The following is a 139,024-nucleotide window of genomic DNA, read 5'->3' on the forward strand; positions in this document are numbered from 1 at the left end:
ACTGATGGATTTTTTTTGTTGTGTTTTGTTTTTCTCTTTGTTTTTCTTTTGATGATGAATTTTCCTTTTTTTAAAATGTTGTATTGTTTTTCCTATTGGAACACTTTCTTTTCTCTTTTAAACAGTAAAAAAGATAAAAAAATATATATATATTGATACTTATACATGCATGTCTGTCATCCCTAGTAGACAGAGGACAATCTGAGAATGTGCATTGATTGTTTAATGTGTTCACTATTACAGGAAACTATAATAGTAAATACAGACATGGTTAATGTGTTTGTGATTAAAACAATTTAATTCCAACATTTGCTGTTAGGTTCATCAAGAATAAAGACAACAGGGTGAAATTTTAGCATTGGACTGCAGGAAGACTGTTGGTCAAATAACCATGCTCAAGCCAGCATGGCTTGGATCATTACAACCAGAGGCATGGTGCTAAGTTTTTTAACTGGATCTTTTGACTGTAAATTACTTAGATCAGGGGTGTCAAACTCATTTTCACTTTGGGCCACATCAGCATAGTGGCTGTCCTCAAAGGGCCAGATATATCTTATACATGTAACTAAATGTTTTGAAATAAAAATAAATGTAACTACTCCTTAATGTTAAATAACTAGTTATTTATTTATTATAACTTTTTAAAATGACAGTTACAGTTGCATAGAAAACATGTTTGCTTGTTACTCTAGCATAAATCCTTTTACATTTTGTCCGCTTAATAAAATCAATATAACTCCATTAATGAAAGATCAAGCTGTCCAAGTGAATAAAGAAAAATAACAAAACTGAGCTAGAAAGAACATGTATTACACGTGTAACATTTTACAAAAAAAGGCTGCACACAGCCTTGCATCCAACTCACTGTTTGATGACAACAATTTGTCTGCATACACACATAAGACCTGCAAACACTGAATAATTATAGCAGCAGCTACACATAAATAATATGTAATCAACTAAAAAAAAAAGCATTTTAAGAAATTAAAAAACTTTCATGCTCTCACGGGCCACATAAAATACCATGGCGGGCCACATTTGGCCCGTGGGCCTTGAGTTTGACAGATTCAAAACAGTTTATCTTTAATCATACATATATACTGTATATTTATATATATATATATACAGTATATATATAAAAAACGCCCCTCTCACCCTCCGCGGGTGGTTTGAGGTTGAGGGTCCTGCCCAGTATCTTAGCTGTTCCTAGCACTGCGCTTTTCTGGACTGAGAGGTCTGAGGTCTTTCCAGGTATCTGTTGTAGCCACTCCTCCAGCTTGGGCGTTACTGCCCCGACTGCTCCAATTACCACAGGCATCACTGTCACCTTCACTTTCCATGCTTTCTGCAGTTCTTCTCTGAGTCCCTGGTATTTCTCCAGTTTCTCATATACTTTCTTCCTGATGTTCCCATCGCTTGGCACTGCCACATCCACCACAACGGCTTTCCTCTGTTCTTTATCCACCACTACAATGTCTGGTTAGTTCGCCATTACCATCCTATCAGTCTGTGTCTGGAAGTCCCACAGGATCTTTGCCCTCTCATTCTCTACCACCTTCGGAGGTGTTTCCCATTTTGACCTTGGGGTTTCCAGTTCATATTCTGCACACATGTTCCTGTATATTATTCCAGCCACTTGATTGTGGCACTCCATGTATGCTTTACCTGCCAGCATCTTACATCCTGCAGTTATGTGCTGGATTGTTTCAGGCGCCTCTTTGCACAGCCTACACCTTGGGGTCTTGTCTTGTGTGGTAGATCTGAGCCTCTATCGCTCTGGTGCTCAGGGCTTGTTCCTGAGCTGCCAGGATGAGCGCTTCAGTGCTGTCCTGTAGGCCAGCTCTTTCTAGCCATTGGTAGGAATTCTTGATATCAGCCACTTCAGTTATGGTCCGGTGGGACATCTCATGCAGGGGTTTGTCCTCCCATGAGGATCTGTCCTCCAGCACTGTATCTTCTGCTCTCCATTGCCTGAGACATTCACTGAGCACACTGTCAGTTGGGGCCTTGAGCTTGATGTATTCATGCATCTTGGATGTTTCATCCTAGATAGTGGCTTCTACGCTCACTAGTCCTCGGCCTCCTTCATTGCGGCTAGCATATAGTCTCAGGGTGCTGAATTTGGGATGGAATCCTCCATGCATGGTGAGGAGCTTCCGTGTTTTAACATCCATCGTCTGTATCTCTTCCTTTGGCCATCTTATTATTCCTGCAGGGTATCTGATAACTGGCAGTGCGTAGCTGTTTGTTTATTGCCCGGGTCTTATTTTTGCCATTGAGCTGGCTTCTCAGGACTTGCCTTACTCGTTGGAGGTATTTAGCTGTTGCAGCTTTCCTTGTTGCCTGCTCCAGGTTGCCATGTGCCTGCGGATTTCCAAGGCACTTGTAACTGTCCTCAATGTCTGCTATTGTTTCTTCTGGGATATGTATATATATATATATATATATATATATATATATATATATATATATATATATATATATATATATATATATATGTATTTTAATATTTAAAAAATGTAGAATTGAGATATTTATGTGAGCAAATGGCTTTTCCAACAGTTCTGATTTAAAGGCTGCTCAAAGCCTCTAGGCTAATCTTTTTACAGCAGTATGAAATTAAAAGGGTGTCCATTAACTTACTCTATCTTTAATTTCTCCACTCTAAAAAAATAAAAACCTATTGCAGCATCCAGGTTGTAAATGAGCAATTACCTAACAGTTTTGTTCGGACAAGACCTGCATATGGCTAACACAAATTTATGAAGCCATCTCAGAATTAAACTGTCAACAGTTAAAAAGTCAAAGTATCTACAATAATAAAAAATAAAAATAAAAGCCCATACCCAGTAAAAGAATAATTATGTGTATGCCAAACATCAGTTGCAGAGACCAAACAGTGAGGCATCCGTCATTATTCATCAATCATGCAGCCAGCTCTTGTGGTCTAATAAAAAATGTAAGCATCACCTATGTTTGACTGTAATCTCTCTATAAAAAGTGGAGTTTGTCTGCAGTAACATGCACAAGGCATCTGGATGCTGCTGTGTCTTCACAAGCTTTGTTATTTGTGCCTGCCGACCTCAACGCAAAAGGTACAGTGACTCATGGCTATGCAAGTTTTTACAACTGTTTTTTTGCTCTATGTACACTTGATTTTGCCATCGAACCTGCATTGAAAGTTAAACCAGGTCAAATTTTGACCAAGGGACTCAGATTTGGGAGTGACCTATGGATGGCGTTCCTTTAAATTCACAGAAGTATCAATCTTTTGAACCGTTGATCATGGTGGAAAAATTAATAATTGCACTTTGTGCCAGGCCGGAGTTGTACGACGCCATGTCTTTTATATATTGGAGTAGAGATGTAAGATAAAACAGCCTGGAACAAGATTCACAATATTTGCACCAATTTTGACATTTTACATCAAGCCTCTTCTAACTGTTGGTGGTGGACACCTGCTAGTAACAGGAGAAAAAGAAAAGAAGAAGAATCGCATCGCTGCTTGTCTAGTAAGAACACCAGGGACTATAATCGCATTCAAAAACCTGCACTTAGTCATATGCCTATTGTATTACTTAACATTTATGGAAGCTAATGGAACCTTGACCAATTGTTTCAGCTTTGTTCTGTTCCAGACCATTTATTACTGATTAGAACAGTATTGTTTCATTCTTTTTCACCTCACACACCAGATTTACTCAATAGTCAGGTAAGTGACTAGAAGGAACGGTTTTGAATAAATATATAAAGATTGTATTTAAAGTTATGATGATATGACAAGAAATGCTGCCTGGTGTTGACACACTGGACATGTTGGTGTGGAACATGCCCCCGAGGCACATCTCATTCTCACCGCACGGAGCCCATTATCTCCTATGAGGTACAAAGCACCCTGCTATAGTGAACATTTCCTGCTTCCTCTCCTGCTGCACAGCCAGGTACACATAGAAGCAGTTATTTCACTTCCTACTATAACTCAGCTGGACAGCACATCACCGAGAAGAACGTCTCATTGGGTTATAGCCTCCAGAATTAGTTGGCAGGAAGCATTGTTAAAGAACAAAGCTGCTCAAAAACACATGCCGAAATGGTTTAAAACGCTTGAATTCCAGCTCTAAAAGTACTCTTTAGGCTACACTGTAGGACACTATTTAAGATCTTTTGGAGTAATTGTTTCTGCAATGAGACTGGCATATCTAGTACAACAAATACTACAAAGAGAATTTTGGTTGATCTTTCTGATTTTTCATGACAAAGAGCATTACATACTAATAGCGGTCCAAAATCCACTAAGGCCAGTTAAAGCTTAATCTTAAAGTGTTTTTATGTAGTGAGTTGATAATTTACAGAACTTATTTATAAAAAAGACATGATATTGGCCTCAAATGGGTTGTGTGTGATCCACCTTCACCTCAATTTTGCGACATTTTCAATTCATCCTAAAAGTAGTAGGCTACGTAAAAACGTTGTTCCCTGATTGGATGATGCCTCAGGAAACAGATTAAAATAAACCAGACATTTATGAAGATCTCTACATGATGCAGCTTGTACTATGTACTTACAGACCACATGATGCATGTTCAAGAACACTCTAGACAGGTTTCCTTGAATGCATTTTTAGTATACAGAGTGCACACTGCCGCTCTCCGATACTAGTGCATGTACTCATAGTTAGAAGAAGCTTGGTGCAAAATGTCAAATTTGTGCAAATCTTTCAAATCTTGCTCCAGACCTTTTTTTGCACAGCGCTATTCAGATATTCTGTATCAAAGATTTGGTGTCATGTAACTCGGATACAAACCGTAATTATTAATTTTTCCTTCATGATCAACTTTAATAGGATTGGCAATTCCGTGTTTTTAAATAAAAGTCATTCAAATGTCATTCCGAGTACCTGATTGGTCAAAGTTCAACTGGTTTAACTTTTGAAGTGTATTCAATGGCTGCACGTTTTGCACTTGGAACCCAAAAAAAATCTTGAAAACATGCCATCAATAATAAATGCATTAAACAAAAACCTGATTCATACTAGGCAAAACACACAAGTTGCAGCTTGAAATTACATTTAATTGAAATAAGCTCCACATACAAAAACATTGCTTTGCCATAACCACTAAGCAAATTCAAAAGTAGTAGAATTTCAGTGTGGGTGTGGCACCATTTTCAGTGCAGGTGGGGAGCTGTTGACTTCAACTAGAGTTATTGTCGGGCATTGGAAGGAATACTTCGAGGATCTCCTCAATCCCACTGACACGCCTTCTTTTGAGGAAGCAGAGAATGTGGACTTTGGGGTTAGGCTGTCTATCACCCAAGCTGAAGTCACTAAGGGTAGTCAATGAGCTCCTCTGTGGCAAGGCTCTGGGAGTAGACGAAGTCCGCCCTTAGTACCTCAAGTCTCTGGATGCTGTGGGAGTGTCTTGGCTGACACGTGTCTACAGCATGGCATGGCAGTCGTGAACTGTACCAATGGATTGGCAGACAGGGGTGGTTGGTTCCCCTTTTTAAGAAGGGGGGACCGGAGGGTGTGTTCCAACTAGCGGGGAATCACACTCCTCAGCCTCCCTGAGAAAGTCTATGCCAGGGCACTGGACAGGAGAGTCCGTCAGATAGTCGAACCTCAGATCCAGGAACAACAGTGTGGTTTCTTCCCTTGTCATGGAACAGTGGACCAGCTCTACACCCTCTTTAGGGTGCTGGAGGGTTTGTGGGAGTTTGCTCATCCAGTCCATATGTGTTTTGTGGATTTGGAGAAGGCATTTGACCGTGTTCCCCGTGGTATCCTGTGGAGGGAGCTCTGGGAGTATGGGGTCCGGGCACTCCAGCGAGTCTCTGTATGACCCGAGCAAGAGGATGGTTCGCATAGCCGGCAGTAAGTCAGACTTGTTCCCGGTGCATGGTGGACTCCGGCAGGGCTGGCCTTTATCACTGGTTCTGTTCATAGTTTTTATAGACATAATTTCTAGCCGCAACCAGGGGCCGGAGGGGTCTGGTTTGGGGACCACAGGATTTCCTCTCTGCTCTTTGCAGATGATGTTTTCCTGTTGGCTTCATCGTGCTGGGACCTCCAGCATGCATTGGGGTGGTTTGCAGCCGAGTGTGAAGCGGCTGGGATGAGGGTCAGCACCGCTAAATCTGAGACCATGGTTCTTGACCGGTGAAAGGTAGTTTACCATCTCTCTGTGGGTGGAGTGTCCCTATCGCAGTTGGAGGAGTTTAAATATATTGGGGTCTTGTTCACGAAAGATTGACAGGTGGATCGGAGCAGGATCTGTATATATGCGGTCGCTGTATTGGTCCATTGTGGAGAGAGCTGAGCCAAAAGGCGAGGCTCCCAATATACCGGTCGATCTTCGTTTCAATAACATGGTCATGAGCTTTGGGTCATGACCGAAAGGACAAGATCCCGAATGCAAGCGGCTGAAATGAGCTTCCTCCGTAGAGTGGCTGGGCGCTCCCTTAGAGATAGGGTGAGAAGCTCGGTCACCCGCGGAGAGCTTGGAGTAGAACCGCTTCTCCTCCACATCGAAAAGAGTCAGTTGAGGTGGCTCGGGCATCTAGTCTGGATGCCTCCAGGACGCCTACCTGGGGAGTAGTTCCGGGCATGTCCCACTGGACGGAGGCCCCTGGGAAGACCAAGGACACGGTTGAGAGACTATGTCTCTTGGCTGGCCTGGGAACACCTCGGGGTCCCCCCAGAGGAGCTGGAGGAAGTGGCTGGGGAGAGGGAAGTCTGGGCATCTATGCTTAGGTTGCAGATAAGCCGGTTGCAGATAAGCGGAGGAAGATGGATGGATGGGTGGGTGGGTGGATGGATGGATAGATGGATGGATGGATGGATGGATGGATGGATGGATGGATGGATGGATGGATGGATGGATGGATGGATGGATGGATGGATGGATGGATGGATGGATGGATGGATGGATGGATGGATGGATGGATGGATGGTGTTGTGTGTCAATCCACCACTTGTCGATTTAAATTGAACTCTTTGAAAGCAAAAGCAGTTAGTGTTTATTATGGGAGTTGAATTTAAGCAACTCTATTGAGTTTTCTCCTGAGTGCGTGTCTGTCTGTTGTACGACTTTTTGAGATAGAAAACCCGACCCCAGGTCCCTTCTTTGTTAATAGTCATCATTAGATGTTACTGAAATATCACATGGCCATTCTCAATTTGTGCTCAAACTTTTACATAAAAATTATCTTCCCACTGCAAAGGGAACTCCATTCCCCCTGAAAACATATGTCTCTGAATACTTGCAAATGAATACTGCTGCAGTGCAGGAGCATTGGGAATGCAGACGACCAGCACATAGTAGAAGAGAAAACACTAAGAAGGGTTGATTACCTTATAGAGTTGTCATCTAAAACTATTCATGTATTATTTTTTGCTAATTCATTTCATTTTAAGACTGCATTGTCTATTTGTCAAGACTGAATTATTACCATAGAATTAAACAAAAAAACTTTCTAAAAAGCATGTGCAGTATTTTTGTTTTTTTTACTATGGGTAATGTTGTAAAAATACTTTAAAAAAGTAGAACATGTTATCACTAACCAGATTTTCACCACAAACTGTAATTTTATTTCCTTGATGACCATTTTAGACATAATTCCTCTCTTAACCCACACCTCAAGTACTATATATAAAACAGTGGTCCCCAACTCCCGGGCCGCGGAGCAGTACTGGTCCGTGGGTCATTTGCATCACTTCCGTTTTATTTATATCGGAAACTGGAAGATGTTTTATTTTGAAAAATTGCCCGATTCTCTGTTACATCCGTCTGTGTTACTCTTGACGCAGGCCAATTTGCTCGTCTCGGTCACGTCATGGGATACCGCTAAAATAAAACCCAGGCCAGGAACTAGCAAAATGAATAAAAAACAAACGTCTTTGGAAAGTTTTTTTGCCAAGTGGAAAAGGCCAAGCCAGGAGACAGAAGAGGAGCCTTCAACTTCCTGTTGTGTTTACTTCTTTTTAGCACCATGAGTGTGGGGAAGGGGAGAGGATGATGACACTTGTGCGATGTACAATGTTTAGCGTGTCAAAATAAGAGTGCAGGGTACATCTTATCACGTGTCTCTGCCTTTATTGCAGCGTTGCTGCAGCGTGTGTCCGCCACATATAACATACCGGTTCGTGAGAATTTTGCCAGACATCAAACCGGTCCATGGCCAATGAAGGTTGGGGACCGCTGGGCTAAAGCACAGTACTGTCATGCTTTTTGTGTTTGGATATTAAAATGTATTTAAAAGACAGAAAACTAAAGCCTTTAATTTATAATGGTTTTGATTTACAGGGAATTTGCGACAACAAAAAAAGCAACACAGCAAACATTTTTAAATACTTTGACAAAAGCATGTCTCCTCCCAAATGCACAGCTTGAGCTTGAACAAAACATTTTTCTTTTTATGCATCTTATACTTGGCTCAGCCTGATGCATCTGTTTGTTAAAAAAAAAAAAGAAAAGCACCTGCATATTTCTCTCCCAGCTGAATTGCTTAGAGATGCTGCCAAGTAGAACCGGACAGATGCGGGGACTGGATCTGCAGCAGACAGCTTCATCACTCTCTTCCTTCATCCCTTACTATAAATCTCTTGTCTATCATTGCACCAGAAGTTGCATCCCATTAGTTTGTGTCTGCTTTAAAGGGCAATGAGGAAGGGTATTTAGAGAGGGAGGTAAAAATGTGCAGACAAAAGAGTTGCTGCTGTTTTACATGCTGTGCACTGCAGGTCAGGAACAACATGTGTGGTCCATCATGTCTTGACATTTTTTCATCCAATGCAATGACTTTTGCCACCCCCATTTTAGTGTAATGAGGTGTCTACTTCCTGAAGATGGGCTTTCATTCAGCAGGGGGACGTGTCACAGAATAAGTCTTTGAGGACGAACTATCATAGCTATTTTCGTCTATAATGCAAAAGCCCCAAACTAAACTCTGAACTTGACATAGAACAGAATGTCCCATTAATTTCTTTTTACAATCCTGAAGGATATTACGGTCAGGAACTAGTGGTGTAGGACCCAATGTGCAGGAGACTGGACTTGGTGGCGGAAACAAATAAACTCGACCATGAATCACATGGAGAAATAAGAAATTGACCAAATAGATGACTTGACAATTTAGAACTGAAAAATAATCTCCTTAAATTCACTTGCTAAACTAAATGAAGACAACTGTGGTGTCATGATACACTAGGGGAAGCAGACCCAGACGCTGGAACCCGGAAGGAACACAGAAGAGAGAAAGATGGGGAGTAAGGAATTTGTTTTCCTGGATGAGAGTTAGTGGGTGAGTATTCTGCGAAATTCTCCGACAGCGTGATGGTACTGACGTGGCAGCCAGGAGTAGTAGCTTGGAGTTGTGACTTGGCTTGAAGTCTTGACCTGGCTTGGAGCAGTGACTTGGCTGAAATTGTGGCGTGGCTGGAGACGAACCTGGCTGGAGGCTCAGGTTCCTTGATGAGGATTAGTCTGCTCGTGAGATGGTGAGACGCAAGTCCTATAGACAGAGAGAGCAAAATACAAAACTTGAGACCAGACTAAGCCCCATATGGGGCAACAAACTGGCGATGAATTCTGGAGCTGGATCTCCTTAAGAAGGCAGGTAGGTGATGAGGTGAGTGTCCACAGCTGGGTCCAATCAGGAAGGCAGAGCAGAGAGGGGAGGGGGAGGAGAGACTCCCAGAGGCACCGTGACACGTGGATGATCAACTTTAACCTGGTGAGACTGACAAGGAAAACAGAACATGAAAAAACCAAAGAAATATCACAAAAATCCAAGTGCAGAATCTTCACAGTTGCTTTTATTACACAACAATTTCAGCAGACAACTCTAAGTTTTGTTTTGTTGTTTTACTTTTGACATGGATTTGTATGTACAAACAAAATGTAGCCTTATTAGGATTCTCATAGTCTTTCAGCTTTGACCACAGCTCATGCTGGGACGTAATTTAAATATGTCTTAAGAAGACAGCCAAAAGACTTCCTTTTTTTATTTTTTCAGTTAGTATACATGCTTAGTTTCCTAAAACAAATAAAATATTGTACTAAGTTTGTCCAAAGAAATTACAAATGTATTTATTTTTGCATTGTAATAAAGCAAATTTCTGTTATCTGCAATTGTTTTCTTTTCCAGTTTGATGTTTTCACTGATTCAGCATGTTGGCCCGTTTAGCATGCTACATATTCACAAACTGATGCACTGCCTTACACTGGCGCCAACATGTTACCACCAGAAGCAACGTGGGGTTCAGAGTCTTGCTCAAGGACAATTTGATGGGCAAGCCAGGAATCTGACCTGCAGTACTCCAGTCAGAGGTCCACCACTCTACCTCTGCTCCACAGCCACAGACCCTAAAAACTAAGACTTTTTGTGCACCTATAGTGCAGAAAATACCATTTGTATATTATTTATTTATTTTTACCTGTTCATCAGCTAGACTCCACGTGGTGGAAGCTAATAAAGCACAGTGATTTCATGCGTTTATCTGTGTTTAACAAATATGTTTACATTCAGATCACAGATTGAACCTCTCAGACTGTAAGTTGTCTCAGATTAGAAAATATGGCAGGAGAAACAGTAGAATTGATGACCCGTTAAATCATGTGAAACAGATGTGCATGATGGGAATATGGCACCATTAAAACAGCTCATTCATGAGTAAGCACACGGGATTCTCCAAAGAGGTGATATAATCCTCAGAATCTGTGTTGAAATGTACTCATAAAAATAAAAAAACGTTGTAGTAGTTACAAGTAATTTAGCACTAATGTGGACCTGCTGGGATTATACGTGAAACTAAGTTGTTGACATAGACTTTTGATTACAGTGAAAATAGTGTTAATTTTTTATTTATTTATTTATTTTATATTGCAGCTATCTTCCTTGTTTGATCACTGCTGGGAAGTGTCCATTCCTTTAGCAATTCTCCATTTTTAAGCAAATAAGTTACTTTATTGGCATGCCATTTGGAACTTATTACATTTTGTGCATGAGGTGGATTGTGGAGGGAAAGGAGTGTCAATAAAGACATTATTTTATGTGACAAACAGAGAAAGGGTTGAAACACATGCCATTAGAACTGCCTCAATCCTTCATGACATAGATTCAACAAGTTACTGGAAACATTCACAAGAGAGTGTGGTTCATATTGACATGATAGCATCACACGGTTAGTGCAGACTTTCATGATGCCAATCTCCCGTTCCACCATATCCCAAAAGTGTTCTATTGGGTACAGATATGGTGACTGTGGAGGCCTAATGAGCAGTGAACTAAATGTCATGTTCAAGAAACCAGTCTGAGATTAGATTAGATGAATTCTGCTGGAAGTAGTCATAGAAGATGGTACACTGTGGTCATAAAGGGATGGACATGGTCACCAACAATACTCAAGTAAGCTGTGGCGTTGTAACCATTCCCACAGGCACAGGCAATAGGCATTGTTTATGAAAACACTGTTACTCACTTCCTTTTGTCCAATGAGAAGTAAAACTCTGAGCCAAGAGTACGCATTTATTCTGCAAATGTATGGACCCTGACAAAACAGTGTTAATTATGTAAAAGTGTTGATAAGCAGACTGATGGGTGGCTTTTTATAGCTTGAGGTGCTTGTTGTTTTTCTAGTGCTTGAGTGTAGATAAAAGGATTTTAACATAATTTATATTACAGTTGGCTTTTGGTAAGAATACCAATTAGACAAAATAGATAGTCACTGTTAAAGTGGTGGCATTGTTAAAAAATGAAAAAAGGATTTTGAATTACTGTAAAAAGTAAACAAATTCCTTGTATTGTCCAAATATGAATAAAATCAAGTTGCAAATGAATAATACTAAATGTAAGGAAGCACTTACTTAAAATAGTACTTTTCTCCAGAGAAACTATCAGTGCCAAGTCTGTTGGCAGTAAAGAGGAACAGTTAGGGAATCTTTACTGGGCCACAATCCATTATGGTAAGTCATAAATGTCCTCAGGAATGTACACATCATTGCAGAATGGGATATGATCGTACTCTTGCAAAGGCTCATCCACATTTATGTGCTCATAAGCAGAGCTTTTATGATGACTTTGTACATGCCAAGTGAAGGTAAAACCAAGGCTACTGTGAGTGTCTGGATGGAAAACCAAGGAGACGGAAAATTTGTCTTGAGGATAATTCACAAAAATCTGGAATAATGTGCAAATTAGATCCCAAAAAGCGTAGCCGTCAATGAACACAAAAAGAAAACATTTAAACAGAGTGACTGAACCATTTTCAGATAAAGAAAGCTAGAAAGCTTCTGAGATGCACTAAAAACTAACCAAATACCAAGACAATGACATAACTTATCAATATAGTCCAAACTGACATCTGAAGATAATTTTTGTTTCTTTCTGAAATTCTGATTGGTACATTGGAAGTAATTGATTTTTAATGCTTCAACTGTTTTCTTTCCAATCTGTTTTTTTTATTAAGGAAATATTTGAATTACCGTCACAAAAAAAAAAGCTATAGAATATTGACACTTGATAACTCTAGTTAAACATGGTTAAAAGCATTTCTGTACAAATGCACTTGCACTAAAGCTGTTTTGTGCACCATCTTATCCTGATGAGTGGTTTGACAGCTTGAATGATCCTATTTGCTTTGCTGTCAGGAGAAAAGATTTTTTGTTGGATATCCTATGACACATCCTAAGTAACAAGCCAGACAAAAATTGGGCCAAATTTTCCATGTAAGAAAAAAAAAAGCCCCTGTTTCACCCAGACAGGCCCTGGAGACCATGGAGAAAGGCTTAAGGTCTGGGTATGCAGGAGAACATGTCATGTTTGGGCTTCTTCCCATGAGACCTGGCCAGGCTAAGCCCAGAGACTGAGTTTATGCCTTCTCAAATGCTCCCCACCTGTCGGAAGAACAACAAAAGGCTAGCACTGTGTTTGGATGGTAGTCAAGAACAAATGCCCAGTCCATGTGGACTGATTCTAACCATTGGGACATTCAGCCTCCTGTCACTGAGTTATAAGGAGTTTGAGATTGTGTAGAATGTTGAGCCGACCAGGCTAAAAACACTTAAGAGATTGTCCTTGCAGTCAGGGCTCTGAATTCCACCTTTTTGAGAGGAGTTGGACTCTTTGACTCCCTGGAGTTGCCTGTGATGACAGCATTTAACTTTACTGCAGATGCAGCATTGCAGTCACTGCATCAATCCATTGTAATAAGGAAGGAACAAAGTCAAAAGGTAAAGTTCTCAATGTACTTGTCAATCTATGTTTATACCTTCACCTATGGCCATGAGCTTTGGGTAATGACAGGAAAAATGTATTGTAGTGGTTACAGTCTCACAAAACGGCTCTGGTCTGAGTCCTGGCTGGGACCTTTCTGTGTTTTCGCTGAGCACTCCGGCTTACTCCCACAGTCCAAAATACCTGTTTCATAGGTTAATTAGTATCTTTAAATTGTACTTAAGTGTGCATGTGAGTGTGTGGCCCTGCAACAGACTGGCGACCTGCCTTCGCCCAACAGTAGCTGAGGCAGGTTCCAGAAATCCTGTGATGGATGGATGGATGGATGGATGGATGGATGGATGGATGGATGGATGGATGGATGGATGGATGGATGGATGGATGGTCTGCAGCTTGAATAACAAGAAATACAATTAAAACAAAGTTCCTTGTTTGTTTTTAGCAGTAGTACCTGGCCAAAAGTAATGTTATGAGTGTCCAGGTGGTTTTGCCCATGCTCAAAAGTAAAATTCCACCAAATTAATTGTAGTTGCTGGTGTAGTAAACCCTGTGTTACATTTAGGAATCTTCATTATTGTTAATGTACGTTAACAAGTGACTCACAGAAAAGCCTTTTTTTCTACTGGTTTCTAACAATTTATCCAATGGTTGTCAAAAAGAAAAGACCCACCAATGTTTGTTATTTTTTTACACAATAACCCTTTTAGGGCCCCCATGAACATTTTGGCATGATGTCAATGTCAAATTTAAAATGATTTATTTACATACCCACCTTCCTATGTATAGCAGAGGTGTCTTTCATCTAATTGGCCAGTTTTGGTCTCATTTGTCTTTGACACAAAAAGATTGGTCAGCCAGCACTGCCATTCATCTCACATGTCACAGCCAGACCAGTGGAGTCACAAAATTAAGGTGGAAGTGCTTTTTGAAGCCAATGTCAGTTTATTTTTTTTCCAGCTACTGCGATATGCAAAACACTACTTTTTTCATTTTCCATTATTTTGGCCAACTAGATGACTGAGGCAAAACTCAGAATAAAACTTCTCCAGACAGGAACAAAAACTGTTTGATAAAACTTTGCAGTTTATGATCATCTCAATCTTTCTCAGGCTGAAGGAATCCTCAGAAGTTCCCCATTTAAGGCAGTAACAGATATATTTACAATGAAAGTAGTGCATGTTGACATTGCGCTCTATGAATGTTTTCAACACTTTAAAGCTTTTTGTACATGGAGTTTGGATTTTAGACTGTTTCTGCCATTATTGAAAACATGTGTAATTCATTGCAAATGCACCAGAGTGCCAAACAGTGCAGAAAAAGGTTGAAACAAACACATCTCTCATGAGTTACAAACCTAATGGGTTCTCCATTAATCTCCACAGTCTGCTACCCTATTCATCTGCTGGTTGTTGTCATCACTGTGTGTGTACTGTATTAGGCAAAGGGCTCTAGTGTTGCACCACAGTGGCCCTGCTGATGGCTGAGGAATGATAAGTAGGGGGATACACTATTGTGGGGAAGCACAAAGACATCGTCCCCTCAACCACTTCTAGGCATCCAGTTTCATGACTTGAGAGGTTCACACAGTCCAACGAAAAGTTCTCTCTCCTGTTAAGTCTCACATAAAATCACATCTGCAGTTCTTCACATGCACAGGTGGCTCTGGAAAGTTGTATGCGAGCAGGCAGATAGGTAGGGTAGGTGGGTAAGATGGACGGAATGACGAATTTTAATTGATTCCACAACTGGAAACTCAAGAAAAAAAACTGATTATAATAAAATCAACAGTTAATAACAGATAACAAATACAACTAAAATACAACAAATGACAGCAATAATACCAAAAAGGAAATACGATAAAATAACACAGAGAGGTGTCCAGTATCTATGAGGCAAAGTAAAGTCTAATAGCTGACGGGAGGGAAAGATCTGCAAAAGATCTATGACAACACCTGATCGTGTAAACAATACATCCGCAAACTGCTTCAGACTCAGACAGTGGTGGAAAAATTGTTGTCAGGCATGCCACCACACTCACTACATGTTAAAAAGTCCATATCAATAAAATCTTTTCTTATTTGAACAAATTTTTTAAAGGATTACTACAAACTGGAATTTAAGAATAAGTAATTGCAGAGATCTTTTGGTGACAGAGTTTTTACATTTAATGTTTGACAATTGCAACTTCAAGAAATATTTAGTTAAGTAATCGGTTAATTAATCGATCATTACCATTCTGTTAAAAAACATCAGAACTCACACAGCAGTTCTAAAATTAAGCTATCTGCTTAAGCTATTTTTAAATCCTATTTAATATTAGACAATTTTTCTAGATATGCACAGGATCTAAAATGGAATCTTCATCCAGAAGGCTTAGTAAAGAGTCTACATGTGGAAGTAGATTAATACTACTATAACATTTTCTTTCTGAGAAGGGATTCTTTGTTCAGGTAAATTCAAATTTCATCTTAACTTGGATAAAGCAAATGAATATGGCAAATAATAATCTCCGTATCTCTGTTTATATCTTAATTACTCTGAGATTTCCAGATGGATCAGATTTACAGCAGAAACTGGAGATTTAGGTAAAACCTCAAACATTTTCAATCCAGACCTCATTGTAAGTCTGACAAAAGCAGTTTAAGAAGCGGTCCACCTTTTGTTAACCGTCAGGAAAATAGGAGAGGCGTATAATTGGCCTTCACTCTCTCCCCTTTTCTATTTGTTTGTTTGTTCTGAACAAGAAGGCAGGTTGCCATGGCTCCTATCTGCATTTCTCTTTGGTGCTTTATCGCATGGCCATTCTGCACTTTGTGACTGAACATTATACTTGCAATTTTACGGTTGTCTTTGCTTGTAGCTTCACCCAAAGTTGTTGACTGTGAAAAGGATTGTGGCTGTGTTTAAAATGAATGCATAAGGGAAAACTCAACTGCAAGAAAGTATGTGTTTGCTTTTCTGTCTGTGACGAGGAAATTTGAAAGTTTCCTCAGTGTCTCTTCTCAATGTAGACATCATCTTCTCAATAATACTGCGGGGATGAGCTGGTGTTCAGCACTGTGGTAAGATATGTGTTGCAAATGTGTTTTTTTTCCATGGTCAGTTCAGTCATTAGAATTGCAGCTGAATTCTGAAATGGAAAACATAATTTATGGAAAAACAAAATGTGCTGCTTTAGGAGGTTTTCTGTAGGTCATCAGGTAATTCTTAGCAAAGTACAGTTAGAGAAATACATACAACAAGATATGGAATATGCTTGAAAACAGCTTAAACCTTAGGAACTACTGCCCTACATGTGGATACAGGTTGTCTCCAGGCAGAAAAAAAAATAGGCAAACCTGTGTGGGGCATGCAGGTGGCCCGCATGAAATATCAATATCAATGGATAAGCCCTTAAAATGTTTGTGCACATATTTTTCTAAAAGCATACTGCGAGCAATTGGTCATAGCGAACAATTAAACAACAGGGAATTAAGTGTAAGTGCGTATAGGTTCTGTGTTTTAGTTTGGTTTTTATGTTTGGTTTTTGTTCATGTTCTGAGTTGCCCTTTGTCAGTCATACCAATTTTAAGTCAATCATGATCCACAGCTGTCTTCATTTTAGTCAAATGCCTTCAGCCTATTTAAGCGTCTGGTTTTCAGTTTGAAAACCTTTTTCTTTTTTGTTGCTCCCATGGTTTTTGTCTTCTTCAGGTCAATTTATTTATTGTTACATTTCTGCCACCAGGTCTTATGCATATTGGGTCTTACACCACCTGTGATGATGAAGTAGTTTAGATTTTTTCTTTTTTTCAACCCCCCAAAACCTTGAAAACTTCGCAAGGACCCCAATGTTGCTATTCACGCGATGTGGTCTTTTCGTGGAGCCTGACTGAAATGAGCAAATTAAACATTTAAAGCGTTGTTTGTGTGGGCATCCAAGGGGCATATTTGTGCGTAGTCAATAAAGAGCTAGTGCATGCATCTTACTAATGACTAGAGTAAGGAACCATATGAAATCACCTTTACTTTATAACAGTGGTCTGTCAGAGAGGGGAAGCTCATTTTCGGCCTACATCATAAAATTGTCTATTAAAAAGTAAAAAAATCAAGGAATTTCGCCAAGCAAATATCAGAGAAATTGTCAAGCTCGACGCGTGGATGCAAAAGCAGGAACACAGAGGTAAGTTGAATCAAAGTTACGGATGAAACGCCGCAGAAAATTAGCAAACCCCAGAAATCGCTGGAGCTGTTTTCGGTTGTTGGGGGCGGGCCAATTAACCACTGCACTCACCTTGGCCGGATCGGGCCGCAACTCCCCTCCCGCGATAACAAACCCCAAAAAGGAAACACAAGGAGAATGAAACACACATTTCTCCGCCTTAACAAATAATCTGTTCTCTAACAACCGCTGGAGGACCAGACGAACATGCCGCCTATGTTCGCTGGGATCCCTGGAAAAAATAAGGATATCATCCAAGTACACGAAAACAAAATGCTGGAGGAAATCCCGGAGTACATCATTGATTAACCCCTGAAACACCGCAGGAGCATTAGCCAAGCCAAAAGGCTAGACCAAGTACTCGTAATGTCCGAGCGGCGTGTTGAACGCCGTCTTCCACTCGTCCCCAGCCTTGATGCGCACCAGATGATAAGCGTTCCGCAAGTCCAGCTTGGTGAAGATTCTGGCTTCCTGCAATGACTCAAACGCAGAGTTCATTAGGGGAAGAGGATACCGGTTCTTTACAGTGATGGCGTTCAAACCCCGATAGTCTATACACGGCCGTAAGGAACCATCCTTTTTCCCCACAAAAAAGAAGCCAGCCCCCAAAGGAGACGAGGAGGGTCTAATGAGGCCGGCCCTCAGTGAATCAGCTACGTACTGTTCCATAGCCTCTCTCTCCGACCTAGACAAATTATACAGGTGGCTCTTAGGTAATGGAGCTCCGGGCTGCAAGTTAATGGAACAGTCATAAGGTCTGTGGGGTGGCAGAGAGAGAGCCTGAGACTTCGAAAAGACCTCCCCTAAGTCATGGTACTCCGGTGGCACCGCGGAGAGGTCTGGCAAGGGCGGCTGCTCAACTGGGGCTGCGGGGCCAGGCTCTGGATGTCGAGCTGAGCGCAAACAGGTCTCATGGCAATGGTTACTCCAACTAATGATGCTACTAGCGGACCAGTCACTGAACGGATCATGTTTCAATAACCAGGGGAACCCCAACACCACCGGGTTCTGTGGAGATGAAAACAGAAAAAAACGGGTGTACTCATGATGATTACCGGATAAAATGAGATGGACGGCGTCAGTCACCTTGGAAATAGTTGCAACGACCTCGCCGTTAAGCGAAACGACCTGAAATGGACGGGGAAGCAACCTGGTTACGAACCCGGCCTGTCTGGCCAGCTCGACATCCATGAGATTCTGCTCAGAACCTGAGTCTAACAAAGCCCTGATGGGTACCCCCCTTTTCTGAAAAACTAGGTGCCCCTCCAAAAAGCAAGCATTGGAAATAGCTCTAGTGGGCGTTTCTCCGCCGCTCGTCAGTGTGCCCACTCTTAGTGACGAGCGGTGGCTTTTGGGCAGTCCCGGCAGAAATGACCCCGCTTCCCACAGTAAAGGCACTCACCAGCCGTCATCCGCCGTCTGTGTTCGGAGGCGGTGAGGGACCCTCGACCCAATAACATAGGTTCCTCAGTAGAAGGAGCTGGGGTGTCTGTGGAAACAGGATAATCATTAGAGGATTGTGGTGCTACTACCCCTGCTGGGGAGAATGAATTCACGCGTCGCTCTAGCCGGCGATCCTGCAGCCGGTTATCAATCCGGATTGCCAGCGCGATGAGGGCATCTACGGATGAGGGCAAATCCAGCGGCGCCAGCTGATCCTTCAGCTCATCTGAAAGACCCTCCAGGAAAGCGTCTGTGGGGTTCCATGCGCTCTCTGAGGCGAGAGTCCGGAAGTCGATTGCGTAATCCGCCACTCGGCGTCCTCCCTGACGCAGCCGCATCAGCGCTCGAGCACCCTCCCGGCCTGGTCTCGTATGCAGGAAGACCTGAGTAAAGGCTTCTAGGAAAGCCGGGCGGGAATCACAGGTGGCGGCCCCACGTTGCCATTCCGCCGTAGCCCACACTCCGGCCCTGTCCGTAAGGTGGGAGATGATGAACGCCACCTTGGTGCGATCTGTAGGGTACGTGTCTGCCTGGAGCTCAAAATGCAGTTCGCATTGCGTAATGAATGCCCGACAGTCCCCCGAAGCACTGGAGAACCTCTCAGGTCGGGCCAGCGGAACCGCAGGAGTGAGGAGCGCCGGAGCCACAGGTATGGACGCCGAGGAAGACGGCTGAGGCGGATGGGATGGCGAGTTTTTCTTTCTTTAATCTCGAAGCAGAGACTCGAAGCACAAAGAATGCAAAACGATCCTGTGACAGGCACTGGGTAGAAGGAACTTAAATACACATTAATGATGAACAACAGGTGCGTGAACAGGTGCAATTCATAAGCAGAAGTAAAGGTGGAGGCTACACAAACGGGAGAAACCGGAAGTAACCAAAATAAAGGCCCAAAGAAACCGGAAACCCCACAACCAATCTAGAATGCAACAAACTAACCCGCCCTGGCCCCTGAACCTCACAGAAATAGGTTGCAGCAGTTTTTATTTCGACTGGCTTCGAAGGCTTCGGAGTCCTTATAGTACAGAATTGCTGTCAGTCAAAAGGAGATGCATTTTTTTGACAGACCCTCCAAGCGTCACGCAGAAGCTCGAAATCCGGGCCAGCCCACTCCCCATTCACCCCCAGAGACGCTGAGCGTCCGTGGGCAGGACATAATTGCAGCGTTTATCCAATGACCGTCTAGTTTCAAAGCGCTGAAAAAAAACGTTCAAAGCAGCCCCATTGAAGTCAATGGATGCTGAGCTTCAATAGGGAAAAGCACAGTGACGCTGCGGGAATGTATGAGAAGGAAATCGAGTCAGCCGACCTGCTATTTGTAACTGATTCTGAACGAACTTGTCTTTGAGATGAACGTTTTCTAACGCATTTTTAGTCAATAAAATTTTAATACAATAGTAAATATTTGACCATTAATTTTGTGACACAAAGGGAAGCAGAGCTTCAATTGCAATCTTAAAGAAATTGCCACTGCTTTATAAGTATGTGTAACTTACAATATCCTTATGAATACTTTACAATACACATGCACAGCATCCATACAATCCGTTTTCGTGGCTTTCGCTAAAGCTGCACTTCAATCATCTTTTGATCTATTGTAAATAATTACCAGCGGTTAATTATGGTTTTGCTGTTTTTTGCCTAAATCAAAAAACCTATCACTTTCAGGACATAGTTTCTCTAGAGCTGCAGCAGTTCATCAGGAATCCACCTCTGATTTGTGGGCAGGACCGTTGTCACGTCGCGGAGTGACCTGTACCCAGTTTCAATCATCCCTTTGTTTACACACTATCCTGTAGCTTACAGCCCCTCACAACCCTAACTTTACATGAGTGGTGCAACAAAAATGGCGAGCAGCATTGGAGCTGGCCAGACGTACAGTTCTGAGCCAAGCCATCTTAAACAAGAAAAACAAAGACAAACATGGATCTATCTGTGTGCAAGAGGATGCCTCAGAATGGGGCAGAACAGGGAGCTTGTGGCTTGCTGTTGTAGGTTCTACATCACAACAAGCTTTTCCAATGGTATTTTCCATTTTCTCCTGATTACCAAGCTTTAAATAAAGAAACACTCAGAAATGTAATGTTAAATGGCATATACTTGGATAGCGCTTTTCTACTTTCCTCGAAGGCCCAAAACGTTTTACAGTTACAGCCGCATTCACCCATTCACACACATCAGTGTGTGAATGGGTGAATGCGAACACTGGGTGGGTGAATGCGAACACAAACCTGCAAAGTTCCAATCAGAGGTCAACCGCCTCACCTTTTGCACCAAGCTTAATTTTCTTTATACACCCGTGCTGCCCTTATGGTGAAGCCCCTCCTGTCTACAACTCTCTATGGGCCAGGACACCCCAGAATTTTGCAGCACCCTTCCAGTTAACCCGCCTATACATGCATGTGACCAAGGCTTTGAATGGTTATATGCAGGCTTATAGCTTTTTTTCCTAAAGTAGGAAAATAATGTATTTGATTTTTTATAAATGTAATCAAACTTTTATCTAAGGTATTCCTAAAACCAAATTATTTCATTTCATCCACATAAAACAAAAAAACAAAAAAACGACTGCATATTGTTCACCTACACTGTTTAGTACCCACGTATGTATCTCTGATTTAGTTGAATTTTTGACTAAAGATGTCTTGGATCAATCTTAGTTCAGAAAATTGGATCAAATTGGATCGTTCAAAATGAACCAAAACCATAAGTCAATCGAATCGGCAACCATGAATTTCAAATCGAATCAAATCAACGCATATTTTTATTGCAACAATTTGTTTGAACTATTTGTCTTCCTGCTACATTTCACGTTTGGTTCTCTTGTAAAAAAAAAAAAATAATCATTTGATAAAATAGAAAAGAGCCAACCTGATGTTGGGTTCACACCAGTGTTTACACTGCAGGTTTGAACTGAACCCAAACACACATCAGTAAATAACATCAAAGGTCATTTGATACCAACTACAAGGCTCAGATGTGAAGGCAGCCTAAACTATGTCAACATATATAAATGCACCAGCTTGGAGGAGTTCAAACATGATTGAGGGCCAAATGACCATTTTTACACAGACCAAAGTGATGGAATATATGAAAGGCGAATTCTAAAAGACAGTGTTTGTCGCAGATGGTCTTCAAAGTGTGTGTTGATAAAATGTTTGCTTTTCCATGACAGAGTGCTTGCACAAAGCGTGCATGAATGCTGGTTCTCAGAGTGCAGGCAGTCACTATCCACATACAGTTTACCATTTCAGCCTCAACTGGTTAGCTCAGGAGAGACTTTTGATTACCTTGAGAAAACAAACCTGTCTTTATTTTATACGTACTATATTTAAAAAATGTAGTCCAGACAGAACATAACAAAATAAATATATGCAAAATAAGTACATAAGCAAGGATGCACATAAGTTGAGTCATTTTTTGCTTTTTTTGTAAAAGCATTCCAGTGGTCTTTGAATTATAATTTTGCCACTTTTAGCCAAAACCCAAAAACCTGAGTGGTTTTCAGGAAAAAAGGTTCTGCAGAGCAACATCAGAAATCCGCCTCTGAGTTGTGGGTGGGACTGATGGTGCAGAGTTAGCCCTACTCCGTCTGTTTACACGCTCTACCGCAAGCATACAGTCCCTCACACCCCCAACCTAACATTAGCAGTGCAGCAAAAATCGAGAGCAATATTGGAGCTATCCAGGCATTTATAGTCCTTAGCCAGATGTGAGCTCGGGGGCGGAAAACCAAGGTGTACATGAATGTAGTTGTCTACAAGTGGAAGCATCAGATTGGAGTGGGGAAGGGAGCTTGTGACATGCCGTAGTACTTTCTGACAACAAGCTTTTTCCAACAGCATTTTTTCAACGCGATTTGAATAAAGAAATAGTCAGAAATGCAATTTTAGGCTCAATTTTCTTTATGTATGTGCACCATTAGAAAAATGAATTAGAAATTCACCCAAAACAAATTTTCCTTCAGATTTAAAAACGGACAATTTTATCAAAAAAAATCAATTTGTTTCGGCGAATTTGTATAACTGCCAATGCTTTTTTTCCCCCATGCTCTGTGTTCTGTTAGCACCTATTTTATCATCTGATGTGTGTTTATATGTGCTCTTAACATTTGCTGCACAAACTGACTCGCAGCAGACTGTTTACACATCAAAGTGGCAAGGATTCCTAAGCATTTACCTACTTACATTCCTTTATTGTTTCTCTGCATGTTTTATTGGTAAGCATATTTGAGCTGCATTGATGATATAATATAGGAAGTGGTTAAAAACAGTGGAAACGGTACAATTTTCTTTTTTGTAAATCTTATCATCTTTTACACAGGTCTGTTTTATTTATTTTTATTGTTTCCTTTTGGATTTTGTAAAGGTCACATTTTTTAGCCATGTGTAGAGAATGGCATGAGTGGAAAACCACAAGGATAAACAATTCTTTTCAAACAAATCTCATTTCACCACTAATCTTTCAGCAGCAAGAAAGAGCAGGAAACTGGCACTTTTTCTTGTCAAAATAAATTAAAAAAACTGAAAATCTGCATCATTGAAGTGAACAAAATGTCTTTTTCTGCATCCATAACTTTGTTTCCTCCAGTGGTGAAGCTCAAACTGAAGGAAAACTGCTGTGAAAAACAACAACTTCATCAGAGACAATAAAGAAAAAGGAAAATAAATATACAATTGTCCCAATGTCTTTACTGTTTAACATTGTAAAGTGTTGCGGGGAATTATTTTGAAACAGTTTCTTTAGAGTCTGATTTGCCTCACACTACCGCATTAAGTACATTCAGGCAGCAAAATTAGCGGCAAAATCTGGATGCCACTTGGATAGAAATTTCCAAAGTAAGCAATTTTGCTCAAAATGTCCTGTGATGTTTGTATTTAACTTCAATAAAATGTTTGCAACTGCAATGTTTGAATATCTTTAACCTGTTAATCTAGATCTCCCACCATGCACTTTACTCCAGCTTGGTTGGATGGTGCCACTGTTGAGTCCTCAAAACGTTTTTGTTTTTTTTTCAAAGTAATGGGCCTTTTTATGTGCACTGTGCCAACGGGACTCCTGACTGCAAACCAAAGGTTTATTTTAATTTACCATTGAAAACAGTTCCAAGACGTTTTAGAGCAACTCAACTCTTTTTCATAACATTAGTGGCCCCAAAGACCCACAGATGAGGGTTAGGTTTCATGACATATTAGAGGAACAAGGACAGGACATCCGTCACTCGTGCCATGCAGGCTGCAGTTGTCAGCAGTGTGGATGAGAAAAATAGATGCACATTTGTGTTTTTTTACTACTCTGTTAACAACAATAAAACATTTTTTCACAGCATCATTTGGGTTGTTTCTCATTTGATCTCTAGTTTCCATTTAAATCATGGATTTTATTCTAAAAAATCTCAATATAAAAACAAAGCATTTAAAAGTATAGACATGTGTGAAAATTGTCTTTTAAACTTAACAAAAGAATCACATCAGCTGTTTACAATGACTCAAAAATGAAACCAACCCACCATTAACATTGTTTTTATTAAAAATTTGATGTGAATGTTACCAGAACGTGTTTAGCTTTGACAAGTTTGCTTAAAACATTAGAACAAGAGTTATGACACAAATGTATGGCACTTCTTGGAACAAATCCTTGGAACATATAGTTTTGTGGAGCTTTGCCTGGTTTTCTTAACATGTTTCACATTGTTTTGAACTTGTCTTTGCTTTGCTAGAGGATTTGTACATTTTTATTTTGTCTGTACATGTTTGATATTTTGCTATAAAAAATTAAAAACTGTTTATTTTCAATTTTATTGCTTTTTGATAGAAATATTACACAATTTACCACTTGGAAGATAGTTTTTTGTACAGGTTTATTGCGAAACAACTGTGTAATAAACATAAATATAAAAACATTTGTAAAAAAAAAAAGAAAAAGAAGTCAAGGGTGTTCTAGAATTGCCACCAAAAAAAGATTTTATTTTTAAGATATATCAATAAGACAAGTAGAAAAGTAGAAAAAAAAGCTAAAAAAGGCCTGAGCTGATTATACCCGACAGGTACAACGGGGCTTTAAAAAGCATGAAAAATGTCAAACTGAAACTTTTTTCTAGGTTTGAAGTTTGATAGTGTGGTTTTAATGGCTGCACCAAAAAACTCCAGCATTGGTCTTTTACTGTTTCTGGAAAGTATCATTCTACTCTCTTATTATCCAAACTGCACAAACTCTCCTTTCATTTCTGTTCAGATCTTCCAGAAAGTCATCCTTCAATGGGTGGATTCAACATTTAGAATAAAACAAGCAAAACCAAAAACCGGTTGTATACTAAACGAACATACAGTATAGCAGCAAATAGCAGCCAAAGAGAGTTGATAAATTAGTCATCAGCAAATTCTGCCAGCTCTGCAAAAACAGTATTTTCCTGGTGTGGAAGCTGAATTCAGAGAATTTTTTTGGTTGTGTAAAGCAATTTTTAATTGGTTCATGTCATATTTACAGGCAGCACTCAGAGCATGTGTGGTTTTATGAGTCAGGGTCTCACTGGATTGCCAGACTTACAGTTCCTCGCTGGATGGATAACTAGAAAAGGGAAAATGTTCATCAGTTAAGCAAACCACCAATAACTCACGGTGGTTCTACAAATAACTGTTCAATGTCTTCTAATTATGCACTGGATCGGTTATAGGACAGGTTATTTTTTTAACTTACAAACTTTTTTTCTTCTAACTCCAGAGTTTTTCATGGATCTTGTCACACAAAACCGCTAAAGGATGAAAAAGTTGAGTTTTGTAGAAATTATTTTTCAAATTGTGAAAAAAAAACTTTTATGTGACTTACTTCTATTTTATGAAAGCTCAATTTCTGTTGCTCTATTCTCTTTTAGAAAGCAACCTCACTTCTTAAAAAATATACTTTTAAGGACAAAATACAGTAGATTAAACCATTATCTTCACAATTTTAAAAGGACTGAGCTGGGATGTGTGATGCTCCTGAGTTTTTTTTTTCACCCAAACTCAAACTTGCACTATAATGCCTCTTAAAGGGACTAATATTATGCTTAATTAACTCTTTGAGCTTTTAAGTGTATTGTAATGGTGATTCCCCACAAAAACAACAACCCCATAGTGCTATTTTGATCTATGCATGCATTTCTTTTTTTTCTTTTTTTTTTTTTTTTTTAACTTGTTCTGTCCAACAGCTGAGCAAACAGATTAGAGCTGAAGGCTTTTTGTGTTGGACAGGTTTTACTATCACAAAAAGAGGTTATATAGCTTCAAGAAACTAGAGTGTAGATTTGTATAAACCCCTTTTTGTCGTATTATTTTTTATTTATTTGTAACATTTAGTGTGTGTGGGGAGGGAGAGGGGAAGAATGTGAGGGGAGGGTTGAAGAGAGTAAAAGGAAGAAAGGTGAAAAGGTGGGGGATACAAGCACTGATTTGACTAAGTTATTAATTTAAGCTGTAACAATTATACCAGATCTGCTGGAAAGACGAATGTTACATCAAAGGTGAAAATCTGACACTAAGATGAGCGAAAAAAATCTGTCCATCAATACACTGTAGGTAAGGAGGAGGGATGAAGCAGACAGGGAGTGTGGCAGTGTGCACGTGCACGTGGGGGTGGAGATACATGCATGCTGCCGACGTGAACCGTGTGTTCATAAAGGGAGCCAGAACCTACCCAGCCAGACCAGCCAGACCAGGAAAGGGGAGCAGAGCCCCCCAGGCCAGAAGCCCCCCCAGCATCCGGACCCAGGCAGCCCGGGAGGGGAGGGGACCGCCCACCCCACCAGCCAGGCACAAAGAGGGCCCCCCTACAGGGGCCCCCCCAATGCCCAGAGGCACAAGCGAACCCAGTGTCCGGCCCCCAGGCCACAAGACAGGAGCGCTTAGCCGTACCAGGCGGCAGCCATGGGGGCCACCGGGCGCCGGACACCGAGACAAAGGCCAGGGACGAAGCCAGGGCCCCCGGAACCCATGAGCCAGCCACCACCCGACCGGCGCCCCGTCCCCGCAAGCCAGCCCAGGCACGCGACCTTAGCAACCCAGGGATCGCCACGCACCCACAGCCACAGCCACCCCCCTAAAACCCTACGCACTACAACCCCCCCCCCCCCCCCGCCATAATATCTGAACCCCCCCTCCCCAACCCTCTCAGTGCCCTCCCCTCTCTGTGATGGGGAGGGAAAGCCCCAGAGGGTCCCAGCGAGCCAGCCCCCAGGTCGGTCCTACCCATGCACTCACACACACATACTCACAATCATCTGGTTACCCTCCCTACCCCCGCCGCCACGCAGTAACCCCCCCCCCCCCCCCCCCCCAGCCGGCCGACCCCCAGCGCCGCATGCCCGACCCCTCCCACAGGATACCCATAAGCCCGGCCGCCCTGAGAGGACCAGGCGGGTGAAGACCGGCCGCCCCCCCCCCGACCCCACCCATGTATGGAGGTGTGGGAGTGCTGTGTGTGTGCTGCAGGTAAAATAGGAGGTCACCAGTGTGGGGGGCTCCACCGCTGCCAAGCCGCAAAGCCCCCCACTCCGGAGTCCCTCTGTGAGTGGTGTGTATTTGCTGTGTGTGTGCTGCTAGCATGCAGTGTGTGTGTCTACAGAGGAAGTTAAAATTGTGGGGGGGGCCAGCGAAAGGTGAGCACAGATGTTTCACCGTGCCCCCCTCCACCAGACCCTCTCCACAAGGCCCTAGATGAATCAGAGTGTCTAATATGCAAGTAAAAAGCGGGGAGGAGGGCGGGTGCCAACGAGAACCCAGAGAGGGGCATCCCCAGTGAGCCCCGCCAGCATACCCCTCCCATCCAGATCCCGGGGCCCTATGTGCCTGTGTGCAATATTTGTTTGGGTGAGAGCAGGGAGGAGCGGGCGGATGGGCACAACCGGGGGAGAAGGCTCCCCCGAGCGACCGGCCCCCCAGCCGGCCGCGGTAGGCGCCCCCCCTCCCAGAGCGGCCGGGCAGCCAGAAACGGCAAGCCAGCCGCAGTTGGAGGCCAGAGCCTCGCGGCGCCGAGAGATAGCCAGCAAGGAAGGGTCCCGGTGCCAGAACGGGGGGGCAGGGGGTCCAGCCCCACCATTCATACCCTGGCCCCCCTAAGGACTAGCACACTGCCCCCCCAGGCCCCCCCCCAAAATAAATAAATAATAAAATAATAAAATAATAATATTAATAATAATAAAATAATTAATATAATAATAATAATAATAATAATAATAATAATAAAATAATTAATATAATAATAATAATAATAATAATAATAATAATAATAATAATAATAATAATAATAATAATGAAATAAACCCACCCAAGTGAACCCATTAACCCCTGCTGTGACTGCGGCGTCGACCCCCGGGGGGCCAGGCCACGCACCAACCACCGGCCACGGGCGAAACACCAGCCACGGGCAGACGACCCCAGGCCCCAGAGCCCCAAGCCCCCCCCCCAGCCCCCGCCACGGCAACCAGCCACCCAGCACGGCACCCGCCCGCCGTTCCCGGTCAGCCGCACTGCCTACCCTGCGCCCAGAAGGCACCCGCCCAGGAACCCCTGCCAAGTTGCCGGCAGAGTGTGCGCCCCCACCACCACCCCACCCAGGCAACCAGAGCCCCGAGCCGGGAGAACGACAGGCCCACCCCCCCAAACCCACCCCGGCCCACCCAACCAGCCAGGACCCGGCTCAACCTATCACCATCCCACCCCCACTAGGTGATGTGACTAACCAGCTGGAGCCAGGGAGAGTCTGAAGCCGACAGGTTTTTTGTGGAGGACATTATCTCTGAACTAATATGCTCTGACATGAAGTTTCTGTAGTGGTTGATGCTAAGATTATTTTTAGATTTCCAGTTTAGGAGGATAGTTTTCTTTGCGATACATACAGCGGTGAGAACCATATAAGCCTTGTTAGATTCCATGTTGATGTTATTCAGGTCACCTAATAAGCAGAATTTGGGGCAAGCAGGAATCTTATGATTAAACCAGATTGATAAATCCTCACAAACCTTACGCCAGAATGATTGGACAGGTGGACAGACCCACAGGGCATGCAAATAGTCGTCTATGTTGTTACCTATGCACTGTGTGCATATAGCAGACTGATTGAGACCCATTTTAAATAACCTCTGTCCGGTGTAGTGAGTTCTGTGGAGAATCTTGTATTGAATAAGTTGCAGATTAGGGCTTTTGGTCATATTAAAGGCATTCAAACAGATCTGTAGCCAAAATTGATCACTAAAATTCAATGATAGCTCAGACTCCCATTTTGTCATGGGTAAGTAAATGGTTTCATCTATGTCTGATAACATCTTATAAATTTTGGAGGTGAGTTTGGGATTTTTAAGGTCCATGAAATGTGTTACTGTAAGGGGAGGGTCTAGGTCTATTTGGGTCAGGCAGTATTTAGTGCTTATAGCTGATTTAAGCTGCTGATATTCTAGAAATTTGTTTATATTAATTCCATAGGTTGAGGATAACGTTGAGAGGGCCATAAATTTTCTATTCTGAATTATATGCTGGAACTGCTGGATTCCTTTGTTCTTCCATGAAGCAAAATGAATCATGTTTTGTTAATCAAAATGTCAGGGTTATTCCAAATGGGGGTAAGTTTACATGGAAATAATGTGAGGTTGCTTTTTTTAAGAAAATCCCACCAGGCTGTTAAGGATGAGCTGATGTTTAAACTTCTGAAGCATTTGTGTTGTTTAATTTTAGAACTGAAGAAAGGTAAATTAGAAATATCTAGGTTATCACAGAGATTTTGTTCAATGTCTAGCCAGGATTCATCCAGCACACCAGGATTCAGCCATTTTTGTACATAACACAATCTGTTCGCGGAGTAGTAGTCCTGGAAGTCTGGAAGGCCTAGTCCTCCTCTATCTTTAGGTTTTTTAATAGTTTTTAAACTAATCCGTGGGGGTTTACCTTCCCAGAGGTATTGGGAAATGAATGAGTCTAATGATTTGAACCAAGAAGTTGGAGGTTTGGAAGGAATCATTGAAAATAGGTAGTTAATTTTTGGGAGAATCATCATTTTTATGGCTGCAACTCTCCCGATTAGAGAAATGGGTAGAGTTTTCCATCTAGTGAGATCAGCCTCGGTTGTTTTAAGTAGTTGGGTGTGGTTTAGCTTGAGTAGATAAGAAAGCCTAGAGGAGATATTTATACCTAAGTACTTTATGTTGCCTGTTTGTATTTTAATAGATGACGGATTTAGATAATTGCAATTAATTGGTAGAATTGTGCTTTTAGACCAGTTTATGGAGTATTCTGAGACTGAGGAAAATCTGTTAATTAGGGAGATGATTTGGCAGATGGAAGATTGTGAATTAGGAGTAAATAGTAAAACATCATCTGCATAAAGACTTATTTTGTGTTCTAAATTTTTGGTTTGAATGCCTTCAATGTCTCGACTTTGCCTAATAGCAGCAGCTAGAGGTTCAATAAATAGTGCAAATAAAGACGGAGATAGTGGACAGCCTTGTCTGGTTCCTCTTTGTAAATTAAAGCTTGGAGATGTTTGATCATTTGTTCTGATACGAGCATTAGGAGAGGCATATAGTATTTTAATCCAGTTAATAAATGATTTTCCAAAGCCAAATTTGTTCAGGGTGGCTATTAAAAATTTCCAGTTGACCCGATCAAATGCCTTTTCTGCGTCCAGTGACAAAATGGTTGCTTCTCGGTTGTTGATGGTTGTATAATCTATGAGGTTGATTAATCTGCGCATGTTGGTAGATGAATGTCTACCCTTTATAAAACCTGTTTGGTCAGGATGTATTAGAGAGGGAACTACCTTCTCCAGCCTTCCCGCCAAAGCTTTGCAGATTATTTTAAGATCTGCATTAATCAGCGATATGGGTCGATAGCTGGATGGTGATGTGGGATCTTTCCCAGGTTTCAGAAGTAAGATTATATTAGCAGAATTCATATTTGGAGGTAGATAATTGTTGTCCTTAATTTCTATTGTCATTCTGAGAAAAATGGGAGCTAAGATTTGCCAAAACTCTTTATAAAATTCTGCTGGGAAGCCGTCTGGTCCTGGGGCTTTTTTACTAGGCATGTTGGTTAATGCTTTATGTAGCTCTTCTTTAGTAAAAGGGGACTCCAGGGCTGTGATTTGTTCCTCTGTTGGTCTAGGCAAATCTATGCTATTGAGAAAACTGTTGATGTCATTGTCAGAAGGATTAATTTGGGATGAGTAGAGAGATTGGTAAAAGTTTTTAAAAACTGAATTTATTGCAGCTGGATCATGTGTTGCATTTTCTGTTAGGTCTATGACTGATGAAATAGTTGTCTTCTCTTTGTTTATTTTGAGTTGATTTGCCAAATATTTCCCAGATTTATTACTGTGATCAAACCTCTCCAAGCGTAGTCTCTGTAATAAAAACTGTGTTCTTTGATTAGTTATTTCATTTAATTCGATTCTTACTTTCCTTATTTGTTGTAGAGTTTGTTCATCCGGAGAGTTGCTGTAGGTTTCCTCTAACAGTCTGATTTTTTGCTCTGAATCCACTAGTTTAGAGTTTTCTTTTCTTTTTTTGTGGGATGAGAAGGCGATTATTTTTCCTCTCATGACTGCTTTCCCGGCCTCCCATAAAAGGCACGAGGAAATACCTGGGTGGTCATTATTTTGAAGATATGAGGACCATTCTTTAGCAAAGAAATCTATAAAGTTAGGGTCTCTGAGCAACGATGTATTGAACCTCCAGCTCCTTAATGAAGGTGGTGATGTTTTGTTTTTAAGAGTTAGGGAAACTGGTGCGTGGTCGCTGATAGTAATGGGGTGGATCTGTGCTTCCGTAGCTATGCTCAACAAGGAGCTGTTAACCAAGAAATAATCTAGCCTGGAGTATGATTGATGAACTGTGGAGAAAAAGGTATAAGTTCTTTTCGTGGGGTGGAATAAACGCCAAACATCACAAAGACCAAAATCCTCCATGTACTGTTTAACAGTGTTTGTGGATTGCCAGATTCTAAGATTTCCTGTGTTATTTAGCTTATCCATCTCTGGATCTAAACACATGTTGAGGTCACCTGCAATGATTAGCGATTTGTCTGTATGTTCAGATAGCGCAGAGAAGAAGCAATGAAAGAATTTAGGGTCATCTACATTGGGGGCGTACACATTAGCTAAACACAGCTGCATATTTTGAGTGGAAAGAGTGACTATTGTAAATCTTCCTTCTGGGTCTATGACTGTACTAGTTTCTGTGAATTTAATTTCCCTATTTATCATAATTGTTACTCCTCTCTGTCTAGAATTATAACAGGCTGAATATACGTTGGGAAAATCTGCTGTGGCGAGAATATTCACTAAGGAATTAGACATATGAGTTTCTTGAAGAAACGCAAAATCAGTTTTGAGATCTTTTAATTTGCTCATTATTTTCAGTCTCTTCTCTCTGGTTCCAGCTCCGTGCACATTCCAAGTAACTAACCTTAGGGTGGACATGCTGCTGTTGAGGTGAATGTTAGAAACTGTATGTTATTGATGGAGGCAAAAATGAGTGTGCTTGATGTTGCTATGAGGCTTAATGTGTAATGCACAGTGCATGTGATGTAATGCTGGAAATCCTGAGTGTCTGAGTGTGTTGTGCAGATCAGTACTATTGTAGAGTGGCTGGGTTATGTGGCAGCTAAGGTGAGGGGGAGGGAATAGGGTGTGAAAAAAGAAAAAAGGGAAAGGAGTGCAGAGAAATAAGGAAACAGGGAGGGTAGAAACAGAACAAACCTATCATGAACAGGCTTGAAGCTGCTGAGGAGACTGGTGGTGATTTTATCTAAAGTGGAAAACCTTTATGCCCCGTGAGTTATGCCCAGTGTGTCACATATAAGCATAAACTAACACCTGTGCAGAGAGTGTAAAGGGTGTGGATACATATCTGGTTTAGAAGAGCCAGGGAGTGACGTTTGGGTCGCGGTGGAGCTGTCCATTCACATAGAGTCGGTCCACAGAGATGACAGCGCGGGCCCCTTCACTCAGAAATTTGTTCCTGATGGGGAACAGGATCCTTCGGCGCTCCAAGATTTCTTTGGGGAACTGATCATCCATCCTGAAGTCGGTTCCCCGGAGCTCCCTGCCACGGCGCCTCACCTCTTCCTTCTCCTTGTGAAGGACAAACTTGGCCACGATGGGTCTGGGCCTGCGCTTCCCAGGTCTCACTGCTCCCATGCGATGCACACGGTGAAAGTTTATGGTTTTAACTTTTTCCTCTGGAAGCTTTAGCTGGGTTTGAATAAAGTTTTTAATTTTTCTTCTGGTGTTTCTGGTATTCCCATGACCACCAGGTTATCTCTCATGGATCTTGATTGAAGATCCAGAATGGACTCCTTGATCTTCTTATTTTCTTCAGAGAGTTGGCTCATTCCATCAGTGATGGACTTTACCGACTCCCTCAGCGCTGAATTCTCCGCGGTCAGGGTTTCCACTTGTTTTTGGGAAAATTCTAGAGCATCCTTGATCTCTTGAAATTCCCAGTGAAGAACTTCCAGGAGGGAAAGACGGCTGTCGAAGCTGGATAGTTTTGCATCAATGCTAAGAAGCATATCCCACGCGTTAGATTCAAACTCCGTCTTCGGTGGAGAAGCTCCCGGTGATTCTTCGGGTCGGCTCCGCTTGGTGGGGGCGGCTGGCTTGGCTGACTGAGGGGTTTTTCCCATGACGAGACGCTCGTATTGCTCGTCGATGTAGCTTGTCAGGCTGTCCAGATCCTCCTCGCTGCTGCAGCTCTCCAGGACGTTCGGAGTTTTCTTTGGAAAAAAATCGGGGGGGGGGAATGACACTGGGACGGTGTATTTATCCCAAAAAAGAAGAAAAAGAGAGAAAAAAGATATTCCGCTGGCTTGTTTGTTGTTTTAGTTTCCCAGGATTAAATCATCTTATTTTCCACCAGGTCTCGAGCCGGTCCGCGTCACAGCGTCATGCTAACCCGGAAGTCTGCTAACCCGGAAGTCTTCCTTTTTTGAGTATTCCTCTAAAACCCTGCTCTCTGAGCACCAGGTCCTCCCAATCCACAAAAACCAGTTGGTTCTCACATTTATACGTATGAAAGTGAAGAACAGCCCCTTCCAGGAAGAATCTGCACTGCCAGCAACGCCCTCGGGCTTACACACACACACTTTCTCAGTGGAGCTAGCAGGGATTGGCAAAACCCTTTCCTTTTATATGTACAATATACACGTCCATCTCTGCAAAAGTTCGTATGTTGTTTGTTTTTGTGAGTGAGACGCAGACACGCTGCCACGGCACCCACAAAGAACGAAAGGCGGTGGCTCAGAGATCAAGTTGTCTTTCTTCCAGGTAAGAAAATTAGCTGCAAAAATAATTAATATTCCATAAAATAATTGTTCTTTAGTGTGCCAAAGGTAAAAGATTATCACGTATATGGATATACAGTAGTTTACTCTGAAAGGCTTAAGAAAAGCAATCAAAACCCATTCCGATGAAAACTGTGTTTTCAGTGTTTTTAACATGTTCTTGTGGCATTTTACTTATGATGAAGGACATATATAATGAAAATTAAGGTTAAAATTGCATTTCTGATTATTTCTTTATTTAAATGGCTGGGAATCTGGAGCGGACAAAAAAATGCCATTGAAAAACATTTTTTAGATGTGACAAAGGACCTACTACGCCAAGCCACAAGATTCATTCTCCGCTCCATTCGGATGCATCCACTTGCAGAAAAATAGATCTATGTACGCCTTAGTTTAGCTTACACGGCTGGATAGCTCCAAAATTGCTTGCCATTTTTGTTGCAGTAATGCAGTAATGCTAATGTTGCGGTAATGCTAGGTTGGGGTCATGAGGGGATGTAAACTCAAGGTAGAGCACATAAACAGATGGATGGTGGGAAATCATGGCAGGCTTACTCCAGTCCAACAGAACCACCCACACCTCAAAGGAGAATTTCTAATGAACTACTGCTGCTCTGCAGAAACTATGTCCTAGAAAACAACACAGTGTTTTTGATGGTTAAAAAATGACACCATCATAATTAAAAGACCACTGGGAATGCTTTTAAAATAGATCAAAGATCATTGGAGTGGAACTTTAATGATACAGTTTGGTGCACAAATGAGACAATGTTGTAAGAAACGCTTGAAAATGTTTAATTTATGGATGCAGTGCATTGTTATTTAAACTATTTCAAGTGATTATCCACCTTTGTAATCATTTCATCACATATAACAGCTTTTTTTTTTAATTGTTGTATTGTGTTTTGTTTGGTAACTAAAACGCCACTTGCAAAAGGTTTGTCTTTCACTAAGTCAAAGATAAGTAATTAAGTGCTTCATCAAACACACTCTATAAAACTTGCAAAATAAAGTGATGGTTTGTACAGATTGTACATAAAAAGACATTTGCCATTTTTATAATAGAAGACACCCAGCACACTAACTGGCAGACAACCTTTAACACACTTCGAACAGTTGAATGCAGCAGCTGCAAGAAGATCCCTTACATTCCTCATCTCACCTGCTGTAGATTCTCCAGCTGAGCTGCATATTTTTGGACTTTTGCTGCACAATACTGCAATATCCTTCATGTTTCCCTCCAAACTGTTAGTATTTCATTCCTCTTTTGGTGTTAACAGATGTTGAAAAGAAATGCAAATATTGTAAAAGATATGTTACATTACACTAACAATAAAAAAGGTTTGAATTAGAAAACAATTACTTACACATTTCTAAAGGTTTAAAAAACGACTCTATATGAAATAACTTTTTAAGCATTTTTTTGCAGTTCTTTTAGTTAAAACTAATTTGGACTCTCTTAAATGTCCTTTATATTTCTTCGTTTGACTATTATTGCTAAGATGCATTAAAATATATGCAATATATGGTGTGGTTTGGGATTTAACAACTCACTACAAATCTAAACATAGTCATTTGACAATGATGAGTACGCAGTTCCTTTCCAACTTGAAGCATTCAAACACAGATCTTTTTTAAAAATGGTGCTTTGTACATTTAAGTTTGTTATAAATATGCTCCATTCCTATTTACTTTTTAGATGATGTGACATTTGGGATTAGGAAAAATGTAAACCAAAAGTTACGATTTCATACCATGATTGAGCCAAAAGAAACCATTTTCTAACATGCATACCTTAAAGTTCTTTCCAATTCATCTCTGTCTGTCAAATCTCCTCCTCTTGGCTCATAAATTACAGAGTAAAAAAAACAAAAGTAACTTTTGTTTATTCTGAGATTGTCTATTAAGCCACAATTAAATATGATGTGGGTCCATTTCAAGCAGTCTGTCCCTATAAAGGTCAGTGATTCATTTACCGGTACTTCTTGGTAAATTAGGTTTTGTTGTAAAATATTGAGTCACCTGCCAATAAGGCATTTGGAATTTACAAAAGAATGACAGTAAATGCTTGCCTTTAAACCACAACCATTCAGAACTTCACTCCTCCAACTTGGCACATTCAAATTACAGACCACACATTGAAACAATTATGAGAATAATGTGGAGTGTTTTAACAGCTGTGCACTGAAGGAGGGCGGGCGGGAGCCGGTTGGACTTAGTGGATCACTGAATCACTATTGCATTCAATATAAACAAGAGAAATAAGGGCATAAAAAATATTTTCAGTGGGTGATGTAATAGATTAGGAATAGAGGTTGTTACGTTCACAAACGAACAGGTCTAGGGCGGAGGTGTACGTAACATAAACACACACAATGAGGAACTTTTAAAGATTTTATTGGACGTGGAGTTGGGGAGGTAGGGACAAAGGTTGGGCCAAAGGAATGAAATTAATAGAACAAAACTCAGCCTGGCTATCAAAGCGCTAAAACTAAAACAAGAAAAGAAAAGACTCACTGCCTTATCTATAAAGTGATGATAAAACATACAAGGGGTGGCACCAACCAACTTACTTAGTGTGTCTAACAGAACGCAAGCTGCATGAGGTGTACAGGGTACCCTGTCTTACCTGTCCACAAACCTCCCACAATCTCCAACACAGCAAGCTCAAAACATTCATCTGGTAGTGATCCAGGAAGAGCTTCCTCCTCCAGTGGTTCACAGGAGCTTATATGCAGGCCTGGTGGCTGGCTTTGGGGCCTGATTGTGCAGCTGGTCAGGTCTCCACCAGGTGTCTTCACTCAGCTCGTTAAGCACATGCAGAGGAAAGAAACAAAAGAAAGACTTGAAAAACCCCTGCATGTAACACCCCCACCCATACAAGACCAAACATGTTTGGTACAATGCAAGAGGGAAAAAAAAAAAAAAAAAAAATTCTCATTCCAGGACTGCTCTGGACAAAGCATCAGCCATCACATTTTCAGAGCCCTTTTTATGTTGTATGTCCAAGTTGTAGTCTTGACAAATTAGGGACCACCTCATAAGACGCTGGTTGTTGTTGTACATTTGGGAGAGAAAAACTAAAGGGTTGTGGTCTGTAAACACCTTTATCGGTACACAACTAGAGCCTAAATACACTTCGAAGTGTTGCAGGGCTAACAACAGTGCAAGTGTCTCCTTTTCTATAGTTGAATAGTGTAGTTGGTGTTTGTTGAACTTGCGGGAGAAGTACGCAACAGGATGGTCAATGTTGTCCTCATCTTCTTGCAATAGGACCGCACCTGCTCCCACAGAACTAGCGTCAACTTCAAGCTTGAAAGGCCTGGAAGAGTCGGGAGCAGACAAGACAGGATTGCAGCACAGGATGCCTTTGAGGTTGTTGAAAGCCTGCTGGCATTCGTTAGACCACACAAAAGGCACAGAAGGACTAGTCATCGATGTTAAGGGTGCAGCAACAGAAGAAAAGTTCCTACAGAACCGACGATAATAACCAGCCATCCCCAGAAAGCGACGGAGTTCTCTCCTGGTGGTAGGTATTGGAAAGTCCTTGATGGCCAGCACCTTAGTATTAGCTGGACATATCTTCCCACTGCCAACCTGTTGTCCAAGGTAAAGGACTGTGCCTTTCCCAAACTCACATTTTGCGAGGTTCAACGTTAATGAGGCTGCTGACAAACGCGTGAAGACTTTCCTCAGAGATGACACATGGCTGTTCCAGTCATCCGAGTACACCACAATGTCATCAAGATATGACCTACAATTTCTAACATCCCCCAGTACTTTACTCACCAGCCTTTGGAAGGTTGCAGGTGCATTGCACATCCCGAAAGGCATGACCGTATACTGGAGAAAGTAGTCAGGTGTAACAAAAGCTGAAATATCAGAAGCACGCTTAGTCAGAGGAACCTGCCAATACCCTTTTAGCATATCCAGCTTGGTCACAAATTTTGCGGGACCGATCTCATCTATACAGTCATCAATAAGTGGTAACGGATGGGCATCTGGTACTGTAATCGCGTTCACTTTACGATAATCGGTACAGAACCGAGGGCTTCCATTTTTTTTAACCTCCAAAAGACAAGGGGAGCTCCAAGGACTACTACTTGGAATGGCTAAACCATGCTGCAAGAGGTACTCCACCTCTTTCCTCATCAGGCTTCTCTTTACCGGGTTAATCCGGTATGCATTCTGCTTGATTGGGGAAGCGGTAGTAAGAACAATGTCATGTTCAATATATGTTGTCTGAGAGGGTACATCACCAAAAAGACATTGAAAGTCCCTAATCAATGCCTCTAAATCTCTAAACTGACTTTCTGATAGGTGAGCTAGGTGGAAAGGCAAGTTAGACATTATGTCACTATTACACAATTTAATCCCCTGAGTTCCAATGTCGGACAACAAAAAGTCATTGTCTTCAGGTGGAGATGCAGTCAAGGCTAAAGCCACAGGCAAACTATCTGTGTTGGCATCTTGAGATTGCTCCTGATTTTGCATCTCACGAGTGTAGTACGGTTTGAGCATGTTAACATGACACACTCTTGTACTGCGACGCCTTTCAGGGGTTCGAATGAGGTAATCTGTTGCACTTAACTTCTTCTCCACAATGTAAGGTCCAGAAAACTTGGTAGACAAGGCTGATCCAGGTTTGGGCAAAAAAACCAATACCTTGTCACCGCACTCAAATGACCTTACTATGGCCTGCCGATCGTAATGTCGCTTCATCTTCTCCTGAGAGAAAACTAAGTTGTTCCTTGCCAGAGAACAAGCCTGCTGGAGTCTGGCCCTTAGTTTGGCAACATACTCTGGAACGCTCTTAAGTTCCTTTGTCTGAGAAACAAGAGTTTCTTTTAACATTTTAAGTGGACCCCTGACGTCATGTCCAAACACCAACTCTGAAGGACTGAATCCAAGAGAGTCTTGTACAGCCTCACGAGCAGCAAACAAAACAAAGGGAATGCTTTCATCCCATGTCTTCTCTGAGTCATAACAGTGCTTCCGTAACATAGCCTTAAGAGTCTGATGAAACCGCTCCAGAGCTCCCTGACTCTCAGGGTGATATGGGCTGGAAGTCACGTGTTTGATCCCAAGACACTCTAATGCTCGGGCAAAGGTTCTTGATTTAAAATTCGTTCCTTGATCCGATTGGATTTCTGTTGGGAGTCCGAACACTGTAAAAAATTTCACCAACGCTTTGGTGATTACTGGGGCTGTAATCTTTCTCAAAGGGATGGCCTCAGGAAACCTAGTAGCAGCACACATTATAGTTAATAGGAATTGGTTCCCCATCTTTGTTTTTGGCAATGGCCCCACACAATCTATTATTACTCTTCCGAATGGCTCTCCTATTGCAGGGATGGGATGGAGTGGAGCAGGTCGTATCACCTGATTTGGTTTACCTGCCACCTGACATTTATGACATGTTTTACAAAACCTTACAACATCTGCCCTGAGGCCAGGCCAGAAAAAATGCCTCAGGATCCTGTTATAGGTCTTGTTAACCCCCAAGTGTCCAGACCAGGGGTGGTCATGGGCCAAGGACAGAACCTTGTTACGGTAATCTGTGGGCACCACAACCTGATACACATCCCTGCCTCCGGTTTCCAATCCATCTGACCATCGTCGCATCAGCAGATTATTGTCAAGGAAGTAAGCAGTTGTTTTTCTCCTAGCCTCCTCCTTCAAGACAACAGAAGACAAACACCTGGAAAGGGTTACATCATATCTTTGAGCCATGATAAAGTCTTTACGACTAGCAGGATTTGGATCGGCAATGCTGGTGAGAGGAGGCACAACTTGTTTCACTTCCTTTGTGCGCTCTTCTCCGTCAGACGACTCATCTGTGGCAAGAAATGAGTCAGACAGGTCAATTTCACCCTTCTTGGATCGGGCCCTGGTCACAACGCATGATGGAAAAAGAACATCATCCATCAATTTATCTGGCACATCATCCATGCTAGGGCTGTCGAGTAACTCAGGGACTGGGGTGACTTTCCCCCCAGCCAAATCATTACCTAAAATGAGGTCAACGCCGTCGATAGGCAGAGCTGAAAGAACTGCTACTTTAACCATTCCGGTTACAAGTGATGACTTCAGGTAGATCGTGTGCAAAGGAGCAGAAACCAGGTTTGCTCCAATTCCCTGAATCATGACAAAGGAACCACACGATGACGCCTCTGTTAAGGGCAGAACACCGTCACGGACTATAGATTGTGACCCTCCAGTGTCTCTTAAGATTCTTACAGGACACTGGACAGCCGTGTCATCAGTAAGAGACACAACACCAGTTGAGACAAATGGCTTGAAACAGGGGTCCATGTTGATACCCTCCTGTTGACGTGGGAGATCAGAACATGTAGCCTGCATCAATCCCATTCCCTTTGGTTGACTAGAAGAGGTTGACTTCTTCTTCAGGGCATAGCAGTCAGCAATAAGATGTCCCCTTTTGTGGCAGTAAAAACATGAGCGAGGGGGTGACAATGGTGGCTTTGGTTTATCTGAATGGCTAAGGCGAGTTAATAGAGGATCAGAGTGGCTTTGAGAGTGAAGTGCCCCAAATACATTTTTGTGTGTCAACACAAACTCGTCAGCTAGGACAGCCGCCTTAGACAGAGAAGACACTTTTTGTTCATTTAAGAACACCACAAGCTTTTCTGGCAAAGCTCTCTTGAAGTCTTCTAGCAAGACCAGCTGACGTAGTGCTTCAAAGTCATCTTTGACATTGCTAGAAGCACACCACTTGTCAAAGAGATTCCCCTTTTCACGTGCAAACTCCACAAAAGTCTGCTCACTGGACTTTTTGTGGTTCCGATACCTCTGCCTGTATGCCTCAGGCACTAGTTCATATGCACGTAGTATAGCTTCTTTGAGGACACTGTAATCCAAGCTTTCCTGTAAAGACAAAGCAGACACAACTTCTTGGGCCTTTCCAACCAATTTGCAATGGAGCAAAATAGGCCACATGTCTTTTGGCCAGTCTAGTGCACTAGCAACCCTTTCAAATGCATTGAAATACGAATCAACTTCTGACTCCCTGAATGCTGGTACAAGTGCAATATTTCTACTGACATCAAAACTGTGCTTTGTTAAAACGTCCCCCGATTTTTCAGATAGTGAGGGTTGAAACTGTCCTGAGGAAATTTTCATGGCTTCGAGTTCTATCTGGCGGAGCCTGATCTCTTTTTCGGCTTCAATTTCTAATTTTTTCACCTGGAGACGTAGGTCGTACTCTGCTTTTCTCACCCTCTCCCTCTCTTCTGCTTCCAAATGGAGTCGAGTTAGCCGTACTTTTAGTTTGGCACCGGAACCAGAAACATGAGGAGAGGATGCATCAAAGCGGGGCAAGGTGACAGGCATTGCAGGAACACCCTCTGGTGGACGAATGGGTGTGATATGGTCCTTCACATCTGAAACAGAAACACCAGGAGAAACAGCCTCTCCCAGAACAGCATGGCCAGCATCCATAGGCTCTCCCAGAACACCAATCTGAATTAACTTCCCCACCACATGGTTTTTAATTTCTCTTTTCAGGCTTTGCTTAGAAACACTAATGCCAAAATGAGCAGCAATAAGCAAAAGATCATCCTTGCGACACAAGTCAACTTTAAGATGACTAGGGTGATCCAGAAAGTCCTGTAAATCAAACATTGTGTGAAAACAAACGTAAATGTCAAACACAGGTTAACAGTATCCCGGACGAGCCCCCAATTATGTTACGTTCACAAACGAACAGGTCTAGGGCGGAGGTGTACGTAACATAAACACACACAATGAGGAACTTTTAAAGATTTTATTGGACGTGGAGTTGGGGAGGTAGGGACAAAGGTTGGGCCAAAGGAATGAAATTAATAGAACAAAACTCAGCCTGGCTATCAAAGCGCTAAAACTAAAACAAGAAAAGAAAAGACTCACTGCCTTATCTATAAAGTGATGATAAAACATACAAGGGGTGGCACCAACCAACTTACTTAGTGTGTCTAACAGAACGCAAGCTGCATGAGGTGTACAGGGTACCCTGTCTTACCTGTCCACAAACCTCCCACAATCTCCAACACAGCAAGCTCAAAACATTCATCTGGTAGTGATCCAGGAAGAGCTTCCTCCTCCAGTGGTTCACAGGAGCTTATATGCAGGCCTGGTGGCTGGCTTTGGGGCCTGATTGTGCAGCTGGTCAGGTCTCCACCAGGTGTCTTCACTCAGCTCGTTAAGCACATGCAGAGGAAAGAAACAAAAGAAAGACTTGAAAAACCCCTGCATGTAACAGAGGTAATCTCCTCAAGTGCCTACTTTATGTTTCAGTCTAAAGTTTGTGATAGTTCAGATTCTTTTTAGAATGATTTGATGATAAAGTATAGAGAGGCATTATTTTCTTGACCTCTTTATATTATGACATTTTATGAAAATTCCAATGTTGCAGGGATTTCAGCACTTTTAACCTATTAATATATTGCAGCTTTATGGTCTTTGAGTGCATCAAAGTTTTAGTCTGCATTCTGAATTAACTTCAAATCTTCCATCTATTGCTCCTCATTTAACCCTTGTGCTATCCTAGGCACGTTAACATTGGGAGTTGGGTCATCTAGACCCACTAGACAGTGCGCTAAACCTTTTTTCTTTAATGATTTGTGAACCTCACTGGTTTCCATGGATTACAAGAAATCTTTTCACCTTTATCCACCTTTGTCATGGTAGGGAGAACACGTCAATGTAAGGTTAAGGTCATCTAAGGTAGCACAAGGGTTGAAAAGAATTTAAGTATCAAATATTGCAGTTTCTTAAAAGACCATTGGAGGTAGGCTTTAGAAAGAAGCAGTTTCCCATTGTCTCCCACAGAAAAAAATGACATTTTGTGCACCAAAAATAAAATCAATAAAGTCTGGTTTAAAATATTTTTTAATGACAAATGTATTAAATAAGATATTTTGATTTGATTAGCGCCCAAACTTGTAATTACCAGAGGTGTTTTTTTTTCTCTTGAAAAACCTTGGAATACCTTGGAATAAATACTTAAAGATGCCATTTTAACATTATTTTCATTATATATGTCCTCCATCATCAGGAAAATACCCCAGGAACATGTCAAAAACACATTTTTCATTGGAGTGGGTCTTTAAACTTTGACAGCAAGAACAAAAGGTTCCGATGGATGAATTACGAGGGCAATCCACTGAGCAAGTGTTGTCTGCTTGTTTTAACTGAAATTACTTCATATGTTTTTATCTTTAGCTCTTCTTTTTTAGCAGAATTTAATGTTTTCCACCTGCCTCTCTGTTCTATTATTTCTCTTTGCCTCTGAACAAGCTTTGCTAACCAGTCTCTCTGGAGTTACATTTTTGGACTTAAGCTGCATGAATCGGCAATATTTTTCAAGTTTGCAAACTGTTTACATTTCTGTTTATTTATAACTCTGGCAAATGTTAAGAGTTTTCTTCATTTTTAAAAGGCCTTTAATCTGTAAGATGATCTTAATTATATAAAGCATGAACTCTTTAAATTGATTTGTTTTGTCACAACAGTACCAGCAAAAATAGGAGGAGGGCTACATCTTGAAAAATATTGTACTCAATAAACTTTAGCACTGAGCTTCCTCCAGACAACAAAAAAGGGAAGAAATCCTAGTTTTCCTCCTCTTTAAAGTTCCACTCCAATAATTTTTTGATCCATTTTAAAAACATTTCCAGTGATTCTTTAATTATGATGATACCATTTATAGCCAAATCAAAAAACCTATGACGTTTTCGGGGGCATAGTTTTTGCACAGTAGTAGTTTATTAGAAATTCACCTCTGACTTGTGGGTGGGACTGTTAGCTTGGAATAAGCCCACCCCTGCCTCTCAACATCATTCTGTCTACATGTTCTGCTGCTAGCTTACAGCCCCTCACAACCCCAAACTAACATTAGTGGGGCAACGAAAATGGCGAGCAGTATTGGAGCTAGCCAGCTGCCCAGTTTTGAGCCAACTCAGACGAGGAAAACAAAGATGTATGTGGATCTAGTCTACAAGTGAGCGGAGCAGGGACCATGGCCTGCTGATTACCGTAATTTCCGGACTACAAGCCGCTACTTTTTTCCTGCGCTTACAGCCCTGCGGCTTATTCAGTGACGCGGTTAATTTATGGATTTAATTAGCGGCCGCCATGTACGTACTTTCGAACTCAGTGAATAGTTTGTATTCTTTGTCTAACACCAAGCACAAGACATTTATATTCAACACACCTCTAAGCAGCCAAACAGCATGGACTTGACTTCAGGTCTTAGACACTTCAGTCATGGTTCAACAAAATGAAACACGCATGCCCGGCCGCATCCCAGAATCCTTTGGGGCCATTAGACCCAACGTGCACGTGATTGCCGCTACAATATGATGAAGCTTTCAAGTTAAAAGCAATCGTTAAAAGCAGCGTAAAAAAGTCCACCGTCACCAACGGGTTTGGAAAAGCCGGTTTGCTGCGTGACGGAGAGAACAGCGCATGGAGTGAATTTACACTCCATTTACGGTTTCTAAGGAAACCGTAAAAGCGGAATTTTGCTTTGAAAAACTCACAGCCTCCGTGTGAGCTGGAGACATCTTCTCCTGCTGATTGAGCTGCGGGGCGGATGGCAGTCTGAAGGCTCCCACACGTAACAACGCATCCGCCCCTCATACACAAAACGTACAGTATTAAGTCCGATTGCTTTGCACAGAAACGATTTGCTCCTTCCACCGGCGCAACGGGGACGAAGTGCTCCTCCTTGAAGCAGCCCTGGCCAGAGGTGTCGGAGTAGATAGGAAGGGGAGACAAGGAGCGCGCGGGGCGGGAGCGGAGCGCAGAGGCGTCCGCGGAGTGCAGAGGCTTCTGAATTCTGACGCACGCGCCGCACTGAGGCGCGCGTATCACGCTGAGGCGCGCGCTTTTCAGTCGCCGCTGCTGTATTTTACCGGTGTGTTTTTTAACCAGTCCTGTTACTCCCATAACGCTGCTGCGACACAAGCGGAAGGAGAGCTTTACCCGTTCACCCCTCCATGCACTGCTGATACTTGCTCATTCTTAAACACGTACAACAGTATGGCGAGCCGGGCGTTGGCCCCGCCTTTAGCCCCTAAGACTCATGGGAAATGTGGAATCGCGGATGTAAATTTCCTCATCATAACTGAGGGATGTAATGTTGATTATATGGTTACTGTTTGTAATTTTATGTATGATACCTATATTGTCAATAAGTAAAAAAAAATGAAATAAAAACACCATAACTGAGGAACTTGTGAACAGAATAGAGGTCCATGCTGTTTGACAGATGTCGATACACTCAAATACATGAGCCAGAGGCAAAGCTGGAACCACCCACAATGTGCTAATGAATTGCACTCACTCTGGGATTCTGGCCGTGATCTGTCAGGATGACAATATCGCCTAACACATGCGCGGCTTGTACTCTGACGCGGCTTGTGTATGTATAAAACTAATTTTACACGTGAAAATGGGTAGGTGCGGCTTGTAATCGGGTGCGCTTTGTAGTCCGGAATTTACGGTATATTTTTTATTTCACTGCTACAAGTTATTTCAAGCAACATTTTTGTGTCTGCTCCTGATTCACAACAAATCTGAATAAAGAAATACTCAGAAGAGCATTTTTACACTTAATTTCTCTTTATATATGTCCTCCATCATAAGAAAAACAAGACTATTTTAAAAAGACCAAAAACATAATCTCAAATTAAAAAAAAGACACTGGCAAAGTCACATCAAGCACAATTTAATGACACTCTGGTTCCCAGACGAAAACAAGACAGCTTCGCAGACACAACATTTTAACTTATGTTTGTACAGTAAACACTCCTTTGGCTTCTAACCGTCTCCTCATTTGAGATTAGTTAAGGAAGAGCCTACTTTTGCAGCTGAGAAGAACCAACGGGTGTCCTGGTTTAGATGTTTGACAGCTTGGCAAGAGCCTCAGCTTGTTGATACAAGTGCTGGGCAATAACAGAGTCTGGCTGATTCCTACCACTTGTGTCGTACAGTTGTCATGCTTGTTTTTCTTTTTTCTTTTTTGGAGGGAGATATGCCACTGACTCACATTAGCACCAGATGTTTTGGGTCATGGAGAGGATTTGTGTGGAGGGCGAGTTGATCTGAGTGTTGAGGTAAACCGATTCTCCATTACGCCATTTCTAGAATATTTCTAAAAATATTAGACCCAATAAAAATAAGACCCACTCCAATGAAAATTGTGTTTTCTGTGTTAATAACACATTCTTGTGACATGTTTCTCACGGTGGAGGAGGTATACAAAGAAAATTAAGCTTAAAATTCTTTTTAAATTCTGTTAAAAGGCTGATTTAATGTTTTCTTCCCAGCAAATCATAAAAGACATGTTTGACTAGGACCTTTAGAAAAAGGGAGAGCTTTGCTTTTATCAGGACTCAGAGGAGATCAAACATCTCTACTTGACATGAGCAAGCTGCAAATAGTTTGTAAGCCCTTGATCTGTGCTGTCTGAGTCAGAATCAAAGGAAAGCATTGATAGAGATGTCCATTAGCTTTACCAAGCTCAATCCCTCTCACTCACACCTTTGACCATCACACTTCTGATTGTAATCAGTCATCATCAGTGACCTGTACTTCTCCTCAGCGGCCACTCGCAGCTCTCTAAAGTGTTTTATTCTTCTTCTGCGATGCATGGCGACCTTTGTCGATCCGAGCTACAATTAATTTTCTGTTCATTTAGTGGCAGGAAGCAAGTTTTTCCTCTGTGAATGGGCCTGTTGTTCCAAACCGCCTCTCCCCCTTCCTTATACGATTTAGGTCTGCTGACCTCTAACCGAGGAAGTTTTAGGCAGTTGACCTCTTGGCTTTTACATCTGTGTATTTATGTCTGCAAAAATACTGAAATTATTACGTTTAATTCTGTCACCTTCAAGCAACCGTGACTGATTTCTGTGGCAGTCACTGAATGTCTCAGTGGACTCAAAGTACCATTTTGTCATGAGTTCAGCTGAGCATGAAGAATATTTGAATGCTCGGCAAACGTCAGAACCTTTTTCTTACAGAAACAGCCAAAACCTAATAGGTTTGAACTAATTGCTTGTTTTTAAACATATTTTATTACTTGACCTATATTAAAAAAGTATGTTGTTTGGGTTTTTGGTTAAAAAACAAAACACAAGTAACAATTTTTTTGCAAAACTGCTGTGGACTTATAAAATTTTGCAGAAAGTTAAAAAAAACAACAATAAATGATAAGTACAGTTCTAAACTGTAAAGGTGTATAAAAGTCCAGGCGAAGTCTTCAAAGACAGTAAAAAGAATCATTTTGTGTAATGATTCCAAGATAAAGGTGTGATAAAGTCAGAGCTCTTTTATTTGAAAAAGAGTGAAGGCTTTTTCAGACAAGAGATGATACAAAAAGTTATGAAAGGATATAACAAATCTTTCGACCATGATAGGAAAATTCACAAATAAAATAAAAAGCCCAAACACTTACAACATACTAAAGTACACAAAAATAAAAAGGATAATTCCATCAAAGGGAAATAAATGTGTTTGAAACAGTTCTAGTATTGAAAATGTAAGGTTTAAGTTAAGGAATCAATCTTAGAGCTTTATGATAAAGTTTAACATATAATTTGTTGCCAGTGCCAAATTGACAAAAAAGGGAGCATAATACCACTGTCCTGTCTTTAAAGAAAAACCTTGATCTTGTTTTAAAATAAAAGCCTGTTGTACTTAAAAGAGTGTGTGCTCGGATTAAAAAACCAGTTAAATAAAAAACTGTCATCTGCATAAAAATCACATTTTGGATTTAATACAGTTTGTTGAATGTTCCTGCATGAGGTGCAAAAGTCGGGGTACACCCTAGATTTCTCTGTATGGATTACATCAGTCTGCACACAATCAGTTTGTAGATTGCCCCTGTTAAAACTTGATATTTATAGACAGGAACAAACAAAAAAATATAGGAGGTCTCTGTACAAGCCCCTATCCTTGGTTAGTTCATAAATTTCAATGGCTTCTCAGAAGACAACGGATCCAAATGAAGTCTGTGGAACAGCAAAATATTGGAATTGTAGACAACAAATGAAGTTATTATCATTATATGTAAGCATGCATGTGTTAGCAGTGAATAATTTCCAAGATTTCCCATAGAAACAACTATAGTATAGAAGAAACTACAAGACAAAAGTAACCTCCTTTTCTTGTATGCTTTTGTTTTCATCAAGGCCCTCAGATTTTGGTAAAGTTCATCTACTGAAAATGAGAAGCTGCCTTGCTGTAACAGTCCATGGATTTGAAGTCAGAGAGCAGTCCCACTTGGTGTATCCAATTCGCCGTGCTGTATTTGTTTGTCAGTGTGTTTGGACCCATCTTTAACTAGACACAATTACTGAATTGTGTTTCTGTTATCTGCCTCCTTTTGTTTTGTGACCACTTTTGCTCAAGATCTAAATGTTCACATGAGGACAGAAAGACATGTGGATCTTGTTAGCCGTGTGAGTCAAAGCTGTTCTACAACCCAGAGAGTTGATATTTCTTTCCTGGGTTGCTGTCATTACTCTGCCAGGCCATGATTTTGCTCAGTGGGATCTTTAATCAATCATGGATTCATTTCTCCAACCATTTTGGTGGAACTCCACCATATTCTGTTTTTTAGTTGATCCTCTTTAAAACACTGTTGTTGCCTTATTCCTTGAGGTTTTCCATCTGATGCTTGTTAGACCTGGTAACTGAGTGCCTACGCTGCTCGGGGGCAAGTCTGCCACCAGTCTGAGCTGCATGCAAATATAGAAGTGAAGATTGGGATTTGGTTAATCGCATCTTTCACCATGACTGGCCTGAACTGACCTAGCTTTGAGAAGATGGCACTCGTTGTTGGTAGATGCTACTTGCTTCAACCAGATTCTGACACAGTATGACAAAAAGGGAAAAATTCATTTGACGTGTGAACTAACATGCAAATATGCATCTTTAGAGATGAAAATCCAGGCAGGTTTAAGGTCAGCTGCAGCAAACAGGGTCATCTTTTGCTGTTTTTAAGCCCCTTGCTTCCAACCCTTTCGACCTCTCTTCACCATAAGGGGGTTAACTGTCAATTCTTTCAAGCTTCTTCTCATACATAAATAAATCTGTGCTCCCTCCCCCTTTCATAGTTAACTCTAAGGTCTACTCAAGGGAGCAGAAGGTCTAAGAGCATTCCTCCATGAAGACTTTCTCCTTTCGAACTCGGCTTTGATTTTGCACTCTTAATCCCCCCTGCAGCTCAGCTGCGTCTGGACAAGAGACTCCACACCTGATGAAACAATAGTGGGGGCTGTGCTGCCTAAAGAAGCTAAAGTGAACTTGGGAGGAGGTGCCAGGGTGGGGATTGTCTTACTGCTTCACACCACCACAGTAGAAAAGAAACAGCCATTCTCCTCAGTTTTCTGCGCATATTAGCAGCAGTGTTGCCTGTGAAAGAAGAGGATCTCCCTAAGTGGACTCGGTTTCCCCTCAAAAACCCTTTTGTTATTCACAAGTGCCGGTGCTGTCAAAGCCGGGACAGTCCTCTCCCTGATCTTCAGCCACGTCACTTTTAATGATGCCCCTGAGGCACCGGGGCCCGGAGGGCAAGTGGAAAGTCTCTGAATGGGACTAACTCTGCTCCCTGTGGTGATGTGCACAGAAGCACATCTGAAGCTCAAATCATTGCTTGATTGATTTAATGGTGTTTTTCCTAAATCCACCAGTTAATTTTGGAAACATTAGTGATTGATTGTGATCTTGATAAAAAAAAAGATTATAAAGGGACAAGTACACTGTGGCAGTTACATGTGAAGCATAACTCAAAAAATGTGTCTGTCTTTAGTTTATATAAGTGAAAAAAGTTATAGATAATAACTAGTTGAACAATGTAAATAAAAATGCAAAACATAAACATATATTTGGCTAAAATAAAACTTTATGACAGAATATTACGTGTTTTGAAAAAAGTTTAATCATTTAGTTTGGGGGTAAAAATGAAGTCTTGCTTCAGCTTCTAAACATGTGGTGCAATACTGACCCCAAGTGTACTGGTAAGGAAACATGTTAAAATGTGAAGTAAATCCAATAATCCAAAGCAAATTGGAGTGTTGTGACAGAGTTATAGTTATGTGATAAAGAAAATTATGACATATTTTACATAACGTATTCCCTTTATGACTATACTATAACAGTTCCACACAAAAAAAACACTTGTTATTTCTGAGAGACCGTTTTTGTAGGTGCAGAGTCTTTAACGACAGAAACTCTCCATTCATACCCTGCAATATGCTTCAAACAACTTATTCCAATGAAAAGTCTATGTAAATGCTTGTTTAGGACTTTCACATTAAAAACTCGTGTGTTCATGCGAGTTTCTATTACTGTTTTCAGGCACCACATACACAATACGTGGCCATACGCGGTCATAAAAGGCAAACCCGATTAAACTTTGGCAATTCAGGGACTCAGATTAGGTAATGACACATGGATGAATTCCCTTTTAATTCATGGAAGTACCAACCTTTTAAAAATTGATCAGGGAGGAGAAATTAATAATTGCGGTTTGTGTCTGGGAAGAATTATATTACACCAAGTCTTTCAAATATCGAAATAAAAGAAAAAATCATAAATACATCTTCTACATCTTTTGACTTAGTTCAGAATCGGGACACATGTTTTGGACCTCGTATGATGATTATTATCCACTAAGGCTTTTTGCTCTTTAATCTGGATGGTTATGATAGAAAAAGTTCATTAAAGCATCACATGAGCTCAGAAGTCACTGAATGTTTAAACCTGCAAACAATTGAGGGATTTGTACTGAAATGGTGTGAGAGACTGAAAGCTGCTGTGTATGAATGTTTGCCACAGATCCAGAATGAGTGATCAACGGAGCTCTGAACTGTTGACCGATATTAGAAGGATTATTGAGGGGATGGAGTGGGAGGAAGCACTCTCCATGAATGATCCTGGTGATGGTCAGAGGGATTGTACGCCTCTACCATCAATAATGGACACACTGTAAGTGCTTTGAGCGTCTGGAAAATCGCAGATAAATCCAATTCCTTATTATTATCTTCCATGCTTTCTCCCGCTATTCTCTGAATCCCTGGTATTTCTCCAGTTTCTCATGTTCCTTCTTTTTGAGGCAATACCACCACATTCACCTAAGCGGCTCTCCTCTGTTCTTTATCCAATGCAATGTTAAGGCCCGTACACACCGGGACGAATATTCGCCAGGCGTTATTCGCCAGCGTTTTTCGCCACGTTTTTTGTGTTCACACCCAGGCGATTTTCGCTGACGATGAGCCGAGCGAACATGCAATTTCATTCCCTGACATTAGATGGCGCTTAATGTAAAACAGAAATACTCCTGAACACAAGGTGGCGCTGCACAACTTTATGCTTCCTAAAGTCGCTTTTCACTAAGAAGAAGAGAGCCTGTATTTACGCGCTTGTCAGAATCAAACAAAGAAAACATGGATATTTCAAGCACCAGTAGCTCCAGTTCCAGTTCCAGCGATGAAGAAATTATTGTTCTGTTGAATGCTGAAAGACGCCGGAAAAGACGCCGATTTTGGGTACATCCCATAAATACGAGAAGAGAAGAACATGGGGAGTTTTATCGACTGATACAAGAGCTGAAAATGTATCATGAGCGTTTTCGGGGATATTTTAGAATGTCCGTCAGTGAGTTCGAAAATTTACTTCAACAACTGGCTCCCTCGCTGACGAAAGAACAGACACACTACCGTAAACCAATCGACCCAGAACAGCGTTTGGCCGTGTGTTTACGGTGAGTTCGTTTACATTGTTATTCACTTCAATGAATGTTGTAAAAACATATGTTAAGTGTTGTTAAAAACTAGTATTTGTCTATTTCTATTTCAGTTTTCTAAGCACTGGGGACTCGTACCGCACTATTGCGTCCAGCTTTCGACTTGGTGTGTCAACTGTGGCTTCGATAGTGAGAGAAACCTGTGATGCATTGTGGCACTGCCTCAGAGATGAACATTTGCCTGTGCCTACTGAAGAGATGTGGAGGAGTACAGCCAGGAGATTCCATGAAAGATGGAATTTCCCTAACTGCTTGGGAGCCATGGATGGGAAACGCATATCCATCCAGGCAACTGCAAACTCTGGTTCTCTCTACTTTAATTATAAAGGTACATTCTCCGTTGTCTTGCTGGCCTTAGTTGATGCAGATTACCGCTTCCTGATGGTTGATGTGGGGAGCTATGGCAGCAACAGTGATGGAGGAATCTTTGCCAATTCTGGACTAGGAAAGGCACTCAGAGATGGAACTCTGAATGTTCCCCCACCAAGTGAACTTCCAGGTGCTCCTGAGCTCGGAAAAGTTAACCATGTCATTGTAGCAGATGAAGCTTTTCCGCTGAAACCATATCTCCTCCGGCCATACCCTGGACGCCGCCTCCCCACAGACAAGAGAGTTTTCAATTATCGTTTGTCTCGGGCACGGCGCATCTCTGAAAATGTATTTGGCATCCTCAGTCAACGCTTCCGGGTTTTCCAAAGAACTTTACAGGTTCAACCAAGTGTTGTTGACAAAGTTGTCAAAGCTGCTTGTGTATTGTGCAATTATTTGCGCCCGAAAGGAGAAGACCAGAATCATGCCACAGAAGATGACCGTGATTGTGAGCAACCACTACAAGGCTTTGAACATTGTAGAGGGCAGCGGGCATCTGTGGAGGCCCAAAATGTCCGAGAACTGTACAAAGAGTACTTCAACTCACCAGCAGGAGAAGTTGCTTAGCAGTATGAACATGTGAACCATGCTCTGGGGAACAGATGATATCAACCTGAAAATTTGAGCCATTTTAATTATATTTTCCATTGTGAAAACCGCTAGTGTATGTGTATATATGCAATTTCTTTGAACTTGAATACACTATCAAATCTATTGCATCTGATTCTTCATTAATTAATATGGCAGCACTCACCACAACAAATTAAACATTTTTGATATATGTTCTAGCAAAGTTAAAGCGTGTTTTTTTTGTAAAATGTAAAGTAATTTGGTCACTTCAACATATACTTATTTACAACTAAATGTAAGGTGTACGTTTTAAAGTGTGTCATTTTAATAAACATTTTTACTAGCTTTTTCTTTAAGATGTTCTCATTCCCTGCACAATGCTGTGCCCATAATAGTTATGTTCCTGTAGATGTTGCCTATAAATGCAGTGACTCCATAATTGGGCACATAGCTATTTCAATAAGAGGTCACGAATACTTATGTCCAAAAATATGCAAAATCTCAAAATGCTACATTACTTTCAAGACACTGATGCACAATTTCTTTAGGAAAAATGAAACGTTTTATTTTAAATGAACTATGATGAGCTGCAAGAACAATCACAAAGAATGTAAACAAAGGAGCGTGCAAATAAGTCACAATGACTGCAGTGCAAATGAAGAGTAGTGCAAATAAACATTTATGAAATAGCTATTTATAAATAAATTTCCTGAATATAAAACAAAAAAAGACAGAATTAAAATGTATACAGTAAAAATCTAGGGTTGCCATGACGTAGAGCAGCCATAGTTTGGTGGGGTCTGCGGGGGGAGCTGGTGGTAGGACACCGGTGAATGCTGCGGAAAAACAGCAGAAGAGGCCTGGCCAAACTCAGCATCATGCAATAGCTGATGGATTCTGAGTTTGACCGAAGACTGTACAGCTGGGGACAGTCTTCTTCATGTTGGTATTAAACCAATAGCAAACAGATAATTTTCACCGTTTAGTTGTTCTCTTCTTTGCTCTCTGCGTTCCTCTTTTTCTCTTCTCCGTTCCTCTTTCTCATTTTCCCTCGCTTCCTTTGACAAAAGGTACCGGTCCAACAAGTCTGGTGTCTCAGGCCTTTTTCTTTTGTTACAAGTAGTAGGCTTCACAGTTGTGGCTGGAGGAGGTCGATCCTGAGGATGTGCTTGCCGATGCTTCTCTGTCGCTGACATCTTCATTAATTACCACTTCATCAACCCCTTCATCCGTATTTTCCTGGGAAATATTACTGTGGACACTGTAAAGACAAATTCAGTTTACATCAGAAACAAGAACTCACACTGTGGGCCATGCCACACTTCATACCCATTTTGACAAAATACCCCAGAGCTTAATGTTTAAATAATTTTGTTTAGATTCATACTAATTTAATTGTACCATATGTCAGGCAACAAAATTTCAGCAGAGGTTACCTATACACAGAACATAAACTAATATATTGAACTAGAGGTGTGATTGCATTGTAAACAGGGAACATGCAATGATATCATGTTAATCATGTTAATCAATGTTTAATGATAATATTACCTTCAAAATTCTGTTGATGCTGCGAGGAACTCCATCACCTTCATAAATTTCCAGGCCTTCTTTTGTTTAGCCGCCTGTCCACTTCGGCAGTCTTCTTCGCGCTTTTTCGCGTGTATGTGTCTCGCAGGCTCTTCCATTTTTGTTTTACCTCCTCCACTACAGCACACAAACAATGGCGATTGTCAAAGAAACGTTTGTTGGAACGTACATTAAAGGCAATTAAATTAAATGAAACTCACCATCAAGGCCCATTTGCTGTGCAATGCCACTCCATAACTGTTCTCTTTTGTCCAGATTTTTGTAATCTCTTTCGCGTTTGTTGTAAAGTTCTTTGTGCTCGGACACCAACGAGACCAGCAACTCTAGATTCATCGTGCCCTGCATCTTCGTTGTCTTCTTCGCGGCTGTGTAGATGCAACTCGGCGTCTATCTTCTTCGCTGGTATGTGTGCTCAGCAAGACAGTTTTGTGTTTGAGCGCCCCCAAGTTGTGTTTTACTGTTATTTCAGAAGCTCCAGACACGTGTGCAAAAGCGCCGTTCTCATTGGTCGTATAGTTTTTGACGCGAGGCGTCAAACCAAAAAAACGAACCCGAGGCGTTTTTTAAAAAGTGACGCTTTGACGCGTGGCGTTTTTTCGCGTCGGTGTGCACACTCACATTGGTGCCCTTTGTTTAGTCACGAGGCGTTAAACGTCGGCTAATTTCGCCGGCGAAATTCGTCCCGGTGTGTACGGGCCTTTAGGCTTTGTAGTCTCTTGTTAACCACTTTAGCTGGCTGTTCAAAGCCAGGATCCTTTGTTTGGCATTTTCCAGTGTTTCAGGTATTGGCATCTGGCTGTATCTCCTTGGCACTTACTTTATTAATGAAGCTCTCTGGGCCTCTGCAACTTGAGTCACTTCTCATTGAAATGCCTTGATTTTAGCCTCAAACCATGGTGGGTAGAGCAACCATGGTATCTCCCATGACAAGGAAAGAAACAATGGGGTAGTGTATTGTGAGATTTTGAATGAAATCCTCCTTCTATCAGCAAGAGCACTGAAGATAAAACATGGCTAAATCCTACGGCCTGACAATGATCCCCAATGAACACATCGTCCGGGCAACAAAACTACTGCTCCATGAGAACCGTTTCAAAGTCCTGGAGTGGTCTAGCCAGTCTCCAGATCTTAATGCCATTCAATCTTTGAAGAGAGTTGAAGTCCATATTCCCCAGCACCAGCCCAAAACATCACAGCTCTAGAGAAGATCTGCATGGAGGAATGGACCCAAAAAGCAGCAACAGTGTATGAAAACCTGAAGACTTAATGGAAAATGTTTAATCTCTGGCTTGACAAAAAAGCTTATATAACAAAGTATTGAAATTGACTTTTGACCACTGATTACACCAGTTGTGCTGTTTGCCAGTATACTACAACAAAGCAGTGGAAAATCAAAAAGTGCCTTACTAAGAAAAAGTTACTCACGAAAAGTAAAGAAAACTAGAAAAGTTGAATTTCTTGCGGCAATGCATTTGATTGCTAACGGTTGCTGCTTTTAAGTGCTTAATTACATAACTTTTAGCAGAAGAACCTGATGTTTATTGAAAGGAAAAAAGTTTACAAAACTACTAAAGCTGCTTGCATAAAGTTTGCAGAAGTGTTTAGAGATTAAAGTTTGAAGCTGCAGAAAAGCTTTTTCATTGTAATGCTGCAGTTTCTGTTACATTGCAGAAAAACCATAAGTGGCATAAAAACCACAAGTTGCAGAAAAAAATTGCAGAAGTAAACACAATTGTCCATAAATGGCAGAAAAAGAATACTGAAAGAGGAAATCCAAGGGTGTGCCTAAAATGTTGCCCAGGGATTTGAATGTTTGAATGTTTGAATGGTTGAGTTACAGCAGTTTGTTCAGAAATGTTTTGTCTGAAAAAACACTGTCTTCACTCTAGCGCTGATGTCACCCACTTAAGGTCTGCGAACATTCCGCAATACACACAAACGCCTGTCTGTTGCCTAATTTCTATCAGCTGTAGTTCAAAAACTATTTGAAATTTCCCAAATAAGAGTAATACCTGTATAGCGCAATCCCTCCACTTAATTTTAAAGTTTAAATGGTGTATCTAGGTCAAAACCTGTAGGAGATACATTTCAAAAACAGTAAAGTAAAACTGTACTCCTCATTGACTTCCATTATATTTGAAATTTAAACTACTTCAATTATTTTAAAAACTTTAAATATTTGCAAAATTATTTAAAGACAGTTGACAAATCCACAAAAAAAAGCAGACAAAAAATGTGCTTAATTTTTTTAAAAGCATAAAGAGCCTTCCCCATGTATTTCTATGGCAAATGTTGCAGTGACTTTGTTGAATTGCAGAAGAACCATAAGATGCAGAAGAGAGCAATAATGTCCTTCACTTGCAGAACATTTTGATAATTGGCAGAAATTGGATGTATGGAATGATGCAGATGATATGCTCAGACAAAAACGTACGGAAGACAACAGAAGAACAATAGTTTGATTTTGTTACGCAATCAAACTAATAAGTCAATTCACCTGTGTTTGTGGAAGTGTAGGGACAACATTTGGTTGGCCTGATTTAAGGTCTGCTGGGATTTCCCATAAACAATCTCCAGTAAAGAAAAATGTGAATCTTTCCATCCGAACAGACGTTAACAACATAGAGGAAGGCGAGCATCAGAGATTTTACTTCCCTGCTTTAATAAAACATACAGCTCTCTGATATCACTAATTTTGATTATTTAAAATAAACTGCAGGACAGCTTCATGTTTCCTTTGGAGCTGTTTGACTCACTTTGGATGGTTAAATGTTCCAAAGCCCTCTTTCGTTTTACAACAGGTGCTCCACGCCATGACCGTACAAATTCTCCAGAGAGAAGGTGTCATTTATCAAAAAACAAGCACTTCACTGAGCTTTGATGAAATGTAATAACCTTAAAAAGGGAGATTAAACAATATGAACAAATCAGAAGATTTGTTTGACTTTGTATCAAAAAGAACTTTTCAGTGCCCAAAAAATTCAACATTTTTGGTGTTTACTGAGCCTCCCACCCTGAGCAATGATGTGTTGTCCATGCTCCATATTTTCATCAGCCCTTGGCTGTTGCTTCATTGGTTTTCACACACAGGACAGAGCTCAGGTGCTTGAAATTGAAATCATGCTTCTATGTTCCTAGCCTTCACACTGGCAACCAAACAAATTATATTTTGCATTAACATGCCATACAATATTATTTATATAAAGAAATATGACAAATCTAATTTTACTCCATTTCTCAATACATACTCCTAAAACTTTAATTATCCAGCACAATTGTGTGTCTAAGTATTATTTTATTGGGGAAACACCTTTTGTTAAGTGTCTAACGACAAAAAATGTTCTAATATTTCTGTTATGCCACAAAAGTACCTAAACAATGTATTTAGAATATACTTATTTATTTATAAAACAAAAACACAAGGAAAACTTACTTAAACATGTAACTTCCTTCCTTTGTCTGTACTTTTCCTTTGAATGGTTTTTGTCTGTGCATTATATATAATTTAACTAAGTGAAGTAATGGTATACGTCATATTTCTTGTTTTTTACTGTTACTGTTTCACTGATTGTCATTGTCTTCAAAAGGAGTCAAACTTTTAGTACTTTTTCATGTTTATATTATTTTAAAACAAAACCTACGCATTAAAATCTACAGGAGAGGATTAGGCCATGGAGAAAGAAATAAAAAAGGTAATCCGTAAAGATTCACATTTTGTTGAGGAAAAAAAACTTGTTTAGCTAGTATTTTGACAAGAATGGATGTAATAAATGAGCTAATTTACGATTACAGCTAAATTAAACTGCTTCTTTCTGCAGTATTATATTTCTTGGACTATAAGTTGCTCCGGCTCACAGCATAAGTCACACTTTTGGGAGAAATGTATTGCTGTCAGTAGCAAATACTGATACACACACTGTTAGTGTCCTCTAGTGGTTGTTGTAATGTATTTTAAAAAATATAAGCCGCACCTTAGGAATAAGTCGCACCCCTGGTCAAAGTATGGAAAAAACGCGCCTTGTACTTATTTTCATATGTTATTGTAACCAATCTTATCCTTCATAAGTTTTGGCTTCATAAGTTTAATCAACAGAAAATGTGCAAATACAGAGCAGTAAAAATATCACTGTAATAAAAATTTTAGCTAAATACAATTCCAATGGAATATTGGAACAATACAAATATGAACATAATGTAAAAAGGAAAAAAATTGATATAAACATGCAAATTGGCAACATTTAACCTCTGCAGTGTGCACCATGAATAGAAGTTTTTTTTTTTTTTCATGGTGCTCTTTTTATTTTTTGTTGTCGCCATGAAGGTCCAGACATTTAATGGTTCCTTTGTGACCACACAGCACTGCCTCACACCTGTGAGTCTTCAAACTCCAACAAACGCAGGTATGCAATGCTTACCGATGATGATGGCAAAAATATATTATTTTTAGAATTTACTTTGAATTAAAATTGTTTGGGCATCTGATGGCCGCATTGCAACCTGTAGTTATCAGCAGATAACACATTTGCTCCTCTGTCTCCGCTTTTATTTTTGGCTCAACCTGACAAAGAAAAAATAAGCAAACAAACAAAGAAAACAAGTTTAGGGACATTTATGATGTTGGAGAATTGGAGAGAAAATTTTAATCATGATTATGCTTTTTTTAAACAAAATTACACAAATCTTGGCCCGTTTTCCAGGACATAGTTTCTGCATAGTACCAGTTGTTCATTAGTGGTCTCTTGTGGGCAGCACTGTTGAAGCGGAGTAAGCTTCATCAAACTAAAAATAAAACTTGAGCACTTTCATTGTGACCTTTCTATTGAGGTGCAGAAAGCCTTGTTTCTTTCTGATGATGAGCACATCTGTGATATTACGGAGCACGCGCAAAAGTCGGCACGTTAAAAAATAAGGCAAAGAACGTGTCTGCTCCCACTCCAAACTGCAGTCGAAGCATCGCAAGATTTGATTGACGTCGAGTCAGCTTTGAGCTGATGCTGATTCCGAGCTCCGAGAGGGTGGATGCAATGGAGAAGCAGGACGTATGGACCGCGCATAGGTCAACCATGATGCATGATGTCAGCAGGCAAGCTTTTGCAGCGCAAGAAGAGCAACGCTAGTAGTGTTCTTACGTGATTATCTGATGCTTTCCATAATGCTATTTGGAGTCCGAGGTTTTTAGAGGTAGACATGCATAATGCCTCAGTCCACACAGAAATAAGAGTTCGAAGAGTTTTTTGTTATGCGTTTTTTGCAAAAACACATCTACAGTGAAACTTTAGACATCAAATGCATTAAGAAAAACAAAAGAATCGTGCGCCGCCCGGGAATCGAACCCGGGTCGCAAGAATGGGAATCTTGCATGATACCACTACACCAGCGGCGCTGCATGCGTTTAAACGTCACGCCAGTTTTACTTGTCTCTACAAACTCTGTGTTGGTCATTTTACATGTATATAAAAATTGTTTTGAAATGCTAGAAATGTCCACGGATATGTCATTCCCTGTACCAATGAGTTATATCACTAGAGGAGACACGCCCGCTTGGGACATCCTGGCCGACGGTGGCGAAGCGCGACGCCATCTTGGTGTGAGGTGTGTATATATATATATATATATATATATATATATATATATATATATATATATATATATATATATATATATATATATATATATATATATATATATACATATACACACACATCATTTCTTGTTGTTAAATAAGAGAAACAGGCAGCCTTAAAAAACTCAAACTTTAATGAAAAATGCAGGACTTCTTACAAAAAACAATTATTACAAAGAATTTTTAAAAATAGTTTTTAAAAATGTAAAAGTTTTAGACCTCTTTGACTTGTAATTTAAATTATTTAGAAAATTCCAACAAAAAGTCAATAGGAAGTCAATAATGATAATAAATAATAACAATATATACATGATAAGACAATAATTATTATAATAATAATAAATCAATAATCAAATATTAATAAATTAATAGTAATTCAATAATAACAATAAATGATAAGAATAAATCTATAATAAGTCAACAATAAGTCCAAAAGTCAATAACACATTTAGCCTTAAAAAAAGAAGAAAAATAAAGAAAAACAATAGATTTACTAATTCATGTGATTGATCAATTTGGTGTTACACAGATGGTATGGTGTCGGGTTTCAAGCGAACAGTCTGGCCAGTCTTATCAAAATGTGCTTCCACAAAATGTTTTGAACATATCCAGACTGTATTAGTTGGTAACCACAGTGATCCATCTGGGTTAGCTCTTTTTATTGCCAAGGCCCACTTTTTCCTTAAGTCTGAATCCATTGGAAACCTGCAAGAAAAGTTCAGTCACTGAGTCAGAAATGTATAAATCCATATTACTATAATAGCCTAGTCGTAGTATGCTGTATATAGGTTTAACAAAATAAAATGTACATTTATGTCAACAGCAAATTATACATATATCATCCCTACACGTTTATAACAGCCCTGCAGCATCATGCATGTCAACATGTTATACTATTAATGATGCCCCTGCAGCATTAAAAGAAAAAAATTATAATACTTACCTTCCTCGTTCGTGGACTAACTTCTTCGCTATTGGCAGTTGAAACCAGCACAATGAATTGGCATTTTGCAAAAAATGTGTTCACATGCATGGACTGCAGGAGTGACTTCACCTCAACAAGATGGGGTGCTCCCCTCCCATGAGGAATCACGTGATGTCTCCTCTAGTGATGTATATCATTGGCCTGTACTGAAAGTGGAAACAGCAACCTTTACGCTGAAAATCCATCACAATTACTTCCGGAGTAATTTTGCAAGTACTTTGGTTCAAGCTGTCATTTTGGCTAAGTGCTAGCAATTACTTTTCTTTTATTAGAAAAGTCGGGGGAATATTTTGAGTTATAACAAATATTTTTGTTTTGCTTAGGTAAAAATCTTCAATTCAAAATTAGTTCATTCAATTTGAGAACTAATTTTGTTGCGTTCTGATACCGCTCGCCTCGTTTGGTCTTGGATTATAGCCACATTTTTCTAACAGTAGTTAGTGTAAATTTTTGCCTCAAGAGTACTTATACGTAAGAATAACTTTAATCCGTTTTTTAAAAAATATCTTAAGCATATTTAATTTTTTAAGCATATTTGTATAAAACGAACAAGATTTTGAGCTAATTTGGTTATGCTAACGTTTGGCACGTCGTGTGTTTTGACAGTTGTTTTTTTCATTGCGTGTGCAAATGTAGCTTGATCTGAGGCTTGAGCCTAAATTTAAAGTGCTATGGTCCTTTCGTCCTCAGATTATTTTTTACTCATGTCTGAAAGAGCCACCGACGTGGAGTGGGTTGAAACCACGGAGGAAGTAATTGAAGCAGATGAATGTGTTCAGCTGAAACACAACAGTCCTGCAGGTAGGAGCATAACAAACACATTTTCAGTGATGCGAAGTTCTGGTATAAAATGTAAGACTGTTCCTGCAGTGGTTTTGGAGGCGACACAAACATCTATCCAGGAGTTATTAAATTCTGTGGGACAAGAGGAAAGTTCCAGGGGTCATGATGGCTTTTGTAAGTAAAGGATTCTTGTTTTAATGCCTATTTATTGTTAATTTGTTATATATTATTGCTAACGTTGCTTCTTCCTGCAGCAACCCTAATTTCTGATAGTTATAGCTTGATCTAAAATGTCCTTCATTTTGTCCCAATGAATAAGCTAACCCACTTTAGTGTCTTCTTTTTCTCCAATCCAGGTTGTGAGGAGTGTCTAACTCTTTTCCAGAACCAGAGTGACCCTAACAATATAAATGGCCCTTCTTTCATTCTCGACTTCTCAACAAGCATGGGCACCCAGCAGAGGGCTCTACTCACTTTACCCTATGGCCTGATGATTGGCAGATCTAGTATACCCAGTGCAGGAATTGGTGTCATTAATCATGGACCAGAAGTGTCTCCTGGGATGCATTTTGGACCATATGAAGGGGAAGTAACTACAAAGGAAAATGCTATTACAAGTGCATTTTCCTGGGAGGTTGGTGTTCATTTTGACTATTATCAGCAAAGCTGAAAACTGAAATGTACTTTTATTTATTTATTTTTGGCCTTATTTGTAGATTCACAAAGATGAAGACCACTATGAGTACATTGATGCCACCAATGACCTCTACTCAAACTGGATGAGGTAGTGAAATACTTTATTTAATGTCCTAAAATTAATATTTAGTAGAAATGAAGGTCTTAAACGGCATCTTTAAGCAATAAATCCAATTGTTAGGAGCTGATTTTTTTATTTAAGTAAGTGTTTTCCCCCTTCTACATGTCTGTGCAGAACTATAAAACAGGTTGTGAAATATAAGATAGACTTGCTGGGTTGGTAGTGGAAAAACAGGTCAAACAGAGGAAAGAACAGCGATATGCTCATTTTACTGTTTAAAAAAAATGTAAGATGCAATTCATATAAACACAAAGAACACAAAGAAAAAAGTATTTTATGATCTATCATATCTTAACTACTCAGTGTTTTATCAGGGCCTTTTTGGATGAACACAGAGCTGATATCCTAACAATGGCAGATGAACTATTTCCCTCTGCACAGTAGTTTGCTGCAGCGCACCAGTTGAAAAACACTGTTTTAGAAAACGACACAGGTTTTTTGAATTTGCCTAAAAACAGAATAATCATGATGAAACTGGGAAAGCTTTTAAAATAAATCAAAGATTGGTTGGAGCAGGACTTTGGATGGAAACAAATGAAGAATTTTAAAATATTACTCATAAACAGACACAGTTTCATCTTGTTCTTTATTACCTGTATTAAGATTTTGCATAGAAACCTATTGAATACCGATAAATTATGAGATTTTTGGTATTTCCACTTTATTCTGCTCTTGATGAATAATCAAAACATCTGCTTGATAATAAAGTCTGAAGCCAGATGTATATTTTTAGATCACAAGCATGGGAGTGAACTTTATTCCAAGCTATTTCTAGATTCTCTTTGTGCCATATTTTTTGTGAGCGTCTCTTAAACCAGCGTTTGATTTCTCTTCACATTAACTTGCTTTTCTGCATCACAAACACTTCCTGCTTCCAGGTTTAAGCGTTGCTTTTTGTCTTCTTAAACAGGTACATCACCTTTGCTCGTTCTAAAGAAGAGACAAACCTGCTGGCAGTCCAGTATAACGGGAGCATCCTTTATCACTGCTGTCGGACCATCCACACGGGAGATGAGCTTACAGTGTGGCCCAGCAACCAGCTGCTCTCTCATTTCAGCAAAGCTTGGACTCAAATGTGGCTTTCCAAGTTGAATGCAGCAGGTACTTTTTTTTGTTTTTTTGCTATATTTCTGATAAGTCATATTAAAGTCCCACTATGATCATATTTTGATCTATTGTCTAAGTGTTCCCAGTCATCTTTTGATTATAAGCATGCTGTTTTTAGACATAAACCTGTCGTTTTCTGCAGAGCGGCAGTAGTTTATTAGAAATTTGCCTCTGAGTTGTAAGCGGAACTAGAGCAAGCCTGGCCCCTTCCCCATCATCCTTCTGTTTACACTCGCTAGCCTACATCCCCTCACACCCCCAACCTAACATTAGCGGTGTAAAAAAATAGGGAGCAATATTGGAGTTACCCAGCTGTACAGTTTTGAGCCAGATGCCAGCCCAGATGAGGAAAAGGAAGATGCGCATGGATCTTGTCATCTACAAGAAAATGCATCAGAATGGAGCGGAGCAAGGAGCTTGCCGATTGTAACTTCTATGTCACAACTGCAAGCTTTTTCATACCGATCTTTTGTCTGCTCCTGAGTAACAACGATTTGAAAAAGGAAAAATGCAGAAATTCAAATTTAAGCTTAAATTTCTTCATATATGTCCTCCATCATCAGAAAAATGCCACAAGAACATATAAGAAACACCCAAAACATGGTTTTCATTGGAGTCGGTCTTTAAAGTCTTATATTTGGTGCGACTTCTTATGCTTTATTTCAGTTGCAGAGAACAATGCATCAACAACTTCTTCCATCTTTCCGTGCTCCGGCTGTCATCTCTCTTTCACCACCGAGTCTTTCCTCCAGCGACACACCGAGAACTTTCACAATCAGCCTAAAGTCATAGAAGCAGCTGAGGAACATCTCGCTTCTGGTGTCGACTCGGCTCACTTCACTGAATCTGTGACCATTATAACTGTGGATTCTGTCAAATCCAACACCTGCGAGGATTGTGGGAAGGTTTTTAAGCAAATACCTCATCTAAAGAGGCACAAGCTGTGCGTCCACTCCAACAAGCGGCCGTACTGCTGCCCGCACTGCAGGAGGAGCTTCAGTCAGGCGTCCGGCTTGATAAGACATCAGCTTGTTCACAGAAAGCAGATACCGGTGAAAGCTCAGAATGGGGGCGAAGTCATGTGCGAGAGCTCCACGCCGAACGCGGATGATTCTGAGAAAACCAAGGATGTCGTTGCAGCTGAAGGTCTGGAAAAAGATGCACAGGTTCTGGACCCAGCGGCATCCGAAGCGGCAGATCCGGATCATTTTGCATGTTCCGACTGCAGCAGCAGCTTCACGAATGAAGCCGACTTCAAGAAACACAGAGTGAGCGCCCACGAGAAGCTTCGTCCGTACGTCTGCAGCGTGTGCCAGAAATGCTTCGTCCAGTACCACGACCTGAACCGGCACCTGCGGTGCCACCGCAAGAAAATGGAAAAGAAGGACAAAGCAAAGGCGCATCCAGAATGCCCGCCCCCGATGCCCTTCAGCTGCGCCAAGTGTTTGACCAGCTTCGACTCAGTGGATGCCTTGCAGCAGCACATAAATAAACTTCACTCAGGTGAAGAGGACGTCTCCCTTCACGCCGAACCAGTCCAGAAGGATTCGTGTCCTAGGCCTCAGCGTCTCGCAGCAAGGTCGAAGGTTTCTGCCGTAACCAAGCTTGTAGCCCCAAAACGCAAAGCAGCCAGCCCCACTAAGACAGAAAAAAGCTCAGAGGCCGACGGCGCCAGCAAAGCAAAGATACAGCGATGGTTCAGCTGCAATCACTGCAAACAAACGTACACCAAACCGGACGATCTCAAAGCTCACAAGTGCTCCCTGAAACCCCTCAAGTGCGGTCAGTGTGGAGCCACTTTTTTGAAGTCCGGCTTCCTGAGAAGACACGAGTTGGTTGTACACTTAAAAGCAAAGTCCTACAGCTGCGAGCGCTGTAGTAGAGACTTCTCTACGGCTGGGAAGCTCAAACAGCATCAGAAAAATAATTCTTGCTTGAAATATCACTGTGCAGCCGAGCATTACCCTTGCCCCTACTGTCAGTTTTCCTTCACCCTGAAAAGCTACTTAAACAAGCACATAAAGCGGCACCACCCAGTGGAGTTCCTGTCACTATGCGAGCAAGGCGCTCCGATAGTTCAGCTGGAGGAGAAAGAAGCGGAGCCCGTTTGTAAGCATTGTGGAATAGACTTTGGAACCACCAAAGAGTTGAAGTCGCACCAATGCTTGAAGCAGGTAAAAGTTCTGTATTTGTGCACCGACTGTGGAAAGAGCTTCACCAACCACTACAGCTTGAAGCAGCACCAGCGCATCCACACAGGCGAGAAGCCCTTCTCCTGCACCCAATGCAGCAAAAGCTTCTCGTACGTGGGCCAGCTCAACGTGCACCTCAGGACTCACACGGGCGAGAAGCCCTACCTGTGCACCCACTGCGGCGACAGCTTCCGGCAGTCGGGAGACCTGAAGAGGCACGAGAGGAAGCACACAGGTGTGAAGCCCTACAGCTGCACCGAGTGCAGCAAGAGCTTCAGCCGCCCGCAGAGCCTGAAAGCTCACCAGCTGCTCCACTTAGGGCAGAGAATGTTCAAATGCAGCCAGTGTGGGAAGAGCTTCTCCAGAAACTATCATCTCCGGAGGCACGTTCAGAAGATGCACATGTAACTTCATCTCATTTAGCATTAAAAATCTGCAGAAATTCTCTACTTATTGATAAAGGCTTTATTTCCTAACAAAAGACCATATTTTTTCATGTTTATTTTGCAATATTTGGCCTGGGGTGCAACTGATATGATTTTTAAGAAGCAAATATTGGCTAATATATTCTTTATTTTCCCCACTAACAACAAGTTTCCCTCAAGCAGAGGGGACTGTAGGTGTGTGTATCAATATTTACAACTGACAGCAACACTGAAGAAGCAGCATTCAAAACAAACAAGAATCTGATGATTTTCCTCCTAAATGTTAGATTTTTCCTATTTACATTGAGACATTATTGTTCTTTGATTTTTTTCCTTCCTCTGACTAACGCTGGTCAGGAAGCCATCAAACTTGGTCATAGAGATGGGAGTAACGCTGAAAGCGCATTCTGTCAGATGCAGCTGCTGCTGTAGAAAGTAAAGACCGCCCTAGAAAAAAAAGACTGAACGCAAACCCTGACATGGAGACGTGTTTACCGATGCTTTTTCAAAATAAATAAACCTCTTAACGACATCCGTGTCCTCTGTGCATTGTAAATGTGATATACAGTCAATGTTTCCATGAAGCAATGAGGCCAAAAAACTTGACTATAGCTCCCCACCACCACCACGTGAGCGTATACGTTTATGAACACATTTATGGATGAGCACATCGAATTTGGCTCCCGTTGCTTTATGATGCTTTGTGATTCAACCTCCCCCCTTCTATAATTCACCTTCTACCCCCACATCCCTCTTCTTTTCTGTCTGGTCCAACAAAAAAAACGGTAACAAATATAATTCATATAAAGTTTAGCCTAGGGGTTTGCTCAAATATCCCTTGTGCTATCTTAGATGACCCCCCCCTCACATTGACGTGTTCTCCCTACCATGACAAAAGTGGATAAAGGAGGAAAGATTTCATGTAATCCATGGACACCAGTGAAGATCACAAATCATTGAAGAAAAAAGGTTCAGCGCACTGTCTAGTGGGTATGGATGACCCAACTCCCAATGTTAAAGTGCCTAGGATAGCACAAGGGTAAAAATAGACATGATTGTTTAGTAAATAAAACACCTCTTTCACCCACCATCTCAAATTTGATCCACACATTTTTAACATTGTGTAACTGTATTATAAAGAATTTATAACAACAAATTTTGCATTCTGTAACCCTTGTGCTATCCTAGGCACTTAAGCATTGGGAGTTGGGTCATCTAGACCCACTAGACTAGACAGTGCTCTGACCCTTTTTCTTCAATGATTTGTGATCTTCACTGATGTCCATGGATTACATGAAATCTTTCCACCTTTGTCATGGTAGGGAGAACACGTCAATGCAAGGGTGGGGTCATCTAAGATAGCACAAGGTATATAGTGTTAATATTGTGCAATCTGCAGGAAAACAAACTGCTGTAGTCTCTCCTGGCTTTAAAATAATAATAAAAAAACACCAAATTGATCTTCACTGATGACCATTTATTCCACAAAACATACAATGCAAAGCATGTGCACTGTACAAGCCTCAATATTATGAAAATAGTCATAACCATGCCTGTTTTTCATGTTTTTTTATTTCTTTTCACCCAGATCTACCTTTTACATAACTGATGCTCCAGTCAGTTTGTATCCTAAAAGCTCACATTTCCACCTTAACTACACCTTAAAAGGAACACCTTGAAGTCTTGAGTCATACAAACATACTGATTATAACAGGTTGCACATTTAATGTATGTGAAAAACCGGTAGAAACCTGGCAGTGTTTTCACCCCCCCATGTGTTTCAACATTGCTGGTTCTAGACTAAAAAGTTCCTTCTCCAGTTTTTGTAATGTTTCTTTTATCAGTAGTTCTAGCTATTATCAGTTACACAAGTCCTTAACATCTATCGGAGGAGAAAAGAGAAGTAGTTTATTTCTAAAGTTGGTCCTTGATCTGAAAGACGAGAAGTGAAACTGGAGGGTTGGTTGTAAAAAGGGAACACATCAGAAAGGTAGGCAGCTAGTGGTCGTCACGGTGACCCGCCATGAATGTAGGGTTACAGTTTGTACACTTAAAAAAAAAAAAAGAAGAAGAAGAAAAATAGAATGCCACCCTCGATTCTTCCGTCCACAGAAGCTCCTCCTTCATGTCTAGTGCAGTCTCGGTCCAATCAAATAAAATTTACAAGCCGCTCATGACTTTACATTATGATAAATGTTATACACAATAAAACTTTTTACAAACCGAACTGATAAACCACACAGTTTCACATCTGTACACAGAAAATAAGGTCACAGAGCTAGGCGAAAAAAAGAAAAAGGACTTTTGTTGTTTGGCAACTGAAGTAAACAGCTTGGTTTGTCACAAAACAAGAAAATTCTGGGCAAAAAATACGGAACTTTAAAAAATAAACATAAAAAAGAAATGAAAACATCTAAAGTTTAACCAATTCTGCATTCCAGATCGTAAAACTTTTCATAAATATTAAACAGAAAAACACGGTTTAAAAGGGTTTAGTGGTTAAACACGAGGCCTGAGGACACAGTTTGCGACCACCACGCTGGAGACAAAACATACCCTGCAGTTCAGTCTAAATACCATAACACTTCTGGTCGTTGGGGGATCATATGCAAATAAGGTGGGGGGGGGGGGGGGGGGGCTTTTATAGAGGTTCGGATTTCAGTTCCTCCACCCGGCACTCCAGATCGGCAACCTGAAAAAAACAAAAACAGTTCTGTAAGTTCAGGGAATAAAAAGCAGACAACTATAGGCAATATGTAACATATCTGCACATTAATAAACATGTCAGATCTACTAGCTAATTTTTGATCTGTTATAATTATTAAAAGGGGTCTAAAACCAGAGGCTTTATCCCTCCATTTGGCTTTGAAGAAACATGCTAAAAATGTAAAGAAATAACGGGCTTTTAGTTTGATAATTTGTTTAAGTTAAAAAGCTTTACTTTTGTTTAGGTTTTAAGAGGTCAGATAAACAAGCAAAATGATGGTAAAAAAGTTTATTGTTATTAGAATAAGTTGAAAGCATGTATTCTTATCTTCTACTGTCCAACAGTTGCAGTTCAGAGGCAAAAATCTGTTATAAAACATTGAATTGCATTTACAGATATAGATTAGGAATAAAGGCATTCTAAAACAATGTTGTAATATACACTGCTTAAAAAATTAAGGGAACACCTAAACAACTCAATGTTACTCCAAGTCAATCAGACTTCTTTGTAATCAATCTGTCCAATTAGGAAGCAACGCTGACCTACAATAGATTTCACATGTTTTTGTGCAAGTGGAATAGACAAGCGATCAGCAGGACACCTCCAACAACGGAGTGTGACCACAGAGAACTTCTCCGTCTTGATGTTTTCTGGCTGATGTTTTGGTGACCTTTGAATCACGACAGTGCCGTCACTCCAGTTGTACCATGAGACGGTGTCTACAACCCACACCACAGGCCCAAGAAGTGAAACTTATCCAGGAGGGCATTGTCAATGCGAGCAGTGGCAAGAAGATTTGCTGTATCTTTCAGCGTAGTATCCAGACCATGGAAGCGCTACGAGGAGACAGGCCAGCATATCAAAAGATGTGAAGGACCAACAACCCTGCATCAGGACCACTACCTCCTTCTTTGTGCAAGGAGAGACAGGAGCAATGCCAGAGCCCTGCAAAATGACCTCCAGCAGGTCACAAAGGTGCATGCGTCTGCTCAAACTGTTAAAAATAGACTACGAAGGCCTAAGTACGTACAACTCCCATGCAAGACATTTGGCATTTGCTACAGAACACCAAGATTGGCAAATTCGCCACTGGCGCTGTGTGCTCTTCACAGATGAAAGCAGGTTAACACTAAGCACATGTGACAGACATGACAGAGTCTGGAGACGCCGAGGAGAACATTCTGCTGCCTGCGGCATCGTACAACATGACTGGTTTGGCAGAGGGTCGGCAATGACTTGGGGTGGCATTTCTTTGGAGAGCCACACAGCTCTTCATGCTCTCACCAAAAGAGACCTGACTGCCATTAGGTACCGAAATGAGATTCTCAGACACCTTGTGAGATCATATGCTGGTTCCTCCTAATGCAAGACAATGCTGGACCTCATGTGGCTGCAGTGTTTTAGCAGTGTCTGCTAGGTGAAGGCATTGATGTAATAGACTTTCCCGCCCATTTCCCAGACCTGAATCCAAATGAGCACATCTGGGACATCATGTCTCGGCCCATCTGCCAATGGCAGGTTGCACCACTGACTGTCCAGGAATTGGCCTATGCTTTGGTCCAGGTGCGGGAGGAGATCCCCCAGAAGACCATCGTGTGGAGGCCACGCCCACAACTGAGCCTCATTTTGATTTGTTCCAAAGACATTACTTTAAAGCGTGTTTTTCCACTTTAATTTTGAGTTTGATTCCACATCCAGACCTCCATAGGTTAATCATTTCATTTTCATTAATAATATTTGGGAGGCTGTGTTGTCAGTGCATGCAACTGTGCAAAGACTAAAGCACTTAAAACGAATATTTCATTTGTTCAGGTATGCAGTTTCGGAGTGTTCCCTATATTTTTGAGCAGTGTATTTGACAATAAACAGGAAAAAAAGGAGGAGACCTTAAAGTTATAATGATTAAAATATGCCATGTTTAAACTGGCTTTCCTGCATTTTTTATTCAAGTAAATCTGCTACAGCAGAAGGATCTTACTTGACACTGTGTACATTTTATTTTGAAAGGACTGAAATAAAACACAGACATTTCATTTACAGTACTGTGTGATTGTGGTTTTACTTTTTCAGTTTTTAAAAAGCTACTAACAAATTATGATTAATAATGAACTATAATTAATAACACCAAGTTTAATTATTATAAAAATTGTTTGATGTGACACAAGAATGCAGAGTAAAAATTAAAATCACTTCTGAAAAAAATTAAAATAACGAAAGCTTGGCAAGAATGTTTTCCTTTAATGCAACACAAACTGTATGTCTCTTATTTGCATTTGGTGAGAATAAATATTTGCATAAAGTAGGTTTTTGGGAACTTTGGAAATCTGAATATGTTTCTTCAAATAAATTAAGAAATGGCTAACTAAGTAAAAATGTGATTAAATGAGGTTTAAAGACATGAATTGTATTTCTTTTTATTTGTTTGACCTGGATTCCACTTGCTAAATAAAAGCCTCTCTGTAGACAAATTACTCTTCAAGATCTAGTCTTCAGTACCTCTCCTACCTCCTCTTCCAGTTGTCCCGACTCCTCTTTCAGAAGGGAGGTCTCGGCTCCAGCTTGTGCACAACGCTGAGTCTCCTCCTTTAGATATTCGATTTCCCTTTGACACAAATTGAAAAGTTACCTTTTTGTCATATAACAATCAAACACTTAAAGCTTTGGGATAATCTTACTTCTGCTGATACTCCTTGATCATTCGCTTGGCTTTGCTGTATTTGCGCTCCAGCGCCTGATACTGAGCCTGTGTCTCCTTCAGGTGCTCGTCCACCGCCTGACACAGGCTCTGAGCTTCCATCCAGTAGCCTTCCAGCTTCTCCATCCGCTCCTTGTTCTCCTGCAGCGTCTGCTCCAGCTGGGCCTTATCCATGCGCCAGCGCTGCTTGTCCTGCTCCGCATGGTGCAGCTGTAGGGATAAAATCATACTTTAAATCATGTCCTCTTTTCAAATCACACTTTAACCTACAGGGGGTTTAAAGTAATCCTAAATGTTCTCCTACCTTCCTTTTCAGCTGCTGGATCTCAGCTTGGGTCACAGCATGTTTTATTTGAAGCTTTGGCAACAAAAGACAAAGAAAATAACTTTAAATACCTGTGAGAATGTTAGATACATCAGTATTTTTTTAATTACAGTTGACACATTCTACTTAAAGCGCATCGTTTCACACCTCTTTGTATTTATGGGCCAGTTTCTCTGGATCCGTCTCCAGAGGCGAAATGTCCTCGTTCTCTGCCAAGTCAAAAACCTCAATGGCGTTGGGATATGGTGGACTGGTCTCCTCATCCTCATCCTCTTCCTCATCTGTGCCATATTCAGCTCCCTACAGTAAAAAAGAAGGTGTGTTCATGGGCAATAATCCATCATTGAATATGCGCTAAGGGAAAACAATATCAGATACTTGGATAAAAATAAGCATTCAACAAGCATTCAACATCTTAGTTCTGTGCACTGACACAAAATTGCCACTAGATGGTGCTACAAGTACAGATGATTTAAGCACACAAAAGCTCTTCTGGAGCCACACAAACTTCTGTTTTTGAGGCTTAGAAATCGATTTTATAATCCTAAAGTGAAGCTAAGGACAAAATATAGGCTAAAAGGAGTTTATTTTACGGTTGTGATTTCGTCATGCCAACTTTTAAAATTTCTTAGATTTTTATTTAAAAACCTTTGAGAATGAACCTTTGAGTCTGCTGCAAAAATTCAATTTAATTTCATCTTATTCAGTATATCAGATTCCCACTCTGCAAGCTTTCCCAGACACAGATTTTTGTCCCAAGTGATGAAATTATAAAACAGACAGGTTTTTAGAATTATGCCATCCTCTGAGAATTTCCCCTTAAATTCCTGTAAAAAGAAGAATTGATTCACGATGATGTCTTTACAATAACATCCTAAAAATTTTAAAAGTTCAGAAAGGAATTAGGGTTTCCTAAGCAGAAGTCTTTATGCAGAAGAGCAGAACAATGATTCCAAACTGCTTTTATTTAAAAATGTGTATAGAAAGTGAGAACAGATTCAGTTTGTATTTGTTGTCCTCTTCTATTTAACTTAATATTTTGAGTTAAGAGCAGAAAACTAATGCAACAGAAGGGTTTGTCAGTAAGGACTTTCCTCTAAGAAAAGAGTAAGGACTTTCCTCTAAGAAAAGCAAGAAGTTAAAAAACAAGCTTGAAAATTGTATTTTGTGCCATTCCAAAGTGCTATACAAAAAGCCTCCAATAGTTTAGGAAATTAATTTATTAATTAATATTAGCCAGTTTTCTAACAGTATTTTAAAATACATTCCAAATTGCAAAAGCAGAAAGACAAGGAATCACGAGATTTTCATGTACTATTTTGGTGTTTTTTTTTTTTACATTTTAAAGACCCACTCTGATGAAAATGGTGTTTTTTAACTTGTTTTTGTGGCATTTTCCCATGATGGAGGACATGTCTAAAGAAAATAATCTTAAAATTGCATTTCTGAGAATTTCTTGATTTAAATCATTGTGAATCAACAACATCCATGTATGTTTTTGTTTTCCTCGTCTGAGCTGGACTCTGCCTCTAAACTGTACAGCTGAATAACTCTAATATTGCTCCCCGTTTTTGTTACACCGGTATGGTTAGGTTAAGGGTGTGAGAGGCTGTAAGCTAGCAGGAGAGAGTGTTAATAGATGGATGATGGGACGGTAGCAGATTTGCTCTGGTTCCGCTCACAACTCGGAGGGAAATATCTGATGAACTACTGTCACTCTGCAGAAACTATGTCCTAGCGGGAGAGTTTGAACAGAAAGTTGACAGCTATGGGTGACAGTAAGTGGGGGCGGGGTTACTCCGCACCAACAGCCCCTCTACAACTCAGAGGTGAATTTCGAATGGATTACTGTCACACTGCAGAAACTATGTCCTAGAAACAGCACGTTTTTTTTATTTGGACTTAAAAACAGCATAATCCTGATTAAAAGACCACTGAGAAAACTTTAACAACAGACAAAAAGATCATTGGAGTGGGATTTTAAATGTAGTAATTCTATTTAAAACATCTAAATAATTACTTTTGATTAGTACTTATATTGTATTCCTAATATTAATAAAGTTGCCTTTGAGGTTCTTCCTACTTTGATGAAGTTTTTTTTCTCTTAATTTGTCTGGAGTAGTTTTGCGAACATTTTCTCTTTAGCCAAGACAAGTTTGAGATGTTTTTGCAGCATTTTCTTTTCTTTTTTTTTTTTTTGGTGACTGACCTCTTGCTCATCCATGTACTGATTGTACCGCTGCTCCATCATCTCTCTCTGCCAGCGCTCCTGCTCCAGCGTCTGCTGGATCAGCTGGGCCACCTCACTCTGTTCTCCTGGCTTTTCTCGTCCGATCACGAACCTGCATGAAGCATCAATCTGTCTGACTCTAAACTCAAAATTTGATGACATTTAAATCTACAGAAAAAGAAAAAAAAACTCTGCCTCCTTTCAGTTTCCGTTGGTTTTTAGGGGTATTTAAACAAACACTTCCTGTCAACCTGATGTCCTTCACTAACAGATTTGAGCTGCGTTACTCTTCATCACTACAGCAGATTCATCAACAAAAGGTCTGTGATCTTCAAACTCCTTAACAATTATCCTCACAGAGCAGACCACTAAACCCTGAATTATGAATGAGTTCAGGTTACAAAAGGAGCACGCAGGAAAAGCCTGCGTCACTCAGACGCCATAAAGCAAAGGCTGAAAATAGACATGTGGCATTTAGAAATGATGCTGTGGATGGCAGTAGTGTTTGCTGCTGATAACGGTGTTTTCTTTGGCTCCAGAGTGTTTTCTTAAGGCTCTTTTCAGAGCGAAAAAGAAGGAGTTCCTAAGTGCGGAAGGGTGCAATCATGATGACCCTGTGAGACAAAGGATAAAAATCTCAAATCTGGTGGACAGAAAAGGAAGGATGTGGTTAAAGTCGTCTTGCGTGTCAGGAAGGATACTGCTCGACATCTCAAAAGAAAATTTGAAATACATTGCAAACTGAAGCCTCTATAAAAAAACATGAGGCTATATTTTAATTTGAAATTACTTTTATTTGAAATAAAATAAAGTATTTTAAAACAGAGTTAAAGAAAACCAAAAAAAACTTCAATGTAATTCTTACTTGACTGTTCCTGAGGTGTTCCTGAGTACAGAGGCAGCAAAATTCTGGGTGACCCCCACCAAACTGGTTCCGTCCACCTCCACAATCAGGTCATTCACCTGGATCCTGCAGAAACCATTCACAGAATAAAAAAACACAGTTTTAATCTTGTAATCTTTTATATACCGTAATTCTCGGACTATAAGCCGCTACTTTTTTCCTGCGCTCACAGCCCTGCGGCTTATTCAGTGACGCGGCTAATTTATGGATTTTCTTGGTGGCCGCCATGTACGGACTTTCGGATTCAGTGAATGGTTTGAATTCTTTATCTAACAGCAACCACAAGTCATTTGTTTTTCAACAAACTAAGCAGCCAAACAGCATGGATGTCACTTCAGGTCTTAGACACTTCAGTCATGGTTCAAAAAACGAAACACGCATGCCCGGCCGCATCCCAGAATCCTTTGGTGCCGTTAGACCCAACGTGCACGTGATCGCCGCTACAATATGATGCAGCTTTCAAGTTAAAAGCAGCGTGAAAAAATCCACCATCACCAACGGGATTGGAAAAGCCGGTCGGCTGCGTGACGGAGAGAACATACTCAGAGATTCCATCTCTGAGTATTTCTTAATTGAAATTGATTGGTAATCAGGAGCAGACAAAAAAAATGCCATTTCAAAAGCTTGTAGGTGTGACGTAAAAACCTACGATGGCCAGCCACAAGCTCCCTGCTCCGCTCCATCCACTTGTAGATGACTAGATCCATGTGCGTCTTTGTTTTCCTTGTCTGAGCTGACATCTGGCTCATAACTTTATGGCTGGTTAGCTTCAATATTGCTTGCCATTTTTGTTGCACCGGTAGTGTTAGGTTGGGGTTGTAAGGGGCTGTAAGCTAGCGGGGGAGAGTGTAAACAGATGGATGATGGGAAGAGAGTGGGCTTTCTCCATGCCAACAGTCCTGGTCACAACTCAGAGGTGAATTTCTAAACAACTCCTGCCGCTCTGCAGAAACTCTGTGCTAGAAAATGACTCCGATTTTTTTAGTTTCGGCTATAAACGGCATAATCAAATTTAAAAAACCATTGGGAACCCTTTTAGGACGGGTCAAAAGATGATCGGAGTCTGACTTTTAGTTTTCTGACCTTCTGTTAGGTCCCACAGTTAAACCAGCACTCCAACATCCACTGTAAACTCACCTTCCATCTCTATGTGCTGCTCCCCCGTCTGTTACAGTCTTGACGAAGATGCCCAGTTTCTCCAGGCCCATATCAGCCCCTGCACCCATGCCGATGATACTGATGCCCAGGCCATCGCTATCTGAAAAAAAACAATGAACTATCACTGCTGCACAGGGTTAAAGGGCTTTTGGAAGTTTACCTGGATTTATCATCAGGTCAGGTCTCTGGAGTGTAAAAACTTCAATTCCACTGCTTATGGAAAAGTTCTCTTTGCAACTTTAGACATGTTCTCCTATGTTTTAGCTGACACCGATTTTTTTTGTAATGTGGTTATAGTGGCCAGAGTACCATGAAATCTCTGATCTTATCATATGCATTCCCGTTATAGACTGCAACATGAACTTATGGTTAAAAAGCCCTTTGCCTTTTTACACACAGCAGTCCTGATTCCGCGATACATGATCAAGCACTCTAATACACTAATCTTGTATAAAATAACTATGGAAAAAAGATTGAGGCCACTGGAAAATAAAAAAGAAAAGTAAAAAAGATCTATAACAGCAAACTATGACTTGTTTTTCTCAACTCTACTCTGAGGAACAAGTTTGAAAAAAAAAAAGTTAGAAAACCAACTGTCAAAACGTTCATAATTTAGAAATTTACATCAACATTCATGACCCAAAAAAGTCAAATTTCAGAAAAATAAATAACCCAAGATTTATGATTTTAGTAAAAAATGAAATTCTAACTGAAGCTCAAATTCTGAGAAAAACAGTAAGAATTCAAATAAAAAAGAAAAGCCGCAAAAACAACCGTCAAAATCATCAAACTTCAGAAATTTGCATCACCATCTAAGAGGAAAAAATGTAAATATTAGTAAATAATATGTAGAAAAACTACTAACTTGCAATTTCAGTACAATTATCACCAAACCTCAAATTCTAAAAATAAAAGAATAAAAAAGTGATTGAGCCTTTTTCTAAGTCTCGATCACAGTATATTAAATGGCAAATGTGGATTATTTGCTTAATTTTCTTTTATGTGAAATAATGTTGGCATTTAAGGATAAGAAATTTGTACCAGAATCCTTAAGCTGACCTGATGCGAGTCAGATGGAGGCATCCAAATGCTACACTGCTGTAAAAACATTACCAGTCCCTTACTTGTCTCAGTAAAATAATTTTTCCAAACGCTAGAGACTCAAAATGACAAATATCTTTTAAACCTTTGCACAATGAGGTGTCTCATTTAAGGAGATTTTAGCTTTAGTACCTTTCTCTAGCTCCACAGGGAACAGGTCCAGCCTCTCCACCCTCTTCTCCAATTCATATTCAGCTGATGCGGCCATGGGATCCACATCCTCATTACGCCTGTCATAGTCCTCGTTGGGATAGGTGGCAAATACCTGAACAAGCAGAAAAAGAGAGGAAAACACTGAAAATCACATTTATGTATCTTACAGCTTTAAGTGTCTTTCTTATAAGTAGTAGGAAATGTCCTAATACTTCCAAATATATATTAAAGATATGGTACATGCACCATTATAAGACTTTAAACTGCTGTTGTGGTTGATTACTTTTCAAAAGCAGGTTCCTTTTTTTTGGTAAAATGTACTGAATATCATAACACTGCAATGTCATGGTGGCATTTCTGTAATTGGAGGTTATGGTAAAATGGGACCATTCAGTTCACAAAATAACTGATAAAAAACTTCATTGGGATGAACCCAAAGAAACATGAAACCTTTGATCCACTAATGTGTATCCTGCATTGCACAATAATCTGAGAAAGGGAGCATAGATGATCTCTGAAGAAAAAAAAATACAGTTTCTAAAAATTCTTACTTAAAAAAAATAGGACTCTTTTGTTCCATTTAGGGTCTAAAAAGTCCCTCCTTCATTTATTTCTAACAAAGTATCTGCAAATCCATCCAACCTTAAACCGTTCCTGTTCACTATTAAGCTCTGATAAGTTTTGGTCTTTGACTTAAGTTTGGATACTTTTAAATCCTGCATCAAGTGATGATTTGAGTCATAAAAAAAGAATATAAATTTCCAATTTCATCCACACTGTGGGTAGAAGACACAAGAAAATGTGTCTGACAGAACTATACAATTGAAATGTAAAAGAAATTTAAAGCAATAGCAAGATTAGTGCATAGATTAAATGCAGTAAGAGGCCTGCTTTACGCAGATTTCTGCTATGCAAAATAGCAAAAAAATAAAGTAGTTTTATTGAAGAGCATGTGTTGCACAGTGATGAAACCCAGAAGGGAGAAGAACTGAAAGTGGAATGCAAAAGAGGCAGATTCTTTATGAGATGTGGTTGGATTCAAGATTATTCGACAAAGCTGCAAAGACATGGCTGAAACTGGTGGCCTTTTTTTTTTTGCAAAATTGTGACCACAAAATTAAAAAAAAGTTTTTAAATGCCAATTTCAATTCCTGAAATCCACTCAAGCTACCATATGTAAAAAAACAAAAAAAACAATGAAAGACGTGTTTGATCTATTAATAAAGCTACTGCTCTCACCCCTACTTTAAAAAGTACTTTTCACATAAAACTCAAAGTAGTGAAACAAGGCATCAAAGAAGCAGATGCTATTTTTGGAAACTGCTAAAGCTGTTACAGTCTATTGGAAGTTGTTGGGATTCGAGCTGATATCCATAATTTCATTTCTGGTTTGATTATGACTGACCACCATTGCTCATGCAGACATAATGAAATTCAATTTCATTGTTTCAACACACAGCCACAGTCTCTTCTCCAGACCTCTGAGGCATATCATTTCACAGTGGTAACCAAACATTCAGGGGAAAAAGAAGAAGAAAAAATCAATCACAGCCACTGGGAGCTGCTTTCATGAAGACAGAGGACTCTGTTTGGAGGGCTCAACTTCCCACATTCTCCCTGGTCTAACAGCATGATGGTTTACATAACCTCCTCCAGCATGCTAATGGAGGCCTTGCAGGTGCTGTTCACACAAACCCACACTCGTGCGGAGCGAGTTGAATCTTTAAGAGCCTCGTTTTCAGTCTCCTGAGGTGATTGTGTATGCAGCCCCTCATGCTCACCACTAGCTGCACTAATTCAGAGCCAGAACTTTCCCTTGACAATCTTACTTCATCAAAGTTGCTCCTGAAACCATTTTGCCCCAAAACCAATCAGAGAAATACATGGTACTTGTGCAAAAACATTGTACAAATAGCTATAGCATCAAGCTGCTTTAGGCATCTGACCCATTTTTTATTTTGCTACAATATGACAAAACTTTCTTGTTGTTGAGGCCCTCTGCTAAATGATCCTTAGGTTGCAGCCCAGTGATTCCTGTATTTTCCACACTGTAAGGCACACTGGATTACAAGGCACACCGTCAATGAACTTATGTCATATATAGGAAGCACCAAGCTATAAGTTACATTAAACGAGAGAAAGAAAATCAGAGATAAGTCAGTCAGTCAGACTGTGTTTACAGTAACTTGACCTGTTTTTAACACCCTAAATCTTAGCCACGTTATCATATTTACAATACCAATATCTCTAAAACTGAGTCAGTGACTACGCTTACTCCAAACCTTGTTAGTAACACGTAAAAAAACAGTCCCCGCTACACGTTAGCTGCAAATATCATATTTACAATAACACCCAACTCCTAAACAGAAGAGACTGACATTTTAATAGAGTGCCATGCACTTCTCAAAATCGCCTAGAGATCACTGAAGCACAACCAGAATCAATCTACATAAAAGGTGCTCCAAATAATAAGGGGCACCGTTATTGTTTAAAATAATGAAGGATTTCAAGTACGCCGTATGGTGCATAAAAATACAGTACTCTAACACTACTGTAATTTTTTAAAGGATGAAGAGATTCACTGTAAACAAAAGTTTAAATAAGCATAAACTACATACAGGTGATGTACTTCTATTTAAAAACAATTTGTTACCTTTTTACTTGGCTAATAAAGCAAAATCAATTTGAAAAGGCCTTTCTTTTTAACCTAAGGCTATAGAGTTTTTTAAATTTCAAATAGGACTAATGTGGCTAAAAGAATTCTAAATTGCTTACTGCAGCTGGGCCTGCAACAGTATGTCAACAAATGCTTCAGTTTACTGGAAGTGATCACATGAGCAGAACAGACTGGCTTTTGATTTAGATTACCTTAGAACTCAGCGGGATTACCCAGAATGTGGATTAAAGAAGATGCATCGTTTCCAACACAAGTAGCAGCATGCAAAAACAGCAACAAGCAGCATAAACCAGTGCAGTGCCTCACTTGTGGCTCCTGAACCCCTCATGCTACAAACATATAGTTGCAATAAAATCATTATGGCAATGAAAACAAGCAACTACAATCAGGTGCTTGTCCTGCCTGGCATTTAAGACCAAAGGACAAGCTCAGGACTGGTGTCCTCTTTGGAGACCAGGAAAAAGTATCTCTGCCTAGACCTAACGCTTTCCCTTCCAGTTGTAGGATTTTTGGCCCTCATTATGTGCAATGATCCCACTCAGGGTGGACAGTGCAATTGGGATCTTGCATGATGTAACCTCTGACCTGACTTAAGCATGTATAGATTAACTCTGCGAATGGTGACGTGGATGCCTTTGGAAGGTAAACATTGGGATTAAAGGCAGTGTGGTGGAAGGGGGGGTGGGCGCCCAAGGGGGGCTGGTCTGCGTTGTTCCAGTTGTGGCAGATAGTAGGTCAAAAGGAGCCAACAGATGGCCAGGAAACTCCCTTCCTCCCTCCCTCCCTCTCCCTTAGCCACCAGTCGCCCGGGATGTCCTACAAAAGCTCTGTAGAGCCATTCACCAGCCAACAGATTGCGGCTGTGACGTCAAAGAGCACACGCATTTGTGATGGGTATTAGAAGCGCTGACAACTACCATTTTACAATGGAGGTGATGTTAAAAGGAGATAGCTAAATGATACAGCTGCTTTGGAATCCTCTGATCTAGTGAAGAGAGGTTGCAACATGATGGATGGCCTTCTTGCTGTGACTGGATTGCAAACTGCAGCTTGAAAACTAGCACTAACGCCCATGTTCCACTGTTAACACTTGCTTTTTAACTACTGTACTGTTTCCTCCTTCAAATTAAATCTTATTTTGTGTTTCACCAATAAAATGAATAAATGCCGTCTAAAAAAAAAGTAGTAAAGGAGCATGTCAACCTGATTTTCACAAGCTGATTCTCTCCTAAATAGAAAGTAGAGCTGGGCGATAAAATGTTAATTAAAAAGATCGCGATATAACTTTTTCTCGACAGACTTTTATTTTGAAGAGCCCGATATTAACTCTATCAGAAGCTGCTAACCTAAATGAAACGTATTGGGGAACCTGTGAAATGTGTTTTGCAGAACATCGGAGCATCTCATTTTCTGCTTTTATTGAAACTAATAAATTGAAAAAAATGCTAAATATTTTTTGGGAAATACGATGGAATTTATGAAAACTTGAAAACATTAGATGCATTTTCTTAGTAATCTGAAAAAAACAGTTGCATCATGTTCCTTCGGTGAATCTGTTATGTTTAAAGTATGATAGGAATTTTTGTTTTTAAATCTAAAGGAGATGATTACACATTTCTCTTATGATTAGGAAATAGCTGCTTTTTTTTTCATGCTTACATTATGTTAATCAGAATGCTTTGATTAGATGTCACAGTTAAACTGTAGGGATGTTGCCACACTGATGCGTCATTCCATCTTTACAATGATGGCTTTTATAAGTAATTAATGCATAGTCTGTGTATTTTTTAGCGTATTTGATCGTATATGACTCTTTGCACAGCATGGACAGCATGGTAAAATCAGTGCCGAAGAACTGTGTGGTGTGAACATGGTCACATGTTCACATGAACATGAACATCCTCACTTGTTCACACCGCCCTCGGCAATGGACATTCAAGCAACCATGTTCAATGAAAAGTCAAAGTATACATGCGCAAATGTGCATTTCAGGCTTCCTCATTCAAAACTGTCACGTGAAGCTTTGCACATTTTAAGACCGTTTTCAGGATTTACATACAAAACGCACAGCCATTGAACGGGCATTCAAAGTTAAACCAAGTGGACCTTTGACCAATCTGGAATTTGGATTTGGTGGCGACGCATGGACGATGTCCCTTTTAATTAACCAAAGTGAAAATTACTCATGAAGAAGAAATTTATAATTGCGGTTTGCTCCCGGCCAGAATTATATGACACCAGTTCTTTCATTTATCGTAATACAGTTGTGAAAGAAAAAGCCTGGAGCAAGATTCACAAGATTTGCACCACTTCAACGTTGCGCACCAAGCCACAACTGTAGGTGGAGGACATGGGTAAGTAAACAGTAGATAAAGAAAAAGAAAAACACCATGAGCCAAATGTGTGTTCAAGAACCAGCGTTTTGTGCATTCTTTAACACTCATCACATGCCTACTTTGAATGTGACTCTAAAGTTGAGTGCAAGTTGCACATGTTTTCAGTAATGACATTTAACATTAATGTACCTTATGCTTCAATAGCAGTTTGTTTCACTTTTGAGATAGAACGTGCCCCCAGTAGATTCAATTCATACCTACTTTTTGTGCAGTTGCAGTAATTAAAGCTCATTTTAGTGAAAAAAGTAGACGACAGCTGTGTTGAAATTTAACGCATTTTGTTCTTTGAGGACTGTCTTTCAGTTACAAGTGGTTGTTTGGTAAAAGCATTTTTTGTGCACAAAAGCTTCAGCCTAGAAGTTAAAGATCGGACACTTTAATCAATGCAAAGTTATTACAGAGGTCAGAAGAAAATAAGTGACAGCTTTTAACCATTAAAAACTAAAGCTTTAGCGCCAGTGTTTATGTTCTTGCAACTACTGTAACTCTTCAACAGATTACGCAATTTACCTGATTTCAGCCCATTCTGTCATAGAGAAAATCGAGGTTATGGCAAAATGTAACATAACTAAAATAAAGTGTTGGATATCTTTGCAAAGCCCATATGAAAAGCCACTTTTCTCCTAGCCAGAATCAGCTGAATAAGTTGTTGGGTTGAAGAGTTACGGTACATTGAAGAGCGTGTGTTCTTTAGTGTTGCTAGCGACATCTCCAGTCTTAAAAGGTTAAAAAACAACAACTGAGGTCAAAGCGTAACACTTTTCTGTCTCTTTTGTGTATCTTAGAACTGTTGAGGAAAAAAAAAACCTTAGAAGTAAACTCAACTTGTGTATTTGTGCATTGTTATGGGGGTGCACGAATATAAAGAATCCCCAGAAGCGATGTTTAAAACTTTAGGGTTAGGTCTAAAATGTATTATATAAATCTTAACAGCAAACTACCATTTTAAGAATAATACATTTTAAATAAGGACTTCTATTTAAAAGAAAAAACGTTCCCCATCCCAGTCAGGGCCTGACGTAACCATTACCAGCGTCTGCAATTTTTTTTTGACAGGATGATGACAGGCTAATGAAAACCAAAAAGGCACAGAGAGTAGGATGTGGTTCGTCGCAGTAACCTGAGCGAGCGGGTGCACAACACAAATGCTTACAACCCACCCCTGCAGGACTGAGAAGTGGGACAGCATGACCTTGCTGATAATCTGTCTGGTCTTCGGCCCCTCCTGGTTGTGAGTAATGCACTGCATGAGATGCTCCAGGCCTGCTGAGTCTAACGCAACAGACAGTTTGAGGATACTGTGACATATGGCTACTTTTTTGGAGTGGGGGGCTATTTCACTGACCTACGCAATAAACCCAAACCACCAAAAATGACATGCAAGGGTCCAATATTAGTAACCTTCATATTCTAAACATTCCTTACTAGCCTTATATGTGATTTTACCAAGTAGAAGCCTCTATCATTCCTGGAGTTTCTGAAATGGGGTCCTTCCTAGACTGCAGTTGCATAATGCCAAAGACAAAGAGGGGGTAAATAAATTGTGAGTGGAAGTCAGGTAATGAGTGATCAAGGTGATGCTGCCGTATGAGGAATCAAATCGGATTATTTTTGGTTTGAATAGACTGCATCACAAATCCAATAGGGATTATCTCTTTTTAAAAATCAAAAAAAGCTTTTTTCATAGGAAGAATAACTGAAGAACAAAAATTTACCAAAACGCTCAATCCAAAACTGGATTCCTTTTCTTTTTTTTTTTTTAAACATAGCTAGTGTAAACAAATGTGGCCGCAAACAAACAAGCTATAAAAATAAATAAGAAATGAGAGGCAGCTTCCTGAGCAAAGGAGGCGGCTGCTAAAAGCGTGGAGAGTGTGTGACGCTAACAAAGCGGCTATTTATACAAACTGTGGCAGCCTGGTGACAAAGAGCGAAGGGGATAGAAGAGAGAGCCAGACAAAAAGAGTCAGGAGGAGCAAACACTCGAGTCTGCTGTGGACTGTCCCCAAAGCAGAGCTGCTGTTTAGCCATTTTGCGATGATGGAGACAGACAGACAGACAGAGCTCTGTGCAAAATGGGGACAGTGAATGACGTGCAGCCATTCCAGTGCCTTCACACCAGCAGACTGACATTTTACAAGAAGCAACATTGTTGAACAGAGAGGGGGAAATATGCACTAAAAATGGACACTTCCTGTTTGGAAGAGGAAAAACACAACCAAGCAACAGTTCAACTCGAAAGCCAGCAGTTTTCCAGTGCCATAACGACGCCACTCCCATTTGATCTCACACCCCTGCTGTTGCATCAGTCTCCAATCTAACAAGGGGTCACTCTGAGGATAAAGGAACTCCATTAGGGGTTATTCTGCAATGTTGACTACATCCAAAACAAATCCAGCCAATTAAAGGCAATCAGTTAGGAATTTTTATGGAGGTATTTTTCTTCCTACTATGGAAGGATCAGACCTGACCAGAATAAAATAATGTGTTTATCATAAATTCTGTCTATTTCCCAAAAAATATTTAGCATTTTCTCAATTTATTAGTTTCAATAAAAGTCAATTTTAACTAAGTATCAGAATATCAGATATTCTAATGCTGCTGTTTTTGCATTAATCACATGTACCTGTACTGGTGCTGCAGGTTTTTGGGTTGTCCATGGTTGTCGTAGAGAGGAGCGGCTGCATCTTAATGCGAATGTAGGTGTGTCTTTCAGTTCCCTTGTGGCTTATGCAGCCTTCTTAAAGGATGTCAAGAAAATGGAACGCACAATTGTGGTAAATGTGCTGTGAAGTATTTGTAAGGATAATGCAAGTTGCAAGCACCTATGACATACAGGTGACACTTGTACCCTTACGCAACACTCTAGTCTTTAATACGGTGCACTCACTGTCTCCTTTACTGACTGCATGCTAATACTGCACACACGTAGGACGCCCACACAAACTATGCTCCAATTGTCTAATTTCCACATTTCTAACGGACTGCTTACAAGAAGCACACACTTATTACCTGAACAGCATTGATATGCCCTTTGCTCAGTACGCAAGTTGTAGGGAGGTTGTTTCAAAAACACAAAATCTGTATGACGCAGCTGCATCTCGCCTACTTCACCCTTACTTACCCGTAGTTTAAGGGTAGACCTGCAGAATAAATCACAATATTGTTGGCGCGATATCAAGCTGTGCAATACGCATATCGCAAAAGACGGCGAAAATCACAATAACTGGTAACCTTAACTGTGCTAAAACAATCTTATGGCAGCTTGAAGTATTTAACGAATCAAATAAATCCCATTATGCATTTGACCAATCGGATGGAGTCCTTCACGTTATTGACCAATTGGATGGACTGCTTTTATGTTAGATGTTCCCCCCTTCTATGTAGATGATGGTCATTTGGAGTATCATTTTTAAACTGTTAAACTGTTGCAGTGAAATGGAAATTATCTTTTTGGTTGTTTTGCTATTTGTTCATGTACCACAAGTTATATCGTCATTGCAATATTGATCACCAATATCGCATATGGCAAGTTTTCCTCATATCGTGCAGCCCTATTTAAGGGTATATTCAGACTGAACACATTTGGTCCGCTTAAAGTGAATCAGAGTTTCTTTCCCCTGATAATTCAGAAGAAATTTCCAGTTTAAATACACCCGAAGTGTTCAGCAGGACCTTAAAATTTTATGCAAGCCACCTGCGTGCCCCATACAGCTCAGCCCATTTTTTGCCCATCTATAGCCCGTACCGCCCACAGCAGGAGTTGTGACTGAGGCATTTCATGGGTTTTTCCTTTTCCTGGAAAAACACGAATAGGTACCGCACTTATATCAGTCCATTAAAGGTTAATATTCTCATCACAATAGATCCATAAAGCCATTTTTAGTTGGCAATTTTTAAAAGGCTTTTGACCATACAGACAATACCTACAATCCTTTGTATGTACAAAATACATCTGTGGATCCATTTATCACATAAAATTTAATTCAAAGTTGTTATTATTACTATCCTACTGATTGTACTTGTAGAATTATTACTTTTCAGGGAGCATTTCGGCAAAACCATTAAAAGCTGCAGGAGATATTAAAGGAGTAAAAATTATGATTAGAATTGCTCTTTTAGTGGTTTTAATAGAGAGACATTCTTCAGCAATCAAGAAAATTCATATTTAGTCTTGGACATTTTAATTGACACTTTTATAGATTAATATTTTTTAAAGCTTATTGCAATGAACAACAAGAGACAACACCAATGCTCTTAATACATCCAAGTTCCAACAACTATAATTTCATGAGATGTTTTCTTATTTCCTGTGATGCCTTCTACCATCATTTCATCTTTTTAATATATGAACACTAAGGAGAAATGCTTTTAACATTTGTTCTTTTACTCACAAATGTTTTAAGGTGTTTGAAATGAGATCTTTTTAGTGCTTATTCAGTCAAATGAAAAAAGGGTTAATTCCTTTCTACACTAACCAGTGCTTATTTTGATGACATAAGTATGGCTGAAGACATACTGGACATTTGCAACATGTGTCTGCACAAATTCCAAACCTTAATTGTACAAATATTTGGTTTGAGTTTTAAAAAATAACAAAATTTAAAACATTGCAAAGACTATATTGCAAATGTTATTCATGTTTTGTTGCCAACCTTCAGCTCAAAAACCCTTTCAGACTCACATATAGCTATTGTTTAAAAAATTTCCCTAACATTAGATCATTTAAAGACCCTCTCCGATGAAAATGGTGTTTTAGGCATTTAAAACATTTTTTTTCTGGTGGAAGAATATACAGAAAACGATCTCAAAATTGCATTTTTGAGCATTTCTTTATTCAAATTGTTGTGAATCAGGAGAAGCCGAAATAATGCGGAATAGTATGCGAAATAATATAAAGTTCTTAATTGTGATGTAGAAAACACGGTGGGTGAGTCACAAGCTCCCTGCTCCATTCTGTTTCATCCACTTGAATATGACTAGAACCATGTGGGCCAGCTAGGGTTTGTAAGATAGCGGGGGAGAGTGTAAACAGAGAGCGCTCAGTAACAAGGGAGGGAAGGGGGCGGGGCTGCTCCACCCCAACAGTCCCACCCACAACTCAGAGGCAAATATCTAAGAACTCCTGCTCTGCAGAAACTATGTTTTAGAAAATGACACAGATTTTTTTTTTACTTTGGCTAAAAACGGCATAACCACACTTAATGACCCCTTGGGCCACTTTTCCAATAGATCAAATGCTGATCTGAGTGTGACTTTAAAAACTCCCTCAAAATATTTTACTGAAAGAAATCCATTAAGTTACAACTTCTTTTAGTGGGAAATTACACAATATGTGGAACAACTCAGTTCTGTGATGAAGATCTATGAAAACGAACTGTGACTACCGGTAATTTGAAATAAGAATGAGAATCTAATATTCCAGAAGAGCAGCTGTTGTGCAATAAACGTGAAGCTGCATTCACACTGGGTATGTGACATGCACATTTAGCCTATGGTGTTCACACTGGACGAGAAAAAAGGGGCTTCTTCTTCTTTTGCTATTGTTGACTAGCGCATGTCCACCAACTACAGTTGGAGAAGGCTTGGTGTGAAATGTCGAAGCGGTGCAAATCTCGCCAATCGTGCTCCAGGCTGTTTTTTTCACAGTTCTATTCTGATATGTAGAAGACTTGGTGTTATATAATTCCGGCCGGGCACAAACCGCAATTAGTTATTTCTCCTTCATGACCAATGTTCAAACAGTTCGCACTACCAGGAATTAAAAGGGATGCCATCCATACGTCACTGCCAAATCCGAGGCATAGCGACGTGTAAACACAAGAGTTTTGAACACGGAAGCCAGAAATGCACATATGTGTGCCCACATACATAGACTTTTCATTGGAAAAAGTCGCTTGAACGTGCGTTGCCGAGGGTGATGCGAACATAACTTGAGCAAATTCTATTAAAAAAAAGTCTGGCAGATATGGACGATATCAGGATCCTGCACACCAATAATCCGTTTTTTTTTAGGAGTTTTTCCTTACCGCGAAGGAGGGTCCAAGGGCAGGGATGCCAGTTTAGCTTAGTCTGTTAGTTCAATTTAGTATTTTCCTATTGCACTCTATGTATTCATGATCCTTTTGAGTTTATGTTTCACTTTTTCAAATACCGATACGAAGCCCATCGAGACGACTGTTGTTGTGAATTTGGGCAATACAAATAAAATTGAATTGAATTGAATTAATCTCATTGACAATAATCTAATTTGGGGTTTTTAACCGATACTTTGTGCATATGAATTTTTGAAATAGTTTTGCTCTTTTTAATATGAGCTGTATGCAAACTGATCATTGATTAAGAAAGAACAGCCAAGCGAAGACACCAGTTTTGCAGTTCGGACACCAAAGGACCAGTCTCAGAGTGTAAGCATAGTTGTTTTCACCAAACATTCAAAAACAAACTGAAATTTGTGCTCTAAATTTCTACAAGAGGACAAATTCTTATGAAATCTGAAAGTGAACCGTGTCATATCAACCAGGGTTTTTAAGGGTCCGATTTCTGTGGTGCACGCGTCAAATCTGATGGTACTCCCAGTTAGGATTTTATAGAAAAATGGCTCATTTTTAATGTTTATGGTAGACTTTTACAAACCATTCAAGTCCTGTGGCTTCAAACATGCCATCATTTCCACACCATATTTTCAAATGGTGCTTTTTTTGTGCTTGGTTTTCCCCATAATTTGGCCAGTTAGAAACACATTATTTTTTAAAGATTCTGTGGTGCATTCTTCCATAATGCACGAGACTAGCAATAGCCAGGAATAAGAGCCTTCTATACAAGCCATTCTTGTGTAGTCTGTAATTATGCGGTCAACAACTTTAACCCTTACTGTGCTAATTAAAGGATGATCAGGATTACAAGTGACTCCTGGGTTTTTCTAGTTTCTTTGAAGACTGCACAGCCAGAATATGGTGTGAACTTGTCATGACATTCTATGATAGGAAGATTAACGATGACAATGATTTTTTTTTTTACACAGAATAATCTTTCTTATCTAAAATGATGAAAAAATTATGTTGCTAGCCTTTACAAATTGCACAAAACTGCTTATTCCCTTAGATGATGATTTGATTAATCAAGTGTATTTAATTAGCAACAGTTGGGTGCTACTCCTCTTCTTCACTACTGTGACAGGTCACATGACAAACACAAATATACCTACTACTTAGAACTTTCAAAGCTAAGACATATTCACAGAATATTAAACAAAACAATTTTTTTTTTTTTTATTATTCAATAAACGATTTCAGTCCCACTCTAATCAGCTTTGAAACTATTGGAAAAGTGTTCCCAGTTGTCTTTTAATCATGATTATGCTGTTTTTAGTCAAAATAATATAAAATAAAAACCTGTTAAGCTTGCTGTCATTTTCTGAGTTCATTAGAAATGTGCCTCTAAGTTGTGGGGGGACTGTTGGCGTGGAGCAACCCCATCCCTATACCCTTCCTTGTTACTAAAGGCCCGTACACACCGGGACGAATATTCGCCAGGCGTTATTCGCCAGCGTTTTTCGCCACGTTTTTTGTGTTCACACCCAGGCGATTTTCGCTGACGATGAGTGGAGTGAACATGCAATTTCATTCCCTGACATTAGATGGCGCTTAATGTAAAACAGAAATACTCCTGTACACAAGGTGGCGCTGCGCAACTTTACGCTTCTTAAAGTCGCTTTTCACTCAGAAGAAGAGAGCAAGTATTTACACGCTTGTCAGAATCAAACAAAGAAAACATGACTATTTCAAGCACCAGTAGCTCCAACTGGTGCTTGGTTCGGGGATATTTTAGAATGTCCGTCATTATTGCTTCGCGGCAGTGTAGACGCTACTTGGCGTCTATCTTCTTCGCTGGTATGTGTGCTCAGCAAGGCAGTTTTGTGTTTGAGCGCCCCCAAGTTGTGTTTTACTGTAACTTCAGAAGCTCCAGACACGTGAGCAAAAGCGCCATTCTCATTGGTCGAGTAGATTTCGACGCGACGCGTCGAAAAAAAAAACGAACCCGAGGCGTTTTTTTTTTTTTTGACGCTTTAACGCGTGGCGTTTTTTCGCGTCGGTGTGCACACTCTCGTTGGTGCCCTTTGTTTAGTCACGAGGCGTTAAACGTCGGCGAAAATCGCCGGCGAAATTCGTCCCGGTGTGAACAGGCCTTAAGAGTTTTTCCTTTGTCACGCAACAACCACGCACTACTGTTGAAAGTCTTGCGAGACCTATGCAAGACCCTCAAGCTAACATTAGCAGTTCAACAAAAATGGCAAGTAATTTTGGAGCTATCCAGCCGTACAGTTTGGAGCCAGATGCCAGCTCGGACAGGAAAACAAAGAACTACATGAATGGAGTGGAGGAGGGAGCAGGGATCACAAATACGATCTTTTTCAAACTGTATTTTTTCGACTGCTCCTGATTCACAACAATTTGAAAGTAAATACTCAGAAATGCAATTTTAAGCCTAATTTTTTTTTACATGTCCTCAATTCTCAGATAAATACCACAAGAACATAAAAACACCTACAACACAATTGGACTGAGTCTTTTAGATGCTGCTTTCAGATTTTTATCGTACATTCAATTTTTTTCTTGTCAAAAACCGACTAAAATACTGTAACTGGGCACTTCTAGATAAAGAGCAGCCAGGAAAAGAAGAACAAGAGCAACTTTTGACTCGAGTTTCCATGATAAAGGACAGGAGTGCCTAGTCACTGGAGAGAAATGGCATTCTGTGCGAGGAAATGCGTGTGATGTGCAGTGTCAGGTCCCACTTTGTCTGACAGGCGTCTCTGCGTGCTTGAAAAGCTCGAGGGCAGAGCACAGCAAAAGCGGAGCCAGTGAGCTTCGTGCTGCTCTCCAGATCATTACACCCCAGCAGAAACAGAGACGCTGTGAATCAGCTCCTCCTCGTCTGGCCCTTCTCTGTCGTCTCAGTGGTCCAAGAAGGAGATCACAGCCTTTTTTTCTCACTTGATGTGTCAAAAATTCCTAAACACTCCACTCCAGTATCCTTAAGACTACACCACGTCTCTAAAATCTGCCCCTTTGCAAGTCAATGTAGCTGTTTATGGATGCAGCTTCTGCTGTGGTTCACATTTGCATCATTGCATTTCAGGTGTTGTGTCAGCTGCGCAGTCAGAATGCACCTCTATTAGGTGGAGGGAGGATGTGAAGGAAGCAAACCAAAATGTCAGCAGTGAAAGGAGCTGAGGGAGTTAATTAAAAAGGCTGACAAAGGCACTATGACTGTTGAGCTGCATATAACCTCTAAGGTCTGAGGTCTAATACCTTAAAGTCCCTGGCCGAGCATTGGGGAAAAAAAACGTTCCCAGCGGCCTTTCAATTATAATTATGATGGTTTTAGCCAAAAACCTGTGTCGTTCTGTAGGACATTGGTGCAGAGCGGCAGTATAAATTCACCTTTGAGTTGTAAGCGGAGTAAGTCTTCTTCTACTTCCCATCATTCATTGGTGAAATCAAATCAAAATACCAGCTCGGACGAGGAGAACGAAGACGTACATGGATTTAGTCATCTGCAAGTGGATGCATCATAATGGAGTGGAGCAAAGAGATTGCAGCTTGCTGTTGTAACTTCTACGTCACACCTGAAAGCTTTTTCCAACTGCAGTTTTTTATCTATACTCACTCAGAAATGCCATTTTGAGCTTAATTGTTTTGATATGAGAAAAATGCCACAAGAACATGGTAAAAACACAGAATAACAGGACAGGTCTTTAACAGGATATGAATCCAACTGCACCAACGTGACAGATGTTCCTCGTGTTCTCACCTTGATGGGCTCTGTGCTGAAGCGGATCTTCCTCGAAGGAGGTGGGTCCTCCTCCACATTCAGCCCAGGAATCTCCACACAGCTGGACTCTGGCTCGTATCGGTCATCCTCCTCATCATCTTCCTCCTCCTCCTCCTCCTCCTCCTTCTGGCTTCCCTCAAAGTCCTCCCCCATAGCATTACAGGTGCTGTTATCAACTGAATGGTCATCTCTGACAGTCCTGTCTTCCTCCACCCCTGCATCCTTCACCTCCTGCCTTTCAGCAGCAGGTCCTCCATTTTCCATGCGAGTGTCACCTTGAAGTGTTGTGCAGCCGGATTTCTCCTCACCTTTCGCCTCACTCCGTAAAACTGTTTGGTCTCCCACCTGACCAAGAAGTTCATCACTTTGGCCTCCATTTATGCTATCAGATGGGGGCGTCACCCTCCCTATGTGGCCCCTTGATGGCCCCTCTTGGCCTTTCTGATTGCTTATCTCTCCCTTCTCCTGGTTACCAGATGCAAAGACCCTTTTGGTGATTATCTTTGAGTTCAACACGCCCACCTTGGCGCTGACCCCCCGAGAGGGGAGCGGCGGCGTGGAGGACAGGCGGTGGAGGTTGTTCCGGAGCTCGGCCGCGCGTTCAAACACGGCGCTGAGTTGGCTGACCGTGGGGGACACAGCGTCACTGGTGTCCAAGCTGTCCAGGGACTCGGTGCTGCCGTTGAAGCGCGACACCACATCCAGCCGGCCCTCCTGAAAGCCGGAGGCCTTGTCCGTCTTCAGCAGGACCCTGGTGGTGGCCAGCTTCTCCTGCTGCTGCCTCTCCTCGAAGATGCGCCGGGTCTCCTGCAGCTTGGAGTAGCTCGGTGACGAGGCCCGCTGGTGCCCGTTGTCCGGTTTGGGGTCGAATTTGCTGACTCGCTCGGACACGGTTGATCCGAGCTTCAGCAGGGCGCTGTGGTCCACGTTCTCGTTCAGGCTGCCGGCTCTGGGGAGGGACAGGCGCACGGATTTGTCCGCGTTCCTCGCGCCGTCCTCCCCCTCCGCATCGGCCGGGGACGTGGTTTGCATCTGCTGGAACATGTTCTTGATCCGGTGCACGTTAGAGCCGTACCTCCGGCCCCGGGGACCCTCCTGCAGGTCTCCGTTTGCGGCATTGTCTTTGACGGGCTTCAGGGCCTGCATCCCCGCCTCGTACGCGTTCCTGTGCGGGGATGGGCTTCGGAGCGTGGAGCCCGAGCCGGTGCTCTTGGATGTGGGTTCGGTCTTCATCATGGTCAGTCACGCGTGGGCATGTCTCCCTAACTCCCACGGGCAAATCTTTAGCATCCACCAGAAAGGTGGCGCCCGGGCTGGACCAGCAGAGGGTTTGAAACCCAAACAACAGCTTGCATTAAAGGCCCTCCGCGTCTCCGCGCTGCAATTCCTTTCTAGTGCTGCAGCAGAGAAAGTGAGCACGATGCATCTGTCATTAGCACGCTCACACTTGCACCAACGGGCGCGCGGCCGTCCTAGAAAAATGCATTAGTCATTAAAATAAATTTGCACAGAAAAACAGACTAGGGATGTGAGGCGGATTTAAGCTCAACTGACGACAGATTGCTTACGTTTAATCCCTTTTTATAGGCAGCATCATTTTGATCTCCTCATTCTGGGAGCTTCAGATTTCTGGTCCTCTAGCAGCGGCAGACCGCTGCTGCTGCATGGCGGGGGAGAAGGATCCCGGGTCCGTGTGCCCGTCGACTTATTAATCCACCTGAATTTTTAAAGACCAACTCCATTGAAAATCATGTTTTTTGTGTAATTTTAACATGTTCTTGTAGCCAAAGTATCCCTGCTCTGCTCCATTACAGACAAATAGATCAAAACCCATGTACATCTTCATTTTTCTCGTCTGAGCTGATATCTGGCTCAAAATTGTACGGCTGTGTATCTCCAATATTGTTCACCATTTTTGTTGCACTGATAAAGTTAGGTTGGGATTGTGATGGGTTGTAAAATAGCGGGAATGTAAACAAAAGGTTGATGCAGTGGAAGCTTACTTCACCCCAACAGTACTGCCAACAACTTATTGGTGAATTTCTAATGAATTACTCTCACTTTGCAGAAACTTTGCCCTAGAAAACGACACAGCAACGACACACGAAAAGCATAATCACAATTTAAAGACCCCTGGGAACGCTTTTACAATAGATCCAAAGATGATTGGAGTGGCATTTTGAAATAAAACTAGTGTTCTTTTTTCCTTTTCTTATTCCTTTAATTCTTTTTATTTATGGGGTCAACTTATATATTGTAAATCCATACATAGCCTGTTTATAAATAAATACTCAATTCTTCAAGACCCCTCAAAAAAAGGAGAAAGCATCAGAAAATTGTCATTTTTATGTTTTTGGTTTTTTTTGGAATTGTTTTCGGTCAAATTAAGCAAAGCAATAATTAATAACATAAGGTGAATCTGTTGTTACCATATATGTACATTCATTATTTTGCAAAAACAAAGAGTTAATTGTGAGGCAGTATTAGAGTCCCCTTTGATTAAAATAATTAAATAAATAGATTTAAAAAGATGTTTATCTTCTATAGAAAAAATGAAAATATATCAACAACAATTAAACTATTAAAAGTTTTTAAATGTAACTTTCTAATCAGTAGACCCCTATTTTAATTTTAATTGTTATTTCTTATTTCGTTTCGTTGTTTTTATGTGTGTGCGTGTGTGTGTGTGCGTGCGTGCATGTGCGTGTGTGTGTGTACACTACACAAGTTTTTGACAAATTTTGTCACTATTGAACCCACTAATGGTTAGCACTAGGACCCAGTAAAAATACCGCTAACGTCAAACCTCCTCGTCCAATCACGTCCATTTCTTGCAGCCACATTGCTGCTTGCTGTCTGTATCTGCAGCGACAACAGACGCAGTAAACAGTGAATGTTGTGTTGAAAAGAATTCATTTTATTTAAGGAATTTTAAAAAATCGAAATGAGTGACAGTTTCAATGGTTGTATAACTATGCATTTTCATGTGCACGAGCTGGTTATTCATCAAGCTGACATGTTTTAAATTGTAATATATATATATATATATATATATATATATATATATATATTTTACAATTTAAAAATCATAAGTCAGGATTTTTGTCAAGATGGTATTGAAATAAAAAGAAACCAGATGCCAATCACATACTTTTTTATTTCTAAAGATTACAGAGTGGATGATTGCTCGTTTTGCAGATGCTGTTTTGCTTTGTTAATTTTATATAAAAAAAATTCTGAGGTGCACACACATTGATATTTTTTTTAATTATCAGATTCTGACTAATCACTGTTATTAAAATAAAAATTAATCAACTAAGGACCAACTACTTTAACACTTAAAACTACATAGTTAAAATAACCAAGGGTGGGTTTTGTTTTTAACTTGACACTTTTTTTTTGCCCCTTTGAGGAAAAATAAAATCACTTGCATGTAAAATCCGAACACAGGTCAAATATTGAAAATAATGCCCAAGTTGTTTGTTGTCATATCAGCAAAGGGAATATTATTGATTCCAGTAACAGACTGGCTGCCTAGTATCTGGATGACATGAGGTGAAAGGGTCAAAAATAGCCCTGACTGTGTTTCAGTGTCTTCATTTGGCTCTGTCAATCAAAAGCCCAAACAAGATGGCAGGCTACGGGAGCGGGCTCTTCTTTCTAACAGGCAAGTTTTTTTTTTAAACTGCAGTCTAATGTCTAAAGAATAAATTAATTTGTTTTTTTTCTTTAGCATTTGGTATATTTTATTTAGAAATAGCTTTGTTTATAATATCTGACGGATATCACCAGAGGACAACATTAAGGGCGTGTTTTCATGTCCTCTTTCACATGTTCTTAGTTTTTGCACTTCAGATAAATAACTTATTGTTATGAGCATTTTTTTCACAGTTTGTGCTGCCAGCTTGTTTGGGGCCAAAGCAGAAGTCAAATTAACCATTCCTGTGGGGAGGTTATTTACACATGAGCTGACGAAAGAAACTATCCAAAGTGACTTGGAACCACTTAGAAAACTCTATGGTAATCTCAGATCTTGCATTTTCTTGAAATGAAATTGTGTGATCAACAACAGGGTTTCCCTTTGATTTAAACTTTTCTTGTTTGTTCATGTCATCCAGATGAAAAGTATTACAACGACCCTATTATATTTAAGTGCAAACAGCAGAATTTCCCAGACCTCCCAGAGTGGTTGCGCTTCATCCAACGGCACCCAAATGATAATGGCTTTCTTTATGGCACCCCAACCTCCCCTGGAAAAAGTATTATTGAGGTGAGATTTATTTTAAATTTTTTTACCTATCAGTTCAGCACATGCTGCCTTTGTGATCGTTTTGTGACAAAAGTCAAACCTCAGAAATATGTAAGTTTTATAGTATTTGTGACAATGTATAAATGCAGAAATGTTAATAAAAATCAAAACACATTAATATAATACCAGTTTTCAAACTGTAAATGAGATTTAAAATAAAAAAATATTTTTTTAAATTTAGAAGCTGCTGTCATTGGGTGGTCCTGGAGAAAGCTCAATCATAAGTTCAGTAGGCATGGTCACTCAAGTAAATGTAACTGAGTAAATGTAGTTCATCACTGCTCACTTATGCACACACATTGGATACTGGAACAATCTGAAAACATTTGAGCCAATACAATCCAATACATTTGTCAACCAAATCATGTACGTTAAAAAAAAGTATGATTAGGAGTTTCTCTGTCAGTTCTTTTTTTGTTTTTTTCATTTCAAATTTAGCATAAAAATGCAACAGAGACTATGCTGATGCTTGAGGACACAGTGATTGTCTGGCCAAGTTGGTGTGCTTCCAGTTCTAGTTTGGTGTCTTCTGACAATGACACTATCGTGACTTACACCTAGTAGCTTGAGCGGCCGAAAACTACCTTGCAGGATGGACTCATCTGTCTGAAGATGACTAAATCAGCTTTAATAAGCAACACTAATTTTCTAGTACACGTTTGCAAATGGAAACGTAACCCTGAGAAGGAACTTATTGCATCCTGAAAATGATTTGATGTGAAGTGCACAGAAGGAGCATTTGCCATTCCTGTCAAGCATGACAATAGTGAACTTGCTGCTCATTTTTGTTCTGACAGGTCCATGCAGTCAACAAACGCAGCTATGACACTGCAAAAGAGACTTTGGTGATCAAAATTGTTGAAGGTAAGTGTGCTCACCACAGAAAGTGTGTAGGTGAAGAGATAACAAAAGATGTGTCTGAAATCCCCTATGCTACTCACAGGAAATATGCTGCCCTATCAAGCTGAATTCTTCATTGCTCTGCGGGAGATTGAAAGAGTGCTGCCCTCTTCTGTTCAGAATGAAATCAAGCAGGACCTGCAGAAGCTGTGGAACACAGAGAGCTTAGAAATTGTGAACATGACTAATGCCCTTGACCGTGGTGGCAGAGTTCCTCTCCCGATTGCAGGACACTATGAGGGGTAAATATTTACTTTTGCAAGAATATTTCCTTGAATTATTGGTTTGTTTAACAGATCTTATTTGTGTTAGTGTGTATGTGAAGGTGGCGTCACACAAGTACTTCTCAGAATGTCTACTGAGGATCCTGAAGCCAGAGCACCAAAGGCAGTGTGCAGCAGAACCCAGAGCTAAGGGACCGGGAGGATGCAATTTTTGCTCCATACCCAGCAACTGCATCACCTGGTGCAAAACAAAACTGGTGAGACCTAGGTTTTAATTCTCTGAGCACTAAAGCCCCTGTCAGATGTCTGTGTGGTCTCCCCACAGTTGCTAAAAACAGAAGCAGCATTTCTCTTCTGTCTTTCCCTGCAGTTTGACCTCACCAAGCGGGAGCCGGAGCCACCTGCTCCCTCAATGGGTTCAGGGATTTTAGAGGCCGGAGGGGACTTCAATCCTCCCGATTCTCCCCCAGGAAGGGACTATTTCCCGGACTACATAGTGACAGTGATTGTGCCCTTGATTCTTGCCTTTGTCCTCTGTCTGCTGCTGGCCTTCATCATGTTTGGAAGACGAGAGGGACTGTATGTATCTAATATATATTTTATAAATAATAAATAATGAACTTAAATACAGTAAAATGGTTCATATTGCAAAAATAGCAAGAAATTATGTTCCTTTTCTGTTTGTAAGGTTGTAATTTTGAGTTTACGACAAACTAAGACAAGTTTTGATGAATTAAAGTTAGTCAAAAAGTGATTTCCTCCAAAAAAAAAAAATTTTTTTAAGTTGAATTATTTTGATTTTAACACATCATTTTTTCCCCAATAGTACAAAGAGGAATGCAAGGACAGACGAGTAAGTATAAACTTTACGACATGCGGTCACTTTGCAGACTGGAATAAAGGCGGCAGGAACAGAAAACACTAAACATGATGAAATGTATCCTCCAGAATCCAGCTCTACCACCACTATACCATTCATGGTAACACAGATGAGCTGAGGGGCATGGCAGGGAGCCGTGGTGTGCCCCCCCCTCTCTCGACGCTGCCCATGTTTAACAGCCGAACAGGAGAGAGGGCTTCGCCGCTTCATTCTGACAGCATTCCTCTCATCATGGCCCAACAGTGAGTGACCTTTCATTACCAATGTTGTGCAATTTTCTTCCAAACTATTATACAGTGTAATACAGAATCCCTCTTGTTGTGGTTCGACTGTAGCATTCAGAATTGTTTCAACACCTGTATTTCTTTAAGTTGCATACTTTGAAATACCATCAGAAGTAGAACATTTTATAAAATGGGGAGATGTTCCGGGCATGTCCCACTGGACGGAGGCCCCAAAGACCCACTGGAGAGATGTAGTCTCTTAGCTGGCCTGGAAATGCCTCGGTGCCCCCCCCCCCCAGAGGAGCTGGAGGAAGTGGCCAGGGTGAGGGAAGTCTGGGCATCTTTGCTTAGACTGCTGCCCCTGCGACCCGGTCCTGGAAGAAGAAGACGGATGGATGGATGAAAAATGTATTGCGATGCATTTACTTATATCATCGATCATCATCATTAGATCATGGGGAATTCAGTTTATTTATTATTACTTTTGATTGGGATTTTTTTATATACTGTATATATCTTTTATTTTATTTTGTGTGTTTATTTAGGCTTTTTCCTAAAATAAAATAAAATAAAACAAAATAACTAGTGTTATTGTTGGTATAGAAAAAGCACTATAAGAAAAGTTGAGGGACCAGCATTTAGTTTTAGTCAATTCACTTTGAAAAAAGAAAAAAAACAGACCAAACTAAAAACCCAATATGCTTCAGAAAGACTAAAAGTGTGTTTACTTTACTATAATTAACCTATAAGTGACAACAGGAAACCCATTGGTTCTGTGATAAGGCTGGACCAGACATCTATTACAAACACAAAAATGGGTTTGGTGCTGTGAAAACATACCTAGAAATTTGGTTCAGTGATTTCAGTTGGAATTTAAAATAGCAGTTCATTAGTTCATTAGTAATGCTTTGTACTACTTTGTTAGAGCAAAAAGGAATTTGTTGCTGTATAATATTACTTTAACATGAATTACTCTATTTACACTGATTAACTACACTTAGAGTACCGGTAATTAATTACATTAATTAATGTTAACCTCTATAATGAAAGCTAATCAAAAAATGTAATATTTTGGATTAACTGCTTAAAATAAACCTATAATTTCAAAAAGGTTTACTTTTATTGCTAAAAATGGAATAAAATAAAATGAAAATGAAATGCTTTTTAGGTTGACAAAAAATAATCTTATTTTAACAGTAATTATTATTATTATTATTTTTATTATTATTATTAGATTAGATAACTTTATTTATTAAGATAAGGGAATTTCCCCATGGATAAATGAAGTTTTCTAATCTAGTCTAACCTGATCATTTTAAATTATCTAATCTAATTTAATCTGATAGTTTTGCTGATCTGCGTTTGATCAGTGTCTTGTTGCTTTAGTTAATTATTTAAAGCTAAATTTCAAATTTTCCGAATAGTAATGAAGATACAGTAAAAACAAAAACATTTGAAAAACAGAATATGTGGTTATGTGCAATCAATAAAACTTTACGTTTGACTTTTTTTCCTTCTGGATGTTGTGTGAATGCCATTTTCTTTTCTCTTGATTTCAAAGGGATCCTTACAGTGACACACTTCCCAGATGAAGCTGCATTAACATCAGCGACGTTGATCCATCTTATGTTGATGATGTTTTCTAGAAGTGCCACCAATCATGGATCATATATCACATGTTTCAGGCTTTAAGTTTTCAATGGGATACTTGATGTGTTTCTTGATTTGGCTGTAATCATGATTAAATAAGTTGTGTGCTGTGTAATAAACCAATAAACCATGTGCTGTTTATCATTTTCCCTGAAGAATATATTGCATATTCAAACTTTAAATTTGAGATGTCATTTTAATTGTGTACAAAATGGCTTAAAACTTTTTTGAATAAGTTGGAAAAGCTTATTCTTATTCTTTGGGTCATGACCAAAAGAACAAGGTCCCAAATACAAGCCGCTGAAATGGGCTTCCTCTGTAGGGTGGCTGGGAGCTCCCTTAGCCCTTGTGCTATCTTAGATGACCCCACCCTTGCATTGACGTGTGTTCTCCCTACCATGACAAAGGTGGATAAAGGTAGAAAGATTTCATGTAATCCATGGACACCATTGAGGTTCACAAATCATTGAAGAAAAAAGGTTCAGCGCACTGTCTAGTGGGTCTAGATGACCCCACTCCCAATGTTAACCCTTGTGCTATCCGAGGCACTTTAACATTGGCAATGGGGTCATCCAGACGCTCAAAGCGCTTACAGTGTGTCCATTATTCATTCACTCCTCATTCATACTTGGTGATGGTAAGCTACTGATGTAGCCACAGCTGTCCTGGGGAAGACTGTCAGAGGCGTGGCTGCCAGTTTACGTCTACGGCCACTCTGACCATCACCGGGATCATTCATACACATGCAAACGCCAGTGGAGCCACACTGGAGGCAAGGAGGGTGAAGTGTCTTGCCCAAGGACACATTACAGTTTGCTGGGGGGAGCTGGGATCGAACCGCAGATCCTTGGACAACCTGCTCAACCGCCTGAGCCACTGCCGCCCCTGTTGACTGTTGTTGCTATTTTTCTAATTTGAAGTTTTCCTTTAAAGCCAGAAAATGAATTATTACTGTGGAAAGAGTAATTATTGTATCTCTAGATTGAAGTAATGTATCTGCAACTGATAAGTTGACCATCTTGTGTTTGTGTGTGGCACTAAAACTAAATGAAGCTTAGCTAGAATAATAGATTTTCTCTTGTTTTCACTGTTATCAATGGTCATTGCAACTGTTGTGAAAAGCTGATACCTAAACAAATAAAAAAAACACAGGTCATACTTCTTTTTAGTTAATAACTTGATGCTCTCAAATGTTTTCTTACTCAGCTTCACAACAGTTGCCAAACAGAACAGTGAAATCTCAGTGTACACAATATATGAATAGACCACTTCACATGCTTTATTTCAGCTCCGACAATAATTAAAAACATCTTGATTTATTATACATGTACAAAATAAGTACAGAATCTCTCTTTTCAACCATGAAAGTGGGTCCGCTTTGGATTCTTTTTTTCTTTTTTTTTTTTTACTTTTTTAAGACACCCTTTGTGAAAAAGACATCAACAAACAACATCAACAGCAGGTGGAAGATGTGTGCTGGTTTCTGGTTTCTGGCTTTCCACGTTGCATAGACAGATAGAGGGATCAGAACTGAACACAGAGACAGTTTTTGAATCAAAGTCACTTGCTTTTATCTACAAAGACATGATTGCATCCTTAACATCCTTTCCTTTTCAAAACGATTCAAAAGAGCGCTGTCAAAGTAGAAAAAGAAAACAGTTGCACTGCATAGACAACAATAGAATGAGTCAATTTAGTAGCACCAAAGTTTTGCAGGAACTGTTGATCATCTTTGCAATGACAATGAGGGTTTCACTATCAAATACCAATAACTAAACCTTACTAATAGCACCTTTAATTGGTTTTTAATACACCCCTACAAAACTAGCTGGAAAAAAAAACTTTATTCTAGGGGTGACTTCATATGAGGTAGCCATCTACATACTGCAATGATCTTTTTCATCTTTTCTTAGTTTTTCCTAGGTATTTCCCTTCAGAATTTAGATCAAGAAGACACTCCACACTTTTTACAATTTATTTGACACCAGAAAAATGGTACATATCATTGGTTGTTTTCAATGTCCTTCTGCAGTGATAGAAAATGGCAAAAGTCAGCTGTGTTTCATTGCACATGTGGCTCTCTTTCTCAATTGTCAAAGGGAATATTTTACAAAAGTAAACATTATTTTCTTGTTGTTAGTGGAAGCAAGAGATTTTTCTTTAAAGTGTCCTCATGGTTTGGTTGCAGTGGCAGTCCCAAAAAAAAAAAAGAAAGAAATCTCATGGTCGGTAAAAACAAAACAAAAAACACTGTCTTCAGTAGAGTGGTTTTAAGCATGTGGCCCAATGGCAGCCGAATGAGTTTTGATTGCATAGAAAAAGGGATTTAGAGATGACTGCTAGAAAAAAAAAAAAACAACAATGTCACGTCCATCTTTCTTTCATTTTTACAAGAAGCAAACAGGGCCAACTTCAACGCCAAATTCCTGATCAGGTCCACCAACATCCATAGGAGCAATGTCAATGATGGGCAAGCGGGATGTTTTTGGTGTCTTGTAGTCGATGACTGTCTTGCCCCATGTGCCAGTGTGTGACTGTAGAGGTAAACATTTTTTTTAAAATCAGAAAGTTGCTTTGATATTCATATCTTTGATGTACATTTCTGTTCAAAGTGAGCTGTAGGACAGGGCATGAACTCACCGTGCAGCCATCCTCGCTGACACTGTATGTGAAGCGGCTGTTGCCCTCAGCTCTGATCTCGGTATCGCTGGAGCCCTGGAGAAGCAGGGCCTTTTTCAAGTTGCCGGTGGCAGAATCCATGTAGGCGATGCTGTTCTTGCAGTGGTATGTGATGTTCTGAGAGGCCTGGTTGGACATCAGACGCATGAAGGCAATCTGGATGTTGACATCCTCAGGATCAGCTTCACTGCCGCCATACTGGAACTGCATGAAAGAAGATGGCAGAGCATATATGATGTCAGTAGCCTGATCAATCAGAATGGATACATATTTATTTTCGAATTGACTCTTTTCTCACCTGGAATCCACCAGTCATGGACTCGCTGAACCAGACGTGTTTCTTCTCTCTGATGTTCTTGGTTCTGTACCAGTTCTTCATGGGGATGCTAGACTGGCTGGGAGAGACGCAGGTCTCTCCAGTTTCCATGTTGCAGTGGACTTTGATGGCATCCAGAGGAGAGCCCTGGTTGGGGTCAACCCAGTACATGCCTGAAATGCAACAAGATAATTAGACTTCAAAATGAGCTTATATTTAAAGTAGTCTTTTTCTGTGGAATAAGAGATCTGCACTCACCGCTCTTCCACTCAGGGTGGCACATCCTCAGGTCGCGGCACATGCGTGCTGGGCTCTTCTGGCTACCGTCTGGGCTGCGGATCTTCTCTACTCTCTGGCTCAAGGTTTTGAGGGTGGTGTCAACCTCCATGTCACGATCGCGAACCATATTGGGATCATCGGCACGGTAGCCTCCGCGCAGGGGATCGGGGGCTTTCTCCTGAATAGGTTGACTGACAAAGTCGAATCCACTTCCGGGAGGTCCAGGAGGTCCAGGGAGTCCAGGAGGTCCGGGAGGACCCTGTTTTGAGACACCAGGACATTAAGTACTGCAGGTGTAGTCCAGGAGGTTAAAAGGGAGTGAAACATTGATGGTTGGGAAACTTACAGCGGGTCCCATATCTCCATTGCGACCACGAGGTCCAGGGGGTCCAATGGGTCCGGGCATACCGTTCACACCATCCTTACCTGGGGAACCGTTGTTTCCAGCGGGTCCCTATGAAGCAAAACCAAGCTAACTGATTAGAAAAAATCAGTTCAATTCATAGCCACTGTATGTGTAAAATGAAGGAAAACAACTATTTAATCCAGTTAAGACCACTACATCAAAGAATTGACCAAAAAAACTTTTTTTTCTTGGTTTTTGATGAAATCCACATAAAATAATTTAGCAATGGGTTTTTTGTGAGACATAGTGTCAAATACAATACATTGGGTGGTTTGGAAAAATGTGTAACTTACACCAATATTAGTTGCAAAAACATTGATATGAGTTTTCAGGAAAAAAGCATCTCATTAAGTCAATGCCTCAAATTTGATCCACACATTTTTTACACAATACAATTGTATTATAAATAACGATTTATCAACAAATGTAAATTTCTTTTATACAGAAAGCAGTTGTTAAAAAAAAGAAGAATAGAGGAGTTATTATCACCATAAATATTTGAAAATTAGCAAAACTTTTGCTGCCAAAAGTGTTTTTGAGATCTCATGGAGGCAGCCAATTTGAAATTTGGACCATGCTAATGGGAAAGGGATCTCAGAAGTGTGTGCATCAAATATGAAACAAATGGTTATAGAGTAAGAATAGATCAAACTAAAGCTATTTTCCTAAATGGACAAGTTTATTTGTGTAGATAATTGTGAAGTGTCTGTAGAAACAGTTATGCTTACACGAGGTCCAGCAGGTCCAGAGGAACCAGCAGGTCCTCTTTCTCCAGAAGGTCCCTAGAGGCAATTGAGGACAATTACATGGAGAACAATATGCAGTGTAAATTTTTTCAGTGTTGTGCACACAAAAGTACACTGCAAACTAGTTAATACTTGCAAACATTTAAAATCTTGTTTTTTGACATCCAAGATATTTTACCAGGTTTTAAATTGTCTTAACTTTGCTTTACCCTACACCATTATAAGCTTTTCTCAAAATCAACAATGTTGAGAATAGTTTGTCTCATTAAGGGCAAAGATCTAGAAATATAGAAATTTTTCTTAAAATGTGTCCAAAGTATTTGCTCTTGACAGTAGAAAAACTTGTTTTAGGACTCAAAAATACAGACAATGCAATAAAATGTTATACTGAAATTCATTATCACTATTTTGGAAACAAAAATTTAGATGTATGTTATAAGAATAGGTGCTAGATTTGGATTTTTTAGGAATATGTAAATGTGGACAAACTTGTATTACGATCATACTCTCATTTTATTTTTATTCTTTAATTTTTATTATTAGTATTTTTGATTTTATTTTAAGCACAAACACAAAATGAAAATGAACACAAGAGTCAAAAATACAGATAAAACAAAACAATGTGCCTAAAAAGGAAAGGGCAAAAGTGGTTCACATTTTGTTCTGAAATGAGTCATTACCACTCATGACAATAGCTTTTAGTCACTGTAATCAAAAGGAACTACAGTTAGGTACAAAAACCTCAAAAAATACAAATCACCTTCAACATACAACCTTCTTATTGGCCTGTATAACATTCAATTCGAAATAATTCTATCTAACAGTTAGCTTTTTTAGCTTATTTTTCCCTTTTTAAATGCTTGTGTTGAACTCTTTGTGTTTAGATTTTGATCTCTATGTAAGATTTCTTGTTAACTAAAAATTACTAGCTAATTTCACGACGTTCTAGTGATTTCATATAAGGATTAGTGTAATTTTCCGATTTTTAGTGTACAGGTACCTCTTTTTGCTGTGGCAAGTGTGAATTTTTGTATTACTTTTTTGTACAAAGAAAGTTCAAATCGGTTCATAAATTTATCTAATACTCACAACTGTGAATTCTCGTTATCTTCATGATCAGATGATGGATCCAGCTAATCATATTAATGATGCCATGCCTGTTTTCATTTTTAAAGCTTAGTTACTCACAGCAGGTCCGGGCAGACCCTGCATGCCAGTGAATCCTCTGTGTCCCTTGTGGCCTCTTTCTCCAGCCTCACCAGTCTCTCCTCTGTCTCCCTTAGCTCCAGCAGGGCCCTTTGAAACACGCCATCACAAGTTAGCCTGAAATAAATGTAAAATTCTGCAAAAAAATTACCACTTTATATCAACTATAGAGGAACGTACAGCAGGTCCACGAACACCAGCAGGGCCGGCAGGACCAGAAGGACCAGCAGGACCCTAAAAGGGAGGAAGACCTTTTAACTTTCTACTGGACACAGATTGAAACATTCCAACAAGATTGAATTCATGAGCTGGCTGGAAGTGAGCTTACAGTCTCTCCACGGTCACCGGCCTTGCCGGAGGGGCCAACAGCACCTGGGGCTCCGGGCGCACCAGGGGGTCCAGGAGGCCCAGGAGTTCCACTCTCACCACGGTCTCCCTAAATGGACACTGCTTTAATACTCACGAAAGTAACACATGTTCAAATTAGTGAATGGTAATAAAATTACCTTGGGTCCAGGAGCTCCATCACGACCAGGAGCACCATCGTTACCAGCAGATCCCTGCAAAAATTTGTTTGAAAAGTGTTTTATGACTGAGAAAGTGAAGGAATCTTTTGAAGGGGTCATTTTAGTTTTCTCAAAATCTTTTACCTCACGACCAGCCTCTCCAGGGGCACCAGAAAGCCCAGGAGGGCCAGCTGGTCCAGGGGCTCCACGCTCACCAACAGGTCCGGAAGCTCCCTGCTTTCCAGGCTCACCCTAAAAAAACACCCGAATTGACAGTTCATGGAGGAGACAAAAAAAAAAGTGCATTAAATGTGATTGCAGAGGGAATTTTTTGGAGACTACTCACAGCTGGTCCAGGCATACCAGGGAAACCACGCTCTCCACGCTGTCCAGGGAGACCAACAATACCACGCTGACCAGCGATACCTTGAGGTCCAGGGGCACCAGGGGTACCCTAAACAGTAGAAAAATGTGGCCTGTTATTATTTAATAAGAAGAATATAGTGTGTTTTCACTTCTGTCAAAATAACAGAACACGTACAGCAGCTCCATCAGAACCGGGAGATCCCTTCTCTCCAGGGGGTCCTGGAGGTCCAGCAGCACCAGCTTCTCCTGGGCGTCCAGCAGGTCCAGTTTCACCACGTTGCCCTCTTGCTCCATCTTTGCCAACGGGTCCAACAGGTCCAGGAGGCCCAGCAGCTCCCTGGAAATCATTTATAGGTTATGACAAGAAACCTGGCAAAACAAGGCTGTTATGTGGGATGACGAGCCAGTGGAGAACACATTGGATAGTGTGTGAGGGAACTCACAGCAGGACCGGGAGGTCCAACTCTGCCAGCAGGTCCAGGGTAACCAGTAGGGCCCTAAAGAGAAAAAATGAAAGTCTAAATTAAATTTAAGAGGTGATGCAGAGAATTGAGAGATGATGGTTCACAACATGAAAATATGCAAAAATTGGTGATTCAGGCAAAAAAATTGAATCATATTTAAATCACATTTAGAAAACAAATTATTTATTATTTCCATTAATTTATATAAAACAAAAAAATAAAAATACACTTATATAATAGTTTTAGTTGTATCTTTTCTCTTGTCTGAACATGCGTAATCAGAATTAGGAATGAAATACTAATTCCCGTTCATGCAGATCTTAAGAGAACTGCATGAATGTGCTTCTCTTGCTTAAAGCAGTGCTTTTAACCAGTGTGCCATGGTGACCTGATGTGCCATGAGAATTTGTCTAAAAAACATTTATTTCCAGGATATGAGCTCTGTATTCATCCAAACAGGCCCATGTGTTACACTGGGTTTGAGACTTCTGAATGATCATAAAAAACTTTCTTCTTTAGGTTTATTTGATTCTTATTAAAGACACTTTGATGAAAATGCGGGTATATTTTTAATACAGATTACAGAGTTTAAACTTTTCCTTTATATATGTTGATTGAGGGTCTGCCCTGAGATTTTTACCAAGGGAAAATATACTTTGGTTAAAATAAGGTTGAGGGAAACTCTTTTTAAAAGGTAACAGTCGAAGCTTCTAAATACATGTGAAGTCTGAAAAACTGAAATTGCAAACTTTCACTTGCTAATAAAACATTAAACAGTACAAAACTTTAATTCACTTAAACATTTAAATCCCTTTTTCTGTGTTTTATTCTTTTTGTTAAGGCCACACGTTGCAAAGTCATAAAACACCCCAAAAAAGAGCAACCCTAAACATGTAGATATGTTTTTGCGTAGCTTTTCATAAATATCTGTACATCTTCAACATTTTTAAATTTCTACGTAATTATAAACTTCAACTGAATACTTACAGGAGCACCAGCACCACCACGAGCACCTTTGGGTCCAGGAGGTCCAGCGGGTCCCTGTTATTGAAAAAAATCAGTGATGCCAAATTAAGCCCAATAATTAAAAACAAGAATAAGTACCATACTCATCATCGTTGTATTTCTGATTTTTAGGATTTTTCTTTGCGGAAAAACATATTGTTTGAGTGAGTTTTAGGTGACCCAACCTGAGGACCAGCGGCTCCGACAGGTCCAGCGGGTCCAGGAGCACCAGCATCTCCCTTAGGTCCAGTGTCTCCAGACTCTCCCTTGAGACCAGGTTGACCATCAGCACCCTAAAGAGAGAGCACCAGAAAATCATGAGTCATGTTTGATGATCAAAGGTGTATCAGTAATACTCATCCTGTAGATATAAGCAACAAACTGGTACTTACAGGAGGTCCAGCAAAGCCAGCGGGTCCAGGAGGTCCATTCTCTCCACGCTCACCCTTTTAGCACAAAAATGCAGAACCTCACAATATATAGTCTACATGCAGATGCGTATTCATTAAGGTGGAGCAACTTACGGGGGAACCACGAGGACCAGTCAGTCCAGCAACTCCAACGGGACCAGGCTCTCCCTAAAACCAGACAAGGAGAAAAAGTGGGTCAGTCAAGCTTGTTATTTGATTTGATTTGATTGTTTATTGAAATCACACAAATATATCAAACTCTTTTCAGAAATAACAAAATCCATTGTTTAAAAAAAAGAAAAAAGAAACATTAAGAAGATGCCATCCTCTTAACAGTGTAGATTTTTGAAGTAATGCATAAAATACAAACTTGGGTCACATTAGATTCATTAAATATAATGATTATTAACTAAAGTCGAGTAGAGTTTGATAACTTCAATGATTTTCCATAGATGATTTTTCTTTTTTAAGAAACAAAAGAAATGGTGTTATCTGGATCTTACCTTCTCTCCCTGAGGACCGGGAGGTCCAGGCATTCCAATAAGACCAGTCATGCCACGGACACCATCTTTGCCAGCTGCACCATCAGCTCCTTTACCACCGGGGTCACCCTGACCAGGAAGAAATGTTGTTGAATTTCAGAGTCTGAATTTTAAGATCAAAAAGAAGTGAGAAACTTATGTCCCAATGCCTCCCAGCTTGACACTCATCATGAGGGGTTGGATTGGGGGGTTAAACCACCATAGTTCCCAAGTGTGGCTGTGTCTGCAGCTCACCGCTTATGTGGAGAACAGATTTCACACACCAACTACTGGGACTTAAACTTTTTAACATTTGGTCTTTTAGTCCTCTTTGCTACATTATAGTTTAGAAGTAAGTTTGGAAATAGTAGTTGATGGAGCAGAATTTTTTTTGTCTTTTAGGGAAGTTAAGACAGCAATTCAGCATTGTAAAAAATAAAGCCTAAAGAAATAACAAGCATTTTTGAAAACATGACTTCCATGAAATATTTGGTAACTAAAGAGCAAAGTAACTTAAGCAAGGAGAAAGAGTGCTGTGATACTCACTCTTTCTCCCTTAACTCCAGGGAGACCAGCAGCTCCTCGCTCTCCAGGCATTCCCTGCATACCGGGGGATCCCACACCACCGGGGGCACCAGCAGCACCAGGCTCACCCTGCACACAAAAAAAAGTTTACATCAACATCTGTATGAGTCCCAAAGCTAGACCCTCTGTATACACGAGTGCATTTGCTTTGGGGAAAAAACGCACATGGTTGCAGTATCCATGTTCGATTTGTGTGAATGATATCAAATTTCAAAGGTTAAAGTGTTTCATGCATCTCATTGGTTAAAAACGTAGAAAACAATAAATGTATCTAAAAACAAATCAAATGTTGTTTAGTCAAACTTGTTGGTCATTTTAAACCAGAAATAAAAAACAGTTACAGAAAATTCCGTATTAATGGTGCCAGATGTGTTCTAGCTGCTGCTAGCTTCCACTAGCCCTAAAGAGCCCTAAATAGGCTACAGATCCTAAATCACAGAGAAAACTGGTAACATTTACTGATGATACCACAGCAGTTGGTTAAATGAATGAAAGGGAAGGTAAAACTGAATAATCCATTTAAAGATAATCTATTTTCAGTGTCATTAAATAGCTCCAATGAGTTCACAGAATTATATCATGAAGTCGTGAGAGATAATCAAGGTCCTTCATTCAGTCTTAAGATTGACAAAGATAAGCGAGGTCAGTACAATAACTTCCTCTGAGAGGGATTGGATAAACCATTGTTCCATCTTTGGAGTCATTTTGATTCCAGGAGTTTGTAAATAAGCTACAGGGTTAGATTTTCTTTTGAATTTTGCAGGGTCTCATTCTGGCAGTAACCAGGTTTCAGTATAAAGAGGGATTGTTTATGTTTTTAGTACTCATTGATGCTTTGTAAGAAACAGCTAAAACCTTTTGAGAAAAACATGACACAAGAGCAACAAAAAATGGATAGGAAAGGAAAAATGATAATTATTGAATTTCACTCTGACTCTTGCTTGTTTTAAACATCTTAACCACGTGTGAGAAAATTAGACAAAGTTTGAGGGGTTATATTAGAATGCAGTTTATGAAAAAATCTGTCAGCTGATTGGTCATTCTTAAATGCAAACATTACTAAGTGTGAAGACTAGAAAAGAGAATAAAAATGAAACTTTAGACATTAAGTTGTTCAGTTGTTTATTCCCACCAGCATTAATTCTGAGATTTTCTTGGTTTTGCATAACATCAATAAGTGTGAAAAATGTGTTTTCAATAAAAACACATATTATGACCCTTCCCTTTCATAATGGAAGTGTGAGAATAAGTCTCTTTATGGTTCAGTTTTTTTTACCATCACACCCGGTTTATTCCCCCAGCTGTTTCTGAACAGTATATTTTAATGCTTGTTTTTTTTAATTAGACATTGCCTTTTTTTCATGTCATATTTCTTGCTTTTTTAGTCATATTTTTATCGTAGTTTGTGTGCGTTTGTTTGTTTCTGAGAATAAGCACCTGTCCACAAGCCTGGTCTTCTGTGTTTGGGCTCTTCAGCCACTACTCCAGACAGGAAGAAGAGGCTGATATAGTGCATACACATAGCCCATATAGGAAATGTAGGTTTATCTAAAAAAGTTTATTTTTCTTCAAACTCAGTTGTAGTGTTCCTTGTAGTTATGAGAAGCTTACTTTGTATTTTTTTCTACCTGTGTTTATACAAAATTTATTTATCCTCAGTTGTGAGCTCATACAGGATGTCATTAACAACAAAAACCCATTAACCTTCAGAAACATACCTTAGGTCCATCGTTACCAGCAGAACCAGGAGCACCACGAGGTCCAGCTGGACCAGCAGGCCCATTGCCACCACGCTCTCCAGGGAATCCCCTTTCACCCTGCAGGTTAGATAATTAAATCCTTCAGAGCCCTTTAAGTGACCAGTAATACAATCTCCACAAGACACTAGAAGGGTTTTGAAAAGGTGTGAGACACTTACTCTGGCTCCAGATGGGCCAGGAGGTCCAGCTTCACCAGGAACACCCTAAAGACAAGAGAAAGACGATTTCAGAGTCCAAATTTAAGGCATTGTCATCAATCCAACTGTCTAAATTGTGACTAAATTCAGGGTAGAAATCTGAAATGTAATAATTCTTTGTGAATCATACCTGCTCACCAGGCTTGCCAGTTTCACCTGTTGCACCTTGAGGTCCAGGAAGACCCTTTACGCAGATAAAAGATTTCAGTGAGGCAATGCAACCAAGAAATGTCACACAAAACCTTGAGCATTTTGGCAGCTGAGGTGAAATCTTACCTGGAAACCATTAGGACCAGCAGGTCCCTGCTCTCCCTTCTCTCCAGCAGCACCCTGCACAAAGATGAGGAGAAACATGCAACAAAATTCAGGAACAACTCATGCTAAAAGTAGTTTGTTCTCAGGGATTATGAATAATAACACGTTCAACTCATCACCTTTAATTCAACCCAAGTAGAAAACATGATTGCTAATAGCAAAAAGAAGCTGAGATACTTACAGCAGGTCCAGCAGGTCCAGGAGCACCAACATCACCATCTTTGCCAGGAGCACCCTAAAAACATTAATCAGTAAACTTTTATTTCCTGCTTCTAGTTTTTCATATGTTTTGAATGATCCAGCTTGCAGAAAAGCACCCTAGTTTGTACAATTTAGAAATGTTTCTTTTACTTACAACGGCACCAACAGGTCCAGCGGGGCCTCTTTCACCAGGCTTACCATTTTCACCCTGTCAGAAAGACAAAAGTTTACAGAAGAGGTCAAGATCATGAAGCTTTATTGAGCTTTGTGATAAAAAGCTTACACACGTTCATACACTCTGTCTGAATGCTATTTATTAGTGAACTTTATCCTGCACTGAGTTGCAGCATGAATCTGCCAGAACAGTTCCTTGCACTACATTTTCCTTAACATTTCAGTATTACTAGTGATTATTTATTTCTTTTTTTTTCTTGTATTACAAGCAACTTTTATCAAAATGAATTGATTTGACTCACAGAACTTCCTTTGGGTCCGGGGAATCCCATGACACCAGGCTGTCCTCTGGCCCCAGGAGGGCCAGCAGGTCCTGTGCGACCGTCTTGTCCGGGAGCGCCCTAGCATTTAATTAGCAAATAAATAAAAAAGAGAACATGTTAACATTTGAACACGTTTCTAGTGATTCCCCATATTCTTCATCTTCCATAATTCAGAAATCATACAAACTCACAGCAGGTCCAGCTTTGCCATCAGGCCCAGGACTTCCAGGGCTACCAGTCACACCCTAAAAAGTTAAAACAACAGATGTGCGGGATGCAGATGTGAGAAATGCTCTCATCAACATTTTTTTTTGTTTTATTTTTATTTTTAACCAACCTTGGATCCAGGAGCACCAGGTGCACCAGGGGATCCAGATTCACCAGTGGCTCCTTGGGGTCCCATTGGTCCAGGGGCACCACGCTCACCAGGGGCACCCTGAAACACAAGTTAAAAAGAGTCAAGAGGAGTTTCTCCAAGTACTAAATGTTGAAAAAGTAACATCTAATTGTTTCTTTATCAAGTGCACTTTTTGACTTGAACTGTTGGATAAATCAATGTGCTCACCTTTGGACCACCAGCTCCATCAGCACCAGGGAAACCTCGAGCACCAGGAGCACCCTAGAACACACAAACCAATCACATTAATTACCTAAATACACTTTGTGCACAAAAACCTTAAATGTGTTAAACTTTCAAAGGCATAATTCGCATTTTTAGCATTTTACCTGTCTAAAATACATATTTATATGTGACTGACAAAAAAGTGGTCAAGCTGAGCAAAAGATGAAGGACAACGTACACGCTCTCCAGGGGCTCCACGGGCTCCAGCACCACCAGGCTCTCCACGAGGTCCTCTCTTTCCTTCTTCACCTGATGGGCCAGGAAGTCCCTGAAGTCCAGCTGGGCCCTAGAAAAAGATGGAAACCATCAGTTATAATTCCACCCACAAGTGGCTGATATTTGAAATGTTTCACCACTGTAGTTTTAAAACTTACAGGTTCACCCTTGGCTCCAGCCTCTCCCTTAGGACCAGGAGGACCAGGATCACCCTGTTGACAGAATCCATTTTCGTTCAGGGTGTTGGATGATCCTTGCAATTTATAAACTTGGCAAACTTTTTTTAAAATCAACATGCAAAATTGCTTACTTACATTGTTACCTTTCTGACCCTGAGCACCAACAGCTCCCTGACCTCCAGGGGGACCACGCATACCAGGCATACCAGGAGCACCAGTAATACCGGCCATACCCTGAGGGAAAGAAAATGAGGATGAAGAGTTTTGCAGTATCCAGAATCAAACAATACTGTTATGATCATCCTGTGGTAAACTTACAGGAGAGCCCTTAGCACCGGGGTTACCATCAGAACCGGGATTACCCTGTTACAATAATAATCACAAAAATGATAAGAGTGCTTGGCATCTCATTTATAAACCAAAATTACAACAAAAAAAAAACATTAACAGTCTTTACTTACAGCAGGACCAGCAGCTCCAGCAGGGCCTGGGTTACCAGGCTCACCACGTGCACCCTGTGGTCCTTCAGCTCCACGACCTCCCTGAGGACCTGTTTCTCCCTGTGGAGTCAAACAGGTACAGTAACCAAAACGCTCACCTTTTACACCAACTGAAATATACATCAGTACTTTTCTCTGTTCACCTATTGATGATTTAATTAAAATATATTTATGAAAGAAAAATCACTTGTGCTTTATTAGATGCTAGTAGTAGATGCTAAATTAAGGTAATTTTGGAGCCGAGGTGGTTAAAAGCATATTTGCATGAATAGGTGTCAGACTTAAACAGACTTAATTGATTTTATGTTCAATTCAAAATGAATTTGTTCCTTTGATATATTACATTTGAAAATATATTGGGAGAGTGATTTATTTTTTACTTTCTAAATCTTAAACAGGTTTAAGTGTTTTTGTATGTATGAAATGGCCATTACAGATTAAAAATGACTATCTGGTGGTTGGATTTTTATATTACCGGTAGTATCACATAAAGGAGCCTGTATTACCTGTTGCACCAATTTTCTCTATGCTCCCTGATAGAATACCAAACAGTCAGTAGAGTTTGCATATGAAATATTATTTATGTGCTAATCTAAACACATCTCCAATACCAAGAATGTATCAGTCATAGTATTCTACAAAAAATTACTATAAAATCAGGATTAAGGATCCTTAGAGTTAGAAATGTTTTTGACAAATTGGTCATTGTCTAACATTTTTTCATGTTAGACAATGTAAATTCAGCAACAGCTCGTTACCAAATGTATTTTTATCTGCAAACAACACTGACTGACTTACCTTAGCACCAGGACCACCTGGGAATCCAGGGGGGCCAGCAGGTCCGGTAGGGCCCTGGATAAGATTAAAACACAGAACATTATTAGTCCTTGAATCACTCATTGTGTTTGCTGACAAAAAATAACTCAAAGATGTTGATGCACTTATACAACTTCAGTTTTGTGTGTTGTAGTACTTACAGGAGGACCAGCAGCACCAGTGTTACCATCATTACCACGAGCACCCTAAGGGGAAAAGGTGGAAAAGTTTACATCAAATATAAGAAATCACAAGTCTTTTCATGAAATTTTAACATCCTTTGATATTTACTCAACAGGACTAAAAACACAAAACTTAGTGCTTACAGCAGGGCCAGGAGCTCCAGGACGACCCCTCTCTCCTGGGAGACCACGAGCACCCTAAAAAAGAGAGCGCATTCTAACTGAGTTAGAGGAAATATTAATTTTTTATACCAATGAGTAATAAAAAAATATTTAAAACCTGACAAATGTGAGGCAGAACGTACCATAGCACCGGGGATGCCATTCTCACCAGGGGCACCAGGCTCTCCCTGTTGACAGAAACGCTCAGTTAATACTTATCAACCCTTTTAATTCTATAATATTTACATTTTTGTTCAGATTTAAAATTTGAAGATCTGTAACCTTCCCCTCCATCATACCTTGGGACCAGCTGGACCAGCGTCTCCTTTGGCTCCATCCAGACCACTGAAACCCTAAGATCAGCCAGCAGAATAGGATCAGATGGCCCCTATATAATCATATTACATTGGTTAGAAATGATAACTCAAACTTACTCTGTGTCCCTTGATGCCGGGGAGTCCTGGAGTTCCAGGAAATCCACGGGCACCCTGCAAGAATATAAAGGTTATCTCAAGAAATAGATCATCTCCACAAGCGTTATATAACTCAAAAACTAAAAACTTAATCAATTTCCTCTGTGTCCCTTTCCCAGGACTGGAATCGCTTACCTGGGGGCCAGCACTTCCACGCTCACCAGGGCGTCCAGGTTTGCCGGGCTCGCCCTTTTGTTAGACCATGGATAGAAACAACCATCATTATTCACTAGTCGATAAAAAACAGAACGAAACAGCAGGGCAATAAAAAAAATCTCCTTCAAATTACTTACATCATCTCCGTTCTTTCCAGGGGGTCCACCAGGACCACGGGGACCCATGGGACCCTAAAAAACGACAATTGTGAGGACAAATGCAAAAGATGATATCCAATTCTTCTCTGGACGGGTTTAAACCGAGACAATAAGATGACACCATTTGCAGATATTCATTTATTGGTTAAAAGTAGGAGGGCAAGAAATTAAACCAAGCAGAAAAGTATTAGTAAATGAAGAATTTTAAAAAGAAATCCTCTCAAAAAGATTTTTTTTTTATAAACATTTTACATAAACTTTATGTGGACCAAGCTGACATTTTAGATTTTCACTACAAAGCTATTGTGTGTATACTCACAGAAGCTCCAGGTTCTCCAGGCTCTCCAGGAGGTCCATTGAAACCCTGAGGACCCTGTATCACAGGAAGAAAAACAGATCAAATGTCATTTTTTAAAAGAAGGTCTGTGGTCAGAACTAAAATCTTAAATATCATTAAAATAACACTTACTGAAGCTCCAGGGGGTCCAGGAGGACCACGGGGGCCCAGGGGACCCTGTTGATGAAGAAGGTGAAAAAGTTGAGTAAATCTAGTGTTCCATAAGGTAATTACTTTTAAAAAGGATGAAGGTTCGCACCATTGGGCCAGGAACTGGTGGGCCGCTTGACTTTGAGGGGTCGAAGCTCATTTGAGGAGAGAAGTTCTGTGACAGCAAAAGAAAACAGTGAAAATGAAGAAAACAGAGAAATACAAACTCGGTATTCAGATGATGTCTGTTTTCTGTCCCTAAACACTTCCAACCTTATGGAAGAACAAGGACTTACAGTGTGGTTACTTGTCAGAAACCTTGTAAATGAATTTACAAAAAGGTAAGGCTCCCAAATCTAAGGTGCTCAAAAGCATGAACTTGAGTCATTCTGCATCTAAACCTGAGAGGAAGAGAGCTTTCACACTCTCAGTGCTGAAAGTCAGCTAGTTCTTCTACACTTTCAGTACTTCTATCTCTTAAAAAAAATGTCTCCTTTGGTGAGATTTTATTTTTTCAAATGGTGATACTCACTCCGCCAATGCCGGTGGTTCCAGGTGCGCCAGGGAGGCCAGGTGGGCCGGGGAGGCCAGGTTGTCCGGGGATTCCATCTCTGCCAGGAGGACCAGCTGGACCCTGTGGAATAAAAAACACAAAAATGCCCGTGTATTTAGCAGTATTACAAACAAATAATTTCTGTTTTCAATTTTAAACCCCGAATATTTGAAAATGCTCTGAAAGTGAGAGACAAAAACCTGCCTAATATCTTAGAAGCTGTTTAAAATTACGATGTTAGAGTAAAGCATGAGATTGTTTTAGTCAGTCTGAGACTTTATACTTTAATTGACCTTTTGACCCCCCCAAAAATGAGTTTTAACCACCCCTGCAGCAGCTATAAGCTCAGCTTTTATGCCCTCTTTGGCCCAAAGATGCGTTGCATTTCTTGTTTTTTGTCATTCCTTAAAACCTTTCTCAACACCATTATTTAAAATAATCAACCATGACATTAAAAAAATGCATTATTTCTGCAGAAACACAACTTCCTGTTACTTCTTTCCACAAAAAACAACGTATCATAACAACTTTTAGAATATTTTAACCTTTTAACTCAGTAATATATATACAAGATTGTGTTTTAAACAGTCTAGATGCTTTTAATAATAAAATTCAAACTTACGGGGTCTCCTCTGGGGCCTTCGGGGCCTTCTGGCATCTATAGAAAAAGAAACAAACCTCAGTTATGTCAGTTTCATCAATTTGACAAAAATTTAGAATTAAACAGACACACAAAGTTGCCAGATTGTGCTTAAGATAAATTTCAAAGCTATAAAGCTTTCAAAATAGATTTTATAAAAAAAGTTAAAATACCTTGTAGTCTTCCTGACCGTCTAAACAAAATCACAAAAGAAAAAATGTCAGAGATCTGCAACAAGAATTAGCTAAAGCTTGTAAAATATTTTCTGATTGAAAAGAATGTCAACTTAGAATCAACAAACAAGCCAATTGAATCTGTCTCAAGTTAAGAAGGTCAAAGTAGGACACTCAGCATGTGAGGGATTTCTGGACAAGGCAATGAAAAACAGGACTCTCAAGTTATCGAATAACTTTTGAAAAAAATAGGGAAATTTCTTTTGTTTTTTGTGAGCATGACATGATGTGGACACAATGCTCAGTTCTACAAGGGTATAATGTTGGCAGGAAAAGGAAATCTGAGAAAAATCAACATCAAAAGCAAATATAATCTGTTATCAAATGGCTAAACATTCATAACTGAGTAAGTTGTAATATGAACGTTTTATTTATGACAGAAATCTGTAAGCCAGGAAGAAGAAAAGTGGCCAGGGCAATAATACCACCTGTCTGTGTGGCCACACAGACAGGTGGTCAAAGTCAGGGGGGAGGAAACTGGGTGGTGCCAAAAAGCTAATAAATGAGCAGATTAGAAGTACCATTGCAGACTGGGCAGCACTCTCCCTCTGGGATGTACGGATCCTCGCAGTCCAGGATGTCCTCACAGTAGACTTCATCGCACAGAGGTTGTCCATTTTGGCATGTACACATCTTGCAGGGTTCTGGTTTAAATACATCGTTCTCGTTGTAAAACTCTCCGTTCATCTCACATCCTGCAGATCTGTCTATAAAGGGAGAAAAACATTTTTTTTTTTAAAATGCATTTTTGAATGAAGCATGAAATAGAGAATCTAAAAGTATGTAGCGGTTTATGTGTGGTCAGAAAACAATGAAACATATATACAATGAAAATGAGGCATGCTTCTGATGGAGGAAAAAACAAATCAGAGACAATAGAAAAGCGGCTTGACAAACAAAAGCAGACATTTTTGGGACTGAGCAGGCCATCAAACCTGCTCACAAAAACAGATGTTTATTCCATTAACACATGTTCTTTACAGTAGCAAAGGTACCCTTCAGAAAATAATATGAGCTAGTTATTCTGGCAATTTAGTTTGACAAAACCTTTCCCCTCAAATGACAATATTAAGAATGCAATCATGTAACATTTTCCACTCAAACATAATACATACAAATTTCTTGAAATAATCTGAATTAATCTTTTGAAATATATATATTTTTATAAACTGGATTTTTGTTCATGTCTATATAAAACTTGCTTGAAATCAGTTGTACTTTGAAATTGGAATACCAACAGTCTAAAAGAAACAGTTCAACGAAAAAAACAAAAATAAGATAATTAATACAGTGCTCTTTTCATACCCAAATAATTTTGGGGTACTCTGTCAGTTTAAATCATTTTTTGTGCTTTTCTGCACACAGCCTACTTTTTAAAGCAAAAGGTGGGCCAGGTCCTCCTGTCACCCTCTCCATCCAGGCCTGACTGTTATTACAGGCCTCAAAACAAACGTCTATCATCAATCTGTGCTGCCAGATTCTCTGATGTGCCCAAATGTCAACTAAAAGACCAATATATCTCTCCAAAAAGCCTGTCATAAGATACTTTGCGCCATTTATGCAATCATAGATCAGTTAAAAAAAATCCTTCTTTAAAGTTAAGACACTTTTAATAAGTTTTAAAAATGACAGGAGGCTTAAAGTAGATGTGCGTTTAGATGGGTAAAGGTCTCAGATGGGTTTGCACAACGGGAGTTTGCTCATTTTTTTAGCCACTGAGTGGCGCTGTTCTCCACCACGAGCAGAGATCACTGGTTTCAAGATTAACGGGTGTCTAGACGAGCTTTTTCTTTGTCGACGTCATACCTTAGCAATTTTTCCACTCGTTTTTTTCACCTTTAGCTCAGCTTTAAGACCTCATCATAAATTGTTTTTCGATTCGTTTGAAATAGGTCTTAAATATGCGTAAAGCCAAGTTTAATTTATTTTCTGTGTTTTTGGTAGGTTTATAAAAGATGTTTAGTTCCAAATAAACTAATTACAAAAAGACAAAAAAGTAAAAGTTGCCTCCAGCCACCATTTTTTGATTCCTGCTGTTCAACTTTGCATGAACTTTCAGAGGCCTGTCCCAGCGGCATCAGAGACAATGCAGCTGCTCCCTTCGGGTTTGCACCCCAGCAAGAGGACGCACTCTGAGCATGTATCTGCACGTCAGTGCGATGGGCAAACTGCGTCGAAAAATCCAAGCTGTACATTCCTGCGCTTCTAGATCTCCAGAGAAGCGCACCCAAAACGCCCCAAACTGCAAATAATTCCCCCATCTTTCCCAGTTGAGTCGGACATCTTCTAAGAGCAGGGCTGTTCCAGCGAACTGCGCAGCATCCTTGCGCGCTTTCCTCTTCCCGAGAGAGCCATTGTCCCAAAAAAAAAAAAACCCATCTCAAAGCAATGTCTGAAAATGGTACTTACTATCATCCTCGCCTTGACCTCTCACCAACAGCGCTGTTGCGCTGAGCAAAAGCGCTAACCGAATATCCACAAAGCTGAACATGTCTAAATGTTAGACATGTAGATTCTTTGCGGCAAAGGGAATCCTTTTTTTCTCCTCAGACACCACTCATGCAGACTAGGGTCCGGTCTATGCGTGTAACTCCAACCCAGACCCTAGCAGAAACTCCCTACTGCCTAAACAAATGAGCAAGCTGGGCTTTTATATGCCCAAACATTTGGGGAGGTCTGGACGTACTGTATTACTTTAACATGTTGGAGACGCAGAGGCCCTCCTTCATCAGACAGAGGGGCCGTCTTAAAACATGTCAAACAAGTTCACGCCTCAACTTAAACGTGGATCTGGAGTGAAGTCGAGATAGTCATCATTTACGCGCCGGCTTCTGCTAACATCGATCTGCTCGTAGCCTCGTTAGATGGATCTTGTAGCGTCTTTCATCCAAGACAAACCATCCTTACTTTGCAGCTGGCTTTTGTTTCATGTTTAGTAAGGATGTGTCTGTGAGGAATCTTATTTGAACAGAGGTGGACTTTAGATGTTTCATGTCAAAATTGTCGGAAGGTAAAATAAACGTGTCCAAAAAGATCTGGGTTGGAATTGGAGTGTGCGTAATTTACGCACGGGGGAAATACAATGGATGATCTTTGTTTGCCGTTGGATTTATGCATAAAGACATGTAGTCTTGTAGTTTTGCTTCCTTCAGCCCTTCTTAGCATCTTGAAAACTATCTTTTTGTGTGGTGCTTTGCCTTCTTGGCGTTCAACCCTCAGTTCTTCCAAACATTTAAACATAAAAAGAAAATTCTGTGAGCGTTACAAAAAAAAACAACACTTTTAGCTCTTAGACTCTGAACACAAATTTACACCTAAAGTAAAACAAATGTTACTTTATATACTTCAGTGATTGATCACACTTGTGTTTCTCCTCATTTTCGATTCTGTCTTACAATAAGTTTGGCCTAATTGGAGTAAAATGCTGATGAAAAAAAAGCCCCAAAATTTTCAAGAGACATCTTATGATACCAGATATGTAAAGGAGAAGGAGGAAAAAAACTGGCTCATGAAGAAAAAGTGCGGTTTCTCTGTGGACACGTTGCAGCTTCTACTATTACAAAGGGCTCCAGTCGGGCCTCATTTACTCTGCTGCTGTGTCTTTCTACATTTATCAAAACAAGCTCCAATCTGATCACAATTTATCATTAAAAAGATACACATTGATTAATATAACAAAGTAATTAAAAAAGCTGATCTCCTTTTTCTTTCTGTATTTTTTATCAGTCTTTATTATGTTTTTGCTTTTCTATCTGTATTTTTGCAAGGTACTGCTGTTGCATTTTTTGAGAACTTCTTGTAACTTTAGCAAATGATTAGGTTCTTCTCATTCCAAGCATTTTATGGCATTTTTGTCTTAATTTTTATCTTGTATCTAAAAAATATTCCATCTACAGGAACTCTGAATCCCTTTCTGGGTCACGGTGTTGATGCCAATCCAGCTACTATTGCGCGTGGTACACCCAGAACAGGTCCACAGCCTATTGCAGGGCCTCACATGCACACCTAAGGGTAATTTAGACATACGATTTAATCTATGAAGCTTCATTTTGGACTGTGCAAGGAAGTGTAGTGGCTAGAGAAAAGCCACACATGCACAAGGAGAACATGCAAACACAACCCAGCCCGGCTCATTCAAATTTCCATCCGTACCTGAAGCTGACCAGGACATCCTTTGATCCTGTGGCCACAGTTTCACAGGAATGGGGATCTAGGGCCTTAGAGGAAAACTTGTTTGGGACAAACACTGCTGGATATCTGTGCCACCCCCCGCCCCATAAAAGTTTATTTTCTAAGAAAAAGCTCCCGTTTATTAAGGATTTTAGGTATTAAAAACCCTGATTATGACTTTTTCTTCTGTTGTAAATTTATTGTTGTAAATTATTGTCTTGTTACATGATTCATTCAACATTTTCAACTTAAATATTGTCTTTGAAGGGAAGGTCCCTGCTATAGAACAGAGTTCAGATTAGTGACTAAAAAACAAGGCCCTCCTCATCACTTCATCACTGCTCATGTTGGTTAATTTAACCCTTGTGCTATCTTAGATGACCCCACCCTTGCATTGACATGTTCTCCCTTCCGTGACAAAGCTGGATAAAGGTGGAAAGATTTCGTGTAATCCATGGACGCCAGTGAGGTTCACAAATCATTGAAGAAAAAAGGTTCAGCGCACTGTCTAGTGGGTCTAGATGACCCAACTCCCAACGTTGATGTGCCTAGGATAGCACAAGGGTTACACTCCTCCACCTGGGGCAGGGACACTCCACCCATTAAGGGATGGCAAACTACCTTTCACCTGTCGAGACCCATGGCCTCAGATTTAGCGGTGCTGACCCCACCCGCATCAAACTGAATCCTACCGAACAAATCTGAGGCCATGGGTCTCGACAGGTGAAAGGTAGTTTGCCATCCCTTAATGGGTGGAGTGTCCCTGCCCCAGGTGGAGGAGTGTAACCCTTGTGCTATCCTAGGCACATTAACGTTGGGAGTTGGGTCATCTAGACCCACTAGACCAGGGGTGTCAAACTCCTTTTCACCGTGGGCCACATCAGCACAGCGGCTGTCCTCAAAGGGCCAAATATAACTTATACGTGTTACTAAATGTAATTAAAACTAAATGTAACTACTCCTTAATGTTAAATAATTCATTATTCATTTACTAGAACCTTTGAAAGTGATAATTACAGTTGCGTAGAAAACATATGTTTGCTTGTTACTTTAGCAGAAATCCTTTTAAATTTGATTCTGTCAAGTTAGGTAATATGGACAGTGTTTAAGTCCTAATGTATAGTTGCCCAATCCGATATTTCAAGTCTGATTTCCCCTAAATATGAATAAATACACACCAATTTTTATTTTTTATTCTAAGAAATTAAACTCTTTTATGCTCTCGCGGGCCACATAAAATGACATGGAGGGCCACATTTGGCCCCCGGGCCTTGAGTTTGACACATGTGCACTAGACAGTGCTCTGAACCTTTTTTCTTCAATGATTTGTGAACCTCACTGGTGTCCATGGATTACATGAAATCTTTCCACCTTTATCCACCTTTGTCATGGTAGGAATAACACGTCAAAGTAAGGGTGGGGTCATCTAAGATAGCACAAGGGTTAAATATCTCTTGATCTTGTTTACGAGGGAAGGAAGACCGGAGCGTGAAATTGACAGGCAGATCGGAGCAGCGTCCATAGTTATGCGGTCGCTGTACCGATCCGTTGTGGTGAAGAGAGAGTTGAGTCAAAAAGCAAAGCTCTCGATTTACCGTTCGATTTTTGTTCCAATATTCACCTATGGTCATGAGCTCTGGGTCAGGACCGAAAGAACGAGGTCCCGCACGAAGCGGCTGAAATGAGCTTTCAAGGGTGGCTGGGCGCTCCCTTAGAGATAGGGTGAGATGTTCGGTCACCCTCTGAGAGCTCGGAGTAGAACCGCTTCTCCTGTACATTGAAAGTTGAGGCGGCTTGGGTATCTAGTTCGGATGCCTCCTTGATGGCTACCCGGGGAGGTGGGATGTCCCACTGGGTGGAGGGTCTGAGGAAGACCCAGGACACGCTGGAAAGACTACGTCTCCCGGCTGGCCTGGGAACTGCTTGGGGTCGCCCCAGAGGAGCTGGAGGAAGTGGCTGCGGTGAGGGAAGTCTGAGCATCTTTGCTTAGACTGCTGCTGCCCCCCCTCCCGACGGTCCCAGATGAGCGGAGGAAGATGAATGAATGACTGGAGATTAGAATTTTTTTTCTATTATTTAAAATTCATCATGCGTTAAAGTATTTTTTCAAGTTAAAGCAAAAATAATGAAAGTCTGCTTGTTTACAACCCTTTTAATTAAGTCCTGAGGTTTTAAGTTCTGTTTGGCTTTATTTTAATCCAAAATTAATTTGAGTTTTTTCTTTATGTATTACTTGATTTCATAAAAACCCAATTTGCTCATAGAAATCAACCTTTAAGGTTGTGCTTTCATGATTTTATTCTGTGGGTGACACAACGCTTAAGTTCACAGCACAGCATTTAAATAGAACTGGTAATTTTCTAGCGTTTGTCTTGGACTCAATTTACTGCAGCCTATAATATGTAAAGCTCAGACTGGTTTGGGTGGAAGCAGCCAGAATGATTTGATGCTATTACTCTTTGTAGCTTGAAGCAATGCAGTTTCTTGCAAAAAAGAACTCCACAGTTTTGTAGCTGGGGAGTTAGCATCACATCAAGCTTGGAGCACAGACCTGTTTGAGGAGCTTCTGTGCACTGTATGTGGAAAGATGAAAGCCACAGTTTTATCATTTTAGTGGTGTTAGTGGATGTTTCTGAGAAAAAAATAACAGTTTTCGACAATGAAAAATAATTACAAACACCCACCCTCCACCCTCATGGAAGCATTTATGCCTGTTTGACAGCAGAGGTGCTCCATTGCTGGTTTGGAAGAGTTAAGATCTTAAAAAGTGTTCTTTGTGCTGCTGCAACTCCAACTGAATCACTCAGCTTAATGCAATTTGCAATTTTATGTCAACCCCAACATTGTTGCAATTGTTAATAAATAGTTTAAAAAGCTTAAAGCTGAAGAAGTTGGAATGATGCATTCCTCACAAAGCCTCTAAGCTAAATCCAGCAGCGTGAAGCTTCTGCCTGCTTCATCCACATGTGTGGACTTGTAGGACTCTGAGTCTTTTTGTTGCAATCAATCCTGGAAGCCCTTACTTTTTCTTATTTAAGAGTCCAATCTCCACATTTTTCCTTTACTTATATGTCCTTCCTGACTTACTTTCTAACTTTGCAATTGATTTATGAACTCCCATGGTTCCCTGCAATAATTACTTCAAATGGAGTGTTTTTGTGCAGACGTTTTTATCCATTGTTTAAAGAGAAGGCCCACCTGCCTCAGACAGATTACAGGGTATATGGGGAAAATTGTACAGTCTCACTATCACATCAGTCACTAAACAGTATTTCTTTAAATTCTAAATAGCTGTTATCTGACTGTAGCACTGTTTATCTTTAAATATTTCCCAAAATTCCCTGTTCAAGAAAAAAAAGTAATAATCACAACCAAAGCCAGTCATCTTGGAACAACTTTCAGGAAAGGAAATTGTCTGTTCGAAGATGAAAAAATATTTAAAAAAAACAATGTATTCTCATTTATTTCAATAACAATTTAGTATGAAGTTAAGCTGAAGAGAAAATCTAGGAGGTAATCTGATTGTTTAAGCAATCAAGCAAGACCTGGTTCCAAATTTGGTTCTTTATCTGTTTCTTTCACTGTACTACTTTGCACTTTATCTCCATAAATCTCCATAAATTGCATTATATTGTCTGGTATTATTCATGTATGTGCCCTTCTGTGTTTGCTTTACATATGTTTGGTTTTGCTTTATTTCACAACAAACTGTATTTGGAATTAGCCACCATATTTTAAAATAAAGTCCAAAAAATGTCTTTACCTACAGGTTGAGTCATCTTTAACAACAACAAAAAAAAGTCACCTGATGGTACAATCTATCAGATGCAGCAGTTAGTGAAGGGAACTACATTTGGATGCCCAACTTTTTTCTTTTTTTTTAAACCAACTCTGCTGACTAAAAAGTCCAACCTCTCAGGAGTACCACCCCTCAAGATGTGTGACGTCCTCTCTGAGGCTGTTAGACAAAGAATACAAAGTTAGCATGTTTAACAAACTTGTAACTACTACATTTGGGATTGCTAATGGCGTCTTTCTGCACTGACAGCCCTTGTTTTGAAGCAATGATCTGCCGTTTTTAACTGTTACCCTCATGAAGCACAGCTTTCAGCAGCAGCCCTTTTCTCTGTCTGGTTTTCCTCTTGTCCCTGCATCTGGCTGACTGCTGTTTCCCAGCCCCCATCCAAACTCCAGCTTTCCATCCCTACTTCCCTCTTCGTTGCCCTGCCTCCCCTTCTCTTCTCATCCTTCCACTCCCCCACTAGCTCAGACGTCCACTCAGACAGACCGAGGGAATGAATGGAAAAGATGACTGGATCTTTCCCTGCCTAATGATATGGGCACGACTCCTGGCGAGAACACCAGCGTTAGAAGCTCCTTTCATTTTTAACAAACATTTTTAAACAGTTCTTTAAACTCATGTTTTCTTTTAGCAAAGATAGTTTTGTCTCCATTAAGAGAAAACATTTTCCATAAACTTCTTACCAAAATTGATATTTAAATATTTTTTAGTTGCCATTTCTCATTTACTTTATGTAATGCAAAACAAGAAGCTGTGGTGCAAAAATGTATTTTTTATTTCTTTTTTTTGTGATTTGTCGTTGCAAGAAGCTCAACTGTGAAAGAATTTTAAAAGAAAAAAAAATCAGCATGACGAAGTTCCATATTTGCCTCTGGAGGTCCTCTAAAAAGGGTTGTTAACATATTCTCCTTTGATGGGGTTTGGGCAAAATAGCATAGTAACTTGATACTTTATTGCAGTTTTCACGGAGTTTATTAGTTTTTCTCTAAACAGTGTCGCTATTTTACCTTCTGTCTCGTCAAGATAATTCAACTCTGATTTTTCCTTATTTTTTAACACTACTTAAGTGTTTGTTTGTTTTATCGTTCAATTTTGCAGTTGTCCTAATTCAACTTTGTATAGTGAGGCCACATGAGACCTTAAATCCTCTATTTTCCTTTGTTTTTTTTTTTTGTTTTAGCGTTTGTTTTAAGCATACTTTTTCAGAGCCTTTCCTTTTGTTTCTCCTCTTTGCAGACAGTAACTCTGAAGCCTGACTGCTCTGCCTTTCCTCTATCGCTCATTTGGGAGCTCAAATTTTCCAGATGTAAAAGTTCTTCATTCAGCTGCTTGCTGCCCCTTAGCAAGCACTCACAAAAAGAGATGTTTATGCATGGGAAAAATGGAAGTATAGTGAAAAAGGATGGAAAGGGAAGGAGCAACAGACAAGGAAAGGAGAGACACCTCCGTGCTGAATGGGGAGACATGGATTCCAGACAAAAACTCAAAAGGAAAGGAAAAAACAAATGTTCTTTGTCAAACTAAACATCTCACAAAGCATAACAGACAGCAGGTAACCCCAAGCTTGGAGACACTGGAAATGAGTTCGTAGTACGTAGGGGGGAAGAATCCCATCTGCTGGATGACTCATTCTCTCCCTTCGCTACACTTCTAATAAAACAATTTTAAAAAAAGAGAAAGAGAAAGCTCCACTGAGGCAATGACATTCTGGAAATACTTCCATAGATAGACAACTCTTGTTGCCTAAAAATGTTAATGTGCATTTTTAATGGTATGACATTTGGAAATTATGATTAACTGTGGTTTTAAAAAGGGTGAACTAAGTAAAAATAAGGTCAATTTTTCTTCAGTTTGACTAAATTGTTTGACTAAATTCTTGATAGAAAAGCTTAGTATCATATCAAAATGTCAACATGTGATGAGGTTTAGATGTATAACAAATTTAAAAGGGACCGGCCTGTCCACACACACACTCAAATGTTACAAACATATCTTTTGGCTCCAATACTGTTCACATACAAACAAGTCAATATGGACATTATACAGCTAACGTTCCCACATGCATACTTATGCATTCAGACTAACACATGTGAAACCTTTTATTCAGTCACGCAAACTATTTGTGCAAAGGTGAGATAGCACCTGTGCCCAAGTTAGTGTTTGTGTTCTTCTGGGGGTGGATGATGGAATGTAAAAAAAAAGAGGGAGTGCTCAGTTATCCCCACACCAAGGCCCCCGCTGCAGCAGCAGCGGAAGCAGGACCCCCAACACCCACACAGTATAGCAGGTAGAGAACAACCGCCCAATGGGCAATCACGTCTGCCACCCAGGCCAGGGCCAGCAGGACCACCACAGGGGCCCCCAATGCCAGAGAGTGCAAGCTCCAGCCCAACCAGAAGAATAGCCCCCTCGTCATGCCTGGACGGCCAACATGGGGCCCCAGCCCAGGAGAGCACCCCCAGCCCCAGACGAGCAGCCCACCACCACCCGGGAGCTCTGAGCATCCCCCCACCCCAACCCCAGGTATGAGCCAGAGCCCCTCAAGGGAGACCCGACTCATGCTCCAGGCAGCCACCTACCCATCCCATGGTTGGTCCAGGAGAGAGCAAGGCAGGACCCAGCCACCCCTGCCGAGGAGGAGGATGCCCAAGAGAAGTGGGGGTCCACAAGAAGTGTTGTAAATAGGCCCTGACCAAACTCACCCACAGTTGGAATTTTGGAGAAGGCCGGCACTCAAGGGCAGGGACCAGAACCACACCAAAGGGACACGGACACCCCCATACAGATGGTAGATTCTCATAATTAAATTGGTAAATGGTATAATCCATAAATTAAAAGGGACGCCATCCATATTTCAATCAAGTCCCTGATTGGTCAAAGTTTAACTTTCAACACAAATTCAATGGCCACGCATTTTGTACATCGAGCCTGAAAAAAGTCTTTCAAATGTGCATGTGTGAATGTGAGATTAGAACGCAAAAACCCGAAATGCACATATATGCATATAGACATAGACCTTTACTTGAAAATGTTCACTTGAACCTACGTTGCCAAGTTAACCTAGCTTGAGACCAATCAATCTACTTTTTTGGAAACATGCCCTTATTAGATTAGATTAGATTAGATTAGATTAGATTAGATTAGATTAGATTAGATTAGATTAGATTAGATTAGATTAGATTAGATTAGATTAGATTAGATTAGATTAGATTAGATTAGATTCAACTTTATTGTCACTGCACATGTAGGTACAAGGCAACGAAATGCAACGAAATGCTGATATTAAGAATGTTATTATGTTTTATTGTATTTTGTAGCTTACTGGTAACTTTTTGATGGTAGCCTACTGCTCATTTTGGTCCATTTTATGGCATTAATATTTAAAGTCTTCTTTCCCTTTTTTTCCTTGTCTTTACAGCTTTTTGGTATTGTGTCAGGGGACTCAATTAAACATTTTAAAAGTAAATATGCATCACTTTCCTTAAATATTCTGGTTCCGAAGGAGATTTGGATGTTGGATTGTGCTTTAACACTCAACAGTGTTGATTTACCTATCAATTTCCCCATGCCATAAAAAAAATATCACCAACACCAGCAGAAATTCACATCTGAGCATGTGCAGACTCTCCTCTCTTATAAAGTCCAGCCCAAAGTTTGCTGAGTACTTCAGAGAAGTTGAGGAGAAAAAAACGTGACCTCAGTACAAAAGAATGCAGTGTGGTCTCTCGTCTGTTCCGTCTCTCCCAAATGTCTATCATGGGTAAAAATTATTTCACTTAACCCGCTGTTTAGCAAAGGCAGTGTATATGACCCAAGCCACCTAAATGGCCAGTAGTGACTTCTACCTCCACCCGACTGTCCTCCCTCCTTTATGTTGCCTCCTCTTTTCATGGGGAGGATGGGCGTGAATGCGCCACGTTAAATCATTCCTGTACTCTGCTTTGAGCTGCTTCCTAGATGCAGGACAACCTTTGAAGACACCAAGTTGTTTACCATAGATATGCACACATAAACCTGGGGGTCGGATGAATGGTTGGATGGATGGATGGATGGATTGTTTACTTAGAGCTTTATTAACTCTATTGGTATTTTTACTGTTACTGTGAAGATATTGTGCATAATTTCCGAGTTCTTTATGATTTACTTAAATTTTGTGTTCTTACACTTGAGCCATAACTCTTTTGAGCTTACATTGCATATTACACGTGGAATATATAAATAACTTCCGCTAACTGAAAAAGTTAATACATTAGGTAATTTTGAGACTTGTATACAGCTTTGTCTGGTGGTCCCATCCCAATGACAGTTAAACAATTCTGTTGCATGTTGGGAAAACTCAGGACAGAGCCTTAGTGGAGGAGCTTTAGCGCTTAATGATAGATCCTTGTGCCAGCCACATGTTCAGAAAGCACCACTTCTGGAGGAGGAGGAAGAGGAGGAGGAGGAGGAGCTTTGGTTTATGTGCCCGCTCTTTGTCAGTCTGACAGCACAGGGTAACAGCTTGCAGATGTTGGCTGGAAGTGAGGCAGTGAGAACTGTAATGTTAGATGAGGAAATTGTGAGTTACTTGCCTTGCCCTCATCTAGTTCCACTCCTCAGATCCAGACCTGAATGAAGATGTTACGGAAATATGATATATTTCAGTATACAATATTTCAGTGATGTAATACGTACAGTACAGACCAAAAGTTTGGACACACCTTCTCAATCAAAGAGTTTTCTTTTTTGTGGAATTATATACATAACAAATGAAAAGATGAGAATCTGTACCGAGATCAACAAACTCATCTGGTTTTCAAACCTATACAGGTGTCCATGTCATCCAAGTGTACATGGAATTCTAAAGGCAGAATAAATTATAGTTTTGTATTTTAATGATGGCCTGCTATTTTAGTTAGCTTTGACTGAATACCTGTTGCCACAAGGAGTGAATGACGGAAAGACGAAGAGGGTGTATTTGTTTTTTGTCTTTACTGTTAGTCAAGATTTGTTTGAAATATATGTTTGCTCGGAATGAACAACTAATGGCAATGGGGCTAATTATCATAACATTGGAAATTGGACAATTACCATAACAATTGTGAGCAATTAACATCACTCGGTGAGGGTCCTTGGGCAAGACCCTTAACCGCCAACTGCCTACCTCACAACATGAGAGACAATGAACCACATGTCATGCTGGCTCAGACGTCGCCGGCCAAACATGGTCTGCGTCAGGTGCTGGGGGACCAGAGCACCCTGATGGAAAGTGGGCAATTTGAACAAGATGGAAATGTACTAGATGTGAGAACAAGGTTCTGTTAGAATGCTACTCCTCAAATAATCCCACCCAGAGGGGTTACATACAAAGAATGTGGACTCAATGGACGCTTCGAAACCCACAATCAAGGCTAACTCCCAAACAACTGGTAGCCCAATGCTCTAACATCCACAAACGGCAACTCCTATCACAACTTGAGCTTGAAGCAGTACAATACAATTGGAACACCATGGGAGAGTCAGAACAGCAGGTCAGAGAGGAGGCTATACCACACTCCCACCCTGAGCTTGGGTGTACAGCCCCAACAACCACAGATACGCTGAGTGAGGCAGCAACTGACCTGAAAGACATGTCTAGAATGAACACTAGGCAACCTCGACACAAGCTACAACGGTTAAGTGATGTACCCCCTGAAAGTCTCCTGGAAACTGTGAATGAAGCACTGAGGGCAATTCCTACCACAACATTCACAGAAACTAATTTTACACTTCAGCAGCAGTGATCCTTGAAATGCTTGGCTATAAAAGCATCCATGGGAGAACACAGTACCCACCATGGAAGCAACGGTTAGAGGCCAAAATCAAGGCAACTCGGAGGGATGTGAGTAAGCTGACAGATGCTCAAATAGGTACAATGAGAAAGAAAGTACCTAAGAGATACAGCCGGATGCCCTTACCTGAAGCACTGGAAACTGCCAAACAAAGGTTCCTAGCCTTGAGCAGCCGCCTAAAGAGGTACACAAGAGACAATGAAGCCAGATGGATAAACAGGCTGAGTGATGTTAATTGCTCACCATTGTTATGGTAATTGTCCAATTTCCATTGTCATGATAATTAGCCCCATTGCCATTAGTTGTTCATTCCGGGCAAACATATATTTCAAAAAAATCTTGACTAACAGTAAAGACAAAAAACAAATACACCCTCTTCGTCTTTCCGTCATTCACTCCTTGTGGCAACAGGTATTCAGTCAAAGCTAACTAAAATAGCAGGCCATCATTAAAATACAAAACTATAATTTATTCTGCCTTTAGAATTCCATGTACACTTGGATGACATGGACACCTGTATAGGTTTGAAAACCAGATGATTTTGTTGATCTCGGTACAGATTCTTATCTTTTCAACCCTTAATTTGAACAGAAGCTGCATTGAAACGTGTAATTCTGGATTTATTAGCATCCGTAAAAATGTCAAGTAAAGAACAAACAGTAACTCTTAATAAAAGCCTAGTTTCCCAACAGGATCTAGCTGTTAAGTTACTAAGATGATGTGATACATCCTCAAATGCAGGCGAAGAACGGTGATTTTTATCTGTTATGCAGCTGGGACCAAAATCTTTCCAGATGGCACATAGTCCAAACATTTTCCAAACATACTTTTTTCTTTTGAGTCATTTATTCTTCACTAGGTAGAACTTAAGGCGACAAACATTTTAAAAAGCTTCATATTTGATCTGTATGTGGTGTATTAGTAGAGAGGACATTGAATGAACATTGGAGAGTCCCAGGATTTGTCTTGTGTTTGTCTTTTCTTTTTTGTCCTTTCCCTCTAGACTCTGACTCTATAAACCTTCATCTAAAAATAAAATAAAATTAGAAGGTAACAAAATAGAAGAGAAATGGCCACTGGGCTGGGTTCTTGGCTCCACTCACTCAGCTGTTGCAGACTTTTCCTTTTTCTCTCTTGACAGACAAAGAAAGGAAGAAAAGAAGAAGGAGAATAAAAGGAGAAATTGACTAAGCCAGGGAAAGATTAATGGAAAAGGTTTTGGGGGGAAAAAGCACACATAAACACATAAGTCATGCCTATGGTTATAAAGCTTGGAAGTTTTGGTTTTTATTTTGCTCCAATCTCTTGAAAATACAATTTAATAAGCAATTTCAACACTGTGGAAAACCTGCATTCCTTGGTCATTAGGTTCTTCAAATATTATTTGAGATCCGCTCTATATACAGTGTTTCCTGGTTTATCACAGGAGTTATGCTCTAAAAATAACCCGCCATAGTTGAAAACTGCAAAGTAGTTACCGAAATTTGTACAATAATTATACATGTTTTGAGGCAGTAATATTCCTCACTACATGTTAATCCATTTATTCAGACTGATATGAACATTTTACATTTTGGATTTCAAACCTTCATAGAAAAATAAGTTTAGCACAGAATGAAGACAAATATCTTACCACGATCAAAGATTTATATATATTTAGTGAGCTGATCGCATTCTATGCGGGAGAGGCGGCACGGAGATTGATTGACAATTGTCTACACCCAATCAGGGTGACAACATGCAAAGTGGCTGTTGAAAAAAAACTCAAAAGATGAACCCTGATATAGTGATGCACCATTGAATTTATAAAAATGTAGCAAACAAAATTTGGTTGTTTATTGTTTAAGTAATACAGTTTAATGTGACCAAAACATATCCTATTTTCCTGTATACTGTAAGTGTAACTAATTTTATGAGGCTTACATTCAATAAAGGAAATAACTTTTGTTTCCTTTTCAAATCAAGAAAGGGAAGGTTTTTTTTCCGGATTTCTTGCCAAAATGTGACACTTTATGGTAAATGGTGTATACTTATATAGTACTTTTCTACCTTCTTCAAAGGCCCAAGGTGCTTTACAGTCACAGACCCATTTGCACAGTTACACAGTCACACACTGGTGGTGGCTCTGTTGCTGGGGGCTGGTGCTAGCCTTCCACCCAGGTAAGGTGGGGTTTGGTGTCTTGCCCAAAGACACATGGGCAGGAATTGAACCTGCAATGTTCTGATTGAAGGATGACTGCCCTACCACTGGACCACAGCTGCCCCGTTTTATAACACAGGTAGAAAGATCTTGTCAATTTTCATTAAAGATGACACTATTTTGCTCCTAACAATAAACCTCCCTGTAGAAAGATTTACTGAACTTTCCATCCAGGACAAACAAGTCCAGATGTTTGCAGGAGCCACTTGGTGACATGGATGTACAGACTGACCCCTATTTTAACCTTTTTTGAAATGCTGCCATTACAAAAATTAACTAAAAGAAATGTGTTCATAGAAAGAAATAACCTAGATTGCTCTGTCCTCACAGTACCAGCAAGATCACATTAAAGTCAGGATCTTTTGGTGTCCTCACTCAGTAACTAAAAAGCTGAAGGGCTTTTTTTCCCCTGAAAGTGTTTCAGCTCCCCTGTGTCTTTTACAGTGCCTTGAGGTGTTTTTTGTTTGTTTAATTGGAAGCCAGGAACCAGTTTGGAAGCCTTGCCACATTTAATATAGGGGGACTCTTGGACTCATAAATTACAGTCATTTAAATGCTGCTGTTCAGAGCATTTTTTGTGCACAAATTGCAGTCCTAAAGCTTTCTATCCACATTCTGTAAAAAAACAGATCTGACTTTTTCCTCACTTGATCATATTTTATGGCATATCAGTCTCCTACACTTCATTTAATAAGGTCTTTTTCATGATACGAACACGAGACAGACCCAGAAGCTGAAACTCGGAAGGAGGACACAGGTAAGTGGTTGGGAGAGTAAATGAGATTTATTTTGTGGATCCAAGAGGTCTTGAGGATTGGCGTGATTGGAGGCTTTGGCGAGGCCGAGGCCGGAGGTCCAGATGAGGTTCTGTGGCAAACCGGAGTTGGATTGAATGGCGCGGCTGGAGTTCTTGAGGAGCGGCGGGGCTGAGGATCTTGAAGGGATGAAAGCTTCAGAGTAATCAGGAGGACAGCTGCTGCTCGAGGTGGTGTCAGACTCAGGTGACTCTCATGGCATGAGATTCCTGAGGCACAACAAAGACAAGGTTAGCAAGAGATGCGAGACAAGGGGGCCAGCCGTAGAGCTCAGTGAGACTAGGCACCATCAGGTTTAACAAACTGGCGAAGAATGCTGGAGCTGGGTCTCCTTAAGAAGCACAGGTGACTGATGAGGTGAGTAGTCACAGCTGGTGAGTCAGGAGCAGAGCAAAGCTGGGAGGGGGAGGAGAACTGACAGAGGCACCATGACAGTCTTAGCCTGTTCTGTTTTTTTTTAATAATAAAAATAATCAAAAAAATCTCAATTTCATCTTCATAAAGTTATTTGTGCTCTATCAAAATTAATTAAAATTAATTAAAATGAACTAAAATTAATTAAAATTAATTAAAATTAAAACTGCAGATTTTTTTGTTTTTCTTTTTACATTTTTACAATTTTTTTTAATTTTACAGTGTTATTTAGAAAAATTTTGTCAAACTACCTATCAAAGCTGGTCCACAAATGGCTCTCCTCCTCAACAGCTTGTGGATGAAACAGACTACCTTTAAGGCTCTGGTTGGAGAAACGCCTCCACTGATACAAACATCATGTTTTAAACTGGCTTAAATGTTGTACATATTCTTTACACCTACTGCATTTATTCTTTATCCTTGTTTGCTTTTCCTTGTACATAAGCACACAAGTCACCAAAATCAAATTCCTTGCAAGTGCACTCTGATTCTGGTTGTGTTTTTGGGATCCAGGTGATCCAGACCAACTGAACTATGGTAAATGTATAGTTAAGCTGGGTTTGTTGCTACTATTTCGGTTGTTGTTGTATTTTTTGAGGAAAAAAATTAAGCCAGCGGCAGTTTCCCCATTAATCTGCATGCTCCCCCCTCTGCTAATGGGAAGCATACGACAAAAAAGTGGGCTCAACAAAGATGAGGGCACAGCTTTTCTACAGCTCCACTATGTTGACCCCCTGCCTATGCGAGAAAGCTCTTTAGGGCAGGGCTGCAGAAGAGCTGCTGACACGACTGCACCCTTGGAGCCAGATTTAACGTCTGCCTTCCTGAAAATACAATATACATAAAAACCACCTTGCAGATCCATATATATTTCAGATATTCCAGGTTTAGTTTATATAAAAATAACAAGAATTAGAGGTTATTCATTTATCATTTTTGAGCATGAGAACATCTGCAGAGGTAATGCTGGGGAAAAAAAGGTTTTTTTTTTTTTTTTTTTACAAATGACTCGGACTTTAAAAGCAAAATACTTCCAAGAAAAGAAGAGAACAGGAGCTTAAGCCAAACAGGTTAGAACTCTGAAGAAAATGAGAAGATTTTGAGGTTTCCACGTCACATATTTAAACACAATGAGCACTGGCACATGGTTTAGTGAGCTGGGAGTGGGTGGAGATAATCACTGCACAAGCTCTGACTGACTCCACCTAATTGTCCTTATTTAGATAAGAGTCGTGTCTCTCTGTGGTCTGTGTTCAGCTGTTCATCTTCAGAATGTAAGAGAAGAAATGGCTCCATAGCTTCCACATCACGGAAAGTCTGATCTGTACTAGCACTAGAACCAATTGTGCCCTCTCCTTTATCAGATTGTTCGCCATTAATAGATTTAAACAGCTTTAAAAATGATTTCAGAGATTGTGTTTTCACCAAAAAGTCAGAAAAAAACAGCAAACACAATGAGTCTCTAATTTACACATTCAAGGTTTAACACTAATGGCTATGATAAATATTGAGGGGGAAAAGTATGATTGATGTGTACAGAGTGCTACAAACCATTGTTGAATCCTCACATTGTCTTTTTTTTTTTTTAGCTTGTCCACGTTTGCAAGCAAACGGACAGAAAAAGAGAAGAAAAAGGAGAGGAGGTGCTTTTCTTTTCCTCTACATGAACTCTTCATTTCCCAGGCCTGCCACATCAACAAAGGGAGGTTACTTGGACAAGGTGCAAAGAGGAGGAACAAAAAAGAGAAAAAAAAACTGTGTCAAGCCAGAAAATGTGAGCCACACCAAGGAAGAGCGGGGAGGAGGAGCTGTCTGGATGGAGATGGTGGATATATCTGCATCTTATTTGACCCCCTTAAACCAATGAAGTGTTATGACAGTTTATAATTGTTTTTAAACTAAGGATTTTTCATTGAGTTACAAAAAAATAGTTTATGATTTTATACATTTTTGGCAGGCTCTGGACAAAGTCAAACATTTTCCTATGCACAGAAGAATCGAACTTAATTTGATACAGATTAATTCAGCTGTTTGGTTTAATCTAGGAAATAATGATTTCAAGGGATGCAAATAAAGATTTCTGTTATACATGATGCTATGTGTCAAACAAAAACACATTCATTTTAGTTTAAAGCTACCAATTTTTTAAAGATTAAAAATTGAGTTTTACAATAGCAAGATAAGTTTAAAAATGGGGTCAATAGTGGGTTTTTGTTTTGGCCCTTTCAAAGCACTTTCACTCTCTGCTGCATATAAGCTGCAGCGCTGATGTACTGATCCTTTGGAAACATTTATAATGTCTACTGTCCTGCCTCGCAAGCTTCTGCGAAACCAGAAATAACTCCTTGGATTTGACTCAAAGTCGACATTCCTACTTTGCATAATTTTCCTTGAGCTTACCAAGCTCACGAGTCTGAGTTTAGCTGCTCTGCTCACTTTGCAACTTTAGAAAACAAGATTTCCAAAAATACTAAAAAAAAATTCTCATAAATGTTTAATTTTCTTTTTTTTAAAAGCATGTTTGGCATGTTTTCAGTCTTCTCCATGCAGTGGTTCCTCTGTTTCTGTGTTCTGTCTTTACCTGCCTTACACATTGCGGAAGAACCTCCTCCTACCCCTTTAAATACCCTTTAACAGTGGCAGGAAGAAGACCAGTTGAAAAGAGGAGCCTCCCAAGATCCTACAAGGTGGGAGTGTCCCAGCTTCATTAGTCTCCACCTTCTTCCACACCAAACACCCCATCCCCGTTTACGTAGCCCTCCCCTGACTTCATTATTCACACAAAGACAAATATAGTGCCATCAAATCACACACATGTGATCTGTGACTATGCACAGAGAACGCATTTTGTGTCATGTATAGCTTTTTTGTGGTACTGTTTTTGTGAAGCTCCTCCCACCTCTGACGTAGTGGATTTTGTTCTTCCCCCAAAACTTTAGTGTCGTGAAATTTGATTTCGTATCTTTAGGTGAAGCTTTTTTTTAACCTAATGGTACAGAAAACAACTTCATTTCACTTCCACTGTGATGAATGAAGGAAAATATGACGGTGACAGCAGTAGATGATAACAAAGAGTGAAGGGGGAACATCTTTTTGTTCACTCACAGCACAAATACTGTTTCTTCAGCATCTGGAATCACTTAAAGAGG

The 139,024-nt window shown here is 40.2% G+C and overlaps 5 protein-coding genes, 1 non-coding gene and 1 pseudogene across 9 annotated transcripts; 3 read left to right on the plus strand and 4 right to left on the minus strand.

Moving 5' to 3' along the window:
• The first annotated feature begins 51,589 nt into the window (after positions 1 to 51,589).
• LOC110017219 (protein ALP1-like) lies at positions 51,590 to 53,621 on the plus strand. The gene is made up of 2 exons (XM_023949777.1): positions 51,590 to 51,955; positions 52,051 to 53,621. The coding sequence occupies exons 1-2, from the start codon at positions 51,639 to 51,641 to the stop codon at positions 52,931 to 52,933; spliced, it is 1,200 nt and encodes a 399-aa protein (XP_023805545.1). The 5' UTR covers positions 51,590 to 51,638; the 3' UTR covers positions 52,934 to 53,621.
• LOC101164420 lies at positions 53,621 to 54,926 on the minus strand (annotated as a pseudogene).
• Positions 54,927 to 59,838: 4,912 nt separating this feature from the next.
• Positions 59,839 to 59,909, minus strand: trnag-ccc. The gene has a single exon. It is a non-coding gene; the product is annotated as a tRNA-Gly (tRNA).
• Positions 59,910 to 61,327: 1,418 nt separating this feature from the next.
• On the plus strand, positions 61,328 to 66,987 carry LOC101168249 (histone-lysine N-methyltransferase PRDM9). 2 transcript variants are annotated; one of them, XM_011488351.3, is made up of 7 exons: positions 61,328 to 61,605; positions 61,825 to 61,935; positions 62,005 to 62,091; positions 62,274 to 62,551; positions 62,634 to 62,701; positions 63,645 to 63,835; positions 64,508 to 66,987. In XM_011488351.3, exons 2-7 carry the CDS (start codon positions 61,839 to 61,841, stop codon positions 66,439 to 66,441), a joined length of 2,655 nt encoding a protein of 884 aa, XP_011486653.1. In that variant the 5' UTR covers positions 61,328 to 61,605; positions 61,825 to 61,838; the 3' UTR covers positions 66,442 to 66,987. The 2 variants fall into 2 exon arrangements, with proteins under 2 accessions (XP_011486653.1, XP_011486654.1); XM_011488352.3 differs by having other exon boundaries at positions 61,328 to 61,457.
• Positions 66,988 to 67,914: 927 nt separating this feature from the next.
• LOC101168498 (neurabin-2) lies at positions 67,915 to 94,334 on the minus strand. 2 transcript variants are annotated; one of them, XM_023949443.1, is made up of 11 exons: positions 94,210 to 94,334; positions 92,621 to 94,113; positions 77,711 to 77,843; positions 76,457 to 76,577; positions 75,281 to 75,385; positions 74,395 to 74,527; positions 72,333 to 72,485; positions 72,165 to 72,218; positions 71,841 to 72,070; positions 71,662 to 71,767; positions 67,915 to 69,150 (listed from the first exon to the last, which is right to left on the minus strand). In XM_023949443.1, the coding sequence occupies exons 2-11, from the start codon at positions 93,875 to 93,877 to the stop codon at positions 69,100 to 69,102; spliced, it is 2,343 nt and encodes a 780-aa protein (XP_023805211.1). In that variant the 5' UTR covers positions 93,878 to 94,113; positions 94,210 to 94,334; the 3' UTR covers positions 67,915 to 69,099. The 2 variants fall into 2 exon arrangements, with proteins under 2 accessions (XP_023805211.1, XP_023805212.1); XM_023949444.1 differs by having other exon boundaries at positions 71,671 to 71,767; positions 92,621 to 94,314.
• A 1,847-nt stretch (positions 94,335 to 96,181) lies between these two features.
• Positions 96,182 to 100,972, plus strand: LOC101161925 (alpha-sarcoglycan). Its single transcript, XM_004080594.3, has 10 exons — positions 96,182 to 96,308; positions 96,533 to 96,661; positions 96,760 to 96,911; positions 97,748 to 97,814; positions 97,894 to 98,092; positions 98,163 to 98,331; positions 98,445 to 98,653; positions 98,901 to 98,927; positions 99,023 to 99,196; positions 100,740 to 100,972. Exons 1-10 carry the CDS (start codon positions 96,272 to 96,274, stop codon positions 100,768 to 100,770), a joined length of 1,194 nt encoding a protein of 397 aa, XP_004080642.1. The 5' UTR covers positions 96,182 to 96,271; the 3' UTR covers positions 100,771 to 100,972.
• A 1,113-nt stretch (positions 100,973 to 102,085) lies between these two features.
• LOC101162163 (collagen alpha-1(I) chain) lies at positions 102,086 to 121,343 on the minus strand. Of its 2 annotated transcripts, XM_004080595.3 has the most exons (51): positions 121,074 to 121,343; positions 119,186 to 119,371; positions 118,605 to 118,624; positions 118,414 to 118,449; positions 117,771 to 117,872; positions 117,348 to 117,413; positions 117,221 to 117,265; positions 117,071 to 117,124; positions 116,731 to 116,784; positions 116,573 to 116,626; positions 116,399 to 116,452; positions 116,264 to 116,317; positions 116,108 to 116,152; positions 115,947 to 116,000; positions 115,782 to 115,826; positions 115,603 to 115,656; positions 114,766 to 114,864; positions 114,623 to 114,667; positions 114,440 to 114,538; positions 114,284 to 114,337; positions 114,088 to 114,195; positions 113,853 to 113,906; positions 113,625 to 113,723; positions 113,479 to 113,532; positions 113,267 to 113,365; positions 112,945 to 112,998; positions 112,771 to 112,824; positions 112,551 to 112,604; positions 112,405 to 112,458; positions 112,236 to 112,280; positions 112,036 to 112,134; positions 110,279 to 110,386; positions 109,715 to 109,822; positions 109,326 to 109,379; positions 109,194 to 109,247; positions 108,987 to 109,094; positions 108,784 to 108,837; positions 107,776 to 107,829; positions 107,508 to 107,669; positions 107,313 to 107,420; positions 107,111 to 107,218; positions 106,967 to 107,020; positions 106,789 to 106,896; positions 106,641 to 106,694; positions 106,443 to 106,550; positions 105,237 to 105,290; positions 104,449 to 104,556; positions 104,082 to 104,361; positions 103,806 to 103,996; positions 103,469 to 103,711; positions 102,086 to 103,362 (listed from the first exon to the last, which is right to left on the minus strand). In XM_004080595.3, the coding sequence occupies exons 1-51, from the start codon at positions 121,153 to 121,155 to the stop codon at positions 103,216 to 103,218; spliced, it is 4,341 nt and encodes a 1,446-aa protein (XP_004080643.2). In that variant the 5' UTR covers positions 121,156 to 121,343; the 3' UTR covers positions 102,086 to 103,215. The 2 variants fall into 2 exon arrangements, with proteins under 2 accessions (XP_004080643.2, XP_020567565.2); XM_020711906.2 differs by lacking the exons at positions 112,771 to 112,824; positions 112,945 to 112,998; positions 113,267 to 113,365.
• Positions 121,344 to 139,024: the final 17,681 nt, after the last annotated feature.

This window comes from Oryzias latipes, chromosome 19 (assembly GCF_002234675.1).
Source record: "Oryzias latipes chromosome 19, ASM223467v1".
NCBI classification, from domain to species: Eukaryota; Metazoa; Chordata; class Actinopteri; order Beloniformes; family Adrianichthyidae; genus Oryzias; species Oryzias latipes.

What these genes read in the sequence shown, in the direction of transcription:
- LOC110017219 (XM_023949777.1), top strand. Translation starts at nt 51,639, where the DNA reads ATGGATATTTCAAGCACCAGTAGCTCCAGTTCCAGTTCCAGCGATGAA. An exon ending in CGTTTGGCCGTGTGTTTACG is followed by an intron (nt 51,956 to 52,050) that starts GTGAGTTCGTTT and finishes TTTCTATTTCAG; the next exon opens with TTTTCTAAGCACTGGGGACT.
- LOC101168249 (XM_011488351.3), top strand. Translation starts at nt 61,839, where the DNA reads ATGTCTGAAAGAGCCACCGACGTGGAGTGGGTTGAAACCACGGAGGAA. An exon ending in GAAACACAACAGTCCTGCAG is followed by an intron (nt 61,936 to 62,004) that starts GTAGGAGCATAA and finishes CTGTTCCTGCAG; the next exon opens with TGGTTTTGGAGGCGACACAA. An exon ending in TTCCAAGTTGAATGCAGCAG is followed by an intron (nt 63,836 to 64,507) that starts GTACTTTTTTTT and finishes GCTTTATTTCAG; the next exon opens with TTGCAGAGAACAATGCATCA.
- LOC101168498 (XM_023949443.1), bottom strand. Translation starts at nt 93,877, where the DNA reads ATGATGAAGACCGAACCCACATCCAAGAGCACCGGCTCGGGCTCCACG. An exon ending in AACACCTCAGGAACAGTCAA is followed by an intron (nt 74,528 to 75,280) that starts GTAAGAATTACA and finishes TGCTTCATGCAG; the next exon opens with GTTCGTGATCGGACGAGAAA. An exon ending in AGTACATGGATGAGCAAGAG is followed by an intron (nt 72,486 to 74,394) that starts GTCAGTCACCAA and finishes TTTTTACTGTAG; the next exon opens with GGAGCTGAATATGGCACAGA.
- LOC101161925 (XM_004080594.3), top strand. Translation starts at nt 96,272, where the DNA reads ATGGCAGGCTACGGGAGCGGGCTCTTCTTTCTAACAG. An exon ending in AGGAATGCAAGGACAGACGA is followed by an intron (nt 98,928 to 99,022) that starts GTAAGTATAAAC and finishes TGTATCCTCCAG; the next exon opens with AATCCAGCTCTACCACCACT. An exon ending in CCTCTCATCATGGCCCAACA is followed by an intron (nt 99,197 to 100,739) that starts GTGAGTGACCTT and finishes TTGATTTCAAAG; the next exon opens with GGATCCTTACAGTGACACAC.
- LOC101162163 (XM_004080595.3), bottom strand. Translation starts at nt 121,155, where the DNA reads ATGTTCAGCTTTGTGGATATTCGGTTAGCGCTTTTGCTCAGCGCAACA. An exon ending in CAGGTGGTCCTGGTGCTAAG is followed by an intron (nt 114,865 to 115,602) that starts GTAAGTCAGTCA and finishes TTGACTCCACAG; the next exon opens with GGAGAAACAGGTCCTCAGGG. An exon ending in CTGGCAAGCCTGGTGAGCAG is followed by an intron (nt 112,281 to 112,404) that starts GTATGATTCACA and finishes TCTTGTCTTTAG; the next exon opens with GGTGTTCCTGGTGAAGCTGG.